Source organism: Phacochoerus africanus, chromosome 11 (assembly GCF_016906955.1).
Source record: "Phacochoerus africanus isolate WHEZ1 chromosome 11, ROS_Pafr_v1, whole genome shotgun sequence".
NCBI classification, from domain to species: domain Eukaryota; kingdom Metazoa; phylum Chordata; class Mammalia; order Artiodactyla; family Suidae; genus Phacochoerus; species Phacochoerus africanus.
The window spans coordinates 26,844,382-26,988,560 of record NC_062554.1 but is presented as its reverse complement, the minus strand read 5'-3'; the positions used below and the strand labels follow the sequence as shown (position 1 = coordinate 26,988,560).

General features: G+C 41.9%; 1 protein-coding gene and 1 long non-coding RNA gene across 5 annotated transcripts; one reads left to right on the top strand and one right to left on the bottom strand.

Annotated features, from left to right (window-relative positions):
* The first annotated feature begins 28,604 nt into the window (after positions 1-28,604).
* Positions 28,605-101,422, top strand: SESN3 (sestrin 3). 3 transcript variants are annotated; one of them, XR_007131030.1, is made up of 10 exons: positions 28,605-28,982; positions 69,393-69,458; positions 72,334-72,531; positions 74,759-74,941; positions 79,445-79,681; positions 80,188-80,362; positions 87,836-87,954; positions 88,754-88,944; positions 91,141-91,239; positions 91,384-91,503. XR_007131030.1 is itself a non-coding variant. In XM_047754452.1 (10 exons), the coding sequence occupies exons 1-10, from the start codon at positions 28,905-28,907 to the stop codon at positions 93,592-93,594; spliced, it is 1,479 nt and encodes a 492-aa protein (XP_047610408.1). In that variant the 5' UTR covers positions 28,605-28,904; the 3' UTR covers positions 93,595-101,422. The 3 variants fall into 3 exon arrangements, 2 of the variants coding, with proteins under 2 accessions (XP_047610408.1, XP_047610409.1); XM_047754452.1 differs by lacking the exon at positions 91,141-91,239 and adding an exon at positions 93,508-101,422 and having other exon boundaries at positions 91,384-91,528; XM_047754453.1 differs by lacking the exons at positions 28,605-28,982; positions 91,141-91,239 and adding exons at positions 48,387-48,589; positions 93,508-101,422 and having other exon boundaries at positions 91,384-91,528.
* A 14,296-nt stretch (positions 101,423-115,718) lies between these two features.
* Positions 115,719-129,657, bottom strand: LOC125111539 (uncharacterized). Of its 2 annotated transcripts, none has more exons than XR_007130878.1 (3): positions 129,388-129,657; positions 128,619-128,732; positions 115,719-115,898 (listed from the first exon to the last, which is right to left on the bottom strand). It is a non-coding gene; the product is annotated as an uncharacterized LOC125111539 (long non-coding RNA). The 2 variants fall into 2 exon arrangements; XR_007130879.1 differs by having other exon boundaries at positions 128,635-128,732.
* Positions 129,658-144,179: the final 14,522 nt, after the last annotated feature.

Below are 144,179 nucleotides of genomic sequence, written 5' to 3'. Positions count from 1 at the left end.
AGTGTAAACAAGGCTTCTCAAGTCCTCCTAAGAGCCTACAAAGGACGACCTGCTCACAGGGCTTGGAAACAATCCTTTTTCATGCTAATTACAAACCCATTCGGTATTTGTGAAATCGGGTCCCTCTGGGATTTCTATTTGCCAACAAGTTGTTTATTTCCAGTGTAAAGGGGGTGGAGGGTCTATGAATTATTGAGCAGCTACAATGCCTTTGCCTGCACTCAGTGAGAGATTGTCTATCTTTATCTTCACAGGCATCCTTGGAGCCAAGCTTTGCCCCATCCGCACCTGTGGAATGGAGATGTAGCCCCAAGGTGCAGAGCTGGTAAGTAGCGAAGCTGGGATTCGAACCTAGGTGAGCCTAATCTCCAGAACCAGAACCGGTGTGCCTCACCCACCCCACCCCAGCATCACCACCTTTTGAACCCGTGTTAGGTCTGCTTTTTTCCAAAATATATTCCCAAAGTCAGTCTTCCCAATATTTCAGAATGGCCCCTAATTAGCCCAAATTAGCCAGCTTTTGTAAACTCTGCCTTCATTCCGGTAATGAGGAAAAAGAGGCATTCGTCCAAGAAACAAGCTGTCAAAGGAGAGAGAGGTTGCCAGAGGTTGTGGCAGGTCTGGGCTTACAGATCCGAGTCTGTGGTGCTTCCTGAGACCTAGGGCTCTGAGAGGAGACAAGGTGGAAAATCACTCCCTCTTAGTTACATCTATTTTCTTGTGGAAAGATGTTTCCACCACCCGCGGAGAGACGCCTCTGGCCTTAGAGCAGCCCTGGCGGTGCAGACTGGTTGGGTGAGGAGCTTGCCTGAGAAGTGCAAGAAAGAGACTGGCATGCTGGGTGGGGAGATTTAACCTTTTGCATCCTTTTCCTGCACTGCTGTCCCTGTCAGCTAAGGTCAGAAAAACTAACAAAAGGCCAGGAGATAACTCCACAGTTCTCAGCCGTTATCACAAAGCTCTACCCTCCCCAGCCTGAGCCCATTTCTACGAGTCACATCCTAACGTTCCAACTTAGACTGATTTTTAAAGCTTACACAAAACACGGTTTAGTGCAGTTAGAGAACTGGGGTTCTTGACCCCGAAATGAAACAGGTGTTGACTTTCAGAACGCTGGTCATGACACCGGAGACTTGAAACAGCAGAAGCAAGTTCAAACTCTTCGAAGGTACAGTACTCAACTTTATATATAGCTTCTGGGCCAAGAGCTGCCCAACAGCACATAACGCAGGATACAAAACAGGTTTCAAACAATTATAAGGCACTATATATAAATCAAGCCTTTAAAATATTTATTAATGTTGAATTTTTAATTGCCAAAAAATACTTGCAGGAAAGCATCGCTATGACTCTTATTACCCTTAGGATTGGCTGTTTGGATGCCCATAATCTTAACTGCTTGCACACCCATTGGTACCCTTTCAGCTGAGGAGCCTTTCAGTCTCGGCTTCAAGTGCAGAGGAAGTGCAAACAGCCTCTGCACTTCAGAGCTGAGCTTGCTTTGCTAGGAGACGGTTGAGCGCAATCCCAGCACGAGCTGATTCATTCTGCCTGCTGATTGGTGGGGCTCCTGGCCGCTGACGTCATCCTGTTGCTGGGTGGAAAACTTCTGCGGCACAGCCCTGACTTCAGAGGCTGTGAAGGGGACCGTGTACCCAGCAGGGAAATCAGATAACAGCTCAAATGGAATTAGATCTCCTTTTTGTGTGACCGTTTCAGTCACCTTCCGCCTCTTAAATTATAGCGTGTTTCCCCCTCCCCCGTAATCTAGCAACCCCTTTCGTGTGGTACAGGCTCCACCAGGTCACCCTACCCCCAGCATCCTCTAGAGCACCGTTTTCCTTTGAGGGTGGATGGAAGGTGTGTTGAGAGTGGCTTTCTGACTGGTTTACGTTTCCCTTCCTCAACAGAATTGAAATAGGTCCTTACTTGCTATGATTGATGGTGCAGTAGGGCTTTGGACCTTCTGGAATAAACCCTTTCTAACGCTCATTTATTCTCCCAGTATTCTGGGAGGCACAGATGATCAGCGGAAGTGAAGGCAAACTTGTCCATTGCTCTTTACAGTCTGCAAAGCACTTTTTATGTACCCGGTCTCCTTTGTCCCTCGTAGCCATCCTATGAACGAGGTACTATTATTTCCCTCATGTTATGGGTTAGGAAATATCAAATTCTTTGCCAGCCACACAGGTCATAAATGACAAGGTAGGGACTCAAACCGAGGTTTTTTGACCCTCATTTCTGACTTCTTCCCCACTTGGACAATCCTCTTTCAGTCTGAGAAGGTAAGTGGTTTGCAAGAGCAGAGTAAGGAGCTAAACCAGGGCCAGGAGCCAGCAGTCCCCACTCTTCATCCAGGGCCTTTGCTTCTCAACCTCTTGTTAGCTCCCAAAAGGTTTTCTTTAGAGATGTTCTTAGATACACATGTATTTTACAAATCTCTAGGCTTTCTCGAGCTTTTATGTATCAAGTGCAGCTTTGGGGGAGGGGCATAGAAGCCTAATAATTTAGATGCACATTTCCATACATTACATAAGGCTTCTATAAGGGGTAAGATTGCCTAGTTGCTGGCTTATTTTAACTTTTAATAGAATGACATTGACGGAGCAGAAATAGCAGGCTTAGTACCCAGCTCCGGGGCTTGGATGTCAGAGACGTTTCTGCGGCGGCAAGTGGGGCTCCTCCTCATCTCGGGGGAGACGCTGGATCGCTCTTGTCCATCTCCAGCTGGGATGATGAACTGCCCTTGGCTTGGCTTTCATCCCGCCTGACACAGCTTTCGCTCTCATCCCATTCCTTGCTCCAAACCCTTCCTCTTCCACTTTTAATACCCAGTTGAACTTGCTCAGCTTCCCTCAGTTACTTTTCCATGAGCAGAGCAAAAACAACACGGAGCCCCTCCACGAAGCTGCCGCACATCTGGTTTGCTCGGGTGAAGACAATTCTCCCTCACCCGTCCTTCTTTTCCGATGAGACAGAGAATCCTTCCACAAAGGCTGACAAGACAGAAATGTTGGAGGAGGCAGTGTGTGGGCGTGAGGGGCACCGATGATTCAGATGTGGAATTGTAGGATTTTATTTTCTCTCTCAATTTTTGCTAGTGCAGCCTCCAAACACCTAGCACTAGGACTTAGGACTTACTTGGCAGATATCACATATTTTGCGGGTTTCTATCATTTTCTCAATTATTGCCTTTGTTCCCTTTGGGGACATTGTGGGGCTGTGTGTCTCCCTCCAGCCTCCTGTCTCTTGCTGGCTGTGTGTGACTCATGCTTACAGGTTACTCTTAATTTCAGCAAAATGCCCTCTCTGAAACCAGCTTTGTTTCACACTGGTCAGATGCTCCCGCTTCCACGGCCTGTGGAGGTACAAAGTTAGTGATTTTTGTCTGTGTTGTTTTAAGGTAAAAAATAATTTTTCACATTGAACATTAGAATCTGTGCCTCATGGATGAACCTAGACAGATCCTACATCCAGTTCTCCCCTCTCTGTTCAGTGGACACACCACACCTTTGCTCCTGCTGTCCTTGTGCCTGAAACATATATCTTTAAAGATGCACAGCTGAGACTCAATAAATACTTGGGGAAAAGAAAATCTATGGCCACGTAGCTATGCTCTCATTTAAAGCAAAAATGAGATCCCAACCTCACTTCATTATTAAACAAATATTTTATTGATGAAGTAATATGTTAATGTAAGTTAAGAATTTTGTATACTATCCATCCAATTCCAGAACTTTGGACATGAAAGTCCTCTCCTGGGATCCCAGGAGTTTGAGTCACCCTCCCCCCACTCGACCCATCACTCTCCATTGGGAGAGTCATTTTGCCCAGAAAGTGACAGAGCAAATTGGGTCCACAGGTGTACCTAATATTCTAAGCTAGATGATCTCAAAGAGCACAGCATGCTAAGTTTCTGGCCCTTTCCAGATTTTGTGTGCTGGGTTAAGAGTCTGGGCTCTGGAATCAGACCTCACTCAACTCTCAGCTTTGCAACACACCAGGAGACGGATGGGGCAGAGGGATGGAAATCAATATAAATGTGTAGGCAAATGAGGTACCGCTTCACACTGGTCAGAATGGCCATCGCTAAAAAGTCTACAAATAACCAATGCTGGAGAGGGCGTGGAGAAAAGGGAACCCTCGTACACTGTTGGCGGGAAACCTCCTATGTGGCTCTTATGAAAGACAGTGTGAAGTTTCCTCAGAAAACTAAGAGAGAACTACCACATGATCCAGCAATCCCATCCCTGGGCATCTATCCAGACAAAACTATATTTTGAAAAGATACATACACCCTTATGTTCATAGTGGCACTCTTCACAATAGCCAAGACAAGAAAACAACCTAAATGTCTATTAACAGATGGATGAGGAGTCCCCATCATGGCTCAGTAGTTAATGAACCCAACCAGTATCCATGAGGATGCAGGTTTGATCCCTGGCCTCGCTCAGTGGGTTAAGGATCCGGCATTGCCATGAGCTGTGGTGAAGATTGCAGTCATGGCTGGAATCCCGAGTTGCTGTGGCTGTGGTGTAGGCCGGCAGCTACAGCTCTGATTAGACCCCTAGCCTGGGAACCTCCATATGCCTTGGGTATGGCCCTAAAAACCAAAAGACAAAATAAAAAAAAAGTCTATTGACAGATGAATGAATAAAGAAGATATATAGTAGTATATATAGGCATATGTATATATACATATATATAATAGAATACTACTCAGCCATGAAAATGAATGAGGTAAGGCCATTTGTAGCACAATGGATGCAACTAGAGATTATCATGCTAAGTGAAGTAAGGCAAACACCGTATGATATCATTTATATGTGGAATCTAAAATATGACCCAAATGAACCTACCTATGAAACATTAACAGACTCATAGACAGGGAGAACAGACTTGTGGCTGCGAAGGCGGGTATGGGGATTGGGGATGCGATGGAGTGGGTGGTTTGGGTTAGCAGATGTAAGCTATTATAAATGGAGGAAATAAACTACAGAGTACTACTGCATAGCACAGAGAACTCTATTCAATGTCCTATTATAAAACATATTTGAAAGAAATATTTTTTTAAAAAGAGTGCAACTAAAACACTTTGCTGTGCAGCAGAAATTAATGCACAATTGTAAATCAGCTATACCTCAGTTTTACAGTTATAAAATAATAAATGTGTAGGCAATTTAATTTCTCCCATCTATGTCATTTTTTAAATAAATCAAAGGTAATCATATTCATACCTCTTATGAATGAGAATTAAACAAGATAATAAAGGCCTGTGAAAACCATATGACAGAACTGGGATGTGGGATGTAAAAAAGTCCCAATAAATGTTACCAAGTTTTTTCGTCAAACTGACAAATTCAGATGCAATAAGAAAAAAAAAATCAAGATAGTGAGGTATTAATCAAAGCAAATTTTACAAATGAGTTATCTGTAGTATGCTATGGTTAGAAAAAAAAAGTGAAACATGCAGGGATAATAGGAAAAACTATAATTATGCCTAGGTGATTAACATCAAAAAGAAGGATATTTTGATTGTTGCTATAAATGACCTTTGCCAGATTAAACCATGGCTGTGATTATAGTTGTTATACCTGTTAGCCAGAATTCTAGTGGCAAAATCCAGTGAATATCTTGGGCACCATACAATATTTTTTTCCTAGAAAGTGTCTTCCTATCTTGTAGCTAAAGAGAAGTGCCTTCTTTATAAGAATCCATAGCGTTTGTGAATACCCACATCACGGTATGTGTGACTTTGCATTTTAATTAAAAATCTATCAGATTTTCGGATAGGGCTGGCATACCTGGTCCATGAGATTGGAGGGTCAGTTATGTGAAGGAAGGGTTATACCTCTCTGTTCTCCAGATTTTCCAGCATCACGTACAAAATCTCTAGGATAAACTGAAGACACTAAAAATGTGTATGAACTATCAGGAAATGTGCTAGAAAGCAAAGCGTGTGATACTGTGTGCCACTTCTGGGCAACGAAACGTGAGCCTTTGTGACTGACTCATGCAGAGTTAACTGGCCACAGACCTGTGTAAGGTCTAGGGGGCTAAACTTTGTATTTCAATCCTTGAAATGTATCAAATAGCCTGGCTGTGTTATGCAATTTCCGCAAATTCATTTAAAAAAAAAAAAAAAACCCTGCAGGCTACGTCACCGAATGAAGGGTGTAACGCGTGCCCACCAGATGCCCAGCACTGTGTTTGGTGGTGGGGTTGTGATGATGAGGAAAATAGTATCCCCGTAGCGATGGTCAGAGAGGTAACAAAATTAAAATGCAATGTTAAAATGCTGTGACACGGGGAGCTCCCACTCTGGCACAGTGCATTAGGAATCTGACTGCTGTGGCTCAGGTTGCTGCAGAGGCATGGCTTTGATCCCCAGCCCAGCACAGTGTGGTACAGGATCCAGTGTTGCCACAACTGTGGCATAGGTTGTAGCTGAAGCATGGATTCAATTCCTGGCCCGGGACATTCCCTATGCCTCGAGTGTGACCATAAATTAAAAAATAAACAATATTGTGACACCAGTATTCACAGGTACTATGGATTCCCACAAATATTGCATTTATCTCTAACTATAAGATAAATTCTTCCCAAGAAAAACACACTATATAGTGCCCAAGGTATACTGATTAATCAATCTATAATCACTCAAAAGGGAAACGCTATTGCTGCCATGCTAAGGGGCTTAAGGACCCTCAAATCTGTTGCCAATTTTTAAAGTAGGGTCTTAAATTTTTTTAAAAAAATAAGACATATCCATCAGCTCTGCATGTGGCATAAAGTTGGAGAAGAGAGCTGGTAAATCGATGACCAAAGCTAGTTTTGAAAAGATATGGCAGGTTAGGAGGATGGCCTGAAACTAAGAAAAGTGTAAAATTTTGCATTAAAAGCTACATAAAAGCAGAAAGAGGGAACATTGGCTCAGAAGCAGCCTATGTGGGAAGACACAGGGGATGATTAGCCAGAAGTTCTTCTTGGTTTGACTATAAACTTGATTTTATTTATTTATTTTATTTTGTATTGTTTATTTACTTTTTTTTTTTTTTTAGGGCTGCAGCTGTGGCTTATAGAAGTTCCCAGGCTAGGGGTCGAATTGGAGCTGTAGCTGCCAGCCTACACCACAGCCGCAGCAAAGCTGGATCTGAGCCACAGCTGCGAACTACACCACAGCCCACAGCAACACTGGATCCTTAACCCACTGAGCGAGGCCAAGGATCAAACCCACTCCTCATGGATCCTAGTTGGGTTTGTTACCATCGAGCCACGATGGGAACTCCTAAGCTTCTTTAATAAAGCAACATGTCATTCCCAACCTGTGGTGGCCTTGAGGGCAGGAATCACATTTTAAATATTGATTAGCCCTCCCTGGCCTCACAGAGGGCCTAGTACAGAGTGTGAGCTCCAAAAACACTCTTAAATGGAGTCCAAACTAAATGGCTCCAGGAACAAACGGGCTTTGTTCGGAACCTCCAGGGGAAGCTATGGGCTCTCCTCTTACGAACCGCTTTCCTGATACTGCTCAGGACTTTTTCCTCCCACTGTCCTCTTGCAATAAACCTCAGAATCCTCTGAGTGACTGAGAGGCTGACTGGGTTGCCCACAGGACCTCCAGCCCCACCTCACAGGGCTCTCTTTAGTCACACGTGACTCTAGCTCTTTCTGTTCCTCCAAGGCCCCAGTGTCCCTTCCAGCCTGAACACCTGCTGGTGTCTGATGGCAGACTCTTCCTCACCGCCTCACACATACACACACATGCCCCACCTGCTTCTCATGGTTTACCCTGGCTTGTCACTGTAACCTATGCAGGGAAACCTCCCCTGACCCCCAGCCCAGGGCATGTCTCAGTTCCTGATATGTTCCCTTTCTAGCACTTGTCACTCTCATCGTCCAGTGTTAACCACAGAATTATTGTTTCAAACCTACCTCCCATGCTGAAGTGTGACTTCCATGAGGGCCGAGTCCTCATCAGTCCTGTGTCTTCACTTACTGATGTTTCTCCAGCTTTGATGTGCCCGTGATTGAATGACCTGGGGGATCTCGTTAAGCTGCCGATTTGGATCCGGTAGGCCTGGGGTGAGGCCTGAGAGCCTGCTTTTCTTCCAGATGATACTGATGCTATGGGTCCTCTAAGCCACTGTGAGCGGCTAAATCCTTCAGCACACCCGGTCTCCTCCCCGACTTTAATCCATACCCTTCTTCCCATCCTCGCAGCTGTTACCTTAGGAGACTCCTTCTGCATCTCTCACCCAGACGATCTGATCTCCCAGCAGTTCTTCCTGCCGCAACTTCCTAGAGGTCCAGCTCCGGGTCTTATACCTTCAAAGTGTCTTTCCAGTGTATAAACCTGATCCTGTTGTCCCTCTTTTTTCACCTTCTCCCCCTTCCTCCTCCTCCTCCTCCTCCCCTTCCTTCCCCCTCCTCCTTCCTCTCCTCCTCCCCCTCCTCTTCCCCTCCTTCTTCTTCTCCTTCTCCTTCCTCTTCTCCTTCTCCTTCCTCTTCTTCTTCTTCTCCTCCTCCTCCTTCTTCTCCTTCTTCTTCTTCATTCTTCCCTCTTCTTCACAAACTTTAGAGACTCCCTGTCACCTTGTGGGGAAAAAAAATCCAAGCTCCACAGCATGGCCTTCAAGGCTCTACCCTGCCTATTCTTCTGGTCCTACCTCTTTTATACCCCAATCTCACATCCTACATTCCTGCTGTATGGAAGCCTCTGCAGTCCCTGGAACTCACTAGGCTGCTTAATTCCTCCCATTGCTTAGGCTGCTGACTCTCCCTGGAATTCCCTCCCCAGCTCCATCTACCTGCACACTCTGACTTACCTACCCTGGGTGGGAGGCATGTCCAAGGACTCCCCTCTCCAAGGAGAAGGGGCAGCTCATTTCCTTAGGAGACCGAGCTCATTCCGCTTGCTGCATTGGCCAGTAGAGACCAATAAATCAAGACAAATTTGGGGGGCAAGGAATAGCAACTTTATTTGGAAAGCCAGCAGATAAAGAAGATGGAGGGCTAGTGTCTCAAAAAACCATCTTTTCCCAGTTAGAATTCATGCTTCTTTTATATTAAGAGGCGGCGGCGGCGGCGGCGGTGGCGGCAGGGGACGGGGGTGCTTGCGGGGGGGGGGGGGGGGGGGTCCTGGTTCCAGGATGTGCTGATTTCTGCCTGCCTATAGCCATTCACAGTCGGGCCTGTTCACGAGGTTTCCTGTGAGCTAAACAAGGGTATTTTAGCTATAGGCAACATGATTGACTTGTAGCAAAAGCAACAGAATACAAAGGTTAAAGTAACTTGTTCTTCCCTCTTACAGTTTTTACGGTTTTGCTGCAGCTCCCTGGGCTGGACTATCCTATTTACAGGGCAGCCCTCTCCCTCCAGGCAGTGGGTCCTCTGAGCACAAAACGAGGTCTCATTCATCCCTGTTACCTTGACACCTGGCACAGGGTTGACACTTAATGTATGAGTAACCCATGAATGGATGCCATCGTGCTTGGCTCCAGATGCTGTATTTTAAAGGGGATGCTTTGACACAGTGGAGCGCTTCTAAGGAACATCAGCATCGGCCCAGAACCCCTGTGACATGAGAAACAGTTCAAAGAACAGTTGGACCATAAATCTTAGAGAAAAGAGGTGCCTGCACATAGTAGGTGCTCAAAAGCTATTTATCAAATCAATGATAAATGAGCTTGCTTCTCGCAGAGCTGTCAGGGCAAAGAGAGAGTACACGTGTTCTGCGTTCTCTGTGGCTCCAGAAGCTCCAACGTTACATCTAAGGCAGAGATTGCAGCCCAATTAAGTGAATTTCCTGAGACTGCGATGTTCTAAACGACACTTCCTCTAGGAGCCATCTAAGCGATTTCTTGCTTTGGCAAAGATTAAAAACTGCGTAACGCAGCGTAGTCTCTGGACCAGTTAGAGTTCTTTTTGTGGCACATGACAGAAAAAATAAAACCCCCGTTGTGGGTGATTTATGGCCTCTCATGATGTCATCAGGCATCCGCCCCCTTCCCCTCCCCACCCTCACCTCCTCCAGTGCTGGCTCCAGTGTAGAGACCCCCAGGGCTCCAGCTTCTGTCTCCCCACAGCAAAAAAAGGCTAAGCCCCTCTGACAGGACCGGCTGGAACCGTGGCTGAACACAGCCCTGTGGCCCTGGCAGGCGGTTCTCTGGGGCACAGAGCATCACCTACTGATGTTGGACCCGGTGTACCTGGGGGAGGAGGACAAGATGGGACCGAGGGGGAAGGCGTGGGCAATTGCCTGCTCTAACCCTGGCTCAGAGTTACCTGAAGGGAAAATAAGAGCAGGAGGACAAAAATGGCAGTTGGCTACCGCAGCCTGAACCCTCGTCCCTATTCTAGAACTTCTAACAGCCTTCTGTATTACATCTGCACATAATATGCATTCGGCTGACCACCACTGGTTATTAAAAACTCCTGAGCAATTCAACCCACATTTTACCAACCTCATAGGGTTTCACTCTTCCTATAACCTAGACTAGAAGACTTTTTTCTGCAATGACTTTCTTTATGCATTTCTTCAAAATAAACTTTTGTTACTGTCTTGAGGATAGAATGATGAAAAAACTGTCCTCACGAAGCCTATAATCTCTCTGAAAAGCAGTCAAGTAAAAAAGAAAGAAAAAAAAGAAAAAGCAATCACAAAGCAGATGGCAAGTGCTTTAGGAAAATCACCCATCTCCACATTGTAGTGATAGAAAAAAAACCAAAAAACAGTGAAAGTTTAATCACACTCCATGATCAAACATCAGTTTTCTTTTTGAGCTTAACCAGCCACCTCTCTGAGTTAGGATATAGACTGGCAGGAAGGTTCTCTTGGCTGAAGCATTCTTAGTGTTTCCCAGGCCCAGCAGCAGAAGAAAAGGTATTCGCTTGTTTGGAGAGCTCAGTTTCAAAGCTGGAAAGACTTGGAATCTAATTTTTTAAAATGATACAAAGAACTTATTTACAGAACAGAAACAGACTCAGATTTCAAAATCAAGCTTACGGCTACCAAAGGGGAAATGTAGGGATAAATTAGGAGTTTGGGTTTACCATAGACACACTGCTATATATAAAAGAGGTAACTAACAAGGACCTACTGTATAGCACAAGAAAATCTACTCTGTATTTTGTCATAACCTATATGAATCTGAAAAAGAATGGATATATGTATGTGTATATAACTGAATCACTTTGCTGTACACCGGAAACTAGCACAACATTATAAACCAACCATACGCCAATAAAATTAAAAATTAAAAAAAGAAAAAAGCTAGGAAGACTCCCAGTTGTACCATCACAGACACTGAAAATCAGCACCTTCAGAGCAGAGAAAATAACAGATCATTGAATGTGAAATGAGTAGCTTCTATCAGTGGTTGGGTCTTTAAAGAATAAAAAAGGAGGGAGTTCCATTGTGATTCAGTGGGTTAAGAATCCACCTAGCATCCAGGAGGATGCAGGTTCAATCCCCGGCCTAGCTCAGTGGGTTAAGGATCCAGCATTGCCGAGATGCAGCTCAGATCCTGCGTTGCTGTGGCTGTGGTGTAAGCCAGCAGCTATAGCTCCGATTCAATCCCTAGACTGGGAACTGCCGTATGCTGCAGGTGAGGCCCTAAAAAAAGAAAGTGAGAAGATAGTAGTGTCTTGATTCCCACACCATTTAATCCCTAGTGCCACCCATACTTGGTTGTCAGTTTCACTTTTTTTCTCAAGTTGATGTCTTGAACTTATGTCGTGATCCCACAAAGTGTCTGACTTCTCAGGTGTCACAGTGGCTGTGAATATTCTTTCCTCCATCTGTGGTGACCTGGCAAACTACTTGTCCTGCAGAATCTGCAGTAAGTGAGAAGCTTTGGCTGATCCATTTTCCTCTAGCAGAGAATCACAGAGGCTTATTTTACTTGCCACTCCAGCCTCAATCATATATTTCAGGTTATTTCGGTCCTGAGTAATGGCAGTGGCCGCTGAATTACAAAGCTCATCAGAACTCTGATCTCATTCTGAAAGCTCATCTCTGCTTCTCACTTCACTTTTTAAAATTTTCCTGTCGCTTATCAAAATCTTGGTTGCTGTTATTAAGTGGCACCCTGTATTGACCCTGAGTTACGGGACATCTGAAAAAACAGCTCTGGATTATTTTGTTATCCCTTCTGCAGGAGGCACAGATGTGCTGCACTCAGGTGATCTAAGAGGCAACGGGTTCCATTGTAATTGCTGGCCCGCACTGCAGGCCCAGCTGGGCTGACATTTTCATTTCTGTCTCTTTTGTGGCTTCCATTATCCTGGGGGCCAAGGTACAAACGTGTCTGGAATCGCAATTTGTGGAAGGTTAGTAAAATTCTGGAACAGGGCCAGGACTATTCAGTGCCTGGGATGGATTTCTTGGAGTCTCTCCAAATATATGGGTTGTCCATTAGTGCCACGTGGCCAGACTTGACTCTAGAATAGACAGTTAAGGCAAAATTAAGCTTACTGAAGCCTAGTTGTACAGCGGAAAAAAACTGAGGTGAGTGGTCTGGATAGGACTGCCTTGGTGCTTTAGAAGGCTGGATCCATGGAGGAATGTTCTCTGGGTGTATAAAGGCTGTGGGATACTTAGAAAGCTGTTATTAAATAAATATGAGAGATGAATTAAAGGAGAAATAATGGCCAAGACTGAAAAGGCTCTGGTTTTTGGAAAATGTTCCGTCTACCGTAAAGAAGGCAGTTTTATGTAATGAATAGAGGCGTGGCGTTCTGGTTCAGCTTGTGTTGGGGTCCCAGCTTCACCTGTAATCTGCTGTAAGCCTTTGAGAAAGTTAACTTTGCAGGAAAAGCAGCAGTCTGGTGAGGTTAGGGTTAAATGAAGTAATACATATAAAATGTTTAGCACAGTGCCTGACACATAGACAGTGTTATTTCAAGCCTTATAAGGAGACAAGCTAAAATGTTCTGTTCCAGTGGCTTATAAGGTTTAGGGGGTCTCAAACTGCCTTGGGGCTTTGATGAAAATGATGGGTACTTGCTCCTCGGGGGTGGGGTGGGGGGGAAGACACATATGTAAAATTTTTGTACCCAGTTTTAGAGACTTCCAGTGTATGAGCAAGTATAACCATAGCCTTCAGGTTAAGATTTTTTGTTCTAGGGCTAGATTCACTCCCCAAAGAGAGAATAACTGCCTCCATTTTATTTATTTTTTTATCATTTTTGCTCATTTCTAATTATAGTTCCTTAACTTTTTGGATTTGGAAGGAATTTTATCAAACACCCCCCTTTTTAAGGAATAACAGTAAGTTACCTGTTTATCTGAAACACCAAGTGTTTATCAAGTTCACATTTCTATAACTTGAAAACTTAATTTTCTTGTTTTCAACTACCTTTCCTATTCAAAATGTTCCTTACAATTTTCTATAATGGTTACTGTTTCTAATTCTGTTCTCTGAATTACAATGACAGCCCTCAGAAGCTCATATTCATTCAAAGCCCAAGGTATATACAGAGATCTTTTCTCCCCTCTGTGTATATCAATTAGCATACTAAAATATATTCTGGAAAGTTCTCTGGTGGTCTAGCAGTTAGGACTTGGTGCTTTCACCACTGCAGCCCTACGGCAAACCCTGGTCTGGAAACTAAGATTCCATGTCAAGCCACTGCACAGCATGGCCAAAATAAAATCTAAAATATGCTCTGAAGTAAATGTCTGACATTGTGCTTATTTTTTTTTTTTAATTTTATGGCTGAGCCCACAGCATATGGACACTCCTGGGCCAAGGACTGAATCCCAGCCACAGGTGCGACCCATGCCAGAGACTGGATCCTTTAACCCATTGCACAGAGCTGGGGATTGAACTCACACCTCTGCAGGGACCCAAGCTGCTGCAGCAGGAGTCTTTTTTTTTTTGTCTTTTTGCCTTATTCTAGGGTCGCACCCTCGGCATATGGAGGTTCCCAGGCTAGGGGTCTAATCGGAGATACAGCTGCCGGCCTACGCCAGAGCCACAACAATGCGGGATCCGAGCCGCGTCTGTGACCTACACCGCAGCTCATGGCAATGCCGGATCTTTAACCCTGCAGTGGGATTCTTAATTGACTGCCATGGCAGGGACTCCTGATGTTGTGTTTTTTAATGGACAAGAGCCTTGCAGTACTAGAGTAATGCTTCCATCAGGCAGGAGTGAAATCATCAAAGACCTATTGGCCACCTACAGTGGGACAGGCTCCAGTCTGTGCACCTGGGATACATGAATGATTAGAACCCAGATGGAAATGTGTGCCCTTAGGGAGCTTACGGTCTAATGAGGAAAATGATCTTTGCTTTTGGAAGGATTTGGCTGGAGTTGAGATTCTGTCCTAGGACAGAGCCAGAGATAAACGGAAAGGTTCCTGCTAAAGGAGTGTTACCCATGAGCCCATCACTGCTCTGCAAGGACACTTGCCTTCCTTTGCTTAAACAGTAGCTGATCAGCATGGGCAACACCAAACACAGAACAGCCAAAGTGTGCCTAGGCAAAATTCCACCCCTACCATACTCCCGGCCAAAGCATGAACCTCATCAAGCAACGAATAGGCTGTGTTTAGGTATGTCACCTCTAGACTTTCCACTGCAAAAATATTTTAAGCTCTTCTGCTTTGCTTCCAGGATACTTTGAGTGACTTTTGAGGAGAATGTGGACAAGAAAGCAAAAGTATGAGGTGCTCTAGTGAGAAGGGAGCAGGCAGTGGAGCTGATGATGTGGAAAAGGGTCAGATTATATCAAAGAGAGTGGAACATGAAATGTTGGAAGTAGGTAAGGTAAGTGACAGGTAAGAGACATTAAAAGTTTGTGGACAAGCATGTAATCTTATTGCATCTGCTTCTGGAGACCCAGAGGTGACCCAAAGTCAATGTCGCTGATGTGGCATTGGGATCCATGACCTCTCAGGAATTCACCTGATCTCATTCTAGAATACAGTAGGTTGATGTTGCTGAAGCCCTGAAGATAAAGAACAAAGCTGAGATGGGGCTGAGCAGGCTCAGGAGCTGGCAGGTGGGGCCAGAGTCCCTCTTCCCTCAGGTTGTGGTCCTGGCTCAGAGAGCAGAGGGCCAGTCTTCACTCTGAAGCCACTTGGGCAGCCACCAAGGCTATAGAATCTAGGGCACCAACACACCCAAGCACCTGCCTTCCCTTCTTGCTTTTTATGGCTCCTTGTTACCCCCCACATCTAGAACCTTATCTTTGTCTGGCTAAATATACTCCTTCGTTCTTTGAAACTGGAGACACTCTTGTCGATGTTCTAGGAGGTGTCAACTCAGATTTTGCTTCAATGATTTGTAAAATCATTTCATCTCACTTTTACCTGACATGTCACTGCCCAACCGACTAAGAACTATAGTGAAAAAGCAAAAATTATGTTCATGCCATCTGAGGAAGGTGAAATGAGTTACATCATTTGCCCAAGAGAACAAACTCATTTTCTTATGACATGATAATGTGGTGACCTCATTCAAGGGCACTCATAATTTGCAAGCCACAATATTTTTGGCCAATGAATCCCTTATCTCTTCTCCCAGTGAATGCTTTGATAGACAACAGTATAAATATCCTGCAGTCTGGGTCCTTGGTTTTGTAAACAACCAGGAAATAAATAAGGCATTTTGCCTGATGACCAACACAGACTCATAAATAGGCTACTATAAACAGAGGTCATTTGTAAAAGGCAAAGATGACAGAACCTAAGGCTTGGTCCAGGCTTTATATATTCTGCCCATTACACCACCCAGGGGACTCTTTCAGCCCAGACCTGTATTTTAAAAACCGGGCCTGTTTATATACAGTGTGGTTAGGTTCTTGCTTGAGCCAAAATACATCAGGTATATTATCTTTTGTGATTTTGTTCATATCATGAAAGGTAGTTGCCTCTTGGAGAGTAAAACTGGGGCTCAGCATCCCAGAGAAGATGGGCCTTCTTCATCTAGAGAGGTTAGAATGGGAGAGTCACTGTTGTGTCAGAGAGAGAGGTTGAGAGAGAGAGAGAGGAGAGAGAGAGAGAGAGAGAGAGAGAGAGAAGGGTCATAATCTCTGAGATATATAGGACTAAGAAGGGGGAGGATGCAGATAACGGATAAGAAGAAGTAAAATAAGAACAAAGATAAGAAACCCGCAGCGCCGGTCTGAATATTCCGCCGATCCATTCAGTGGATGGGGAGGGATGGGAAGGGAGTGTTGGGGGGAAAGAAGGAGACGGGGGAGAGAGAGGAGAGGGAGGAAGAGAAGGAGAAGGAGACGAGGAGGAAGAGAGAGGCAGATGGAGGGAAGGGGAGGGAGGGTTGGGGAGGAGAGGAAGAGAGGGAGAGATGGGGGAGAGAGAGACTCAGAAAGGGAAGAAAAAGCAGTGGCTCCTACAGCAACAAGACCTGTGACCACAGGAATGGAAACCTCGAAGATTCCAGATCTATTCTGTTTTGCTGAGTTGAGCTCCTCCCAGAGGAAAGGAATCCAACTAGGAACCATGAGGTTGCAGGTTCGATCCCTGGCCTTGCTCAGTGGGTTAAGGATCGGGCATTGCTGTGAACTGTGGTGTAGGTCGCAGATGTGGCTCGGATCTGGCGCTGCTGTGGCTCTGGGGTAGGCCAGTGGCTACAGCTCTGATTAGACTCCTAGCCTGGGAACTTCCATATGCCACAGGTGTGGCCCTAAAAACACAAAAAACAACAAAAAATAAAAAATAAAAGTAAAAGTAAATAAAACAAAATGACCTCCTAGTACGTGTCTGGTCCTCTTTGTATTTCAGAGAGACACAATGGTGATCTTTGAACCTACAAATTGACACAAAGTTGCCCTCATTTCCCTTTATCTTTTTCTTCATTACTTAGTGCTTGGAAACTTTCAAGGATATTTAACTTTGATTTCTGTTTGATTTTACTTTTTTTTAGCTTTTTGTGGCCACATACCTGGCATGTAGAGCTTCCCAGGGTAGGGGCTGAATCGAATCTGTAGCCACCAGCCTAGGCCACAGCCACAACAATGCGGGATCCTAAACCCACTGAGCTAGGCCAGGGATTGAACCTGTGTCCTCATGGATCCTAGTTGTGTTCATTAACCGCTAAGCCATGAAGGCAAGTCCTGATTTTACCTTTTGAAAAAAATCTCCTTGGTCCAAAAATTCTAGAAAATCATTAAATTGGGCCAGCAGGCATGAGGTCTGAAGGAAGGATAAAGACAGGAAAGGGAGAAAGCCTGTTGTCTCCCAAAGTTTTCTTTGGGGCTAGTGGCTCAGGTAGACACATTAGAATCACTTTGAGAGATTTAAAATCCAGGGGAAGCATTCTGGGTAAGAACACAAAAGGTTCTAAAAAGTTTGAGGTTTTTGCAGAGCAGACTTTCCTAACAAAGTGTAGGCTATAAGAATTTTCTGTGTGAGAAAGCCAAAAAGGGTTTTTTTCTGGCACGGTGAATTTCTAGCTCTTTCTTTTGGAATTTCAAGTTCTTTCACATCCATTTACTAATGAGAACTAAGAGTAATACTTCACATTTGTAAGTGCTTGACATGCAAGGGAAAGAAGATGGTTTCCATCAGTCTCTTTTGGTTGAAAGAAACAGGCATGCTCAAGTTGCTTCACAAAATTAGTGGTGGAAGGAGATTTAGTTGGGGGTGGGGATGAGGTTACAAGGATACACAGCGGGGACCAGAACTAGAAACACCCAGGATGGAAGGTACCTTTAAACACCAGTGTCTTCGTGTCTTCGCTTTCTTTCTGGTGATTGCCTTCTTTTCCAACCAGCTTCCTCAACTTTTGCCCTCTGATCTGCTCCTTTAGAGTTCTGCTTGTGTGTGATTCATGCATCCTCTCACAATCTGACCTTGCTGCCAGCTGACTTAGTGTCTTAGATTCCCATTGCCAAATTCCCAGAAAGGCAACGGGTTGGCCCAGATTATCATTTTAATCTGTCTTCCAGCCAGTGCTGACCTCTTGGTTCACTCTTCTGAGACAAGGGGCAAAGACATAGTATGGAGCATCACCATTTAGAATGAGGCCACCAGAAGAAAGACTCCCTTAGAGGAGGATATGCATGGGACAGGTTGAGATAAAGAGCTCTAGTTTGCTGGCAGATCATGTGGAAACCAGTTTATTCATCTGGTTTCTTAGAGGAGCTAATCTCAACCAATCACAATGGACCTGGTGCAGCATCCTTGATGCAGCATCCTTGGTGCAGCATCCTTGATGCAGCTTGTGAGAGGACCAAAGGCAGCTTCTATCCTCTCCCCTCCCCCCTCGACCTTATTTCCATTACATCCATCACTTTACCTCCATGGCTAACAAAGTCCCTAGGAATCTTTAGACTTACATATCAAAACATTTGACTTTCAACTTAGAGGATCAACAAAAGTATTTTTCACATCCCAGGATCATTCAATGATTTTAGAGTAACATGCCAGTGAGCAGTAAAATATTAGAATAGTGAATACTGCAAATTTTTTCCTACTCCTATAGCATTGATTTTGGTAGGAGTCAAATTATTAGAGCCCACACTTTATCTTGTTAGGGAGATCTAAATCAGCGACTTCACAGCTTGATAACTACTACAGAGAATCAGTTCAAAGAATATTTACAATATTCTGATTATACAGCCAGGCAGGATTGCATAACACTATAAACACTGGCATCAAGCAAACTTGGGTTCAAATCACAATTCTCTCTTGTAGTAAGTGTGACTTTGACCAAACTTTTGATCCCTATAAAGCATTTGCAACATGGAGATAAGAGTAACCAGTTCAGAAGTATTTTGTAAATATTAGGTAACGTAACGTATATAGGTTATTTTGAAATGACTGGTACATAGCAAGCACTCAGGAAATGGTAGTAGTTGCTTCCATTACTATATCCGTTATGATTATAGTATCATATTATGGATGTGATGGAATTAGCGAATATAGATTAGAGATATGAGGATTATCAAATTCTTTAGATTCTTAAGAGAGATAAAATAGATGTACATATTAGAAATGGTGCCTACATTTAACTTGCAGATACACAAACAGAGTTCAGTGCAGTGATACCCTGAGTGAGAAATGTTAAGTGTTAAATGATATTCTTTAATCAAGGGGGAAAAAAAAAAAAGAAGTTAAATAGGAATAGTGCCTGAGTTCCCTAGTGGCTGTGTGGTGAAGGATTCAGTGTTGTCGCTGCCATGGCTCAGGTTCAGTCCCTTGCCCAGGAACTTCTGTGTGCCATGGACTCAGCCGGGGGAGGGGTTGGTGGGGGGGAAGAATTGTGTCTCTTAGGAGAAGAAATAGACAGCGTAATAGTAGTTGTCTATTGTTATGTAACAAGTCAGGAGTCAGGATTCAGAGGCGTCTTGTAAGTGGAGCAGGAACTATATTAAAAGGGGAATTGAAACACGAAGATGAGAGTTGCAGACCAAAAGGACCTACCGGCTGGAATATGGAGGAGTCACTGTTGGAAAGGAGGGGACAGCCCACTATCTGGGTTAACATTTTACTTTCTCAGGGAGGCCTGCACCAGGTTCGAGTCCCCTGTTGTACCTTCCCTTCCTGTGTTTTCTCTACCACACCACGCATTCTGTATTGGCGTCTCTTATTTAAGGTGCATCTTCTCTGCTAGGTTATCGCTTCTCTGAGACTCTGACTCTCATGTTCGTCACTGAATTTCCAGGACCAGCCAAGTGCCTGGCACGTGGTAAGCATTCCACAGACATATGTTGAAGGAATGAACATGTGACTCCAGGAATGAATGAAGGAACGCAGAATTAAAAGGTGATTTCATCAGATACTGCTCTGTGCTGTTCTGTAATATTTGCAAGGGTGACTCTGACCCTCCTGTTGAAGTTATAAACTGCCATCGAGACACAGTAAGAATTCTGCATCTTATGTCTCCATCACTACCACTAAAAGGCATCCAGTTATAGGCATAAATGCTCAAAGGAGCGTCTGAGTTCTTTGCTAATACTTCTCTCACCCTCTATTCTCCATTTTTTACTTATCTTCCACACCAATGGAAAGATTATACCCCAGTCTGACTATTAGATGATGAACCTGTCTTTTGTTTTTTTCTGTTATCAGGACTTACTATTTGCTGAGGGCCCAATAAATCAATGAATAAATAACAAAACATATCTGGACAGCATACATTTCGAAGTATACTCTTTCAAACCTGCAGTTTTCCAGAATCTCACAAGGTGCTGTTGTGATTCCAAGCTTGAGATTCATGTAGAAATGCCAATATTTTATCTTCGAAATCACTGTGTTTGTTGTTATCATTCACATAATTGTTGAAAGTTTCTTCTTGCTAACAAAGCAAATCTTAGCTTTGCAAGAAAATTGCTTTACAATTTTAAGAAATGGAAACTTTTGTGGCTAAAAATATGTCTACTTGCTTCCTAGTTAACCAACTCTAATACATCCAATCGCTTTATCCAACAAGCTTTTTCAAGCACCTCCTCTTAGATTCCAAGTACCTGAAATACTCAGATGAATAAGACTCATCCCCGAAGATGCTCAGAGAGTCTGAAAGTTGACAGGTAGAGCCTTCCCATCTAAGGGCCCTTTCATTCCCACCTCACTTCCTGCAAATCCTTCACAATAGAAAACTATGGCATCTAAGATATCTGAGTCTACAAGTAATAACTCCTCTCTACTCTGGATTAGTTGGATCCTACCCCCAAACTCCCTTACTCTCATGTGGATTTTTGTTTTATTCAGCCATTTTCTTTCTTATTTATTTATTTATTTATTTCCTTTTTGGGAGGGGTGCAGTCAAGGCATGCAGAAGTTCCCAGGGCCAGGGACTGAACACTTGCCACAGCAGTGACCAGAGCCATTGCAGTGACAATGCCAGATCCTTAACACTCAGCCACCAGGGAACTCCCCACTTTTCTTTTCAACACCCAGGTAGCCAGCGTATTTCACAATGATCTTTTCTTAAAATAAACAATTTTTTTTTTTTTTTTTTAGCTTTTCATGGCTGTATCTGTGGCATTTGTAAGTTCCCAGGTTAGGGGTCGAATCAGAGCTACAGCTGCTGGCCTACACCATAGCCACAGCAACACTGGATCTAAGCTGCATCTGTGACCTACACCACAGCTCGCAGTGATGCCAGATCCACGACCCACTGAGCAAGGCCGGGGATCGAACCCATATCCTCATGGAGACGAGTCGGTTTCATTACCACTGAGCCACAATGGGACCTTCCAGTTTTGTCATCTCTGAAAGAAGGATATTGAGAATTGGGGAGAGTGAATTTAGATTATCAAGGAGATGAACAGACTAACTGAAGAAATAAGGGAGCAAAGGAAAACCAAAGCAACTTTGGGGATTTTTGAGACTAGAGCCACTTGTACCTTCTTCCTGCCTACTTGTAGAAATTCTCCTACTTCTTCTATCCTACTAGTCCTGCTTACACTAGATTCGCATGGAAACACTAAAACAAAACAGAGTTCACAAAATTCACATGTGTATGTGTGTGTGTGTATTATCGTTACTTAATCACAATGTATGTATATATGTATGTATATATGTGTGAATATATATAGTTGTTGTTTTGAGTTGTCCCAATGTAAGAGTGTATTCCAGGACTATTTCCACTTCCAACCAGGCCAATTCACGTGCAAATCATGTCATAAAGATATAAATTGGAGGATATTTCATGATGCATACTTGTCCTAGGGCACTCGGCACTGAAAATGCAGGCCAGAGGAAAAACTGAATTATCTTTCTATTCTTTTCACAGAAGAATATAGTGAAAAATCATTGTCATGTGAAGAGCAAATCAGAATATACAGCCCCCAACATGTAATATATGGGAAAAAAGTAATATAGGGTTTTGTCAGGTAGTTAATTAATAAAAATTTGTTATTTATTTGGATTTCGTGGTGTTTATACTATTTGCAGCTTTTTAACGTTTATTGAGTCTATTGATGATTTTTAAAAAGTATTCATTTTTATAAATAAGTTTGTATTCATAGTTTTATATTCTTTTCTTAAAGAAGGTTCCCATATTACATAAGCTTCAAGTTTCCTACGACCTGGATCTGGCCCTGACTCTTCTTAACTGCCCTTCTGCATTTAACAGATAAGGAAACTGAGGCCCTTAATCACACAGTTTACAGCCCTCCTGAACTAAACCCTTTCTGACTTTCTGTCCATTGCTACTACCCTACATTCCCTTACTTTTGAGAAGTACTTTGAAAATCAAAGATCTCAACAACAACAACAAAAAGAAGCTAATAAAAAAAGATCTCCTGGCCACAGCTGGGAGTTCCTATCACGGCCCAGTGGATAACGAACCCGACTAGAATCCATGAGGACGCGGGTTCAATCCCTAGCCTTGCTCAGTGGGTTAAGGACCTGGCTTCACAGTGAGCTGTGGTGTAGGTTGAAGACACAACTCGGATCCTGCGTTGCTGTGGCTGTGGCGTAGGCCAGCGGCTATAGTTCTGATTCCACCCCTAGCCTGGGGACCTCCATATGCCACAGGTCCGCTCCTGAAAAGACAAAAGACAAAAAAAAATAGTATTGTATACTGGCCCACAGTATACAATAATAGTAAATATTTACATAGCATTTCTTATGCACCAGGGATTGTTTTACAAAGCTTTACATACAACTCGTTTACTCCTCAAAACCACTCTGTGACTAAGGCAATGTTCATTTCCTTTTTTTCAGATGATGAAAACGAAGACATAGAAAAAGTAACCCAACCAAGGTCACCCCGTAAGCAGAGAGCATAATAACACCTTTTGTATTGCGGTAGCTAGCAGCAAACATTCTTTGAGGGCTTGCAATGTTCTAGTCACTTTGCTGAAAACTAAAGTGCATTAGCTCGTTCAGTCTTCATAACCACCCTTTGAAGAGGTAGTATCATTACTTCATCTTACACATGGGGAAGCTGAGAGACAGTAAGTTACTTGCCGAAGGTCATGTATATGGCGAAGGTCAAAGATGGTCCCCACATCCATGTTTGACCCCAGAGCCCAGGCTCTTGGTCTCTGCCTGATGATGCCCATCAAAGAAAACTTTCTCATGGTCCTCCCACTATGGCCACATTCCCCTTGGTCCCTGTCTCCTAAAGCTCCCAATGGGGGTGTGGGCAGACTTAGCATAAGGAATAGGGTTAGCAGTGTAACTGTCCCTACCCATCGTTTGTACACATACAAACACATACACATACGAACACACACACAAACACATATTAGGGTACCGGGCTATACATCATATTTTTTACATCTGACTCCTTTCCTCAATTTTTTGCAATAGCCAAGAACTGCAAGTTTATTTTTTTTTTTCATGGAGTTTGCTGGCTTTTCTTCTTCTTCTTCTTTTCTTTTTTCTTTCTTTTTTTTTTTCTTTTTTTTTTGTTTTGTTTTGGCCATGCTTGTACCATGGGGAAGTTCCCAGGCCAGGGATCAAACTTGCGCCACAGCAGTGACAACGTCAGGTCCTCAACTTGCTGAGCCACCAGGGAACTCTGATAAATTTATTTTTAATTCATATTCTGTGATAAAGTTAAGAGCGACAATCAGCAGATCAGTATAACAGACCCACATCCCTAGGCCTCTCCTTTGCAATCTGCTTTATACAGAATTAAACGCAGGAAACGCTGAAATGGGAAATTAGAAGAGAAGGCTGACAGACATTTGGAGCTTGGTGGAATATTTGTTCTTTGAAAAATGAGCATTGGTAAGAATAATTTCCTTAGTGGAGGTGGGCGATGGAGGGGGTGGAATGGGAATGGGCACCAAAGCATTGGCCTTTTTGGATCAGATCCTTTTAATTTCTCCTTTGGAGTAGTACTGGTCTTGAGCCCTAGGAAAAAAAAAAATAGCAGGAATCTAATTAACAGCTCAAAGGGAGCAATCAATTTACAATTGTGTGAAGTGCAAATTCCTTTGTGCACAAAACAAATTACAGTATTTGCAAATTTGTAAATAATGCAATATCTTTCCTGCAGTCCAAAGGCTTTGGGTTCCCCCAGGGGAAAGAAAAAGAAGTCCAAGAAGGCAAAATGCTAGAACATGTCCTATCCTCTCAAGAAGTGGAATTTTAAAAATATTTTTAGTAATTGATTTTTTTTTTCAGTTGAATCCTTATTTAAGAACTTGAAAGGGGCCCAGTTCTTAGGTCAATAGAATAAGACTATCTAGAGAAGTAAACAATTTCAAGTCCAAAAGTCACAGCCTGTTACTAAAAGGGTATCTTCTTCTTCTTTTTTTTTTTTCCTTCTTTTTAGGGCTGCACCCACGGCATATGGAGGTTCCCAGGCTAGGGGTCGAATCAGAGCTACAGCTGCCAGCCTACACCACAGCCAAAGCAACACCAGACCCGAGCCAGTCTGCAACCTACACCACAGCTCATGGCAACGCCGGATCCTTAACCCACTGACTAAGGCCAGGGACTGAACCCTCAACCTCATGGTTCCTAGTTGGATTCGTTTCCGCTGCACCAAGATGGGAACTCCAAGGTGTCTTCTTTCAAAACCACTGAGCATAAAAATTTGCTCCCAACCCTCCCTATACCTTTGGTTTGTGGAAAGAACTTTCCCTTTATATAAGAACTAGCAAGCCCTAGCTATAATCATTATTATGTTCAATGTCAGAGAAGGAATTGACAGATAAGGATATGAATCCAGTCTCTCTGCTTTGCAGCCATAATTGTTTTGAACAGTTCAATTCACAAATATTTATTAGGATCCTTTTAAAAGAGCCTGTAGCTTTTATTAGAGAATCAAAAGAGATGCCCTAGAAGAATTTATAGTGTATTGAGGAAAGTCAGAGTGCAAACTCCTTATTTCCTCCAAGATTTTTTAAGCACTTCTCTTAAAGTGGGCAGAGCTAGGACTTGAGAATGAATAAGTGAATGTAGTCCCTTTCTGCCCTTAAGGGGTTCACAGTCTAGTGAGAAAATAGAATTTGAATCAATCATTTCAGTGTTGAGCTTGATGCTATAGAAGAGGTACTAGAAAGTTATTTTGGATGCTTTGACAACTGCTTGATTCCACCTCGAGATCTTTCAACAGGAGAAGGACACCCACAGAGGGGTCATGTGAAGTAGAGGTAAGGGGACTGCTGGCTGACCTTCCGAGAATGACAGATCAGATTTGCACTTTCAAATGATCCTCTCTCCAGAGCTCTCATTGATGGTGAGATGACTGCAAGCTGGTTAAACCTTTCTACAAAATCTTTTAGCAAATATACATCAGAAGTCTTAAAACACATTCTTAGCCTTTCAGTCAGGAACTCCATATCTAGGAATCAACGATGCTGCTAGAAACTTAGTGTATGAGGAAGCTTCTCAGAGCATTATTTATAATCATGAGAAACTGGAAACAACCTACATGTTCAATAATGGAGGAATTATGGTTAAATAAGTGACACTACATCTAAGCCATGTACTACGAGGAAAACAAAGTCACATTCAAAACAGTCACATGGTAAATCAACTATAATTGTAAAAATGAAAAAAAAAATTCAAAACAAGAAAATTGTTTTTTAAATGGTGCAAAGTGTTGAATGGACTTTTTTGGAATTAATTAAAAAGTAGTTCCCAACATTGGTGGTAATATTCACCCATATCCTACTTTTCTAAAGTTCTTGTTTTAGATGTACCAGACCAAAAAAGGGGGTGGAGTCTCTCCTTACTCTACACGAAGTTCAAAGAAAGGGCTTTTGTTTCCTTCCCTCTTAACTAACAATGGGATCCAGGATTTGCAAGTCACTCATTCTCTAAGTCGCAGTCTCCTTCAGGAATCCAGGCTGCCTAGGGAAGAAAGGGAGCCCAGGTGAGAAATGGAAGAGAAAGGAAGGATCCAGAAGTTGAACGTTACTTGAGAGGAGAGAAGAGGATGATGGGACCAAGGGTGTGAGAACCAGAAGAAAGGGTGGTTGTCGTGTATCAAGAATGACTTACTTGGGAGTTCCAGTCATGGTGCAGCAGAAACATCCAACTAGTATCTATGAGGATTCAGGTTCGAACCCTGACCTTGCTCAGTGGGTTAAGTATCCAGCATTGCCATGAGCTGTGGTGCAGTTCTCAGAAGCAGCTCAGATCTGGCGTGGCTGTGGCGTAGGCAGGCTCCTGCAGCTCTGATTCAACCCCCTAGCCTGGGAACTTCCATATGCAGCAGCTGCAGCCCTCAAAAAAAAAAAAAAAAAAAAAGAGTTGCTGGATTGATGATTTCAGGGGTGGGACATGGACACATATGTCAGGGTTCAGTGGTAGAAATGTTACAGCTCAGTACATGGCTAACTGCCAAATAAATGTCAGTATAGACAATGTTATAAAAGTTTGGAGGATGTGGGGGAGAGGACCATCATTTGGTGAAAAACCTAAAGGACTTCATGGTGAAAATATTTTAGCTGTTAAATAAAAGGAAAGGTTAAAAAAACTGTAGGATAGAAAACAACTTGAAGTTCAACTACTGTTGGAGAATATTCCATCTCTGCACAAAAATTTACCGCATCCTTCGACTTCTCTTTTCCTTCAAAATGTATTCTCATCAAATCTGCTTTCCAAGCCAGGAATATAACCCAAGAAATGTACCAGTAAATGGGGACACATATGTGTTTCAGTTCTTAGGACAACTGTGCCTCTCTAACTTTCTCCCTGGATTTCTTGGTTCTCTGCCTTGAAGGGTATGTAGTCATTTCTCCCTCTGCTGAATGTTCTTGCATTTAGTTTCTTCGAACTGAATATTATGCACCTTCCCCACACCATTGCTATTCTGGGCTCTATAAAGCCACCCAGCACCAAGAGAACTTTAGCTATCACTAGTTAAATGTATCAACACATTTACCCAACCACATAACTTAGACCCTTTGGGGGTTTTCCAGGCTATTTTAATCTGTTTAAACCTGACACTGGCAGATTTCCATTTCCTTTGTTCCTTGTGTAGACTAGGTTTATGCCTGTTGGTCTCTAAAAGGAACAGAGGAGGCAGCTGTCGAAAAAATGAGGAGATTGGCAGTTTTAACCACACAATTTGCTCTAATAGCTTTGATATGCTAAACTTGCTAGCTCCTCCAAGTGTACCTTTCTGATTTTGCATCACAACACCACACTGAATCCCTAAGAAAACCGGGGTCGTTTTTTTAAATTGAAAAGAAGAGGAAGAAAAGAAGCCATTCTTTTAAATCATCTTCACAGATTCCTTCTGCCAACTGCAGGCCTTCACAAATCCTCGCACACTGGAGACCTTTAAAAAAGGAGAAGCCGAGAATACTGATCGAGTTCTAAAGAACGAAAACAGGTGATGTCAGAACGCACAGTCCTCTGTGGTCCCAGCCAAGGCCGGGTGGGGAGCTGGGGCTCCAGTGAGCACGGAGCTCCGCGCCAGTGCGCAAAGCAAGTTATCTCCGGGGACGGGAGGACACCGGTGAGGACCGGGCACCAATCAGGTTCTCTCTCGGCGCCTGCCTTTGTTCTCACTGGGGAGCAGGTTTCGGGGTGTCTGGCTTAGGGAACCCGCTTTCGATCGGCATGCGAGTCGCTACCCCCTCGGGAGACCTAGCTCCCTGCTCGCCTGTCCCCCACACCCTGCCAGCCTGAGCTTTCCCCAATTGCATCTGCCTTCTCTCCCTTGAGCGTGAACGCCAAAATCCTGAATCCATTTTTAGCTTTGGGAGAGGCCGGTCCAGCCCAACAGTTTTAAATGGCAATTTGTTCTCTGAACCTTCGTTCCCAGGCAGGGTTCTGTGCTCCGCGTTTGTCTAACCAGCTGCCCCTGAAGGACTATCTATCAGGTGAAGACAAACCTGTCTCTTTGGCCTTTTCGTGCTGGACAAATACAGGAATTCTGTTGCTGCGAGACTGAGGGAAAGGTCTTTAGATGTAGAAGGAAACCGTTAATTCACTGGTTTTGTGCCCTTCCCCTCCTCTAACTCGATTAATGGCGTAAATATACTTAAACATTTATCCCCCACCCGCTGCCGAAGCCTCAGGTAACTGGTCTTTTGCAAAACAAGGATCACGATAAATGATGCATAAAGTTCTTTGAGATCCTTGGATGCAAAGTGCTACGTGACTGCAGTCTTCCTTACAGCTAAGCTAAGATTTTGGCCGAGAGAAAGCCTAACCACAGCCCTGACGGTATGAACGTTTTAGCTCCCCCCACCCCCAGCCTCTTTCTCAAGAAATCAGGAAATATTTAGCTCTATCTTAGAACCACTAGCGAGCTTAACTCCCAGCTCTTCATCTCATTCCCTCACCATTTCTGCAGGGGCTGTGGTTTGCCTTAGGAGAGGGGCTGGTCTTCCAGTGATTATTTGCATATGGCACACCCTCTTCCTCCTATTGGAGAAGCCTCACAAACTGTATTCCCTCCCACCCCACTACCTAACTAACCCGCCATCTCCCTTCAGTTCAGAGCCTCGGAGACAAACTTAACTTGCCCGGAGATTCGAGGCGTCCTCGCCCTACGTGATTGGCCGGAGCAGCTCCCAGCCGTGCTCTAGTTTCTTATTGGCTGGGGGCTGGCGCCCGGGGGGCGTGGCCGGAGCTGTCCGATTGGCGGGAGGGGGCGGTACCGGAGCGTGGAGGTGGTGAAGGTGGTGGTGAGGCGGGGGCGGGGCCGCACTGAAGCGCTGCGGCGGCGGCGGCGGCGGCGGCGGCGGCAGCGGCAGCGGTGGCGGCTGCTCGTCCTAGCCTGGCGGGGGCGGGGGTCTGGAGGATGAGGGCGGGTGGAACAACGGGCCGGTGAGGAGCAGCCGCCGCCGTCTCCGCCGTCGCTTAGGCATCCGCCACTGTGATCGCTTCGGACAGCCACTCGCTCTCGGGCCGTCGCCTCCCATCCCGACATCCCGCCCGGAGGAGGCTGAGGTTGAAACGCGGCCGGTGGCAGGGGAACTGTCCGGCCCTGGAGCGGCGCGGGCGGCCGCAGTGACAGCCCAGCCCCGGCCCGCCGTCCGCCCTCGGTGCTTGCAGCCAAGATGAACCGGGGCAGCAGCAGCCCGTCGGCCGCCGCCAACTACCTGCTCTGTACCAACTGCCGGAAAGTGCTGCGGAAGGTACGGGCTCGGCCTGGGGTCCAGCCGGAGAGGGGCGCTTCCTGCCGGCCGCGGCTTGGGCTGCACGGCCCCGGGGCGCACTCTTGGAGCGAGGCTCAAAGGGATCCCGGGGCACCTTCCCTACTCTGCGACCCCATAAGGGGGCATGGGTTGGGAGTGGAGGGTTTAGCCTGCTGCTGCTTTTGATCTTCGTCGGGATAGACACTAGTCCCCTGGGGTTGGGATTGGGGGGTGGGGGTGCCTGTGCTTTTTTCCTCCGTTCACCTCCCTTCCCTGCAACCCCCGGCCTGTTCTTCGGGCGGAGGGAGGGACGGACCTGTTCGATCCTCCTCTGGGTACTTTTGATGGAGATCGGTGTGAAATAAGAACTGCCTGGTCTGGTCCCGAGGAACCTGACTCCCTCCTAGCTATGCCTAACTCTTGCGGGTTTGTTTTTTTTTGTTTGTTTGCTTGTTTATTCGGTTGCTTCTGCCTTCCTTGCGCGCTCTCCCCTAACACCCTCTTTTTACATTCTTTTGACGGTCGTCTAGTGGCTACAGTTCGATCCTGAAAGGAGCTGGTAAAGCAGCTTGAACTTTTATACCCACGGGAAATGCTATTCGCCCTTACAGTTCCTCAAGCTGGGGTTGGGGGAGGAGGACTGGTTGGACATGAGTTAACCCTTTTTAGCATTTACACCCCCCACCTCCAGCACCCTGGTGTTGCTCCAGAAAAATCAGACGCACAATCAGCTTATTTCTTCCCAGAGCGGCTGATAGAAAGTTTACTTCAGTATTGTTTAGCTTCCTTGGCTTAATCGCTCCGTTAAGGGGGGGGGGGGAATGTGAAAAGATGCCGCTTTAGACGGAGAAAAGCTTTTAATCAGAATTTAACAGCCGTCACTGGGTAATATTACAATCAGTTTATTCTTCTCCAGACTCAGATTTTACATTTCATTAAGTGGAAACACTAGTTGAGGTGCTTCTGTTTGTCCAGTACAAATGAATTAAAATTGCTGAGCTGTGCAAATGCATCGAGACTGAAAGACCGAGAATGAATACCGCACCGTTTTTAGTCAGTTTCTCTAAATACAGTTCAATTGGGATTGTTCTTTATATATTAAAAAAAGAAAGAAAGAAAGCATGTAAGTAAGCAAGCTCAAATATTTGCGCTCTTTGTCCAAAAACTGTTTTTCTTCCTCTGTGGGTCAGGCCAAGTGCCAATCAAAGTTGTTTTTCAAGCCTCTTTTCCCTGCAGTAGGGCTGCTGCTCCCCCCCGCCCCAATTTTATTTGAGAGCATGAAGAAAGCAAAGAGATTGCAGATTTGAAGTTAATCAAACAGTTAAATATGCCTTAAATTGTGTTTATCGGATATGTTTTTCTTGAAACCGATTTTTATTAAATGTGCATGTTGAGTATGTGCAGTTATTTTTTTCCATAAACTCTGGGATCAAATTACAGTTGATACTTGCTCAGCTCATTGTAGGGCAGCTTGTGAGAAATGTAATGGATCAGAAGTGCAGAGCAGCCCAGTCCAATGTTAACTCTTTCAGTTCAGGGCCAGATGCCATCTGAAGTGAGCTTTTTAAAAAATGATGGTGATGATGATTTTCTAACTTCCAAAGTGATAAATTATGTCTTTAACATGAAAAAAAGTGTTGAGACAAGTTTGATTAAACTCAAGCCCGGTTTTAAAAAACAGCTACATTTTTTTTTTACCTGAAAAGGGAAAAGAAGAGTCGTATTGACTTGGACTTTTTTTTTTTTTTTTTTTTTAGTGGCTCTGGCAATTTGGTAGACTAATAGAACATTGGGAGGTTGTATTAAGGCTTCAAAATCTATTTTTCTTTTGAGAGAGCCTTGGTTATAGACCCAAGACACTTTGCTAGCATTGAAGACATCTTTATCTTTCTTTAGCTTTTTAAAAATGATTTCTTTACCTAGAAACTATTTCTATTTACCTCATTTCTAGCCATTATTAAAAGAAGTGTTAGATGAAAAATGGATATTTACCAATTTCATATTTTATAATTGCTGTGTACCCCTCTAGCAGTATTCCAGTTTTTAGTAACTCCAAGGTATATATTATTGATTCTTGCAGTAGCATGAAATAACTTTAGGTAGAAATGGCATGGTTTGAGCCAGTTATGACATGACTTGGCAACATTTGCAGCTTTTTAAGAGTGCCTTAAATGCTCTTAAAAGATATCAAGTGTTTAGCATTTTAAATTCATCATTCTAAAAATAGCATGTATGAGTGTTTCTAATAAAGAAAAGGTTTTCTCTTTAATAGAAAGTATATAACTAAGCAAAATTCATCTATACCTCTCAAACTGAGATTCTCTGGATTTTTCTTGTGTTTTTCACTTAATAAAGTGTTCAGTAATAAGCAAGTGAGTCATAGTATTTTGAATTTTAGTTCACTGTAGTTCATGATGAAAGAATGAAACAGCACACCCAGTGTGAAATACTCTTTGCTGTTGTAATCCTTGTTAATGATGGGGGAAGAGTCACCTTTATTTATGTGGCATGAAGCCTTTTTTCTCTGAGTGCCTAGATTTGTTGCAGTGTGTTGAATTTGGGGTGAGCTTCAAAATGAACTGGCTTCACCTTCAGAGGAAATAATGGTTTAAACCAGTGTCTGAAAATTGAATTGTATGTTGTATGAACATCACATTTATTCTTAGAAGTACCTTTATAATTTTGGTTCAGTGTTTTCCAAAATAAAGAGACTTCTTAAAGCATTGCATATGCCTAATTTGGTAACCTTAGGTCAGTCAAAAAGAATGGCTAGGTAAACCATATAGGGAGTAGAAACAGACAGAACTATTCTTAAATCTATAACTCCTGCTTATTCTGACTTGCTCTGTTATCCATGAAATAATTCAATAAAGTTTTTAAGAAAAGAGGAAATGCTCCTGTTTACTTTGGAAAAGTTGAGTTGTGAAATGTAATATAATATAATTGTGAAATGTATGTTCCACTGACAACTAGATAAATTTCAAAGTGGGGTGCCACACTGCATTCGGAAAGGTAGGTGACTGTCAGTCCACTTATTTTCCAATAAATAAAAGGGGGCTTATTGCAATTTATTTTGAGCATTGAGCAGCTAGTGCTACTGAAGTGAACAAAACTCTATATTTGACATTAGAGGATTTAACACTTAAAAATTCTTAAGATGTTTAGGTAGTTGCAGTGATCGATCTCTGTTGGACGGTGTACTTTTCCCATTTTGCTAATATAATCACTTATTTTGACAACTTTTTGATGGTTTTATGAGTGAAGAAAATAAAATAAAACAGGAAATAATAGATGAAACCATGTAAACCTCATTTTTATAGTCAAGAGTGTTAGTTCACGGCAGTTTTATATGGTTCAGCCAATTGAATGGAATTGCTTTTGACTATGGATTAGTAGCTGTATTCTGCTTTAGTTAATCAGGTTTCTTATGTACATGTTTTTGATCGTCAAAAATAGTTTTTTACTTGGTTTTATCTTTCTTAAAGTTTTATTGAATTATGGTTGATTTACAATGTTGTAATTTCTGCTATACAACCAAATGATTTAGTTATCCACATACCATTTTTTTTCAGATTTTTTTTCCTTGTAGATGATTACAGAATATTAGAGTTCCCTGTGCTATACAGCAGTTACCTGTTGACCATCCATTCCATATACAATTGGCATATGCCAATCCCAAACACCCAGTCCATGCCCCACCACACACCCTGTCCCCTTTGGTAGCCATAGTTTGTTTTCTATGTCTGTGAGTCTGTTTCTGTTTTGTAATTTTTTTTTTAGATTCCATGTACAATTGATATCATATGATGTTTGTCTTTGTCTGACTTACTTCACTTAATATGATAATATCTAGGTCCATCCATTGTTGCTGCAAATGCCATTATTTCATTCTTTTTATGGCTAACATTCCATTGTATATGCATACCACATCTTCTTTAAGCATTTCTCTGTCGATGGACAATTTAGTTGCTTCCATGTCTTGGCAATTGTAAGTAGTGCTGCTGTGAACATTGGGGTGCATGTATCTTTTCAAATTATGGTTTTCTCCAGATATAGTTTTATCTTAAAATAAACTAAGCAGAGATCAAGCAATGGATTTATGACAGCCAGCCATTTTACAGTGGTTTTCAAACTGCTTTTCATGGAGCCCTAAGGTGCTTCAGTGTTCAGAAATGCTTGAGTTGGATTAAATTTTAAGTACATTTTAAATTCTTTTAAAATTATAATTAAAAAATACAACTACCCCCAAATCATCTGTTACAAGATTATTCTTGTGCAGGCCTTGAATTAAGACTTGTTCTGCTCCCTTTATATGTATATTTGAACTTTTTTTTTTTTTTTTTTTGCTTTATAAGGCTACACCTGAGACATGGAAGTTCCCAGGCTAGGGGCAGAATTGGAGCTGCAGCTGCCAGCCACAGCCACAACAACTCTGAAACCGAGCTGAGTCTGCAACCTACACCATAGCTCCTGGCAATGCCAGATCCTTAACCCACTGAGCAAGGCCAGAGATCAAACCCACATCCTCAGGGATACTAGTTGGTTTCATAACATGCTGAGCCACAGTGGAAACTTCTGAGCTTTTTTGTTAATAGGCATTGATGAGAAAGATTGTCATTGGTTATGAAGACATGGGCCTTTTAAGAAACTCCTTTCTGTACAGATCTACTGATGTTAATTTTCACTTGTGAGAACCCACAGTTATTATCAGTAATTGCCAGTTTTTAACTAAAACACTTATAAAAATCATTTCGTGTATGTGTTTCATAGTTCAGTTTCAGTGTAAGTGTTCATTTATAAAAGGGATTCTACTGTTCTACAACCTCCCCACCACCAAATAAATAAACTGCTAAAATTTAAATGCAAATGTAGTGATACTGAAAGCCACAAAATGTGCTCATTGTTAGGTCTTTGATAGGTCTTTGAATTCGGGGCAAGTTAGTTAACTTCTAAGCCTCATTTTCGCTCTAAAATGTAGATCATTTCTGTTTGCCTTGCAGGTTGCTGCATAGCTGGAGAGAGGAAATGTGTGTTAAAGTGCTTTGTAAACCGTAAAGAGCAAATATAAGAAAGACAAGCCTATTTATTTTCCCTATTCCTGGAATAGTTTCTTTGTATGTGGTGGTCGTATATTTTAATGCATACTGAGTAATTTGGTTAGTCTTCACTTTTCTGTCCTAACTCTTGCCTGTAAATGAGAGGTAAAGATATCATGCTTTTAATTAGAGTGATCGACATACTGATTTTTATTGGCATATTTATATTTGTGTTCTACCCCTCCCCCCCCAAAAAAAAATACTAATCCAGTGTGTTGCTTTTGGTGTTTCAAATAAATACGTCGAGTTGCCTTTTGAACACTCCAGCAGATGAGGGAAATCGGTATTTGGTGTGAAAAGACTAAGAGCTAAGGGTGATTTTGCTTAATAGAAGTTGTGGCAAATCTAGAGTGAAACAAAGAATGTTTAATTACTTTAAGGGAAAAGTTATGGAAGTAAAACTCTCTTACTTTTTCTCCTCATCTCTTCATCCTCTTTTTCCCCTTTGAAGGGACTGGGTTATAACTTATGTTTGTTTAGACAACCACAGCTTTTACATTGCTTTCACATTATCTGTTGATTCCCACAAATTGAGAAGATTTAAGAGGCATGGCCACTGTCATACAGCTAGTAAGAAGTCCATTTAAATTCTTCACACTGCCTCTATAATAAAATAAAAACGACCTTCAAATTGTCCCTTGCACTATTGAGGCTATTAGAAACTATCTCCCTGCCCCACCCCACCCCCAGCTTCAGCATCTGCAGAATGCCTGTAGGTACCTAAAACTCTCCGGGTAATATTAGTTGGAAGTTTGACTTTTAGCCACTCTTTGACCCATTGTTGCTGACAACTGGAGAGGAAGGAGAGGAGTCAGCTGGCTATTATAATCTTTTCAGCAGTTGTTAGTTAATTCTTTAATAAGGTAAAGCAGCCTTTCTCAGATATGATCTTCAGACCCTGGAAATATCCAAGACCATTTCAGGGGGTCTGGGAGGTCAAAACTCTTTTCATCATTATAAAGGCTTTATTGCCTTCTTCACTGGGCAAAAGCAGTAGATATTCAACTGTGCCGGCCCCTTGGTATAAGTCAAGGTGGTGGCACCAAACTGTAATCACTGTTAAATTTTGTTCAATTCTGACCCTTAAGTTATGAGAAGTCTAGTATGTGCTTCTGCTGTACAGCAATCTGGTTATCTCTAGGGAAAGAATTGGTGCAGTTGTTTTAGTTGCTGGCTAAACTAGCTACTTTTAAAATGAACCCAATTTTTTACTTAAAAGAACATCTGTCAGGCAAGCCTTGGTTTTTCAGACTTGAGTGTTTGATACAAATTTTAAGGAAATGAGTAGTGTGACCCTGAGTATTTAAGGAAAAAGAAAAACCCTGACAATATTTATTGCCAGTGATAAAATTCAAACTTTCAGGGAAAAATTCTAATTTTGGAAAATGTGTATTTACCACCATTAGCCTGGAAACTTCCCAATTCTTAAAGATTCTCCTTTCGAGATCAAGGGTGATTTAATGAGTGTGATTTTTTTTTTGATATTTTATTACAAAATGTGTCAACATTTGGAAGATCCATGTGACTCAGTGAACCAATATCTTCTAAGTGACCAAAGCATGAAGACATTGCTACTTGAGACCTTTACTGCCTTTTTAGCTCAGAACCAAACAATAAGAGCACAATGGACATAGCCTTGGCTGTTTGACCATTCTTTTTACCACTGCCAATGAATATTGTTAGTTGTTTCCCTTGAATTTTTAGGGAATTTTTCTCATTTTTGAGAAACTATCGAAATCATACCTGGGTAAAGATCATTTCAAAGCACAAGATAAGAGATGAATTTTAATATAACATGGAAAGTTAGGTTTCCTGATTGGGCTCCAGGTTCACATTGCAACTAACCTTTAAGAAACTACTTGTTGAGTTTTGGTGTGGTATCAAAGCAGAATATTCACAATTATATCTTTCACTGTCCAACTACATTATCTGTGTGAGGCCAGATATTCCTTATATACCTTCTATCAAAATATAACATAATAGATTGAATGCAGAAGCAGATATGAAGTCTAACTGTCTTATATTAAAAAGACACTCTCTTACTATTTTTTGTTTTGAAAAGTAAAGTCATTTTCATAAAAATATGTGACATCTTAACATGTAGTGGATTTATTACTATGTCTAATGAGTTAACAAACATTTAAATTTTTCTGTTTTAACTTACATAGTAAATTCAACAAGAAATACTGACAGTTACAGCCCACACATAAACAGAAGTTTTTTGGGGTGCTCAATAATTTTTAAGAGTTTGGAGGAGTTCCAAGACCAAAACATTTAAGAAAACTACTGAGCCAGAGTTCCTGGTGGGAGTGTATGATACATGTACATGTAATTCTCTGCAGTGTTTATGGGGAAATCAAAAGCTAGTACCACTGGCAGAAAACAGATAAAACCAGCCCAGTCATCTCTGTTCTATGTGGAGGTCACTTGTCGATGTTGCCTGTCTCCTTTCAGTGACATCCTAGAAGCTTCTCTACTATCACAGTACAGATGGCCCTAGACTTAGGACTATTTGACTTGCAATTTTTTGACTTTATGATGGTGCAAAGGCGATAGGCCTCCAAATAGAAACTGTATCTTTGCACTTTGATATTTCCCCAGACGAGGGATATGCCACATGATGCTCTCTAGTCATGGCAGCACAGAGCTCCCAGGCTGCCATGGGATCATGCTGGTAAACAGCCAATTCACTTATCACCATTCTGGACCGAGACAACCATTCTGTTTTGACTTTCTGTACAGTGGCCAATAAGTTACATGAGCTATTCAACACTTTGTTGTAAAATAGGCTTTGTGATAGCTGATTTTGCCCCACTATAGGCTATTGTGTTCTGAGCACATTTAAGGTAGGTTAGATGTATTAAATGCATTTTTGACTTAGAATGGACCTAGAAGGGACTTATCAAGATATAACATTTATCCTAAGTGGAGTAAGATCTCCAGTAAGACTTTCCATTTAGCGTTTAGGGGAGAGGCGTGGACCACGGGAGAGGTTACACTGTGCACAAAAGCTAGGCAGCCAGCAACTACCTGTTGTCTTGAAAGTTTGAGCATAAGGATCTACTTGCTCTGTCTGATTAGATCTGGTGAGACCTACAAATGACTAAGAGTAGTTGAACTGTCCTTTAGACACCACTGTGATGGGAGTGAGCATGGAGGAGGAGGGGGGAATTCACAATACACAGTATATACACTGCCAAACCAAGACATTAAGTCATATATCCTATAGCAGTTACCCAAGTTAACAGTTATTTAAATCTGTAAGTGGATACAGTATAAACTATTGGAAAATATATATCCTACACCATCTAAACCTATAGTTAAGATGCAGAATTTGTTTGTCATTCAAAATTTGTCTTCAAAACTCTTGTGACAGCTCTCAAATTCTTTCCTAGTCATCAATTTTTTTTTTTCTCTGTCTGCTGGACTGCCATGCTATTCAGTTGTACTGGATCTGGATTTATTACACTTTGCATGCTGAATTATAATTGAAGTTTATATGTATTTTTTCCTCTACTAGGTTGCCTCTTATGTGAAATCTGGTTAATGGAAAATTTACTTTTAGCAAGTATTGGCTGTACCTTTATTTTGGATACAGTATAATCTAAGAAAATGACAACTTTTTCATTTTCCAAGATATGTCTGCTATGTCTGTTCTTTATAGCCATATTTTGTTCTCTTTATCAATAAGACTGATCTGAAGACTTTGAGAAGTTTAATAATGAAGATTGTTTTTTCATCTTTGTGACCGTAGGAATGTTTTGATTGAATATCATACCAGGTTTTAGAGGGAATTCTGATAGGAAACAAGAATGTTCATTTGCTAAGAGCCTCAAGACACTGGCCTTAGCAATTGGTCTTTCTCAGAAGTGTAAAATGGCCATTGCTCTTGTGGGGACACATGCTTCACCTCCTGGAATCTGCTAGTGTTCTCTAGGGGAAGGCTGTTTAAGACGATTAATCTTTAAACCTCAAGCGTCTCTGCAAGTCTCCTCCTAAGGTTTGATTCACCAGACAATTCTGGCTAAGCCTTTCCCTGTTCTACCATGCCAAGTCTTTTACTTTGGAATATTCCCAAACCAGCTGTGATCTCCTTGGCCACCAGGCACTCCCTTGGTAATTGTGAACCAGAGAGTTCATTGGCCTAGATTATCCCTTAGTTAGTCTGTACTTTTTAGATCTTCCCAGCAGTCATTTATCAGTGTAAGGGCAGAGTATTGACTGCCCCCTAAGGGACACAGGAATATTATGGGTTAGTCAACGGTGGGTTGAAACACCTTGCATTTTGCTGCTGAAAGCTAGTAAAGAATATCAGTCATTTTACCTATGTTTTGTAAAAAATGCATTGAACATATCAGAAGTATGACCAAGTATAATACTGGCTGACTAGGGCCATATCATTTCTTGTACCAGAGACTTTTTAAAGTATATAATATAGATTTGAATACGATTTATTTTTCTTTATTAATTAATAGCTACTTGTACAGGAGGTATATGTTTACGTTTCTAGATACATTATTTTTACGTCTTCCTCTATTGCAAAGATGTCTGCTGAATTAGAAAGGTCAGATTTACCTCACAGGTAACTAAAACTGGTTGTGGAAGATTATGATAATTATCTGAGACTGTAACTCTTAGTTCTGAAGTGCATTTTGTTATTCCAATAACCATAGCATCGTCTATTGAATACCAACTATGTGCCATAGACTGTGCTAAGCATTTAAACCCTACATATGTATTATATTTAATCATCACAATAAACCTATAGAGAATTATTACTCACATTTTATGGTTGAAGAAACTAGGGCTCAGAGAGCTTTAGTTGCTTGCTTAAATTAAGGTCATAGTACCCATAAGTGGCAGACTTGGGATTTGAAACCAGTCTGACTCCAAAGTCAGTCTCTTTATACAGGTATAAATACAGCATTGCCTTATACCCCACATGTTTTCTTCATGCACAAGATTCAGAAAATGTAAACATAATGGAACTTACTATGACTTGATTACTTAAGAGATTAATAGAAGTGATTTCAAGTTCAGATATTTTCTACTACTTTATTTTTACATGAAAAATGTCAAATTTTCTCTCTGTGAACTTAAGTCAGTGAGAATCAAAATGAAGCTCTCCCTGAATAGTTACGACCTATCCCATTGACTCTTCTATCTATGTAAACCTGTTGTTAATTATGTGACCATTTGTTCCTAATCCCAGGATATATTTTTCCTAATTTCTCGGCAAACTCTGACCTACTTCTTTTGCCAGCCAGTGATTCATTTAGTTCAGTAACATTGATTCATTCAAATTAGTTATAGTATCTGTGACAAAAGACTCTGCCTGGAAACATTTAAATATTATGTCTCTTGAATAGGACATCTAAGAAACAGTCTCACTTTTCGGTAAATTTTCTGCAGTGAAGAAGTTAATTTAGATGAGAAATAACATGAATTCTCATTTCCACTCTTCATTTTGGCTTCTTGTGTTGAGGCAGAAATGATAATAAAAGAAAACAAAGAAACCCTGGGACTTTATCCTGCCAGTGGCCTTCCCCTACCAGTACCCCCCAATACTGTGTCTACAGAAGAGTTTTTGATCTTACAAAGGGTTTATGTTAAGGAGAAGGATTAGTGGGAAGATGTGGTTTTGCTCTTTGTAAACTGGGACTCTTGAGAATTTTCCATAGAGACACAGTAAGTTGTCTAGTTAAGTTCTAGAGTACTATTTATATGACTAGTATATTCAATAGGCATTTACTGAGTAGACTGGAAACCTAACCACTAGGTACAGTGTTGTTTCCAGGGGAAAATACATTGTGAAAACTAAGCAACTGCTTCACTGGAGCTATCTGTTCTAACTTGATTGCTTAACGCTATGGAGGGTAATGATTTTGACGGAAGATATTTTTAATATGTTTGCTCTGAGGATATGTTTGAGTATTGGTTATTGTGTCTAATAGGAAAACTGCATTAATGCAGTTTCACCCAGTATTCAAGTAGGAGTTGAAGAAAGGGATAAAAATGGGTTGATAATCAGGATGTTGAGCTGACCTCTCCCCTCTCCTTGTTCACTTTGCATTGAGTGAGAGTCCGGCCTCGAGTGGTGCGTTTTAAGGTGGGGGACGTATGTTTTTACTACCCATTGTTGTCTTTAAGGTAATTTAAAAGAAAAAAATCAATTTTAACTCCCCAGAAAGTTTCCTTTTTTATATAAAATTAGAAATTTAACATGTGTATCTTAATTCTTTTGCTATAAATTAATAAAGAAAACAAATACACCCAGCAAATTTACTCAAAAAGAATGAAAACAAGACAAAAATCACCTTAGCTAAAGGTACCTTAGCACTAAACCCCCAAGTACTGTTCAAATTCTTTTATCAAAGCCTTGTCATACATTACCTCAGATGGATTGTGAAATCCTGTGTGTTTTATTTTTTTAATAGAATATGACCCATATAGTTAATAATCTTGTGAGATGTCAGCTGATTTATATTGAGTAACTATTAAAATAACTACAAGGTCTAGGTTCTAATATTCGTTAGACAAAGTACATCGATTGTTGAACACCCAAGATAAGCAAGAACTTATTAGTGTTCTTTTGATTATGCAGGAGACCTATGTAGTATTTAGTGCCTTTAAAAACGGGGGAAAATGCATTTGGTTTTGGTTAATAGGAATGAGAAATAATTCTCCTTTTTTGGTGAGACTATGTAGATTGCTCTATGGATTTCCAGTTTATATGCTCATTCTGTGTCTCAATGCTCTTACCCATGAATGGCTTTCGTATTCTTAATCAGGAGACAAATGCAGAGACTGTAAACATTTCTAAACCCCTCACCTACTGTATGAATACCTTTCATTTATTCATTCAACAGACGTCAAGTGCTCCTGCCTGTTAGGCATGGAAAGAACACAGAGTGAGGACATCAGGGTGCTTATCTAAACAGTGCAATGGGTTGCAACACACAAGAGGAGCTTCAAGAGTACGCCCCTCACTTGAAAATTAGCACAGAACAGGGTTTGGCACATGTTTGCTATCAAGGGGTAGACAGTAAGTGTTTTAGGCTTGCAGGCCAAAAGTAAGGCCTCAGTAGTTGTCTCTCTGACAGCTCAGTTGAGCCTCTGTATTATGACACCAGCCATAGATAGTTCATTAAAGAATGGATGTGGCTTTATTCCAATAAAATTTTATTTAGAGATCCTAAAATTTTACTTTTATATAACTTTCACATGTTGTAAACATCCTTTTGATTTTTTTTTCCAATCATTTAAAAATATAAAACCCAGTCTTAGCTCCCAGGCAGTACAAAAAGAGAAAGCGGGCCAGATTTATTAGCCGGTGGTCAAGAGTTTGCTAACCTCTTCGTATAGACGCAGTTCAAGGGATTCTGCATAGAGGCCTTGGTCAGATGACCTTTCTGATTTGTGCTTTTTGCTCATTGTTAAAATATCAATATTAATAGGGCCTATTAAAATTTATTTCTATGTTATTCCATCTACTTTCATTGGTGTGCAAAATTAATCAAAAGTAATCAAAAGTAATAAACACCACCATTTGTCAAAAGCCTCTAATTGGAATGACCTGCCTGTTTAGGACCTGGATAGAAAGCATAGAATTTGGATGGCTCCAAAGTAAAACTTTCAAAATCTGTCAATACTGAATATACTTGAAAGCACCTTTGTCAAGTCACTTAGCACCTATAAACAGAGCTTTTTTTTTTACCTCTTTTGAAGTTGTCATAACCTGTTGGAGTTCAGTGGAAGTGCCATTATGTTGAGTTAAAGTGACATTTTTAATTAAATTGAATTAAATTAATTTTAATTTAATTCAATTTTTAATTGAATCGAAGTGACATTACATTTGAATTAAAGTGACCTTTTGCGAGTTTTCCACAATCTCTTGAGTTGTTTGGATTGATAATGTCATGGTGTGAAACGCATCACTCAAGAATCTGATTTTGTGCTGGCCAGGGTCCCCATGTTAGGATTTCAGAGCTCTCGCCTGTCAGAGAAGATACGGAGGTTCCATAGACATTCCTTATGACTGTAGACTGGCAGTGCAACAGGCACTGTCATTTTTATAGTAAATAATTTTAAAAGTGTTGAATTCATTGTCTTGTTCCATTAAAGTACGGATTCCAACTATCTTCCTTAACCAACATTAACCTAGTGACCCTTAAGAAATGTGTCATAAAGTGAAAGGAACACAGGCTCCAGAGCTGGCAAGGGTAGTACCTGAAGGTAGAGAGATGTAAATTTTGGTGCTGGAGAGTGTGTGTGAGGAGAGGATAATTCAGTGGAAACAAACCCCTCCTCTGATGAGTAGAAGTGGTGGCTGTCAGTAGTTTAAACTTGGAAAACCATTAGCTATTCAAAATACTTTTTATGGAGAGGAGCTTAAAAAATTTCATGTTGTGCATTTAATCAGTGACTACAATATGGTGCCATACCAGGTTGCTCATTTGTAAAAGCATCATTAGATGATGTTTTCTATGGCTGAGGTCTAATGATACCCAGAACAGTCACAGAGCCAGTGCAATGTGCAAAAATCCAAATGCTAGCCAATCAGAATTTTCATTGAAATGAAGATTGGTAATGATGCATTTAAATAATGTGTCCTTCAGGCTAGATCTGGTAGGAAGTTCTATGGACCAACTCTTGTTATAATTGCATATCGTTATGATTGCATGTGGGAGAATTATATGTGGGAGAATTAAATTCAATTAATACCCATATATTAATATGGACGATCATTCCTATTCTTGTATCTTGTGAAGTAATCATGAAACTGATGCATGTTGCTTAAATCAACAACAACAACAAATTTCCATGATGCGTAAGTAGCCATTAAGGGAAAATATTTTACTTTTAATTGATGTTAAAATTTTAAAGGTTAGGTACATGACATCTGTGTATTTTTCTCTTGCTTCCTTTGCTAATAACCTTTATTAAAGGTATTGTAATTTGGGGCTTTCTAGGGCTGGTATGGGGATTAAATGAGATTTTACATGTAAATACTTTGTCTAGCTACTGGTCCATAGTGAGCACTCAATAAATGTTTGCTGCTGATGATAATGAAAAAAAACCAAAAAAACCTGTTGCATATTTGTCACAATGGCAAATGGAAAGAATTGATCATCAATCAGTACCTGGATGATAATTTCATTTAACTAGAATATTTATAGAAACAGTTGGTTTTTAAAAAATACTGAGTTTTTAAAAAATACCGAGTAAGGAGTTCCCTGATGGCCTAGTGGTTAAGGATCCAGAGTTGTCATTTCTGTGGCACAGATTTGATCCCTGGTCCAGGGACTTCTGCATGCTGTAGGCACTGCCAAAAAAAAAGGCACCGAGAAAGAAACTAACTCAGCATCCTGCCATCAATGTGTTACAGGGTGTTGCATCTTTCAGAAGACGAGTAAAATTTCAATTCTGCAGTGGCAGTGTGCATTTAGTAATTTTAGCTTTTAACAAACCGCTGTGTTACCTTACATGAAAGGTACTCTCATCTTAAAAATTAAGTAATTTGTCCTCCAGAACTCCTAACTTGTCCATCACTTTTTTCAGTGACAGGTGTGCATTTAATGACCATAAAAAAGGAGAGCAGTGCATTGTTACTATAAAAGGCCATTTCCTTTTATTCTGTCTTTATAGTCATTTTAAGGCATTTTAGTGTTTATGGATAATTAACTGTCCGACAGAGCTGTACGGCACTTGAAAACTAAAACATAATGTACTGTCAGTTGTGGATCAATCAATCCAAGATCAAGGATTTCCAAAATGAAGATGTAAGTCAGTGGAAATGCTAGATTGGACTCCTAGAAACTCATTATATATGTGTTTTCTGGAACCTTTGTAATAGGCATATTTAATTTACAGTTATTTCTTAGAAAAACTTGCATTCAAGTACTAAGTTCCTCTGTACAATTTAATACTAGTTATTTGTTTTTCAGGGATACACAGGGATCACAAGCCATATATTACTGGTCATGGGTTTATTTTCCTGAATGTAATTGTAACTCATGGCAGTTATCCAACCACTAGATAGCAATTTCTAGGAATTAACTTAGTCTTGATTGAATTAATAGTCTTTCCAAATTGCTGATTGACTTTTTTCCCCCAGGGACTGAGGCTATTGTTTTATTTAAAATGGTTCATTGGGGGAAAGATTGAAGTAATTTATTAACAAGGAATAACACTCTTCTAGTCTAAGAAGTTTGTTTAGAGTCTAGGACAATGGTTCTTGAAGTGTGGTCCTGGAGCCTGCTGCTTCAGCATCACCTGGTACTTTGTTAGAAATGCAAATTCTTGGACCTCATCCCAGACCTGCTGAATCACAAATTCTGGAGGTGGGACCCATCCATTTTTATTTGAATAAGCCCTCCAGGTAATCCTGGTGCAGTCTCAGATTGAAAATGACTAGTCTAAGATTATTAACTACATACGTCTACAAATCATAACCTATACATCCATTTTATGTTCAGTGTGCATTATCAGTTGTTTGAGAAATATGGTAAAAAGAGGAAATTGCTTCAAATTGAATTGATACTAACTACTCTTTATAAATAGCAATGGCAAGTACCAGCTCTAGAATCAGGAAGATTTCTCTTGCCTGTTTTAGAAACACGGTTATTCACTTGAGACTTTCAGGTGCAATATGCTCTCACCTTAGGAAAAATGTATCATTTTATTATTGTTTGATTCTCAGTTTTCGCTTAAGGGAAAAAGGAGTTGGGTTTTAGAAACTTGTTTATGACTGAAATCAAGTGAAACTATCCCTTGGAATTGCTTGTTTACATAAAAGTAAGTTTTAGTGCTAACATTGGTTGGCTCTGCTAGGTTTTATCATCTTAGACTATTTTATTTCAAGAAAGATTGAAATAATACGTTTTCATGGAAAATAAAATTTTCTTGGACATTTTTTCTTAAGCAGGAGAAATGAATATATTTGTCCTAAAGATAGATTTAGAAGGGCTCTTTTTTTATTTGCTTTGAGTCTTTCAGACAAGATTAAATATGTTTGTAAATTATGGCTATTCCTTTTTACCTGTGTACTGGTAGCGTACTCTTTAGTTACAAATGGGGTGTTAGGAAGCCTGAAAACTCAAAACAAAACAAAGTCAAAAAAAATTTTTTTTAAACTATAGGAATGTATATTACACATGGGTCCCTAGATAAATCAAAGGATAAAGGATTGCTCTTTAAAAGGAAAGCTGCTTCTATCTAGTTGCAGTTCTATCTAAGATAATGAATATAAGTTATTTCATTATTTGGTTGCATCTAATTTTGAGGTAATGGGAGTTTTCCCTCATATTGTCTCTAGCTTAGTACTAAAATTTAAGTACTAAGTTAAAATTTAACTTGTGTTGATCTTACTCGGGCAAACTAACGGAGTGTATTAAATTGCCCCCTTTCCTTCCTCACGCCCAGATTTCCCTGATGTGTTGGCTGCCCGAGAAGCATCTGTAGTTATTTAATTCTCAACCGTGGAGAGTGATGCTTTTCTCTTGACCATTTTTTATCCTCCTTCTGTGAGGAAAGGACTAATACAGTACCTTAAATAGAACTGTCTCCATGGCAATGGGCAGGCAGCTTTTGACTTTGAGACTCATAAAAAAGGAAATTTAAAAAGGCATTTTCATGGTCTAAAATAGCAGTACAGCAAAAATAAGGTATGAGAATACTTCCTGTCAGTTACTGCATGACTGATGAAGCCAGCATAATGTGTCTTTTTTTTTTTTTTTTACGTGATGCTTTTTGTCTGAGTATTTCAAAATGCTATACAAGGCCTTCCCTTAATTAATGAGTGGTAATTATTATCTTCAGATTAATAGAAAATTTGAGAAGCTCGGATAAAAGATAAGAATTGTGGCCCCGGGGAGAAAGAATGGCCTAGGTCTGGCTGTAAATTTATTCTCATAAAGAATAAAAATACTGACTAAATTATGGGTCCTTCTTGATTCTATTTAAACAGAATTGTCTCTGGAACACTGGAAGCAATGACAAGGTTAGAAATAAAAACTTAGCAATTTATGCCACTTTTTCCTAAGTGGTTCCTGCAACTTGGGGTCTGGGGATTACTTCCCTCCTTCCAAGACCCCGCTGGCAGTCTGCATCCCTTGTTGCCTCTTGCATCTGCACCCACTCGGGGGGCACTGCTCTTTGGTTCTCACTGCCGGGCCCCTAGCCGGCAGTAAATGTCAGTGAGCCGCTGTATATCAGAGGCTAAAGAATACGACACATTATCCTTTGTAACCTCTCTTCATCCTTCTCTTTTCTATTTTCATCTCCTCCTTGACTGAGCCTTATCTTAGTGTGGGATGAATGTCCAGTTGAATCATCTCGCAACTTAAAAGTATCATTGGTAAATAGTTAATACTCCAATGTTACCGAAAATGTGGGAATTGGTTAAACGAATCATATGACGTAAATACCAAGAAGTCCTGAACAACTCTCAGGATGTCGATCTGTGTATTCAAGTGAACTGGTGTCCATAATAGGTTTTTTGTAGTCTGCACATATTTTTTTTTTATTAAAGTCTAGTTGATTTACAATACTAGGCCGATTTCTACTATACAGCCAAGCGACCCAGTTATATGTATGATATACGTATATATATATGTTCTTTTTCTCATAATATCCTAATAACTTATTAAGTGGAAAAGACCTTTTTTTTAAGGCTATGAAGTTTTTCATTTTCATCTCTTAAAAAAGAGAAAAGATAATATAGAAGGAAGGACTCCAAAATTAATAACAGTATTCATTTCTGGGTGGTGAGGTTACTGGAAATTAGTTTTACCATCTGTTTCTCCTCATGGCCTTTTGCTTGTTTTAACAATATATATGTATTTTATAAAAGCTTTAAGAGCTCTCGTTACATTTTGAAATAATAGAACACATCAAGGGAAGGATAGTGCAGCGAGCAAGTCCAAGTGAGATGGCAAGTGGAAGATGAATTGAGGTAAAAACAAAAGCTCATGGATTTAACAAACAGCCATAGAAGCTATGGGTAAATTGCCAAGGGAATAATACTGTGTATGTAGGTGGCTAATGAGAACTCAGATGTGTAAACACAGATACACACAATCTGGAAATGAATGAAGGTATTGTAGCTGTTTCTACAGCAGATTCCTTTAAGTTATCAGTCATTCCAGCATTTCCCTTCAGGAATCTTACATACTTACTAATATTTGATCATAAAATTAATTTTTTTTCCCTCTGAAAAAACTCTGAATTCAAAAGATAGCTACAATTGTATTCTGCTTTTCTCCTGCCTGGTAGATGAGACATTGTATGATTTTGAGGAATTTACCAAATATGTAATTTGAGCATTATATATTACTCTAGAGGTGTTTTCAGTTAGGACCTGAAGATAAAAAAAGATGGTTATTTTATGGAATAATTTCATTCTACACTGCATTAATATTTATGTTCTAGGGGTTTTGAAGAATACAGAGGAATACAGAATATGACCTAGACTGTCAAGAGCTTACTGTGTGGTTGGAAATGAAGATATTGTCTAAATTATTATGAAAGGAGGTAAAAATGGAAAACAAGCCTTTTGGCTTTTTCTAGATACACATAGATTATTGTTCATCTTTAACAATTGTGAAGGCATGAATAAAACTTCAGTCATCCAAAGATAGTATTGTATTGAAAAGATTAGGCGACTATTACATATTAAATATTTGTTCTTATTTTTAGGTCACAGTGATGTGACCTTGATGACTTTCTACGTTTTTAGTGATTTTTATTTTTATTTTTATTTTTTTGTCTTTTTTTGCTATTTCTTTGGGCCGCTCCCACGGCATATGGAGGTTCCCAGGCTAGGGGTCAAATCGGAGCTGTAGCTGCCGGCCTACACCAGAGCCGCAGCAACGTGGGATCCGAGCCGCATCTGCAACCTACACCACAGCTCACAGCAACGCCAGATTGTTAACCCACTGAGCAAGGGCAGGGACTGAACCTGCAACCTCATGGGTCCTAGTCGGATTTGTTAACCACTGCGCCACGACGGGAACTCCTTTTTTTGTGATTTTTAAATCTAAATTTTAATTCTTGAAAATGATCATCTACCGATTATAGAATATCTGTAACCAATCATATTATAAATGAGTGCTTCTCACTTAAGCAGCTTTATTTTCTAATTTTATTTTCCATCTTTGTCTGGGTCATTTATTAAGCAAAATATTGAATTAAGAGACTACCGTGAGCCAATTAATAGTTTTCTAACTCCAGTCTGTTCTATAAATCTTTTCTTTAACTTGTTAGATGATGTTTAAACACTTTTGACTAGTTACGTTGAACTTTAGGAACTTGGTGTTGCATGATTCGAATAAGAGCAAACACTTATATAGTAGATAACATGGCTCTGTTTTAAGAGCTTGACGGGTGTTGACTCATCTAATATTTTTACTGCCTGTTTCAGTAGCCTCCTATTCATCCCATTAGTGATGAAGGGATTCCTAGCTTTGGATCATGGGGAGCACCAAAGAAACAACACTCAGCACTGGACAGGTGAGATCAACTGTGTGTTAGTTACATATACTCACAGCCCAGGGAAAGGAAACATGGGCATGACGAGCAGGGCCATAGGGAGGTTGTTGTACTCAGGAGTGAACAATCAGGGGCCATGGGAGGGAGGTTTTCTGTAGGATCAGGACAGTGAGGTACGCCCTGGTTCCCGTGGGAATCTGTGATTGTCTTGAGTAGTTCCATGGGCTGGTAGGGAAGGAAAAGTGCTACTCAGGGCTACACAGAAATCGCACCTGGTCCATTCGATAAGAAGGGTTATTTGGCCCCAGGACCTTATCTGCATGAGCAGAGTAGGGAAAGGATCTTGCAGTTGGGCCATGTGAAGTCTTCCTGAGTTTACCAGATGTTATGAGGGCAACACCTAATACTGAACCTTAATTTTAGGTTTTATAGCATACTACCCTTTGAGGCAGGTACAATATCAACCCCTTTTCATAGATGAGGATATCAAATACACAAGCTGACTTGCTTAAAACTACAAGGACCACACCTCCAGCTATAGTCTTACCTGTTTACTTTCCCTCAACCTAGATAGAAATTCTCAATATCCAGAAACAAAAGGAAAGTACATAGAAATTCGGTATTTTATCCTCGTTTCTATCTCGTAAATAGAAATGAACTGCTTTCATGTTTGGTTGGTTGGTTTTTTACTAGTTACCAAGGAATTTTCATCCAAGTGCCCTGATGATTTTATTTCCTCGTATAAATCTATAACCTCTAATGTGAGTAAATATGTTTGCATTTCTTCGTTGAGAGTTGCTGGGCATAGTTGTTGTCAAGAGAGGTGATAGATTTTGTTTTCCTCTCCTAAAAGTCTTTAAATGCAGAAGAAATAATTTGTAAGATCATTTGGATTTTATTCTGTCTGGCGTGGGGGAGGATCTAGTGTTTCTATGAGTAACTTAGTTATATTTCTTATAAATATGAAAAAAACCTTTTAGTTGGAGTTCCCATTGTGTCTCAGGGGGTTAAGAACCTGACATAGTGTTCATGAGGATGCAGGTTTGATCCCTGGCCTCGCTCAGTGGGTTAAGGATCTGGTGTTACCGTGAACTGTAGTGTAGGTCACAGACATGGCTCCAATTCCACCCCTACCCTGGGAACTACCATATGGTTCAGGTGCAGCCCTAAAAAGAAAAAAAAAAACAAAACAACAAAAAAAGAATACCTTTTGGTTGACAGAAATTTTGCTGATTTACCTGATTGCAACTTTGATATTTGCGATCATAGTTTGTCATTATTACTTTTTTTATTTTTTATTTTTTTGGTCTTTTGACGGCCACACCCACAGCATATGGAGGTTCCCAGGCTAGGGGTCCAATCGGAGCTATAGTCACTGGCCTATGCCAGAGCCACAGCAACTCGGAATCCGAGCCCCATCTGTGACCTACACCACAGTTCACAGCAATGCTGGATCCCTAACCCACTGAACGAGGCCTGGGATCAAACCTGCAACCTAACGGTTCCTAGTCGGATTCGTTTCTGCTGTGCCATGACAGGAACTCCAGTTTGTCGTTTTTTTAAAAACATTTTAACTGTACACCAGGAAGTAAGTGATGGTTATCCGAGATATAGTTCCTATTTTATCGCTGTAATAATATCAGAATATCTCATTTTTCTTGATAAAATTGGATAGCTTTTTCTGTGAATTTGGTTTTCAAACAATGCAAATCAAATTATAAACTGCCTGAATTAACTCAGTTTTTATTTTTGCTCTTTTTTTTAAGTATGGCCAAATATTTGACATAAGGAAGAGAAGTATTTATAGTTTTACTTACCACGAACTATATGATATTTCAAAGAGTTTCCACATTTGAGTTTTTCTCATTGTCTTCATTTGGCCCCTGAACTTTGTCACATTAACTTTTTAAAAACTAGAAACCATTTCCTGTCTATTTATTAAATAGTCTCAAGTCATCTGTAAATGACATGGGATAATACATCTCTTTAGTCCTCCTTTCTGTCTTAATGAGAGCTGTGCTTCGCTGCTATAGTGTCAGAATGGAACATGCTGTTAGTTCTGCTGTAAGTTAGGCAGATTTGTTCCAATTGATGTGTTAGGCAATGATCTGCGCATGACGGTGAATTTGGCATTTGCTCACGTGCACATTTCATCCAAGAGAAATACTAGGTGAATTCAGAAGGCTGCACCCAGCTGTCCTGAGCTGCCTAGAAATACCCTAGACACACGTGTGGCTCCAACATTCACCCTCCACCTCAGGTCACCAGGGTGTTTTGAGCTCTATCCAGCCACATCTGCCGTCACAACTTTCACCCTCCTCCTCCCCTGCTTCTTGACTCACAAGGCGCGGGCCCTCCAGCACCCACTTCCACAAGCGACCTTCAGGTCTTTGTCAAGGTAGCATGTCATATTTGTTGAAATCTTTATGTAGTTTTATAATTTAAAGTGTGAAATCCTAGTACCATTTTTATGAGGTTCCTTTGTAAATAAACCTGGGCCAGTTTTTGACAGTAATTTTCCCCGTAAGACGGTGGCTTTACTGCATGATGTTGCACAGCGCAGTCAACTTTTAGGGGCACATATGTTGTTGTAGCAGAATGACTGTAACGGGAAAGGTTATCCGCTTTTTTTGTTCTTCTTTTGAACTAACCAGGGTTTTAGGTTGATTCATTGTAATCTGATTAATTTAGTACATTTTCTAATTATGAATGTGATCAATCAGTTATGGAAATTCAGCAGATTTTGAAAATTAATTAGATCCCTGGCAATCATTGATGTCATTGAAGCAGGTCACCTGTGAGGGCCCCAGAGGGAACGGTCATGTCCTTGTCACCTAAACTCATAGTTTAAAGCAGAATTTATTATTGTTGCATTATGAAAATTTATACTTGGGGGAAATAATGGGGGAAAAGGAAATTACAAAATTGTAAAAAATATTGCGATCTGGTAGTAAATTTGTGTTTATGCATCTACATGTATATACACCTAGGAAAACATCTTGGCAGCATGGAAACCACCATGTTAACAGGGGTAGTTTTTGTGTGATGAAGTTACAAACAATTTTCATCTGGTTTTCTTGCTTTTCTTTATTTTTCATCTTGAGGAAAAAAATAACTTTTTTTTTTTTTTTTTTGGTCTTTTCTAGGGCCGCACCCATGGCATATAGAGGTTCCCAGGCTAGGGGTCAAATCACAGCTACAGCCACCCGCCTACACCACAGCCACAGCAACAAAGGATCCGAACCACATCTGCAACCTACACCACAGCTCAGGGCAACACCGGATCCTCAACCCCCTGACCGAGGCCAGAGATTGAACCCACAACCTTATGGCTCCTAGTCGGATTCGTTAACCACTGAGCCACGATGGGAACTCCAAAGCTAACTTTTATGATCAGAAAAAAAGAAAAACTGCACAGAGGAGGGGAAGTGCCCACAATTGGGAGGGTATGGTGTACTAACAGTAACATAATTTATTTCTTTGTTTTTGTTTTTTTGTGTGTGTGTCTTTTTAGGGCCACACCCTTGGCATATGGAGGTTTCCAGGCTAGGGGTCTAATCGGAGCTATAGCTGCCGGCCTACGCCAGAGCCACAGCAATGCCAGATCCTTAACCCACTGAGTGAGGCCAGGGATCGAACCCGCAACCTCATGGTTCCTAGTCGGATTCGTTTCCGCTGTGCCACAGTGGGAACTCCCCAACATAATTTATTTCTCAGTGAAGCACTTAGGAAAACGTAATCCACAATGGAGGGAAATTAGCAAATCTTGCCACAAATTCTATCTAAAATTTGAATTCAGGGCTACTTTGCATTTTGTGCCCACTATATTCTGGACACAGTACTAGATTTTTTTTCTTCATCCCGTATCCCACTTAATCCTCATATCTTATGCAGCTGAGATGCCATCTCTACTTGATGAAAGAGTAAAGTGAGGCTTGAAGAGAATAAATATTTACCTGCTGCTTGGGTGCTGCACAGTTACCATTAAAAATGCCTTAATTTTTCTCTAGGGAAATGTGTATTTTTGAAGCACCTTTATTTTTTATTTGTAAGTAGAAAAGCACTGTCCTGTTGTTCTCTAAATTAGAAAAAACACTTATTTTCTGGGGAAGAATGTTGTTAACTTTTGTAGAGAAGGACCCCATTGCCTTTCAACTTTGTATAATATTGCCACTCAAGACCTATAAATCTGTATTTCATGTTTTGCCACAATTGGAAAAAAAATGTTACTTCCATGTTTATCTGTGAAATTAATCTGGAGCCTCTGTTCCATAGAGCATTCTTATTTGATACTTTTATGCTTTTCCCTGAGAATCAAATGATAGCATTACAAAATACAAAATAAATTACTGGCTCTCAGAAATGCAGATATGTCTTGGCACCTTGAAATTATTTAGAAATATTTGCCAACTAAATTCTGCTGACTGATTATATATTCAAACTGCTATTTAAAATAATTGTTTTCACATTATGGGTAAGAGTGTTTTAAGTTCACTTCTGCTCTTGAACATAATATAAAATCACCGCTTGATTAGTCTTTAAAACTACTATTGGACTCGTTTTTATTGATTTGGAAATGTACTTTGCCATGCAAACTTAATCCTTGGGTCTTAAAACCACCCATATGAATGTGCTGGAAAAACTCAGAGTTGTACCCACTGTAATACACGCCTCTTAGAGAAAAGATACTTTGGGGGCACAACTCAGGAAACTAAAATTCTTTACTTCAGAAAGTAAAATTAGGCTTTGAAGGTATAACAATAAAAACTCATGGCGGGGGGGTTCCCTTCGTGGCTCAGCAGTTAACGAACCCAACTAGGATCCATGAAAATGCCGTTCAGTCCCTGGCCCCACTCAGTGGGTTAAGGATCTGGCGTTGCATTGAGCTCTGGTGTAGGTCGTAGACATAGCTCAGATCTGGTGTTGCTGTGGCTGTAGCTCTGATTCAACCCCTAGCCTGGGAACTGCCATATACGCAAGTGTGGCACTAAAAACCAAAAAAAAACAAACTCTTCATGGGATGGATGAGCAGCTTCAGCCTTTCCATGTGCATGCTTCTCTTGGAGCCCAGCTGCCATACTTGGAGGCAGCTAAAGCAGCCCATGTGGAGAAGAAGCCAGAGGACAGCCAGCCCCAGCTGCCAGCACGAGTGAGGTCTACCAGCCTGTACATCCTGAGGGTTGTGTACATGTTTGCATACCAGTGTTCATATGGCCCTTCTTAGAGGAGAGAAAAATCTTGTATCTTTTGGAGATTGCATTCTAGGGAAGAAATAGCTGTATCTGAAGACCTCTTAAGATTGTATAAATTCCCTAAAAATACATTACAGGAAATTAAAACTCACTCTCCTAGAAATGATGGTAAACTTCTAACAGGGCTTATTTCCCCAGCTTCCCCCACTGGGGTCCATTTTCTCACTGATGGCCGAAATACTTCTGCAAAAGACAAACGTCATCCTTTTAATCCTGTCTGTTGGTTACGTGAAGTCTAAACTCTTACTGTGGCATAAGACACATGGCTCTTGCCTAGGTCTCAAGTCTTATTCCCTGAGAAGGTTTCAGAGATTGTATAGAAACAGCATCTAGTTCCCCAAACGTGTCATGTCTTTGTATTTTCTACCCCTTTCGCATGGGATATTGTATTCTCGTAGACCTAGCCATCCTTTTCTAGGTAACCTGAAAAATTTCTATTCTTTCTAAAAACTTATGCCATCTGGAGGGCTATTTTGATCCATCCCCTTGCACAGTTAGCCATTCCTATTTTGGTCTAATCTCTGTTAGAGCTCCTAAGTGGTACTGTAATTATGCACCCATGTTTATTTACCTGGTGATTCCTTGAGGTCAGTGCCTATGCTTTATCTCTGTGCTCTCAGTTCTTAGCCCAACACCTTCCTGATAATGACCTTTTAAAACGGGGAATAAAAAGTATTCAATAAATTAATAGTTCGTCTTTATAAAAGTTACAGTGCTTAATCTTAGAAGGTTAAAATATATGTAACACGTTTTTTTCTTCTTTAGCTTGCATTCTAAAGTACCAAAACTCTATTGTAATAATTGCCATTTATTGAATGCCTGTTTCATGTCAGGGACTTTGCTAGGCACTTTTTAAAAAAATTATCTTGAAAAATGTCAAGCTATAAGAAAGTACAAAGAACAGTGTAATGAACCTCCAAAACCCATCACCAAACTCAGTATTGGCAAGATTTTGCCCCTCTTGCTTTATCTATATCCTGTGTTGTTATTGTTCCTGGAGTAATTTGAATCTCAGAACTCATTTCCTTTTGCCCCTGCATATGTTAGTGTGCATTTCCAAAATATACAGACACAGTCTCATATAGCTACAATGCCGGTATCACACCTAGCAAGTTTAGCAAGAATTGCTTTATATCATCTAATACCCTGTCTTATTTCATTTCCTCACAATTGTTTGATGTCTTTTTAGAGGTAACTTTTTTGAATTAGATTCACGATTACATTTGATAAGTCTCTCTCGGGAATGGTTTCTCCCTTTTTTGTTTTTTGTTTTTCATGCCTTTAACTAGTTATTATCCTCTAGAATATTTCATAACCTAGATATTTTTCTGTGCTTCCTAATGTTGTCATTTAACTTGCTCCTCTAAGTTGCTTTTTCCTCTGAATTTGAAGTTGGGGCTAAAGTCTTGATTAAATCCAGATTCAGGTTCTTTTATATGTATGTACACATATATATATATACATATACACACACGTATATACATTTTCCTCATCCAATTTTATGACTCTATTAATGGGTTAGATACCTAGAAGTAGGATTGCTGGCTTAAAGGGTAGATGAATATGTAATTTTTCTAGACATTGCCAAATTCCTAGCCAGGAGGATTGTTTGATTTTGCATTGCCACAGTTTTTGAGCATGCCTGTTCTCCCATAGTCCTGTCAGTAAATATGTTGTCTAACTTGGATTTCTATCAGTCTGGCATATGAATTATAATATTTACCCTTTTCTTTTTGCTTTTTAGGGTCCCACCTGTGGCATATGAAGTTCCTGGGCTAGGGGTTGAATCAGAGCTGCAGCTGCTACCCTCACCACAGCCACAGAAACTCCAGATTTGAGCCGTGTCTGCAACCTACACCACAGCTCACAGCAATGCCAGATCCTTAACCCCCTGAGAAAGGCTAGGGATCGAACCCATGTCCTCATGGATACTAGTTGGCGTCATTAGCACTAAGCGACAACGGGAACTCCCTGCCTTTTTCTTTTTATGAGTATTTTTTCTGTTAATTGCTCATTCTTTGTTCATTTTTTTTTTGCTTTGGTTTTTGGGTTTTCCCCTTGATTTTCAGGAGCTCATTATATATTGATGTATTAGTCATTGATGTAATAGTTGTGTTAAATTGCAACTATTTGTCTTCTGATTTTCTTTATGGTGGTTTTATACCATACAAGAGGGTTTTTTTAAATGTATGTGTATGTGTAGTTGAATTATCAATTTTTATTATTTCTGGATTTTGACTCATCATCAGGGAAGTTTTTTTTGGTTTGTCTATTCATGTGCTGACACAGTTCCTTTAATCGTAGAAGGACTGTGTTTTACTCTGTGGTAGGGCTAGCACCCCTCCTGCATTGCTCTACTTTTCCATGGTTTTCTTGATCATTCATGCTTAACTGTTTTACAATGAAGTTTATTTTACAAATAAGGAAAAGAACACTTCCACAGAAGTTCTATGACCATGTAGTAATGAGAAAAAAAAATTGTTCTTAATGGTTTCTTAATACTTTGTCTTCACACAAAAGTTAATTGGAGAGTTCCCACTGTGGCTCACTGGGTTATGAACATGACGAGTAGCCAGGAGGGTGAAAGTTTGATCCCTATCCTAACTTAGTGGGTTAAGGATGTGGTGTTGTGCTGAACTGTGGTGTAGGTCACAGACGTGGCTCGGATCTTGTGTTGCTGTGGCTGTGGCTTAGGCCAGCAGCTGCAGCTCTAATTCGACCACCAGCCTGGGAACTTCCATATGCCACAAGTGTGGCTCTAAAAAGCAAAAAACAAAACAAAACAAATAACTGTAGCAATTTTTTGCAACTAAGCTCATTTATAAGGATGCATAATTGGAAGGAAGAGAGAGGAGCATGTTGGAAACATGTATTTCAATCGGGTCATTTCCAAGTATGGCTGTGGACCAGTGTTTAGCTCAAATCAAAGCAGTGGCATTACACTGTTTTGTTTTTTTTTTCCTTTCCCATCTTTTTTTTTTCATTTTATTCTTATTATTTTTTAATTGTTATTTCCCCGATACAATTTTTTTTCTACTGTACAGCATGGTGACCCAGTTACACATACATGTGCACATTCTATTTTCACACATTATCATGCTCCATCATAAGTGACTAGACATAGTTCCCAGTGCTACACAGCAGGATCTCATTGCTTATCCATTCCAAAGGCAATAGTTTGTAACCCCATGCTCCGCAACCACCCCACTCCCTCCCCCTCCCCCTTGGCAACCACAAGTCTATTCTTTTCATGATTTTCTTTTCTATGGAAAGGTTCATTGTGCTTTATATTAGATTCCAGATATCAGTGATATCACATGGTATTTGTCTTTCTTTCTGACGTACTTCACTGAGAATGAGAGTCTTTAGTTCCATCCATGTTGCTGCAAATGGCAATATTTCATTCTTTTTTGTGGCTGAGTAGTATTCCATTGTGTATATATACCACATCTTCCTAATCCAATTGTCTGTCAATGGACATTTGGCTTGTTTCCATGTCTTGGCTATTGTGAATAGAGGTGCAATGAACATGCGGGTGCATGTGTCTTTTTCAAGGAAAGTTTTGTCCAGATATATGCCCAAGAGAGGGATTGCTGGGTCATATGGTAGTTCTATATATAGATTTCTAAGTATCTCCATACTGCTCTCCATAATGGTTGTACCAGCTTACATTCCCACCACACTGTTAATAGTTATGGTTATTTTCCTCACCATCTGTATTCACAGTAAATATATATATATATATATATATATATATATATATATATACACACACAAACACACATACATATATATATATAGTCAGTCTCACCCAAAAAGATCCTTGATGAAACAGTGAGAAATAAGCTTTTTACTAAATCTTGTCCTTTGAATACTTATCATTTTAATAGTCCCTGTTTCAAAAGGGAGAATATGCACAAAGCTTGTCTTCATGCCAATGTATGGTGATTGTCTGGAGGAAAAGCAGCTGTTTGATTGAGTTGAGAGCCAAACTAGTCACTTTTTTATTGAATACCATTTTTATATGAAAACAAAAAGACTGGCTGATAATTATGGTTATTCAGACTTGGGTGTCCGATAGACATTTTTACAAAAATGAACGCAATGACCCATTAACTCCAGGAAAACAACCGATAGGATTTATTGCCAATGATAAAATCTGAACTTTGAGAAGAAGAGAATTTTAGAAAACTGATACCTGTCTCTACCATGAGCTTGACCACTTCTCAAAATCTAAAGATTTTTTTCTAATATAAACATGGTACCATTAACACATTGTATCTTTAATGATACATTCAGTGTGTCATCATGTGCAAAATCTGCCAAACTCAGTGATCCAATATTTTCTAAATGACCCATGGTTAATGATACAAAATTATGTGTGGATGAACAATCCCTTCAAAGTACAAGATAAGCCAATAGATGTTAATGTAACAGAGTGAGAAGTTAATTGATGTGGTTCCGGATTCCACCTTCCAACCAACTTAAAAGCTGCTACTAGTCAAGTTTTAGTGTAGTGTCATAGAATATCCAAAATTATCTGAAAAAATTATTAAAATATTCCTCCCTTTTCTAACCACATATCTTTGTGAGGCCAGATTTTCTTCCATTTGTACAATCACCAGCATATAGAACCAGATTGAATACAGAAGCAGATAAAATAATCCAATTTTCTTAAGTCAGATATTTGCCCAAATTCGTAACAATGCTACTCTTCTTAGTTGTTTTGTTTTGGAAATTATACTTTGACAAAATTTCTTTTGTGTTAACATGTAATGGGTATATTACTTCTACTTTTAAATGAATTAATAAATATTCATTTTTTTTCTTTGATTTAATTTATAATAATTATTTGATAGATTTCCCTCACATTAATGAAAGCTTTTGGGATCAGTAATTTCTAGCAACATAAAGAGATTCTGATATCAAAAAGACTGTGAACCATCTACCTGCATGAGCAGAACAGGTCATGTTTTTAATTCTGATTACAGTAAGTTATCAGTTTACATGTGTACATTAAAGAACAGTTTTGTAGTCCTCCATTTAGAGATTTAGGGGTTGACAAAATAAGGCAGAAATGATGATCCTGAGACAAATCAGGCCCATTTTCTATTCCTGGCAAAAATTAAAACACACCTGTTCTTTTTAAAACCAGGAACAACCCTTTGTTCTTTTAAATTGCATTGAGGAATTCCCGTCATGGCTGTGTTTAATGAACCCGACTAGTATCCATGAGGATTCGGGTTTGATCCCTGGCCTTGCTTAGTGGGTTAAGGATCCAGCGCTGGTGGTGTGGTTGCCATGAGCTGTGGTGTAGGTCGAAGACAGGCTCGGATCCCCCATTGCTGTGGCTGTGGCATAGGCTGGTGGCTACAGCTCTGATTGGACTCCTAGCCTGGGAACCTCCATATGCGGGGGCGCAGAGACAAAAGACCAAAAAAAAAAAAAAAAAAGGCATTGAAATGGAAGTTTTAATATAATTCAACATAAAAACCAAACATTTTCATTTGCTCAGTTGTGTTCCTGGCAGGTTGTGTGTGAAAGGGGCTTTCTCAGTTGAAACGAGGATATGAGTTCTTAGTATTTCTGACTAGTCAGTGTGTAAAAAGAAGTATTGGTTTTCTGATGGCTAAATGCTTATGTTTTACAAATTTCTAGAAATCAATTGTATTTAATGTTTTCACTGAATCCTCTAAGCTGAGTAAGTGACCTGTATTTTGTTAATCATTGTGTTTTGAAAGACCTGGAAACTATCCTGTTATTCTTTTCATTAGAATAACCTAGAGGCCTTTCGATTTTGCTATAACCTGGGCGTGGATGCTTGTGTGTAGAGGTTTGACTTAAAACTCTGCTTTTCCTTCATATACCAGGTAACTACCTTCACTGCACATTTTTTTGTTTCTCCAAAAGACTAGTAGCTATCAGCTCTATATGGAATAATCTTAGAATGTTATATAACTGTAATTGTCTCTAAGAGGAGTCTTAATTTTAAAAACTCCCAAGTTTAATTTCTTTTCCTCTATTTGGGACATAATTTTAATAGGTAATACTTTCTAAAATTAAAGGCAAGTTTTTACTATTACACAATACAGAGCATTAACATTAAAAATTATTTAAACAGAAGGAAAGCACTTCAATACTTCTGTGGGACCTGCCGAGTCATCTTATAATTGTGGTGGAAAGTATATTGCCTGTATGTTAATAGAGAAGCATTGAGTCAGGTAATTATTATGGACTTTCATTATCTCAGCTACAAAGACTTACAGTTCTCTTCTCATCTTCTGGGGCCTTAGCCCCAAATTTTAACAGCATATTCAACAAGTGTATTTTGTCATTCTGCATCTCTAAAGAAAGTGCCTAACACTTAAAAGCTTACACAGGAACCTTTGTTGCTCAAGATCAGTGTCACAGCATGCAATATTATTACTGGTTTTTTTTAAAGAGTAGTACAAACTATAGGTAACTGCAAATACTGCCTGTTTTAACAACATAAGATAAACAAATAAAGAAAAGTGAATATGGCATGCCGAAGTTTTTTGGTTTTTTAGTGAGGGTTGCTTAATCATAATCTCAGTTTTTGGAACTTTTTTTTTTTTTTTTTGCTCTTTAGGGCTGCACCCACAGCATATGGAGTTTCCCAGGCTAGGGGTCAAATCAGAGCTACAGCTGCCGGCCTACGCCACAGCCATAGCAATAATGCCAGATCTGAGCCTCATCTTTGACCTACACCACTGCTCATGGCAATGCCAGATCCTTAATCCACTGAGTAAGGCCAGGGATCGAACCCAAAACCTCATGGTTCCTAGTCGGATTCGTTTCTGCTGTGCCACTATGGGAACTCTTGGAACTTTTTTTTTTTTTAAAAAAGATATTGTTATTCAAATGGCCATAACGTAGCACTTTCAAAAATGAACCTGAAGTTTAGCTCACACCATACCCCATATTCAAGTTGAATACTCCAAAATAAACAAGGCACCATCTCAGCCCACTAGCACTTGACAGCTTAGTAGGGGAAAAAGGAGGTAGGGAAATTGATAAATGCAATACTTAGAGTGGCAGTGTTTTGAGATTTCAGTTTAAAAGTTTGTAATCAGTATTAGCTGTTGAAGAAGGCTGAAATTCATTTATTAGTGACAGTATCTTCCCAGTAGACCTCAAGTGACTATACCTAGTGTTGAAACTGTTGCAGGAAGGACTTTCCGTAGCATTGAAGTTTTTAAAATTTTTTTCTTTTTATTGGAGCTGCAGCTGCCAGCCTATGCCACAGCCACAGCCACAGCCATGCCAGATCCTAGCCACATCTGCAACCTACACTGCAGCTTTTGACAACACCAGATCCTTAGCCCATTGAGCCAGAGATCAAACTTGCATCCTTGTGGACACCATGTCGGGTTCTTAACCTGCTGAGTCACAATGGGAACTCCTGGTAGCACTGGTTTTTCATAGCTCAGTTGAAAGGGGTCCACAACTGAAGTGTCAGGCCCTTAGAAAGACAAAGAGACAGGGGGATTTTGAGTGCTCTTTGGAGTGTCCGTGACTTTCTGCCATACCCTTCTTGGGAGGCTGGGCTCCTGGTGCTCCTGGGGGGTCCCTACACCCCTCAGCTCCAAAGAATAGATGAGATGTTGGTGTGATACACAAGATTCTCACCCTAGATACTCATTGCCATTTTCTGCTTCTCCTCTCTTTTCTCACCAAATGACCTTAGATCTCAGCTATTTTTATTGTATTGAAGGTCAATATATATTTTAATCTAGAGTAGGAGAGGTCACGGTCTTACAAAATCATCTTTTAGGCCATTTTGGAATGGCGGGAAACAATGTATATTCCAGGTAATGACAGACATTTAAACTGGAGTTTACTATAAAATTACAAATCTATTACTATTAATTTAAAACCCATTCTTTTCTCATTTAGGGCTAGAGAGCTTTTATCTACGTGTTCCTTTCCATTTGCCCTTTCCCTCTGAAATATGTAATGTCATCAATTTCCACAAACCCAGTCGTTATTCCTGAGATTTTCTGCCAAGGAATAAAAAGATGACATCAGCATTATTTCGTAGCTTGGAGCCACCTGCCCATCTCTGCCCTTTTTGCAGTGGTTTCTGCCAAAACGGAACATCTAAAAAGACTGGAAGGAGAATCAACAACTGTAATTTACTATTTGTATTGGTAATTGCAGTTGGCTTTTTTATGATCACACTTCAAAGTTTTGTTTGGGGCGTGTGTTTTATATTTAAGCTATTTTGTCATTGTAGTGTATTAAAAAAGAATGTTGAAGCTATTAAACTATCTCCTGAGGGTATCTTTAAAAATCTTTAAAAATTGAGTGATTAATATATTCAATGGAGTCAAATTTCTGCTTTGCCAGAATTTTTTATATGGTGAACAAGTTTTTTCAGTCTCTTAAGTGTTTGTATGTAAAGTTAATTACATTACTCTCAATATTATTCTCTCCCATAGATATAAATTCATAAGCAGCTTTTACATTTTAATATGTAGGATATCTATATATTTTTTTTTACTTTTTAGTGAAATAAACTGATGAAAAGTAAAAATTAAATTGAATAATTCATTTAAAAAGTATTTAGTAGCTTAAAATGCAGCAATTCTCTCTGGTAGTTGGCCTTTTAGGGGCAAGTAATTTGCTGATTACCTCTAAAGACTCATAATTTTAAGAATTCCTAATATCCATGTATCTTAATTTTCTGGTGTGACTAATTTATATAAAGTGATCTAGTAAATTGCCTAGCAGTTAATTCATCTTTATCCTTTCAGTGTTTTGTTTTCTATCACATAATTACTTAGTAGGCATAATTTCAGCTGATGAATTTCCATCATAACTTCCTTCAGCTATAATAACATCTGAAAAAAGAAACTTTCCTTATGGTTGCATTCCTCAGATCGCAACCCTTATAAAATAATCTCTTAGGGCACTTGGAAATAACAGAATAAAAAATGTGACTTCTTGTTTTATGATTGGTTTTTCTCTTGATTAAAATTATTGAATTTTATGGAAAAATATCTTAAGCAAATTCTGTGACTATTGCCTAAGATATTTGAAGACAGATCACAATTAAATTTGCTATTGTTTAAAATTTCTTGGCTGCTGTGAACAGTGCTGCAATGAATATAGAGGTGCATGTATCTTTTTGAATTGTAGCTTTGTCAGGATAGGTCTCCTGGATCATATGGTAGTTCTATGTTTAGTTTTCTGAGAAACCCCCCATACTGTTTTCCATAGTGGTTGAACCAACGTACATTCCCACCAGCTGTAAATCAACTGTACTCTAAATTTTTTTTTAAATTCCTTAAATGTTTTTTACCCCTTTTATTTTTAACATGACTTAGCATTTTAGAGAATTTCCTTTCTTCTTTTTAGTTGGTGATTTAAGGTTGCCATCAAATTAAGACTCTGAAAAATGGTATCTGCCAACTTTTCTGCCATGGTGGTTAGTTTGTTTTTTTTTGTTTTGGTTGTCTAGTTTTAACAGTGAAATGAAGTTTTTATTTCTATGGGTTCACCTTAATGCATGTTTATTCTGCTTATGTTCATTCCTGAATTTTTAACCATTTTGTACCTTTTCATTATCTGAGTAGCTGAAATCATGACTAATCAATCTGTAGAGCAGTGGTGTACCCTAGAACCTTTAGCAGTGATGGAAGAAATCCAGCTTATTATCCACTAGCCACAGTGGCTGTTATACACTTTAAAATGTGGCTAGTGAAATTGAGGCGCTTAATTTTTAACTTCTATTTAATGTTAATCAACTTAAATTTTAAAAGCCACATGTGACTAGTAGCTATGGTAATGGACAGTGCAGTTAAAAAAAAAAAAAAATCCACAGCTTGTTTTCTAATTTTGGTTTTCTTCACAGAAATGAAACAAGATTTATGATTTAAAGGTCATTGTGTAAGATTTACTAGTATGATCAAAGTCATATATTTCCCAGGATAAGATATTGGCTTTATGCTTGAGGAACACATGGCAACATTATTCCTCAAAATCAGTGCAGCTGCAGGTTATTTTTACTTATAATGTAGCACAACCCTGGAATTCTTCTATCAGAGTAGCATCTGTTGTGAAAGTATATCACAGCTATTTCTAGTTTGGGGTGTTTTAGTGGAAATTGATGGAAGGAAAATAAAAATGAAATCTTACTTTGTATTGTGCTTTATATTTTTTACACTTTTATGTGTGGTCTCCTTCAAAAGCTAAAGCCTAGAATTGACATTTTTCTCGGTGGTGAGGGGAAAATATTTCTCAGCAGGAGAGGAAACCCTTAGGATTGAGAAAGAGCTGGGGAAAGGATGATGCAAAGATTTCATTGGGAAAAGGCAGTTCTAGGATGTAGACACTGTACTGTTTGAATGCAGATTCCTAGGGTGAGGGGTGAGCGAGAACTAAATCAGAGCCTGCATTACTGGTGTGTGTGATGATTGTATAACTTAAAGAAGAAAGTGAGGAGCAGCTGGTTTGGGATAGGGGATTCGTTTTAAACATGTTAATTTTAAGGTGCCGTATGTCACAGGCAGTTCAGAATGTCCCCCAAACTGATGAAAGGGCAGAGCAGAGCTAGCTCTGAGCTAGAGAGCAAAGACCCAGGAGTCGGTCGCAGGGCTTGCTCATTATCACAGGCCCTTTTCTCGCCTTTACCCTTTCCACCCTCCTCCCCCAAAATAGCAAAAAGTCACGCAGTTCAGTAGAGTTTTGTTTGTATCAAGAAGATGGAAGCCATAGATGAGAACACATCACTCAAGAGAATGGTTATGGATGAAAGAAATGTAGAGAATGTCTAGGCAAAGAATAGAAGTGGTTGGTAAGTGGATTGGATGGTGCAGTGCTAGGAAAACTGAGCTGCGAGAGAGTTGCCTAGAAAGAGGCAGATCTGAATTGTGCTCCGAGGTGAGAAGGCAGCTTATTGCACAGGGGGCATCTCAGTGGGGGTCTGAAGAGTGGGGGGTGTTGGTGTCCAGTGGATGTAAAGTTTCAGTTATGCTGGATGGAGACATCCTAGACAAATGTGGTACAACTTTGTGCTTATACTTGACAGTACTGTACAGTGCACTCATTTTGTTAGGAGGGTAGTTATGTTTTTTTAACTGTAATTTTTAAAAGGGAGGGGGAAATTCCTTGATATTTTTCTGGAGACTTTAATATATGTGCAGACATTGAGACAAAGATTGGCTGATTTTTTTTTTTTTCTTTCCTGAATTGCTTCTGTCTGGATCCAGTCTCAATTTGGTTAAGAGCATTTCTGCAATTATATTAAAATGCTTGGTTATGGGATTGAGTAGGTGTGCCCATCAAACCAGTAAGTCTGCAGAGCAGTCATTTCACATTCGGAAAAGCATTAAAATGCCTAAAGATGTAATTAAAAAAAAATCATGAGTTCCCACTGTGGCACAGCAGGTTAAGGATCTGGTGTTGTCTCTGAGGTGGTACGGGCTCAGTCCCTGGCCTGGTAGTGGGTTAAGGATCCAGCATTGCTGTAGCTGTGGCATAGGTCACAGCTGCACCTTGGATTCAGTCCCTGACCTGGGAACTTCCATATGCCATGGATGCGGCTGAGAAAGAAAAAAAAAAAAATCGCATATTGTCTTAAACAGCATTTCTGTGATGGAGCTGTCTGCACAGGCCTGTACATTGGCTATTGGATACTTGAAATGTGGCCAGTTTGAATGAGCAACTAGATTTTTAACTTTATTTAGGCTTAATTAATTTAAATTTAGCCACATACGGCTGATGGCTACCATATAAGGTGACCCAAGTTTAGAGACTTCAGAAAAATTAATCGGGCATAAATAAAGTAGGAGCCCAGTCCTTGGGCACTTTGGATTTGAAATAAAGGCTGAGGGAAAGTATTACAAGATATTACAGGAAACCACAACTCCAACTAATCGTTGTAAAGGGTGTCTTTTGGATATGGTGCTCTCCGGTTTTTTCTATGCCTTATTTTATGAATTTTAAAAACATTTCAGAGGCGGGGAATAAACTTTGAGTAAAATGAGTTTTAAGTATAATTTATAAGTTGCCTTGATCATGAAAAAATTTTTTCACCTTCATGGAAATATACAAAGCAGTCAACTGAGACAACAGTAGAGTCCTTACCAGAAAAGATGCTCCTTTTACAGAAGCAAGAAGTAGGCTGATCATATCAGTAGTGATGCCATTAAAAAAATATAAACAAGGAAATAAAGGTAATGGTAAAACTTAAAAATGATGTTAGTTTTTCCCTTCTCTTCAGTGTATGAACAGCTCTTGTAGGTGAGGCCACATCACCTTTCCCTGGGTTCTTGCAGTATCTTTCCATTTTGTTTTGCTTTGTGTGGGGGGTTGTTTTTTGTTTGTTTGTTCCGGCTCAGGTCCAGGGACCACGTCACTCCCAGAATTGCATTATTAAAAACTCAGTTCTGATCCACAACTCAGTTTAAGAAATATTACCTCTATAAGTATGCAGTTAAGTTTTCAAACATTTGTGAATGCTGTTTTTCACTTTTGAGTTAGTGGGTTATGTGAACATTTTATTTTCAGTGAAAATAAAATTGGTAAAAATATATCAGTACTGTGCAACAAGAACTTTAAATATATCTATAACCTAAACCCAAGGAAGTCTACACCTGGGAATCTTCCTAAAGAAACTGTCCTAGGAGTTCCTGCTGTGGCACAGTGGGTTAATGACCCAGCATTGTCTCTGTGCTGCTGTGGGCTTTATCCCTGGCCCAGTGCAGTGAGTTAAGGATCCAGCATTGCTGCAGCTGTGATGTAGGTCGCAGCTGCAGCTTGGATTCAGTCCCTGGCCTGGGAACTTACATATGCCATAAGTGAGGCCAAAAAAAGAGAGGAAAAAAAAAAAGAAACTATCCTAAGTACCACAGAATATTCCCCCGGGATAAGGAGCATAAGGATATTCATCAAAGCATTATTTATAATAGTGGAAACTGTATATAACTCATAGAAAATGTCTAAGTAAATGATAACTGCTAAAGTGATATATTTCCATATCACTTTTATATGCACCTGCTTTGGACTATATCATATGATGTCGTTAGTTAATACATTTCTGCCAGTCTACTCCTTATTTGTGTCCCTCCTGTCCCCAGCACATTGTAAATGCTCCATGACTATTTCCTGAATAAATGAACAATTGAATGTAGACACAGATTAAATCCAGTGTCCGTTGCTTCTCATCAATTGGTTAAAATTAATAGATATTATATCCCTTTAAGAGCAATAGTGTGCAGTTCCATTTGTGATGAAAACCTATTTTTGATTTAAACCTCTTTGTTTGGTTCTAGAAAATACTTTGGTAGGCAGAATAACTATTTCAGGCCTATAAAGGTAAATTTAGTTGATAAATGTATCAGTGGTTTTTATAAATAAATCATATTTGTAATAAATCATTCTCTATCTCCAAAGTCCCTTGCATACTTCTAGTTTATTTTCCTCCCCATATATTTTCTCTGAAGTTTGTGGGTTTTTTTAAATAAATATAAATTTATCTCTATTTGTCTCCCTATTGACATTTTTCTCCTCAAATCTGTGATGTGTTCTCACAGTCAGTTCCTCTAACTGCTTTGTTTATTTGAAAAGATCAATTGTCAAGGAAATTGCTTTTCACATATTGGCACATGAGGTGGTATTATATAGAGAGTATTTGAAATTCTATTTTCTATAACTTACAGAGGCTAGCAAAGGGAAGAACTCTATTTCCTTTTAAATCTTTTTTCTGGGTAAATCTAGGTGACGGTTAATGTAGGCAAGAAATACCGATATTAGAAATTCTAAATTACTCCTTTTTACGTGGAATCCTCTGATATGCTAACCGGGAGATTGAGATCTTTTTATCATCACTTCACAAATACAACCTCGATGCCTCAGTCTCTCTAAAACATTAGCAGTTTAAGATGATGATTAGGTAAAATTTTTATTTCAGTAGAACCCTGAGAATTGATAAAGACTATGTGGCAAGCTCAGGAGGGCAGGAACCATATCTGTTTGGCTCACCCTGTATCCTCAGAGTCTGTCGCAGTATCGTCGGATGCCTGGCTGCTTCCTACTGAAATAAGGGATTTAAATAATTGTTTTGTGTTTGGCAGGTTCTTGGATTATAAGGAAGAACAGCAACAACAAAAAAAAAGATTCAGGTTACCTTGTGCAGAAAAAGAGAAGGAAGAAGAGAGGGGGGAGGGACAGAAAGAGGAAAAAGAAGAGTTGCTTTCTCTTGTGAATCCTTAGACACTCCCGAGTGGTTTTCCTGTAGAAGCAGGTATCTGCTGATGTCTACTCTGCTGCTGCTTCATTGTTTCCTCTCTGCCTCTGCCATGTTGTGTCTCTTCTCTATTAGATCACCTTCCTTTCCAAAACTCCAGGACTCTACAATCTTTTACCCTCGACTTGCTTTGGGTAGAACTTTTTCATCGAGGCACTCACAGGGCGCAGATCAGCTTTGGTGTTGATTGGTCCAGTCGTCCGTGGCCAGGACGTAGAGTAATGTGAAATTGATGTTGCCCTTCTTGGATAAGAAACCACCTAGAGCTACTTCCTCATTTTAGCAGTTTCCTGAGGAGGGCTTGGTGGCGAACTTAATATTAACGCTTTTTCAGCAGACATCTGTTCCCATGTTTCAGTTTCCCACTCAGTTTTTATAATATTTATAAACCATGATATAGTCCCTATTTTCATCTATGGCTTTGGAGGGCTCCTATTTAGAACTTTAGACTATTACTCTTATTGTAACAAAATTAAGTCATTTCTCCTATGTCTTCTCCTGGCTAAGAAGGATTTCAAAGCATCAGAGCCTCCCTCTGACTATTCCTCCTCTTCACCCTGCCTCCAGAGAACGAAGTTAGTCCCTGATGAGAGTTTTCTTGGCTTATACGATAGTCCGGCTTAAATGAGGACACCAAAATATTTTTCAACTAAAACAGTTTAACAAAAAAATGAAAAACGTCAATTAAGCAATTGTTAAGACTACGTAGGATAGCAAGCGGAACAATAAGCCTGGTTAAAGTCTCCATTTCTCAAATTAACCTCTGTTTCTCCAAGTTTTACATTTTTCTTAACTCAAAGCCTGAAAACTTTACATTAGATATGCTTATTCCTCTTTTATTCAGAAAGAAAAACACAAGTCAGAGCATTGCTTTGGGGAGTTGCATGTAGTCCTCTTAGAATCTAACCTTTCCTTTAGTTTTCAAATTGAGGTCTAAGTCTACTCATATTAGATATGATTTTATTATGGAGGTGGATGGTTTCCAGTCATGTCAAATATGGACTAAAAGCCTCTGGTGCTGTAGAGTACGAGGGAAATGATGTTTGAGGAGTTTACGGTGTACCCTGTACTGTGGTAGGAGCATGTCTGTCCCATTATTTTGCTCATACAGTGTCCCTCTGGGTTTTTGTTGTTGTTGTTTTTGGATCTGAGACCCAAAACTTGCTCTGATTTTACATAATTCTATTTATTTATTCTATTTACTTTAGTATCTTCACAGTAAATTTGCACCAATTTAACTTTTCTTGGAAAGTTATCACTAAGTTATCATTAATGCTTAAAACTTTCCTTTTAAAAACAGGATAAAAGAATCAGAGTATCTCAGCCCTTGACAAGAGGACCAAGTGCCTTTATTCCAGAGAAGGAAGTAAGTATATCTGTCTTAATACACACAAAGTGTGATTAAAAAAAAAAAAACTTAATCGTGTCAAAGAATATCTTTTTTTAATGTGGAAGTAAACATGTGATGTACTCTTATTTCTTATTTATATGTCAGAAAACCACAGAGGTATTTTCAACTTTCACTTACAAGATTGTGTGTGTGATAATCTGCCTTCTTATTTTAGAGTTAGGCTGTACTAGAAGGTTAGAAAAATGTAAAATTTAAAATACCGTATTTGATTGCTTTGCTAACAGTAATAAAACTTAATATTAATCTAAGGTTTAAGGTTTTAAAATGGCCAGTGTTTCGTGGTGATTATAAGTTACATAAATGTTAAGAAAAGACATTTTGAAATGAAAGAGTGAGTTTCCCCACTAAACCTATTTAATTTCTTTATACTGATATTTTATCACTAGTGGTTACTCTCTTTGGTTCTAAGACTCTGATGGACCCGAATGTCACAGAATCTCTGCTACAAGCTGTCCCCGTTGATGAGGGTGGGGAGTCCAGATGGTAAATGCAAGAAAGAAAGGTTATAAGTTGACACAAAGGAGATTATAATAAATTCAAGTTTGTGTTGCCTGTTTTGTGGGTATACAGCTCTATGAAAGACCACAGCAGTGTTTAGGACCTGTAGATTCTTCGATGCTTCTAAGTTATACTTGGGCTAAGAAAAGTTTAATAAAGACCAGTAATTCAGTTTTTCTCTGCTTACAAAGTTATTAACTCATGGAGTTCCCATCATGGCTCAGTGGTTAACGAACCCCACTAGTGACCATGAGGTTGGAGGTTCGATCCCTGGCCTCGATCAGTGGGTTAAGGATCCGGTGTTGCCGTGAGCTGTGCTGTAGGTTGCAGACGAGGCTCGGATCTGGTGTTGCTGTGGCTGTGGCGTAGGCCGGCAGCTACAGCTGGGATTGGACCCCTAGCCTGGGAACCTCCATGTGCCACAGGTGCAGCCCTAAAAAGACAAAAGACCAAAAAAAAAGTTATTAACTCATACTGACTATGGTTATATATACAAATTTTCTGTTGGCTGCAAAGATATCATTTATTTTAAAGTAGCAGCATTATTCCTATACTGTTCAGAAATATTTATAGAGTACCTGTTATGTGTCAGGCATTGTCTTAAACAAAAGGATGAGTAGAATTTGAATAATATATGCCAGGTCATTGCCAGAGTCAGCAGTTCTATCATGTTCCTTTTGCCTTTTTAGTGACCTTACCATTTACATGAAAGCCCAAAGTTAACAGTAATGTTTTGGGAGTTCAGTGACTATAGCTGATCTAGGTGGTGACCATGCATTCGAGAAACTGCTGTGCTTGTTCTATTTCCCTTAGAGAGCACAGGGCTGCCCTTAGTGGAGTGATTGCCTGATATATCTATATAAAGACTTCCTGAAACCCAGTCATTTACATAGTATGTGTCTGAAGATAATCTGGTTTGCAGAAGCAACCACTGTTTTCAGGCTCTATTTCATCATGTGAGTCTATTAATGTATTTTAGGCATCAATTAAACAGAAACAGCTTTTGCTGAAAAACAAAACAAAAGCAACAAATATTCTATCCCTAATTATATGTGGTTTATCTTGATCCTGTTATGTTTTTAACTATTATCTTGGTCCCTGTAGTTAGCAAAATGGGGGGAAATGAGCAAATGGAAATATATTTGGCTCTGTAATGAGCTGAAGTGGAATGCCTCTTTTTTACACCATTATGATGAACATTTCCTCACAATTTACACTTTTCAAACATTGTATTTCCTTCAGGATTAAATTTTCCTTAGTCAATAGTGCCTTTGTATAATTCGTACTTATTTTCAAAAAAGACAATAAAGCCACCCCTGAAGTGTAAACAGTTTCTTAATGGCAGTGTGGATTTTTGGAAAGGCCATGGGTCTCAGGAGATCTAGATTCTAGACCAGGCTCTGCTATTATGTAGGTATATGAGCTTGAATTTATCTTGACTGTTTCCTTATCTAAAATAAAGAACATATTCTTCTTAAGTTCTAGAACTCGATTCTAAAATACCAATAAATGATGAACTAGTCCCAGAAGTACACATCTGATGTCCATTAATTCCCACAGAGCTGGGTCCTTCCAAAAGGTGCTAATGAGCTCCTAACACCTTCCGAGCCAGCTCTTGGTTTGATGCCCAAGCTGTCATTGTTTATAAAGATATATATAAATAATCTATTTTTGAGAAAGCTCTTTTGATTCCCTTGGTTGCAGCAAGTCCATTTTAATAACTTACCTTGTCTTTAATAATTAATAGATATGCTTAAAGTAGGAATTCTATTGTCCCTATTAATTTTTCGATTAACACTTTCCTACAAATCATATTTTTTCTTTGTCCCTAAAAAGACTGCCTAAAGCTTTTTTTACGTTTAATAACAAGAAGCAAAGGCTCAGACTAAGAATATTTCTCTTAAGATAATGTGATTAAGTATCTTCATAGGCTATTGAGATAAAACTGTAAATACATTAAATCAGATGCCATTACTTTTGTCTCACCATAAATTGGTGTAACAATAATCAGGCAAGCAGGCCCTGACAATTTTGCCTTATGCGTCTGGCAAAGCAGATGGGAGCTTCTTTTCTCCAGTTTCATGGCTGTGTGTACAATGTTTGATAATTTGACATTTGTTGTTTAATAAATTGTGGTCCCAGAGCCAAAAATGAATAGTTTTTTGTTTTGTTTCTGTTTTTTAAATTTCTGATCCTAGTATGGGCAACGGCATAATTTCAGTGTCTGGTAATAATCAAAAGAACATTCATTTGCTTCAGTCGTGGCATAATGTATGTAAACCAACGGCGTGTTTACTTCTCAGTCATGATTATGTTGTTTCTTGGTGGTAAGGTTGTCCAAGCCAACACATTGGATGAACGTACTAACTTTCTCGTGGAAGAATACTCCACATCCGGTCGCCTGGACAACATCACCCAGGTCATGAGTCTGCACACGCAGTACCTGGAGTCCTTCCTGAGGAGCCAGTTCTACATGCTGCGCATGGACGGCCCGCTTCCACTCCCGCACCGGCACTACATCGCCATCATGGTGCGCTTGTTTCCGGTTCCGGGTTCCCGTGACGTCATCCTCGCTTAGGCCTTCTCCCTCCTAATAGTAACTCTGTGTTCGCTGCCAGCCCAGTATGATTATGTGGAGATAAGAACCGAAGAAGTCTATGGCCTTTTGGATCCCAAGCTTTAAGCCAGTTCATATACTGAATGTTTCTCATTTAATTATCAGTAAAATCACTTTCCATACTTAATCTCTTAATGGTTAAAGATGCTTGTTGGGTCTGAAGTCATGTACCTACTCACCTACAGGCTAAGTTTTTGTTCCTGATACCTTGCTTTTATTATTAATATGGAACAGTTGTTTGTTCACTTTTTTTTTTGTTTTTTTTTTTTTTTTGTCTTTTTTAGGGCCGCTCCCACGGCATATGGAGGTTCCCAGGCTAGGGGTCTAATCGGAGCTGTAGCCACCAGCCTAAGCCAGAGCCATAGCAACGAAGGATCTGAGCCGCGTCTGCAACCTACCCCACAGCTAACGGCAATGCCGAATCCTTAACCCACTGAGCAAGGCCAGGGACCGAACCTGCAACCTCATGGTTCCTAGTCGGATTCGTTAACCACTGAGCCATGACAGGAACCCCAGAACAGTTGTTTGTTAACATGTTTGTTTCATCATCCTGCACAGAAAGGATGTCACTGATTTGGCACAATCTTGGAAATCGACTATATTTCCATCAAAATCTGAAAAATAAAAAATAAATTTTGAAAATAGAACATCACCAATTTGGCCAAATAATAGGAAAGTATCAGGAGCTGCCATTGTGGTGCAGTGGAAACAAATCCAACTAGTATCCATGAGGATGCCAGTTCGATCCCTGGCCTGGCTCAGTGGGTTGGGACTCTGGTGTTGCTGTGAGCTGTGGTATAGGTCACAGACATGGCTCAGATTCCATGTTGCTGGGGCTGTGATGTAGGCTGGCAGTTGCAGCTCTGATTCTACCCCTAGCCTGGGAACCTAACATATGCTTCAGGTGCAACCCTAAAAAGCGGGGAAAAAAAAATGTAATTGTAATGTATACATGTAAGAATAACCTGACCCCCTTGCTGTACAGTGGGAAAATTAAAAAAATTATTTAAAAAAATAAATAAATAAATAAATTTAAATAAATTAAAAAAAAAAAAAGGAAAGTGTCAGCACCAAAGGAGACTAGATAGTAGAATTCTTAAATAAATTATAATACTTCTAAGTTTAGTACTTGGTACAAACTAACTAATGTTTGGTAGGGGAGAGAATTATAAATTGGGGTGATAGGCAGCAGGGGTAAGAAGGGTAGAAACAGTGCTACAGTTGGAGTGTTGCTGGAGAAAAGAGGAATAAGAACAAGATGCAAGTGCTGTGTATTTGGAGAGGTTAGCAGAGCAGCTGGGCCGGCACAGTGAGCAGAGCCAGCCGGAGTTAGTTTTCCTCAAGTTTAATTTGTTTATGCTCTCACTGAAGTTTTCAACAACAACAAAAAAAGGGCTACCTTCTGTGTGTTATTAAATGATTAACTTGGCTAGGATTATTCAGTTTAAGGTTTGGAGAAGAAAGAAATAAAGTGTAGAAAATAGAATAAAACAACACTATTTAACTGAGGAGCAGACCTAAGGAGAGGAGAGGTGAAAGGTTGGCTTTGCCTGGATTTACCCATTGTCACTATCAAGGCCGATTCTGGTGAGCACATGTCAGAAAAGGTCATTGAGCTTCAGTTTCATCTCAATAGGATGATGTGCACAGATAAGGCTGATTCAGAGTTATCTGAAAGGGAATGAGAGAAATACTCAAGTTAGCATGCACTCTGAATTGGTGTAATACAAGTTAATGAGATTTTATTATGTTTTAAATAGAATACAGTTGATGTCATTTACTCTAATGAACTGGACATTTATTTCCTTAACAGAGCTAGAAAGTGGCTCTAAGACGACCCTTAGCAACTTCTGGATGAGGAAGTAATTGGCTTCATGTGACATTTGCTTGTATAAAGTATCAGCTTTATGCATTGATTCAGGAATCTATGACAGTATTGTGATATAAGTTGTAGGAAGAGGATTCTATAAGAAGAATTATTAGCTATAAGAAGAATTATTAGCTATAAAAATGCTTACTTCTATCTAAATTATTATTTTAGTAATATAGAATAAGACTATATACCATGACTGGTTTTTGTTTGTTCTTTAAGCTGGGTTACCATGACTGTTTTATCCAGTAACTCTTGTCTTTGTTTTAGGCTGCAGCTAGACATCAGTGTTCTTACTTAATAAACATGCACGTGGATGAATTTTTAAAGACAGGAGGTAATGCCGAGTGGTTGAATGGTTTGGAATATGTACCACAAAGACTGAAAAATCTTAATGAAATAAACAAGCTATTAGCACACCGACCCTGGCTGATCACAAAAGAGCACATTCAGGTACTGAGTGTTTCTTTAAGAAAAGAAAAAGTTTACTGATGATTCTCACTAAGAGTTAATATTTTAGTCAAATATTTTGCATAAGGCTTTATTTTGAATACTTGCATATTAGGAACTTGAAAATAAAGATAGTGTATTCATATATGTAGAAAAGATAAATTTAGAAAGTCAGCGGGTTCCATTTAAATATAAATGAATACTTCTCTCTAAGTCATCAGTAATTAGCTTGTATAAGTGTTTTAGGGAGTAGTTATGAGAAGAGTTGATTTCTGCTTTCTAGCATAGATGGAACAAAGAAAATGCACTAGCAGGATAAGGTACCTGGGTTCTCGTCTCTATTTCTGTTACCCACTAGTTCATGACCTTTAGTAAGTTAACGTCTGTGGGGTTCAGTAGTTCCATCCCATTCTATAAAACCAGGGGCCTAGATTAAATGAGTTCTAAACTCCTTTGTAGTTCTAACATTCATAGTTTAAGTACTTTGAAAAAAATGATTTTGCAAACAAGAAGTTATTTCCCAACTGGTGTGTGAATGCTGACATGCTTCTAGAAACTAGAGATTAGATAAGAAATAGAATTGTGATTGGCTGGAGCCCTTGGCCTTGAAAAGGAGAGTGTGAAAGGCCTCCAGGGTGAGGTTGTTGGAGAATATGCTTTGCACTGTGCTTGGTACTTGGTCACTATTCAATAAATAGGAGTCATTATCTAAATTATGATGAGCAGAGCCTTAGATATTTAAAACCCCTGATTGCAATGCATAGAAATGTCGCTGGATTTTTGTTTGTTTGTTTTTTGAAGGTTTTAAAAAATTGTTTTTGGGTCCTCTTTTTAAACTATTGTTTTGTGAGTTATTTGCCCAGTTAAACCAAACTTAGCTTTTGTCAAACTGCATATTCTGTTTTTATCTATGTGAAAATCTGTGAAGCACAGTGAGGTTTATATTCTGGTTTGATGATATGTTAGTTAGCTAAAGGAAAGAACCCTTGTTTTTATGCCACATGTTAATAACTTCGTGCCAGATACTTTGGTGAATCTAAAAAGATAGACCCTGCCCTTGGACTTGCTTGGCATCTCAATGGGGAGGTACAGGGAGGTAATGACAATGATTCCAGCACAGTAGCAAATGAAGGTATAGGAATAAAGACAATGGGACCAGGCGGTTTCACAAAAGAGGTAACATTTGAGATAGGACTTAAAGAGTAAGTGGGAATTTTCAAGTAAAGGAGGGCATTCCAGACAGACAATGGAATATGAAATATTATGAAACAATAGAGAAGTAGCTAACAGTTTCAGGTTACTGAAGTGTGATTAAGGGTGAGGGAGAGGGGATGGGAAAATTCGGATCATATTGTGTGACGCAATGAACACTGCATTAAAGTATTTGTATTTTATCTTCAGAAAGTTATGGTCTCCAGAATTAGGAGGCACATAAGACAATCCTTCCAAATGTTAGAAAATGTGTGGGTGTTGTCTCATTCTTTTACGTTTCTATATTTGTGTATTGTATAATGTTAGTGTGATAGGACCTGTCTATAACTCATCTATATAAAATGTTGTCTTTCATAAGTATGTAGAAATTTATTTAAAAACATACATAGGGGTTTTTACTGTCAGAAGTATAGATGATCAAAGGAGCTTAGACTGCTATGATGAAGCATTGAGAATCCTTAAAAGTTTCTGAGCTGAGTTGTAATAGGAGCATATTTGGGGATGAAGAGGGTAAATTATAAATGATACAGACTAGAAGCAGGGAAGCCGGTCAGAAAACATTTGCAGTAATCCACCTGAGAGTTTGGGGTTTTTTTTTAAAGCCATAGGGAGATAAAGAGGAGGGATCAGATTGTATATGATTATTCTGCATGAGACTACACAGGACTTGGTAACTAGCAGAATGTGAAGATGGAGAAAGGGGCTGGAACCTGAGACTCGCTCTACATGGGCAAAAAGCAATGCCATGAGCAGGATAGCACACACAGGCATGAGAAGAAGAGCCTGACATCTGTGTGATGATGTCCTGTTACTGAAGGAAATGCAGGTCTGTGGCTCAACATAAAGGATAGATCAGCAATAAAATTGGATAGTTGTTTACAGATAAGCAAAGGTCAAGTTGAAGGGGTGAATGATCCATCTGGGGATATATTGTACAAGGAAGAAGATTATAGATAGACTAGATCAAGCTGACATTGCAGAGGCAAGCAGGAAAAGAAGAGGGTGGGAGGGGGATGGAGAAGGAGCCATCTCAGGGTGGGAAGGGCACTACTAAAAAAATTATAGAATTGCTGAAGTCAAGGGAGAGTAAGTTCAATCAGGGAGGAAATGAAGGAAATGTGAATGCAGAGATCAAATAAGCTAAGGACTAAAAAGAAATAGTTTTGGCCATTTGAAGGTCATATGTGACCTTAGTGAAAGTAGCTTCAGGCGTTTGCTTGAAAAAGAAGCCTGGTTATAATGAATTAAAAGTGCAGAAATGAATATAAAGTGAGAAATCCCAGGTGATCAGTGCTGTTACCCTTTCAGGTTTCATGATAATCCTACAAAGATTGGCAAAGGCATTGGACAGTCTACCAATCTTTTTGGAAGCTCTTCGGCGGTATTATCAAAAGTCATAGGAGGAGTTCCCGTCGTGGCGCAGTGGTTAACGAATCCGACTAGGAACCATGAGGTTGCGGGTTCGGTCCCTGCCCTTGCTCAGTGGGTTGACGATCCGGCATTGCCGTGAGCTGTGGTGTAGTTTGCAGACACGGCTCGGATCCCGTATTGCTGTGGCTCTGGCGTAGGCCGGTGGCTCCAGCTCCGATTGGACCCCTAGCCTGGGAACCTCCATATGCTGCAGGAGCGGCCCAAGAAGTACCAAAAAAAAAAGTCATAGGAGTCCCCATCGTGGCGCAGTGGTTAGCGAATCTGACTAGGAACCATGAGGTTGCAGGTTCGATCTCTGGCCTTGCTCAGTGGGTTAAGGATCTGGCGTTGCCATGAGCTGTGGTGTAGGTTGCAGACACGGCTCGGATCCCACGTTGCTGTGGCTCTGGTGTAGGCCGGCGGCTGCAGCTCCAATTCGACCCCTAGCCTGGGAACCTCCATATGCCGCGGGAGCAGCCCTAGAAAAGGCAAAAAGACTCCCCCCCCAAAAAAAAGTCATAAAAATAGTAATACCTCTTGCCCTAAAAGCCCTATTAGGACTTGTTTGTAAAATCTGAACAAAGCTATATCATGAAGATGTGCTTTATGGTAGCAAATAAAAAGAAAGTTAGAAGCAACTTGAATAGCTAACAGTAAGGGAATGGGGACACAATTCTGGCCTGAAGTATAGCCCAGGCTTAAAAGTTAACAGAAGACAGTGTAGCCTCATGAAAATCAGAACACGTCCAAATGTCAGGTTTGAAAAGCAGAGAAAAATGAATGTATATTCCCATTATAGAATTATACTTATAAAAATAAGACAAGATAATAAGGACTTCCCTAGTGGCACAGCGTGTTAAGGATCCAGTTTTGTCACTGCTTTGGTATGGGTTTGCTCCCTGGCCTGGGAATTCTTACATGCTGCGGGCGCAGCCAAATAATTTAATTAATGAAAAAAAGATATGTAAAAGCTGCATTCGAGTGATAGAATATGACTGATTTTCCTTTTTTTCCCCCTGAGCTTTTGGTAGTATTAAATTTAGTAATATATTAAATTTGTATGTAGATAAATGGAGAGTAAAGCAAAAGCAGTGTTTTGGTTTGGGGTTTTAGCTGTGACATAAGCCAAATGAAAGTTTTAGATTTGTGGTTGGGAAGGCAGGCAGCAGGATACACCCACATGCATACTGAGAAAGAGACAGACAAACAGACCGAGACTGATGGGAGAGAATCCCTGATGGATTAAGAGATGGAATTGGTAGCAGGAGGATGACTGTTTTTAACAGCTTCACTTAGGCACTTCCATCATTCCTCTGGAGGAGCAAGTAAAATCGTATGCAAAAAAGTGCTTTGGTATTTTTTATGTTCTTTCAAATGTGAGGTTGCATTCTATAGTTTCTGTCATCTGCTGTAGGTTCTTTCTCCACGAGAAGATATATAAAAAGATAACTAGAAGTGGACTAGCTGGATTAAATTTTTATGTGATTTTTAGGCTAGAGTCTCTACCTTAAAACCTTAAGACAAATGGTTTTGCTAGATAATTTTTAAAATCTCTTCTAGCTTCAGTGTTCTTGGATTCTTGAGAAGACCTTTTGAAAATAGCATAATATGTAAAAGTGCTTTAGAAGCAGAAATTCCATTGTGTATGTATAAGGAATTTAAAAGAAGCTGCAACATAATTGCGTTGTTAGGCTTGGTAGGTTCAAAGTAACATGGTTTGACCAAAGCTCGATCTTTAACCTATGGAACACCTTAAAAGGGAAGTTTAAGAATCATTGCTATAAATAGACGTCTGAACTTGTATAGATGTTTCCATGTTTTCTAAAATTGCTTTGTAGCATTCTGTGACTTTCACTTTCACTCTGCTTTGCTTTTTCATTTCAGAAACTTGTCAAAACTGGAGAAAATAATTGGTCTCTGCCCGAACTGGTACATGCTGTGGTCCTGCTGGCACATTATCATGCTTTGGCAAGCTTTGTTTTTGGTAGTGGCATCAATCCAGAAAGAGATCCAGAAATCTCCAATGGATTCAGGCTAATATCAGTCAACAATTTCTGCGTTTGTGATCTCGCTAATGACAACAACATAGAGAATGCGTCCCTTACAGGCAGCAACTTTGGGGTTAGATTTCTTAACTGTTTTTCTTTACTACCTTGCCTTTAAACTTGCTAACGTTAAAATTATCTAGAGAATTTATTACACGATTAAACAGGATATTGTATACTTGAAATACTTTTGCATTATTTTTAATTACTACACAGATTTAGCCTGTACCTAAAGTTCTGAATGGTTAAGGAGGCTTTTAGAGCAAATAGAGATTATTGCAAATCATACAGCTGCCTCAATTTTAAAATAAGTGATAATATAATTAAGATATACCACATTTTAAAATTCTAGAGTAAATAGGTCCATTCATGTAAACTTCCTGTATTTATAGCTGAAGCAAAAACACCATGCTTCTGAAAATGTCTGATTTTTGTCATATCCTTTTCTTTGGCGTTACTGGAAAACGCACTTAGAAACTTAGTAACTGTCCTCAGTACATAAGGTGACATTGGGAGATGGGGACATTTACTGGAACACCTTTTAACATTAATAACGCCCAGTGTTATCTTCTCTGGCTCCAGATTGTCGATTCTCTAAGTGAGCTAGAGGCCTTAATGGAAAGGATGAAAAGGCTTCAAGAAGAAAGGGAAGATGAAGAGGCGTCTCAGGAAGAAATGACCACTCGCTTTGAGAAGGAAAAGAAAGAAAGTCTTTTTGTGGTCTCTGGAGATACTTTTCATTCATTTCCTCATTCAGGTACTTTTTAATTTCACTGCCTTTGCCTTTTAGTTGTTCTTAGCACACTGACAGACCACTTCAGTATTTTCAGTATGGATCGCTCAAAACGATTCTACCGCCATGTTCCTTTGTTTTTTTGGGTTTGTTTTTGGTTTTTTTGTTTGTTTGTTTTTTTTTGGGGGGGGATTTTTGCCTTTTCTATGGCCGCACCTGCAGCATATGGAGGTTCCCAGGCTAGGGGTCTAATCAGAGCTGTAGCCGCCGGCCTACGCCAGAGCCACAGCAACACCAGATCCGAGCTGCATCTGGGACCTACACCATTGCTCATGGCAACACCAGATCCTTAACCCACTGAGCGAGGCCAGAGATCGAACCTGCAATTTCATGGTTTCCAGCCGGATTCGTTGACTACTGAGCCACGCTGGGAACTCCCGCCAGGTTCCTTTGATTTTGTTCTCTACTGACCCTGATGCCATAGCCTCCCCTCTTATGCTAGTGCATCTTTGAATATATTTCAGATCCAGTAGAGGGGCTTCAGCTTTGTTACTGAGTATAACATGCTCTATCCTGGATACAGTGTTACTCAGAACAGACCAACTGCTAATAAAGTTAGAGAGGAATATTTAATCCATCCTACTTGGCGGCCCTTTTTAATGAGATGTGAAACGCTGTTTTGAGGGATGGGGCTTGTAAGAAACTTCTCTGCTTTTTTTGTGGGTAAGGAGCATCGGGGAGGACTGTTCTTGTCCTGCTTTTTTCCGGATTAGCTCTATAATTACCCTGCACTTGCATTTGCATTTCTTTGGAGAAACCTTTGGAATTTTATAAAAATGTACTATTTAGGTCATTTTCTTAGATTGAACTTGGAGGAGTTCATTCTGTATTAAAAGCTGGGTAGGCTTCTTCGCTCTGGTCTTAAAAACATATTAAAACCACATTCTTTTCCCTAATACTCTTGAGAGACTTTGAAATAGGAGGGAAACTTTTCAATTATGACGAAAAAAGATATTGAACATCCCATAGTAAATGTTATTAAAATAGCACAGCCTCAAGAGACTTTGAAAGCTTAAACCCTTCCAAGTCATCAATCCACATAACATTTATTTGTAAAGTAGACGTCTCTTGGTTTGCAGGAGGGCTTCAAAATGACTAGTTGCCGGGTTAGTCAGTCTCATAAATCCTGTAGGTAATTGATTTGGCCATGACTTGTTTGTTGCTGTTAAATATGACCTGAACAATAGCTCTCAGAAATTTCACCGGGAGGAACAAGAACCCCTGTTATCACTTCCTTGATGATTTTTTATGAAAGATTTTATCTACCCAATTGAGTATATTTAATAATAATTTCTCAGAGCGTCTAACCTGCAGGAAATCCCACATAAAGAAGCTTTGTGTTTTAGTTACTCGTTTATTATTGATACGACAAACATTTATTGCACCCCATGTGTCTCAGCCGTGTGGTAGGTATGAAGGTTTTTCAGGCTAAATGAGACATGATTCCTGCCCTCTGGGGGCTCTCCTTGCCAGTGGGAGAGAAAGATAATTACAAGAGCTGATAGAATGTGGAGGGGCTATGGACTCAGCCATGAATGGGGAGGAGTGTGGGCAGATGGGGTCCTTAGAGCAAGACTTCCTCCAGCTGCTTGGCTCCGAGCTAAGTCTTAGAGGCTTGAGTGCAAGGGAGTCAGGCGGTGCCTGAGGTGAACAGCATACAGGCCTGAGCCAAGGCGGGTGGTAAGGAAACAGGATGCTGGGTACAGGAGCCAGTGGTTCTGTGTTGTGAGGAGAGAACTCATGAGGTGCTCGGAAATGTGACGAGGCAGCTGATCAGGTAGATAGAGGCCTTATCATGATGACTTTTCTAACCTTAAAGGGCACCCAACCTGCCGTATTTTGGACACTTTTGAGTTACATTGTCTGTAAAACCTCCAGTCTAGAGATGTACAGTGCTTCTCAAACTTCCATGAGTCACTGGGGAATTGTGTTGAAATGCAGATTTCTATTTGGTCCCTTTGGACCAGGACCTGAGAAACCACTCTTCTATCCCACTTCCAAGTGATCCCCTTGTTTTCGGTCTGCAAACCACACTTGGAACAACAGAGGTTGCGCAGGAGAGGGTGTTAAGCTCAAGATAAAGTTTTGAAAGTTATCAGCATATACATGGGAGGGAACATCAAGAGTTGTTTATAAAAATCACCCGGGGAAAACAGATGGAACAAGGAAAAGTAATGAGCCTAGGATGAACCTTCTAGGTAAACCAATATTTTAAAATGTAATTATTGTATTAAGGTTAGTAGCATCTATTTGCTTTTAGATATTAATCTTTGTGTGTGTGAAAATTTTTAATATACATCTCCTTATAACTGAAAGAGTAAGTAGACAAAAATCCAGAAAAAGAGAGTATTTAAATTTACTTTCCCATGATAAACCATAATGGAAAAGAATATTTTAGGAATTCCCATTGTGGCGCAGCGGAAACAAATCCAACTAGTAACCATGAGGTTGTGGGTTCGATCCCTGGCCTTGCTCAGTGGGTTAAGGATCCAGTGTTGCTGTGAGCTGTCGTGTAGGTCGCAGCCGCAGCTCGGATCCTGCATTGCTGTGGGTGTGGCATAGGGCATCAGGTGTAGCTCCTATTTGACTCCTAACCTGGGAACCACCATATGCTGTGGGTGTGACCCTAAAAAGCAAAAAAAGTAAGAATATTTTTTAAAAGAGCATGTGTATATATGCATACATATATATATATATATATATATATATGACTCACTTTGCTATACAGCAGAAATTAACACATAAATATACTATACTTCAATTAAATTTTTTTAATTAAAAAGACATATAACACACTTTAACTAATTGACATATATAAAACACATATCTATCCCAAACTTCAATATATACCATTATTTTTAGATGCACATAGAAAATTTACCAACCTCAACCATACACTGTTAATAAAACAACATCAACAAATTTAAGGGATTACAATTTCATGGAGTATAACTTTTGACCATAATGGACATAAGCTAGAAATCAGTAACAGAAATACCTAGAAATGTCTCAAATGTTTAGAAATTAAGCAGTATACGTCTAAATAGTAAGAGTGAAAGAAAAGTCACAATGGAAATTAGAAAATATTTGGAGCTGAATGGTAGTGAAACATGGCAGAGACATAATTTTTTAAAGTTGCTCTAAGACCACTAGAGCTTGAAGGGCATAAATATTTTATTTCTTTTAGTTTTTTTTTTAATGTTGAAAATATATTTTAGAATCCCAGTCTTTACTTTCTTAGACCCTTGAGCAAGGACTTCTGCCTTCAAAAGTGAATTTTGACTAGCAAGCTGTAGACCCAGGCCAAAAATTATATTTGGATTTTAACAGAAGAGGCTGTATCATTTATAAATTATCAGAGAGAAATCATTTCATTATTAACCCAACCATTCCCAGTACTAAAATTGCTGACCACACGAAAATAACAGAAAAATGACTCATGTGGCTAATTGAGTTATTTTTATATTTTAAAATGGAAATAGAAGTTTATTTTTCTGTACAAGTTTCTTGATTTGAGCAGCATGATAAAAGTGTTTCAGATTCCATATAGAGATTCTAATAGTTTTTCAATCCTTTTGAAGAAAATAAATGTTTAAAGTGTTCTATGAGGGTAATATTCTGTACCTTGGAAACAGAGTTAACTAGCTTTTATTGTTTTTTCATTTTTCAAGTTAGCATGAAGTTCCATTACTATAACATAGTATTTTTTGTATCATATTAGTAGCCACCCCTTAGGAGCAGAAGAATGCAGGTGATATGCAAAATACCATTTCTTTTGAGTCCAGAGTTTGAAATATTTGTTTAGATAGAATTAAAATTAAGAGTTTTTAAGTTCGTCGATTAGAGTACTAATTTAAACTCCCTTTAAAGAAAATAACTTCTAGAGTTCCCGTCGTGGTGCCGTGGTTAACGAATCCGACTAGGAACCATGAGGTTATGGGTTCGATCCGTGGCCTCGCTCAGTGGGTTAAGGATCTGACGTTGCTGTGGCTGTGGTGTAGGCCGGCAGCTACAGCTCTGATTAGACCCCTAGCCTGGGAACCTCCATATGCCGCAGGAGTGGCTCAAGAAAAGGCAAAAAGACAAAAAATAAAAAAAAAAATTTTTAAATAACTTCCTAAAGCAAATTTAGGAAAAAATATTTGTGGCTTGAGAGAACTTTGTCCTTCTGTGGACAAAATTGTCCCAAAACAGGTCTTGATTGACTCCTATTTTGGAAATGAATATGTATCTTATTTGTATGATAAATTCTATTTTATTTGGTTTTACTCTTTATTATTTTTGAGTGTTTAAAGATCCCGTGTGTCAACTTGCATATGTATATGAGCAAAATGAAAACTAAGTCAAAGGCACCAGCAGTGTAATAATAGCGCTAGGACCTGGTTGTACCGTGTCGGGGGAAAGATCGTGTCAAGAGGAAAACTGTTTTATAGAACTTGTTTATCACTCACTGGTCTCAGTTTAATTTTACTTTTTTTTTTAATGGCCTCACCCATGGCAAATGAAAGTTCCTGGGCCAGGGATCAAATCCAAGCTGCAACTGCAACCTATGCCACAGCTGCAGCCACGCCAAACCCTTTAACCCACCTCGCCCAGTAGGGGATCAAATCCACGCCTCCACAGCAACCCAAGATGCTATAAGATTCTTAAGCCCCTGCACCATAGCAGGAACTCCAGTTTAATTTTACTTTGCAACCCACAAGACTCCTAATTTTCACAGCAGCCTCAGTGATTACTACTACATTTTAGATTTTTTGCTTCATTTATATTGCTTATTACATGATGAACTGAATTAAGGCAAGTATAACCTTATCCACAAATGTTAAGAGATAATGCATTGAAAACACCATCCTTTAAGTGTTTTTATTTACCCAGACAGAGGCTAGAGCACAAGGAGATAGCACAGTGGTTGTGAGGATGGACTGGGGAGAAGCCTGGGCTTTTTCTTTGGAGAACCCAAAGTCACCTGAAAGCCTCAGATCAATGTAATTTAATATTCACGGATATTCCACATCATCTTACACTAACCCACAGTGTATTTATTTTTGGCACTCAGTAGTGACAATGGTATTAGTGACTTACAGTTAGTTTTGTTTTTTTTTTTAATTTCTTAAGGGTCTATTTCTTTTTGTATTAACGAAACAAAGGGAAAATAGATATTAAGCACATGGCATAGCACTTGGTTTATTGCAAGTACTCGACAAAGGCTAGTTTCTTCCCTTTATGTGTAATAAAGAAGTTATGTAAGAATTTTAATGAGCTATTTCCTAAGTTGGGCGGCTTAGGCACTTTAACTTTCCTGCCAATGTTATGCACCCTGATCCCTCCGTGCCAGGGACCGAAGGGAAGGTTAAAAGTCATGAGAAAGGGGGAGTTCCCGTCGTGGCGCAGTGGTTAACCAATCCGACTAGGAACCATGAGGTTGCTGCCCTTGCTCAGTGGGTTAACGATCTGGCGTTGCCGTGAGCTGTGGTGTAGGTTGCAGACGCGGCTCGGATCCTGCGTTGTTGTGGCTCTGGTGTAGGCCAGTGGCTACAGCTCCGATTCGACCCCTAGCCTGGGAACCTCCATATGCCGCGGGAGCAGCCCAAAGAAATAGCAAAAAGACAAAAAAAAAAAAAGTCATGAGAAAGGAATATTCGTTGCTAGGATTTTCATGAAATAGCCAAGATTAAAGAGAATAAAGGCAATACTCTTTCTCAGTTCTTTCAGATGAATTACTGCAATTACACCTGTTTTTTAAGCTTTCTCAAGATGGTTCACTTAAGAATTAGTGTTTTGTTATGCGACAAAATTGTTCTATTGACTCTTTATATGCATTAATTATTAAATAATGAATTTATTTTATATTAATTAAAATTCTTGTTGAGAAAATACTGTTCTTTGCATGGAAGGAACTAGTCTCTTCATTTGAAAAAATACATGTTCATTTTTGAGGGAGTTCCCGTTGTGTCTCTGTGGTAATGAATCCTACAGGGTTTGACCCCTGGCCATGATCAGTGGGTTAAGGATCCAGCATTGCCGTGAGCTGCGGTGTAGGTTAGAGATGAAACTTGGATCTGGCATCGCTGTGGCTGTGGTGTAGGCCAGCAGCTGTAGCTCCAATTGAACCCTTAGCCTGGCAACCTCCACATGCCACAGGTGCAGCCCTAAAAAAGGCAAAAAAAAAAATGTTCATTTTTGAGAGCAGAAGATAGTAAATAAAGGTTGTTTATTCCCTTTTAGTGTTCGAAATCAGAAAAAAGTAATTATAAAGACAGATTGACATAGGGGAAAAAGTACGTTAAAAAAGAATTATCTTTAAACCAAATTAACATGTGTTAGAGATTTATAATTTTTCAGTGGTGAATGTTTAATATTCAAGTATATAGAAGTCAGCTGTCTTAAAATATTTTTACAGCCTTCCTATCTTTTTTTTTTTTTTTTTTGCCATTTCTTGGGCTGCTTCCGCAGCATATGGAGGTTCCCAGGCTAGGGGTCTAATCGGAGCCGCAGCCACGAGCCACAGCCACCGGCCTACGCCAGAGCCACAGCAACGCGGGATCCGAGCCGCGTCTGCAACCTACACCACAGCTCACGGCAACGCCTGATCGTTAACCCACTGAGCGAGGGCAGGGACCAAACCCACAACCTCATGGTTCCTAGTCGGATTCGTTAACCACTGCGCCACCATGGGAACTCCCTTTCCTATCTTTCTGAATGCCGTTTTGATACTGTTCTAATGTTTACTTCCTATGTTGTCTACCCTTTTGCTGTCATGGACATAGAAAAATACACATATCTTAGGTGTAAAGCAATGAATTTTGCACAAACTGTACGTTTCTATTGAACTAGCAAGCAAGTCAGTAAGAGCACCCAAAAGTCCACTTTCCTCCCTATTACAAAGCTCTTACCCAGTCCTTCTCCCTGGATGCTTCTCCGTAAGCTAAAAATGAACTCAAACTATTTTCCACTGTGAATACGTCCAGATGAAACACCGTCTACTTTTAACAAAATCCTTCTTAGAAATTAACCTCAGTTAAGGTGGTATTTTCACCTTCATCGCGACTCCTTCCTAACATCCTACTTCATCCATTGGAGAAATCAAAAAAACATTTAAGCTTTATATTCAAAGACCTGGAGTCTCTTCCTTTTCTGCATAAATAAAACTCGTGTATTGATCCTTGGCTACTGCTGCTTGGATATTTTGATTTAGTCACATTTTTTTGGCCTGGATAACTACAGCTAAAGGCTATGATTGCCAGTATTTAGAAATGAAATTGTGTCCAAAACTTCAGCGAAAGATGTTTTACGTAAATTGAAGCCACGTAGTCAGCATTGTCACTGTGGAAATCCATGGAAAAGCACGAAGCTAAGAAGTGGAGGAAAATGAAGTGGCTGCACTGTTCTAACTCTGTATGGTTTCCTTAACACCAGATTGTTCATTATTGTCCTTAGATTTTGAGGACGACATGGTTATAACATCTGATGTCTCCCGATATATCGAAGACCCTGGTTTTGGGTATGAAGACTTTGCCAGACGAGGGGAGGAGCATTTGCCAACATTCCGAGCTCAGGTATGAGATGCCCTTGATTCAGAGGAAGTAGAAAATAAATACTATCATTTTCACTGTGAAATGTTAAAATGTAAATAAGTTGACCTCTAGAGAAATCAATAGGTCATTTTGTAGAATCCGTAAATATTTTTATTTAACCTAGTTTTTGTCCTTGTCCAACTTGATATCCCAATTGGTGGATGATTCTTTCAACATCTACCCCCCCCCCCCCCCGCCGCCCCCAGGAGGCAAAGGGAAACTGCTTTATTCAGTTACTTGCAGTATTGCATGGTAGTTATATAATGTTTGCTTTTAGGAGTGGAGCAGGGAGGAAATCAAGTGATATGACCACATTTACAATAAAAAGCCATTTGGTAAAAAGATCATACATCAGTAGTTATGGGCTCAAGGGCCCCCCCACCCCCACCCCCAAGACGTAGTTGTGATGTGGTTCCTAAGAGCATACAGGTGTGCAACAGACTCCGTGATCTGCCAGCCAGCCATGTGACTGCGTAGGTTTGGTCACACAGGAATATTCCAAGGTCTTCTGGGGTCCTTCCAGATGAGGACAAAGGTTGCATAGGACTTGACCACAGGAGGCAGCCAGAGTTTATCACCGTCGTGCTAAACCCTGGACCCACTGAGGAAACATCAGGGCACTCCCATCGACAAGCTGATGGGAAGCCTTCTGGGTAAAGCCGCAAACTCAGGCTTAGGTGTGAAACATTTCCACTTGCTTGTTTCCCTGGTCGTCTTTATCAGCAATAGAATTGAAGTGGTGAGTGGCCGTTTCATAATTGGAGACATTTTACTCTTTTAGGACTATACCTGGGAAAATCACGGGTTCTCCCTGGTGAACCGACTTTATTCCGACATCGGCCACCTTCTTGACGAGAAGTTCCGCATGGTCTATAACCTCACCTATAACACTATGGCCACCCATGAGGACGTCGACACGACCACGCTGCGCAGAGCTTTATTTAATTACGTCCACTGTATGTTTGGAATCAGGTAGGGTCATCGTGGAGACGGCTTTAAATGTTTCTAAAGGAAACTGTAAAATTCTATCCTGTTGAGAAGTATACACTTCTGGGGAGAAAATATCATGTGCAGACTTAAAATTTTAAAAAAATTACTTCTAGGGAATTCCAGTTGTGGCTCCAACTACTATCCATGATGATGCGGGTTTGATCCCTGGCCCCCCTCAGGGGGTTAAGGATCTGGTGTTACCCTGAGCTGTGGTGTAGGTCACAGACGCAGCTCAGATGTAGGCTGGCAGCTGCCGCTCCAATTCAACCCCTAGCCTGGGAACTTCCATATGCTGCTGGTGCAGTCCTAAAAATAAAAAAAAAATTTAAAAAAGACATATTTTATAGACAAGTATTTTTCTGTATTTAGTGGTATGAATTCTCTGTGGATATAGAAATACAGTAGTAAGAATTTACTAAGGAGGGAAAAAACATCAATAATCATTGGGGATAGGAGAGAATCAATCTGAGACTCCTTCCTGGAAGAACTGAACATTAAAAAACACATATTATATCCCTTTAAATAGCTGTGATAAGTGGTTGGTTGGTTAGTCGGTTGGTTGGTTTTTTGAAGGAATAATAATTAGAGTATAAATAAAACTAGGATAGAACCTGCCGTCATAAAGCGTACATAATCTCACTAAGAATACTGAAACAAAACTATAAAGTCAGTATGAACTAGTGGCCTCTAAATTTAGAAAATTAGAATTGAGAGGTCAGGGAGTAAATGAATGAATGAGACTGAATGGTCTCAACAGGAAAGAAAGCTCTTTGGAGAACATCCTTTTTGAGCTAAGTTTTAAAGACTTGTATGGGAATAGATTGGCAGGAAATCTCTAGTTATGACTACATTCCCTTTGACTCTATACTATGTCCTTTCAGAAAACCATTATGAAATGGAATTAGAATTTAATTTGTTAAGCAAAGTAGTTTCTATAATTTGAAGTCTTAAAGAGTCCCAAGTTTCCTGAAAAATCAACCAATAATGAAACACTCTACCTAAAAGATACTAGTATATTGGCAAATAACAACTCTGTTATTTGCCCATTTACTATCCTAGAGAGCGAGTTATCACAGAGACCTCACATTTCAAAACAGATACTGGACCAACCTAGTTAAGAATGAAAATGTTCATAGGTTTTAATTCAATTTCGATAAATATTTATAGTATTCAAGACAGTAGATAACAAATACGATGATTCTGTTTCTCTGTTGCATGCTACTAAATAAAGCTCATACAAAATCCTGGAGATCCTTTTTTTTTTTTTTAAACTGAGCATTATGTTTGGGTTAAAAAACAGCAGAAAATATAGAAGAGAACCCCCAAAGCTCCCACTGCTGCATTTACCCCCCTATCCGGATGCCTCTGTGCCCATTGACTCTGGTCTTTGTTCTCTCAGGTTATGGATGAACTGTCTATGCTCCTGTGCACCTGGGCCCACAATCCCATCTCCTCTCCTTTTCTCAAGATCCCTGTTCTAGCAATTCTCCCTTCTCTCTGCCGCATACTAAACTTTATTCTCTTGACCAGGTCTTTCACATTAATACATAAACATGCCTTTATTTCTCTAATCACCTTTAAAAAAAAATCCTTTCTTCATCCCCCTTTCCCTCTGGCTATTGCCCCATGTTTCTGCTCCCATGCTCAGCACATCTTTCTGAAAAAACTTGTGTATGTCTACGGTCACCATTTTCTCATCTCTCATTCTCTCTTGCACCTGACAAGCTTTCACTCCTACCACGGCAACAAAATTGCTCTAATTGAGGTCGGCAGGGAGCTCTGCATGGCTCCTGGCAGTGGCCAGTTCTCAGTAGCATCTTCTTTGACTAGTCAGTGTCATTGGACACAATTGATTATTCCCTCTTCCATGAAATGCTAGCCTCCTGCCTTAGGGCTTTACACTTGTTCCTTCTCCTGGTATTTGCTCAAATGTCAACCTCTCAGAGAAGCCTTCCTGCCCACTCCATCAAAAATCACAACTCTCAGAAATTGACAGAACACTGTAAATCAGCTGTAATGAAAAAAAAAATTGTACAATAAAAAAAAGAAAAAGAAAAAAAAAGAAAATCTCAACTCTCCTCCCAGCCCCCAGTTCCATTTTATCTCCGTAGCTGTTATTGCCATCTGACATATTGTATGGTTATCTTTTTCATTTTTTTCTCTTTTTTTCTCCAATAGAATTTAAATTCCATGAAACCAGGGATGTTTGGCTATTTTATTCATTAGTGTATCACCAGTGCCTAGAAGAGTACATGGAAAGTACCTGGCACATAATAGGTACCCAATAAATATTTGTTAAAGAAATTAATGAACAAGCTTTTGGTGTTTAATCACTAGATAATAGATGTGTTCTTGATATAACTTTAGAAATCAGAAATTTTGATTTTGTCACTATAAAGCTCGTGATCATTTTGCTTATAGGTATGATGACTATGATTATGGAGAAGTTAATCAGTTACTTGAACGAAGCCTGAAGGTTTACATTAAGACAGTGACCTGCTATCCTGAGAGGACTACGAAGCGCATGTATGACAGTTACTGGCGTCAATTCAAACACTCAGAGAAGGTGTGTTTCATGACTAAACATTTACCATAGACATATATTCAATATAAGAAGTAATGGTTATAGGAAGATGATTATAGAAAAATGATATAGGAAGATATTTTTAAAAATCAGTGTCTTTAAAAAATGGAAGTGGCATCATCCAGCCATCCTTTTTTTTGTTTTTTTTTTAATGTTGTTTTTAAGTGCAGGACTAATGAATCGTAACTAAATTTTTGTTTTGTGTTTTGTCCAATGTGGTGTATAAAGTAAAAATTTAGCACTGGCCTTTGAAAGATTGGATCTGAAGATGGATATTTTAAAAGCACATTTGGGAAACTACCATTCTAACGATTAATAAAAATCAAACCTACAGAGATGTTACATTAAGTATAATTGTATCTTGGCCCAGAAGGCATATCCATTTAGAGAGTCTTTAACTCTAGCCATTACACTTAATCTATGAGAACAATAGTTTCTCATTCCAATTTGATGATTTGGTATTTTGACAAAGTAATGCAGGACCTTTGAGCCAAATATATTATTCCATGAGGATATTTCTTTGGATTGAAATATATAGGATTCATGACTTAATACCTAATCAGTGTTAAGGATTTTTACCAACATAGTAGTATAGTATACGAATGAGCTTAAATCTTAGGTCTTTTGATCCTTTAAGTCCAAGAATCTTCCATTAATACCACAGTGTCTGAGATTAAGAGTAAGAAAACCTTTCAGGGGGCATAATACCCATTAATTAACACTATGACTTTGATAGAGAATATGATGACCTTGATACCTAGCAGACTTTCTTGAAGTCTTAGAGCCAATCACACATCAGATAAATACCCGTTTATCTCCAGCATCTGTCCTTGGTACATCTTTACACTCTGCTTATGTGTTTGCATTGGATTTTCTTCATTTACTTGGTGGTATCTAGAACTTCTCCTAGAATAAATCCAGCAATAGATCTCACCTATAGGAAGATAACAAAATCATTTAAATGTATCACATTTCTTTATAAAAAGTTTTGAAAATATGTGGGTATCTATTTTAACCTTTCAGATGAGCTGTATCCTCCCCCTAAAAAGTTAGGTGCTTGTATCTAAAAGACTCAAGGCAAGCTATGCATATCTCAGTACTAGACACTAATTCCAAGCTGCTTTAAGCTTCAGATTTTCTTTTCAGTGTCTCCCAAAGTACAGGCATACTTCAAAGACACTGTGGGTTCGGTTCCAGACCACTGAAATAACTGTGTTTACACTATATCGTAGTCTATTTAGTGTACAGTAGCATCGTGTCTTTAAAAACAGTGTACATACCTTAATTAAGAAATATGTCATTGCAAAAAAACACGAACCACCATTTGAACCTTGAGTGAGTCATAGTCTTTTTGCTGGGGGAGGGTTTGGAATATTGTGAGGATTACCAGCTGTAACACAGAGGCATGAAGTGAGCAAATGCGGCTGGAAAAATGATACCAATAGACTTGCTCAACACACCTTCATTTGCAAAACAACGCAGTATCTGCGAAGTGCAATAAAGCAAAGGGCAATAAAACGAGGTATGTCTGCAGAGAATAAGAAATGTTTTTAAAAGCTTTCCAAGGAGTAAACGTTTACTGATAGGGCTGATTTTTAGCCATATAAAATTTTACAACTGGGAAAAAGTATTAATGTGTAGGAAAATTGTTGTTTGTAAAAATTAGCTTTATTTTATAACCCCAAAGACTGATTGGCTTTACACAAGATCTATCCTAATGAAAGTATTGGACTTTTTAAGACTTGGAGGAGTCATCTTTACTCTTAAAGCCATTTCGTATAAAGGCAGCCTTCGTATGAGTGTTCTGTCACATACACGCATCTATGTGCCCAGCCACATGTGTTTGTGCATGTACCGATGATACCCGTGAAAAACCTTTGTGCCTGCCTGATATGTGGAAAAAAATTAATTTGTTCAGTTGTGTGTCATGGTCATTAAATTGGTAACACTCTCTTTTCCAGGTTCATGTAAATTTGCTTCTAATGGAAGCACGGATGCAGGCTGAGCTTCTCTACGCACTTCGCGCCATAACACGGCATTTGACCTGAAACATCACCCGGGGAAGATGTCATGTGTGTGTAAAGACCTTTTCTCATAGGATATCCATCAGAAGCTGTTTGTGATGTAGCATCAAACATTATTCAATTCTCTAGTGTCAAAGTTTAGCCGTTTTTGGGGGGCGGCTGTAATGTGCAATGATGTGTTTTCGTTTTCTTGATGCTTAACATGACTAACAATTTGCAAAAATAATCCTGAGGAGCACTACTTGGTATTGGTGGTAGTTGGGTTTTTGGATACTGATCCTAAATCATGAACCTGGTTTATTAATGCTTAACTTCAGTGCTTTGGGGTTTATGTGTATGTGTATTTTTGTTCTTTCCTTTTTTTTTTTTTTAAACAAGGACAAAGCGCTTACGATCTGCTCAAGCAGTTGTTTATCAGATATCAGAATTCACCAATGAATGACCTCCTCTCGGCCATTCTAAAATGTTCACGTTGTGTCCTAAATCTGGTGGAGGAGAAGCATGCGCTGTTGAACGAAGCTGCTCACAGGGCACACGTCTGTGTCTTTAGGAGATTATTTGTCAGGCACTGTTTAGTATTTTTGTTTATTTGTCTGTTTGGGGTTTTTTTTTTTTTTACTGCTATTGGCGATAACATGAAATGTGATACAGCCATTGTCCATAATTTAATGTGAAAGTAATCATGATGAATTCTATAGCATGCTACTGAAATGCCAAATTCAGCTATTTTCTTTCACTCCTGAAACAAAAGTTTCCGTTTTCCATATCAAATGTATATACGAAAAGTGGAATTAATGCACAATCCTTTCTCTCAAGGACAGTAATCCTCAGTCATCGGAAATAATCAGAGCTCACAGTGCTGCTTACAGATCATTTAGTTGGCACATATAAACATGTACCCACACGAGACTGACCAAAAATTTTCTTTGCACATGTTTCTTTTCTCATAGTGTTTTCTATATTGCAGTAAGCAGAGGAAGGTTAAGATACCTATATTTTTTTTTCCTCTTAGGCTATTAGAACTTATTTTCCATGGTTTTTCTTATGCTAGGTTAAGCAGTTTATTATTCAAAGGTAACAATTGTTTCTATGCATTAATGTGATTGAACAACGACAGCAAAAGAGTGCAATATGTTTAAAAAAAATACTCAACCAACTTTCCCCCATTATGTCACTGCAGAAGTGTCCTTTTTAAAACAGAGCCATAAAGAAATTGTGTTGGAATTTCTTTATTGCACAAGGCTTTCGCCTTCCTGGGGTTGAACCATGTTCCTTTCGCAATGCCAAAGCATCCCCTTCCCCAGAAAAAATCTCTTCGGACAACTGGTTAAAAAAAAAAAGATCAGGTCTTTAAGGGAGGAAAAAGCATTCAAAAAGTCACATTTTTGCATTGGTTTCTGTTGCTGGATTAGACTATCTTCACAGAGCACAACATTATGTGTTTATAGCTTTAATTTGTATTATGTTAATGAACCAGTGAAGTGCCTAAAGAGATGCTCACAGCTATCCAGTAGGACACGACTGCACTGCTTAAACACTTTTTGGTTAATTAAGGGTGACTTGAATTTTACACAGACATACTCATTTTTTTTAAAAAAAAAAGGTCCCTTTCTCCATAGTGAATAATATAGTTAAACTTTTCTGCTGGAGTTCCCACAAAGATTTCATTTTAGACTGACTGACTTGTTACATAGGACTTACTTTTTTTCTCTCATGCAAGAAGTGTGGACTGGTGTTCGGTTCAGTCATTTTTCCCCTTCCATTCATCATCTTTTTCTGGTACAATCCATTCCTTTGCTTTCTTTTAGGTTTTGTTTCAGATAAGAAAATAGAAAGATGACTGTAAACCTATGACTGTGTGGTAGTTCTGCATTTTTAGATTCCAGGATCTTGTTTAAAATCTTCCATGGGAGGAAAAAAAAATGACTAATATTTTTAAAGACAGGGTGGTTTATTTAAAAAGATTATTCAATGAACCCATGCCGGATCTATTCTGTCTTGTTTATTGCATATGCCATATGTTGATTTTATTCCATATCACATTATATAGATATGTATTAGCTACAAAGAAAGTGTTTAGAAGAATGGCAAAACATGAATGACAACATGTATATCCATTTGACTTTTCTAGTTTTAGAACTTTCAAGTGGAGGGTATCCTTTATCCTTGACATGTGTTTTTTGTTTGTTTTGCTAGCATTCTTTCAGTTAATAGCCCTAGTTTTTGTGCAGGTGACCTGTATTACAGGATGAAAAGTGATTTTTGTATATGGAAAAGGAGGAGAAATTCTCACAGAACACCATATGAGCTTTAGACCAAAAGGGGAAATAAGATTTAAGTAACTAAAATGGCCACTCAGTTTTTGTTTTTGTGTCCCCCCTCCCCGCCCCCCCCGCCCCAGAAATGTAAGTAGTTGGAGTTTGAGTTGTGGAAATATTAGTGCCTTTACTAGATCTCTTTCCTAGCAAAGTTTCTTTTTAGCTCAGCATCGATCTATCTCATCACTAATCAGGAAAATCGGTTGACTTGGAACGACAAACAAAAACAAAACAATGTATTTATGAACCTCACTGAATCAGCCTAGAAAAGATTGACTTCTGAAGGCGCTAATGCACCTGCCAAGATGCAGCACGCGCAGCCTTCCAGGTTGGGAATGCCATTGTACAGCGAGTCTGCTGTGAGCTTCACTTAATGCAAACTTGAAATTCTGATGCGGTTTTCCAGGGTGGTATTTTTTCAGAGTATTGAATTTACTATGTAGTAATTTATAGGATAGCTTTTTATATTCAAATGTGATATTTTTCAAAGAGATACCTGGTTCAATTGGTGTAACGATGTGATGATACGATACACTCACCCACCCCTTGGGCTCACATTGTGCCAAATTTAGATGTGCACGTGGATGTGAAAAAAAGCACATGTGAATGTGAAGTCTCTGACTCCGTTGCTTATTATTTTCACATGAGTCTAATAACCAAGTGATACGGATGCTTGATTGATGTCTCTTTTGAGTTGCAAGTTTTCCAACTTTAGTTGTAATTCTTAATTTCGCAGATCACCTAAAGACTCTCCCCGCTGAAAGTAAATCTTTAACCCAGTCCCCTGCCAGCGGGAGTGGCCAGGCGGGTCCCTCCTGGGAGCCTTCGGATTAGGCTTCCTTAGATGGACTCGTGACAGTTAGAGGAAGACAGGCTTTTGAGACAAAACAACGTATTTACTTTCCTCACCTTTTTGAGCTAAGTATATTGTCTCAGTCTCAGGAAGAATCTTTGTCCCATTTGGGGTACTTTTTAAACTAAAAATGGCTAATATGGGATCTGGGGCATGGCCTTGGCCTGTTATTATGGCTTTAAACCCAAGTAATAATGACAGAGCAACACAAGGCTGTCTTAGAACAGCAAACAGTGTAAAATTGGTATCAAAACTGTACTTGAACCAGAGTCCCTATTTTAATCGTGTTATAAAGTCCCTTAAAGATCTTAAATGCTTCTAAAAACTAATTAACATATTATTTCTGAAAAAAAAAGTTTCCCATCTTTATAGAGTTTTTAAATCAAAAATCTTAGATTTTTATGCTGCAGAAAAAATGAAATTATCAACCAACAATTGAAGAGCTATACTAAAAAATAGTTCACCATTTCATGCAGAGTGCATGCATATATGATGGTAAGATTTCTTTTAAACTCTAAGGATCATTTGTTCGGGGAAAAGAACGAATTTCAGTGCAAGTTGTAAAAATGATCTGCACTGTGCTGGCGACACGAGGTTTTTGTTTTGTTTTATGTTGTGTTTTAAAGACAATGAATCATTCCTCTGGAAAGCAAGACCTTAAACTCGTCTCTTTATCTAAGGGGACTTTTTCTTCTTTTATGCAAATAATCGGTCTTGCATGGAGTAAAAATTATGCAACAATACTGTTTATAAATAGTATATGAAATTTGCTAATAGTACAATTGAACCGCAACCTGAAAGACATGTGGCTCCTCTGTTCAGATCAAGATTTAAGTTGCCTGATTTCGTACTCAGAACCTGTGGTGGCCATCGTCATAAACCACGTTTCCTGATTAGATCCCTCTGGAGACTGAGAGCCAATCGTCTTTCCTTAAACCAGTACTGTACCATGAATGTATTCATCTCAGTCACAGAACGTCAATGCCCCCTCTAGGTGGAGCTTATTACTTCCATGCTGATTTGGCTTCGTTAGCAGTGTCTGCTCAGGTGAGACCTAGAGCAAAAAGAGCTGGGGAGAAATGGATCGTGGAGGTAGAGGTACCTGTCAAGGCAGAGCCCCGTGAGGAAGGAAGAGTTTTTCAAGGAACGCCTGGACCACAATTCTTAGGGCGTGGCAGCCCTCAGCATCACACACCTCATCTAAAGGAGCACTTCCTGTTGCAGGAGCTCCTGCCTGCATTAAGCCCACCCTTTCCTGCCTGCTTTCTCTTCCTCCAAGTGCCTCAACCTCTACCACGCTCACTCTCCTCCCTTCCCCTCGGCGCATCTTGGTCTGAACGCCTTCTCACAGTCCAAACCAAACGTCACCAGCCACCTGCTGATCGTCACCAGCATTTACTTTTCCTAGTTACTTTTTCTCCATTCATTAAGAATATGATTTGTCCCAGCTCCTCTCAATCCCCCCACCGTCTAGCTATATTTTGGCTGACCTTTGCCCTAGACCCCCTGCCAGATCTTACACAGCACCGCGTGTAATCCCGCCAGTCCCATACTGTTCTACCCTTTCCCAGCTGCCAAAATATCTTGCTCTCCTCTACCTCATCCCCAAAGAGCCTATAAACTCAGAGTATCCAACCTTTTCATGGATTCACTCTCTGTTGTTCAGTAATACTACTTCCATATTTTAAATAAATCATAGAAGATTTTTGCCTTCTATCAAAGTAGGAATCTTTATATTTATACGTGATACAGAAATTGAGCTATTTCTTACCATGCAGAATTTAGTGTTTAGCAGGATTTTAAAAATGATTGCATTGCCATCCTAACCTGGATCTATAATAGGTAATAAGTACCTGCATTAGTCCAAGGTATTTGAATGTAACGTTAAACTTCTCCAGCAATCCAGATCAATCTGTAACCCATCAGTGGAACAGGAAATGTCTGGCGTAGGAATGGGAGATGTTTCAGACATTTGTTTTATCGGTGTCATTTGGGCCCTGAAACAGATTTCCAACAGGAGGACATATGATAAAGGATGTGTGGGTGGTCCCATTAGATCACAGAAGCCCATTTCACGTATAATATAGATAAAATACCACAAAGCTGGCTCCATAAGTGTTTGCTCAAGCTTCTGTTGGTTAGACTAAGCTGCTAACCCCTATTCCTACCCTGTTCTCATTGGGGGAAATGAGCTGTGGGGTGAGAAGGGAATGCATTGCCCTTGTGGTCCTTAGTCCCCTGGCTGCACGTCCGGTATAGCCAGACAGTATCATTAAGGAACAGGAAATGCACGGAAGGGGAAGAAGCGAGAGTTCTTCCTCTCTAGCCAGTGCCTGCTCAGTGGAGGGATGTAGTTTCTAGATGAACACAGTCAGGTTTCTGACATGGGGCGTGTTTGTCCATCAATGGTTGTCTGACCTGAAGACAAACTCCACCCTGTTTGAAAGGACAGAGAATCATAGGCTACGGTGGTCTGCCGATGGCCTTCACGCCCAGTCATGAACTACTCCACCTGACAACCGAGTCTAGTACCTACCCTGAAGGGCCCAGGAATGAATAGAATAGATGCCTAATCAAAAAATGAGACTTGGATAATGGAGACTGAGAGGATGGTTTTTTGTTATGAAATCAAATGTCCTGAAATGTTTGTTCTAGCTTTCAATCAATTACGACTGTACCACCATGAATTCCAGAAATATGGGGGTAGTTGGGGGATGACTATCTGATTCTTTTCACTGCTTGTGGAAGTCTTTGAACCAATGAAATGCATACTGTAAAATAGCCTTTAGAACAAACACCCCATTTTACAGCTCATAGGACAACATCAAATGTTAGTCTAAAGATGATAAATATAATCTGGGGTATATACATTTGCTAAAACAGTCTATTTTCTTGCACCCCTCAATGTAACCTCTTTAAAATGAATGTATAATTTTTAACAGAAAGAATATCAAAGGGAGAGGGACTCCCTCGTCTTTAATGCTAAAATAGTGTTTTTGAGTCCTGATTAACTAAGTATATGCATTATGATACTTACTCAGTGAAACTGATCATACATCTCTCTTGAAAAGAATCAGTCTTTACAAACTGTCAGCAGACTCCCAGATGTGATCAGGAAGGATCAAAAGGTAGGCTAAAGGAAATGTGTCAGTTGGGTAGTCAAGAAGTTTCCTTTGTGACGTTTGAGTCTTTTCTCCTTTCTGAATTTTGCTGGTTCTCTAAAATAAAAGATAAGAGTTCAATGGTACCCTTGCTCATCAAGGAAAGTGATCCCAACTCTCTATCGAATGCAGATATTTCCTCTGCCTCCATCCATCTTCCCTGGACAGAAAATATGGTATTTTTCCCCCTTCCTCTTTTCTCTTCACATTTACTCTTTTCAACCCAAAATAAGATAGACACAGAAAGCAAACCACAAGCCGGTTTGGCATCTTCTCCAAGCTCATAGAATAGTCATAGCCACATGCACGGTTGGAGCAAGGTTACAAAGAACCCTGTCAGGTCAACTTGGAACATGGCCTTGCCACTTGGATTAGCTCCTTCACACCTGAAAATAACTTTCCTGGTCATGGAAAAACTGGATGTATCCTTTAGCTTATGAAATAGGATTTGAACTTGAAATCTTTTTTTTTTTTTAAATCCTGATTTTGCAGGGCAGCTACATCATGAATGTATATATTAAGACTTCGTAGCTGAATTGCACATGAAATCAGATTGCCAACTTCTTATCTTTCGATTTTAGACATCATTTTATCCTTAAGTTGTGAGTGATATATGTAGCATGCTGTGAAACGTCTGTTAGAGTTCTTTAATTCATCAGTATTAATACAGAATTATCTTTTGCGTTCCTCGGTACTTTTTATTCAGTGTAATCAGAAGCTGTGATGTTTTGCCTTTGTAGTCCTGTGCTTTGTTACTGTAATTTTTTTTTTATACGAAGCACGTGACTTTGGACTAACGTGAGGCGGATGACGTGATCTTTAAGACTGCTATATTTAGATCAGTCTCTTACTATATAAGGTTTTCCATTAGAATAAGCTTTTATCAAATAGAGCATTGATGCCATTTAGGATTCACACAGTTTTCAGTGTCAGATGGTGGTCTTACATTTATAGTTGCAATTCTGAAAATAGCAAACTTGGTAAACAGCCACTTTAAACTTGTTCTGGCAAATCTGACCCTGCTGTAGATGTAGTCTGAAAATAGTTAACCATATAAGCCTTTGCAACTATTATGCCCTCCACATGAGTCAGCAGTTAAGGAGATTATAGAACCCATGAAAGCTTTTTTGTATGTATAACTAGGTTTTATTTTTCTTACGTTGCTGATTTTACAACTCGGACTAAAGCTGACCGGAATGGATCGGTTTATGTGTAATATTCTAGTGCTTTAATGCCTCTCTCTCTCTCTCTCTTTTTTTTTTTTTGGAGGGATGGGTAATATTATTTGAACAGATGCAGAAGGAACTGTTAGCGAGTCAAGGCAAACACATTTGAAATAAAGGAACTGTGTATTAACATGTTAACAATTCATAACTGCACTTTTTATGACATTTTGAAAATCTATTTATAGGTACAGAACAATGGGTTTTGTTAAACTGTATCACATTTATACTTGCAGAAATTTATTTCATTGTTATTAGTAGGAATTTTATTGGTTCAATAAAATTGGCAAAACTGAACCTTGATTATTTGCTTTTATATCTATGTTTATATGAATATTGGAGTAGCATTCTTGCCTAGGTTTGTCTCTGCTTCATTACTGGACATGAATTCTGAAAGACATCGGCGCTGTCAGCGTCATTTTTGCCCCTGACTTATTCCTGAGCCATGATTTTCCTGTGTCATTTCTTACACTCGCTTGATATTGCATTAATACAATACTCCAACAGTGTTAAGTTGGGCAAAAGACAACGTTATTGTTACCTTTGAAAATGTCAATTGTGATCCCAGCAATAGGCATGTTAATTTCACTATCATTTCTTATTAACCAAAAATAGTCACGTAGAATGGGGAAAGGGCCATTGAACCTGGGGCCAGAGCTTGAATGCAAAGCTGCTGCTTTTTCTACTAGCTTTGGGACCTGGGAAGTCATTGAATCTCAGTGAACCTCTATTTCCATACCACAGTCTGAGAGGGATAATGCCTTCTTGAGATGATGGTTTGAGAGGAGGTGAAGGGTGCTAATGGACTTACCATATGCAGCGCAATGATGAGTGTGAGTGCATTAATGAGAAAGCCCGAGAACAATGTTGTTTCTGATTGAAATAAAGAGGTAAGAAGGAGGCTTGTGGGGAAGGGGGAGATGATCCGAGTGTAATGGGAGGTGATGATCAGATTCCCAAGAAGAAATAGAAATCTGTCCTTTGGAAAGCTATAAAGGATGTGTAAAGTCTTTTGTGCAGGGGATTCCAAGGAGAGCCCTAAATTTTCATTTCTCTTAATTTGCTGATTACAGAAAAATTCATATCCAAGGCAAGAACTCTCCCTGTGTGACATTTGTCCAGCTGTAAGGGGAGACAGCAAAAATCAGCTTCTTGCTGATAAGAGTGCCTTTTTCAAACAATATGCAACCACTGGGGGAAATAAACTACAGGGCACATCTGACTGAACTCAGCTTGCAGCCCAGCCTTTCCGCAAGTTCTCCCCCAATTCAAAATCCAGCTTTTTGACACTAGGAATTTAATACTAATTCCCTAGGAGTTTATTCATAATTCTGAGCCTTTTTTTTTTTTTTTTCCTCTTTTGGGCCACACCTATTGCATATGGAAGTCCCCATGCCAGGGCTTGAATCAGAGCTGCAGCTGCGGGCCAATGCCACATCCACAGCAACACCAGATCCGAGCTGCATCTGTGACCTATGCCAAAGCTTGTAGCAATGCTGGCCCTTGACCCACTGAGCAAGGCCAGGGATCGAATCTGAATCTTCACAGACAATGTTGGGTTCTTAACTCCCGAGCCACAACGGGAACTCCCTGAGCCATTTCTAAAAGTAAAATGAAACTCCATGTTGTTGTGTGTATTTGGTCTTTCCACATATATGACCTCTTTAATCCTCACAATAACTTCCTAAAGAACTGATATCATTTTACAGAGGAGGAAATCGAGTCTTGAGAGTTTCCCCAAGAGTCGGCCCCTTGAATCGGCGGGGTAGGAATTTAAGCTCTGTCTTTCTGATGCCACCTTTTTTTTCTTTTTTCTTTTCGGCCATACCCCTAACATGGGGAAGTTTCTGGGCCAGGGATGGAACCCGAGCCACTGCAGTGACAATGCCAGATCCTTAACCTACTGCGTCACAAGGGAGCTCCCTGATGCCGCTTTTGTACTGAACTTCACTGCCTCAATTCAGCCTAAATTTCCTGGTTAATGATACAAATGACTATGCTTTCACCATGACAATTTACTAAAAAATGAAAGGGTAGCCCATGCTCCAAACATGAGGTTAGATAACTTAAAGGATTCGGCATTGTCACAAGCCGCAGGGTAGGTCACAGATGCGGCTCAGATCCAGCACTGCTGTGCCTGTGGCTGTGGCATAGGCCCAGCTGCAACTCCAGCTCCAATTTGACCCTTAGCCTGGGAACTCCCATATGCTGCAGGTGTGGCCATAAAAAGAAAAAGAAAAATAGATTTTTTTTTTTCTTCCAGTCCTGAATGTGTCCTTTGATTTAAAAGATCGTCCCTGAGAGGGAGGTTCACAGACCAATATATAAAAGCAGGACCTGTCAACTGAAAGGCCAAAAGTCTCTCCCAAGAGAACAATAAACCCGAGCCTAAAAAAAGACTCAGGAAAGCTTAAAACTGTGCTACTTTTTTATTTTTAGGACCATGCTATATGGTGGAAGTTACTTACAATTTAAAGTCCTAGTTTCTAAAGGCATGTGTAATTTTCTCACCGTGAATTGAGAAGAAAGTCTCAGAAAAAAATCCCTTCTTCCATAATCTCACATACTTAACATGTTTCAAAACACAGGTGAGCCCACACCTTTGCATAAAATCCCTTTTAAAAAAACTTCATCCATCGGACTCTTTAAAAGGAATTTGAGACAAGAATTCTTAATACTCCCTCTTGCGCTGACTGGCCTGCTTCGAAAATAAACATAACCGAATCCTTTATCCTCACATGAAGATGAAATTTAGGAAAACTCCCCTGGTGACAGTACTTTCACCACCCACTGTCTGCTTTGTTTGCTATGGTGTCAGTGCCAACAACTCCACACACACCTGCCACGTCACCGTCACTGTGCCCCCTCCCTAACTCCTTCCTGCCCTGTGCTGCGGCCACCAGCTCCATGCAGGCTGGGGCCAGGTTTGCCCAGGAACAGTGGGAAAGTGCCTGTTAGGTCTGGCTTCCTGCCCCGGGGCTGCTCCGAGTGCTTGTGGCAGGGTGCCAGAGGGACCTGCCTTGAGGCTAATCATGCACAACCAGCAGGGCAGGCGCTTAACAGTTAACCCCTGAGCCATGACCCTGGAGACAAAGGGTGAGTGTTTCTTTTTTATCTTCACCCAGGACACAGTTCAGAGACTCAGAGGGCCTGGTAGAATCCCAGACCCCTTCACTCTTTCCTCTCTTTCCTCTTTCACTTCTCTGCCCTCCACTCCTGCCCCTTGATCTTCAATAAACCTTGATCTTGGGCTGTACTTCCTGAAAGTCCACACCAGGATAAGGCAGGAGCATACCGGGGGTTAGAAAGCAGGTCCTAGAATAAATCAAAGCTCAGCTCCACCAGGGCAAACTATCTGGCCTTGAACCAAGTTACCTGATCTTGTGGTTTCTCCATTTTCTCATCCAGAAATGCAGATTACAGTAATAAGAAACAAGACTTAGCCTTTCTGGGTAAGAAGGGGGACGTGTGGGCGAGACAAGGGAAGAGAGGCAACATCAGACAACAGAGGAAAGCATAAGGGCATAGCTTGTAACATGGGGTCAAAAAACAGTCATCTTTATCCAGTTACCATGCATCCTACCTAAACGCTAGGAACTTGAAAACCATTATTTTATTATATCATCCTGCAAGTGGGTTATTAGCCCCATTTTAGAGAGTTAAAAATAGAGGCCGAGCCTTAGACAATTAGGAGACTTGTCTAAGGTAGAATTGTTCTCAGATTGGTCTGGCTTTCAACACTCTTCTTTTTCTGGATGCCAGATAAAGAGAAGAGCCATGCATTTGTGTTTGCTGTTAACAGTGGTGGTTTTTAAAACAGCTCGTCTTGAAACAGGCACTTGCAGAACTGCTACGATTTGCATTTGCAGAGACGGAGGAACAGCAAGAAGCAGGAGCCCACGGCAACATCCAGTACCTATGCACGGGACCTACATGAGAGGGTGGATTTGGAACCTGTCATTTGGTCAGATTGGGCAGGGTCTGAAAGGTCAGGCTAAAGTGTTTGTATTCATTCATTTGGAAAAGGAGATGAGAGCCATTTTCAACGGGTCTTTAGCCCAGGGATGGCTGTGTCCCACTTTGAAACAATAGCATCTCCTTGGCAACCAGAACCCGACTAGGATTTCAGGGCAGCATAGAAACAGGATCTGCAAGGTAACTGCGTTGCCTCCTTCTGGAAGTTTCCTGAATATTGTGGATAATTTCCTGAGTGCTTTTGCACATCCCCCTTGATGACACCAGGCCATGACTGGTAAAGCCTAAGATCCTCGGAGCAAACGGCTGACATATAAGGCCTCACCTTCTCACACGCATGTACACAGACCCTCCTGATGCCCAGGACCCATGTGAGAACCTTCACATCTGGGGCCAGCTATGCGGTACCGAAAGAGATAAAGTTTAAGTGATGGAGGGAGTTCCATCATGGCTCAGAGGTAACGAACCCACCTTGTATCCGTGAGGATACAGGTTTGATCCCTGGCCTTGCTCAGTGGGTTAAGGATCCAGCATTGTCAGGAGCTGTGGTGAAGGCTGGCAGCTGCCGCTCTGATTCAACCCCTAGCCTGGGAACTTCCGTGTGCCGCAGGTGTGGTCCTAAGAAAAAAAGCAAAAAAAAAAAAAAGTGTTTAAGTGATGGATGTGGTGGATTGCTTGCATAAATAGCACCAGTTGATGTTCCTTCCTGCATCCACCTCCTTTGGAATGTGACGCAATAACTTCTCTTGTCAAAAGGTGGGGTCTATGTCCCCACTTCCTTGAATAGGGGCTCTTCCTGTGACCGAGTTGGCCAACAGTGTGGCAGCAGTGGCCCTGTACAAGCCACAGTCCTGAGCTTGAAGAGGCTTCGCCTGCTTCCACTCACTCGCAGAATCCGGCCGTGCTGGATTCACTTGCAACAAGCTGAATGGTCCCTGAGCTGCTGGCCAAGGTATGGAAACACCCACCGAAGATCAGTAATGTCATTTAGCCTGCCTACAACTAACTGCTGACTCATAGGGGCGCCTCCCCCAGCCCAGATCAGGTCAGCAGAAGCAACCCGCCAACCCACGGTCTCATGAGCAAAACTCCAGAGGTATTGGGCACCATTGAGGTTTTCCTGTTGTTCGTTACACAGCATGGCTGTGGCAACAGATAACTATTATGACATAAGTGCTGGAGGTGGCTGGCGCTTCAGCCACAGAGAGTCTGGATTGGGAAATTTCTTCTTCTATCACAGTCTATCAAGGATGGCCTTGGGAACTGTCATGGGGATTTCCCTTTGTAATCTCTAGAGTCACTGTGGCTGGTAACTTGGTCCTTCGCTCATCTCTGCCTTCAACGATGTCCAAGTCACCCACCATGGGGTGACATGAGTCACATGCATGCTACGCTTGTCCTTCTGTCTTCATCCTCAATATTTTAGACCCCAAGCATGAGCGTACCCATAACTGGGCTGGTGGGTTAAGGACCAAAATACCCAAAATTTAGAGTAGAAGAGTCACCAAGGGAGTTCCCGCGATGGCACAGTGGGTTAAGAATTCTTCTGCAGTTGTTCGATCCCCAGCCTAGTGCAGTGGGTTAAAGGATCCAGCCTTGCTGCAGCTGTGACTTGGGTTCAGTTCCTGGTCCGCAAACTTCCATATGCTGTGGGTGCAGCCATCAGAGAAGAGAGAGAGAGAGAATCACTGAGGAATGTGTTAAAAATCCAGAAATTCTGGTTTAATGAATACGGCGCAGACACCAGGACCCTCCATTTCTAAAAACACACCCCAGGTACCCGAGAGCCACAGGGTCAGACTTTGAGGGGAAACTGGTTGGGTTATAAGAAGAGCTTTCCAGTTCCGAATGTAATAAAATGACAATACAGGGTGACACCACAGGGTCATCACTGAAGTCCATGAAAAGAAAGAAAAGCAAACCAAACTGCAGAAAGACAAGCGGCACAGAAGGTAATGGAACCATGAATAAGGTAAAAGGAAAAGAAATATTTTTCTCCTGGCTTTTCAATGATGTTTCCTGCTCTACTTGTTTTTCTACCTCAGGCAAAGTTTAGGCTCCATCAATTTTTCTCAACCACACAGCACCTAGAATCACCTGAGGATTTAAAAATACTGACATATGAGAACCACCCCTCCCCCCACCCCCCCCACCCCACATCCCAACCACCCCCAAGTCCACTACCCCACCCCCACTTCCCCACCCCCATCCTCACCCTCCACCACCCCAATCCCCACCCCCTACCACCCCCATCCTCATCCCCCACCCTGGCCCTCCACCACCCCCACCCCTACCCTGCCCTGAGATTCTGGTGGAATTAGTCTGAGGGGCAAGCAGGACATTTGGGTTTGAAAAGCTCTCCTAGCGGTTCCACTGTCCAGCACATTTTGAGAAGGAGTGGGCAAAATTAGTAATACCTCCCACCAACCAGATCTCTTCCTACAATGAAAAGAAATGCAGACCTGAAAGCAGAGTGGAGAGAAGACAGATAGGAAATTGGGCTGATGGGAAAAGGAATTCCCAGCTGCTGCGAAAATCACACCTTGGAGTTCCCGTCGTGGCTCAGTGGAAATGAATCTGACTAGTATCCATGAGGACACAGGTTTGATCCCTGGCCTCGCTAAGTGGGTTGAGGATCCCATGTTGCTGTGAGCTGTGGTGTGGGTCACGTTGCAATGGCTGTGGCATAGGCTGGCAGCTGCAGCTCGGATTTCACACCTAGCCTGGGAAACTCCATATGCCACAGGTGCAGCCCTAAAAAGACAAAGAAATAAAAATAAAGTAAGTCTTATGGCAGAGTCTTGGAAGTGCTGGGAAGATGAACATACACCCATTTCATGTGATCCCCCAGGAAAAGAAGTCAAGTGCTCGCACTTGCTGATGAGCAGAGCAAATTTTGCATGTCGCAGGCATTCTAGATGTCTCTGTCTCTACATGAAGTTGTACACTTAAAAGTGCACAGGAGTTCCCATTGTGGCACCATGAGATCAGTGGCGTCTCTGGAGCATCAGGACACAGGTTCAACTCCCAGCCTGGCAAAATGGGTTAAAGCATCTAATGTTGCTGCAACTGTGGCATAGGTCATATCTGCAGCTCAGTATAACTGATCCCTGACCCAGGAAATCCATATGCCTTGGGGCAGCCAAAAAAAAAAGTGTGGTAGACAGGTTTCATTGTATGTTTGGTAATCACTCTTCTCCCTCTCATGATTAGAAGACTATTTGTCTGGTATGTCAGATAGTTCTAGAATGCATGGATCCTGTGTGAAAACACAATGTTTTCATGAAAATAAGACTTAGGGGAATTCTTGAAAAACTAAATGGACTCTGGGAGATCACAAGTCTAAGCAATGGTTCTCAAATCTTCCCCCAGTGCCACGAAATCTACAGGGGAGCTACTTAAACATAGACATTCCTGGGAGTTTCTCTTCAGCTCCACAGGTTAAGGAACGCCGTTGTCACTGCTGTGGCTCAGGTCACTGCTGTGGGGCCGGCTCAATCCCGTGAAATTCCAGGTGCCAAAAGTAGGGCACCCCACCACCCCCCCAAAAAAGAAAGAAAAAGACATTCCTGGAAACCACCAAACTTACTGAATCAGAATGAGAGGTAAGGGGCTATTACAATTTCCCTTTTTACAAACTCCGCACATAAATTTTTATCCACTCAGCACCACAACAGTCTCCTTTTGAGAAGCTTGTATCTTTGGGGACAGGCCCCCTTAGACATTATCCACAGAGGCACCCAGCCTTAAATCCAGTTTGACTATCTCTCCCCTCTCTCCATGTTCAGAACATGCCTGGGAAACCAAAGAAGGTTGCCATGTTATCAAAGCAGCACATTAAATAGCATCCAGAAGAAGCCTCATCAAAGATGGATTCCCCCAGTGCCAATGAACTCCCCGTTATAAACCTGGTTATGAAGGGCTCCTGAAATGGAAACAACTAAAAATGGAATTTGTCCATCAAAAGGCAGAAACAGGAGTTCCCATTGTGGCTCAGTAGGTTAAGAACGCAATATAGTATCCACGAGGCATCGGGTTTGATCCCTGGCTTGCTGAGTAGGTTAAGGATCCAGAGTTGCCACAGGCTGTGGCATAGGTCCCAGTGTGGCCCAGATGTGCCATTGCTATGGCTGCAGCTCCTGCTCAGCCCCTAGCCTGGAAACTTCCATATGCAGCAGGTGTGGCCAGAAATAGGAAAAAAAAAAAAAGACGAAAACACTCTGAATGCTCTTGATACACATTTCTGGATTGCTTGCCAAATAGGTTGTGCCAACGTCCATCCGGCCAGTGTGCATGAGATGCCTGTTGCTGTGGCCACAGGCACTTCAGACCAACTGCGTCTCCTTCATGACCTTGCCCGGTGCTGACCTTGGTGGCAGGAGATAGAAGCGTTCTGTGCCTGGACCAAAGACTCAGCAAGGAGCAAGGCTCAGGCGCCTCGCCTTGAGCAAGAGAGAAGGGATCTCACCACTTGATGGAAGCAAAACGATTCTGTGTGGTTTTCAACAGAAATGTGGCTCCCAGCCTGGAGGGGCTGTGGTGGCCCTGAGGTCTCCAGCTGCTTGGCACGAGGTTGGGGATGCTTCCTATGGAGGCAAGTCCTCTGGGCTGAGGGTTGGGCTGATGCCACAGAGAGGGCCCCCATTGCAGCAAGAGGATAGGAGGCCAACAGGACAGCGAGGGTGAAGACCCCACCCTCTCGGGGGCAGAGCCACACCAGCCCCGGGCCTCTCTCTCAGCTTCCCGATGCTGCTATGAGATTCCCAGCTGCTCCGGACTGTGCCCACCCAACTCCCCCAAAAGGAAGATGCCCTGTGTCTCTTGGTGCTAGATTCGAACCAACTCCTTCCATGGAGCACTTTCTAGGTAAAACAGGATCCTGGGAGCTCCCGCTGTGGCACAATGCAATTGGCCATTTCTTGGAAGCGCTGGGACTCAGATTCGGTCCCTGGCCTGGTACAGTGGGTTAAGGATCGGGCATTGCTTCAGCTGAGACTTAGGTCTCAATGGCAGCTCGGATCTGATCCCTGGCCCGGGAGCTCCATATGCCTTGGGACAGCCAAAAATGAACAACAACCAAAAAACCCAAAAAACAAAAATCAGTATTCTGTACCTGGAACTCTTTACTCATCCGTGGTCCCTGAAAGGATTCAGGAAGGGGCGAAGTGCTCCCATATCCCAAAGTGAAATGATGGCCCACTTGCTCAGCATAGACAAGAGAAGTGACCCCAGTCCCACAGATGACCCTTAGCTCAACCTCACTCCTGGCCACAGAAGAGTTGAGGTGGAAAAAGCAGGAAGAAAAGAGTTCTTTACAAAGAACTCTGCTTTGAGTTCCCAGTTCTTGCTCCACGTAGCCCTTTCTGAGGGATTTATATGCATCTGGTGGAGTTTCAAGAACCCCAAGGACAGGTGGGCCTCCCCAGTCTAGATGAGAGCATTTGGGCTGAACTGCGAATCTAGCTGCCCTGGTGGGCATTCAGCAGGCAAGGGTGTGTGAGCTCTTTTAGACCAGAGAAAACCTTGGAAGACCAGCAGGTTGGAGCCATCTGGAAGGGACCCTCAGAGGGGGCCTTCCAGAGGAGGTACACCCAGCACAAAGACCAGACCCCGGGGGGTCACAAGAGGTCACCCAGAAAGTTCACGTCCCCATTCCGTCCTCCCGGGTGGTCTGGGTTGTTTCAAACCCTGTGCGTGGAAGAGGTGACATAACCAGATCAGCATCACGAGAACATTCTGGCTGGAGAATGGAGGGAACCAGAGGAGCGTAGAGAATGGAGAGGACCAAAGAGAAGGCTTGTTCATAAGCCAGTCAGGTGAACCAACGGAGCAGGTGGCAGGTGGCGGGGACGAGGGCAGGGAGTGCAGAGATGATGAGAAATCGACCATCTGGAAGGGGCCAAAGAGGGCAATGTGATTGGATTGGCGGGAGGGTAACGAGGAGGAGGTGTCCGTGACTCCTGGCTTCCTGGCTCCCCCACGTGGCTGCCCGATGGAGCCACTGACGCAGAGAACCCTGGCAAAGGGTTTCCCGATCCTGGGAACTTGGGGTTGACTGTGAGACACACCAGACAAAGACCCCAGGGGAAGCAAACTGAAGCTACGTAGATGGAGGAGATGGCTTGGGAAAAAGAGAGAAGAAGGCAACCTGAGAGCTGCCTTGAGGAACTCAACAGCGAAGGAGGCAGACAAGCAGCTGCCGGAGACCGGACCAAAATGCTGCCCTGTGCCACGCCTGTCCTGAAAGCCGGCTGCACACAGGGAATAAAACAGACGTGTTCCCTGACCCCACGGAGTTTACGGGCAGGGAGAGGGGACAGGGAACATTTAGCCAGAAAATCTTAACATTATAGAACCACGAACTGGGATAAACGTTATAAAGGGAAAGACAGGGAGCACGAGTGAACCGTGGGGCAGAACAGGATTCTCTGAGGAGGTGATATTTATGCCAATCAGCTCATCTGCCCTGGGATGCTCACTGGGGGCAGCTGTCCTAGGGCAAATGCCAGAGGACCTGTGGCTGTTCCTTAAACAGCCGGCGCCAGGGCACAGTGAACAGGGTAGTGTCTGGCGAAGGGGAACCTCCTGGCACCTGACATCTGCTTCCCCGCTGGAGAATGTTCCTCCCTCCCCAGCTACTTCCCTGCAGATGCCAGGGCCCCAATGACTAAGGGTCTTCAACCAAGGAGCGTCTCCCCAGAGAACAGGAGAGGACCTGCAGACCTGACCCAGGACACAAACACCCAGCTGCCCGTGAATGGATGGGAAAGAAGCTGTCCCAGGCCCTGGTCGGATCCAAAGATGCTTTGGGCTCTTGTCCAAGGCCTGGAGACCTGACAGCCTGACTGGTGCTGGCCCCCAAGGGAGCCAAGCCCTTGCTCAAAGCCAAGTGCCCCAGAAGGTGTCAGGTACCACTCAGCCCCGACAAGCAGTCTGCAAAGAAACGCTAGCTGGGGTTGCCATGGTGATTTTTCTGCTACAGGCACCAGAGGTCAGATGGCCAGGCCTCTGGGGCCTGAGCCTCAGGGATACAGCCCAAGAGTTCCTCGCTCAGGGTGCCTGAAATACATCCCAGCCTAAGGGTGTCCTTACTCACTCAAGGTCCCTTCAGACCGCTTTATTAGATTTCTTTAATACTTCTTTCAAAGTAAGCAGCATATTATTATTCATATACAATCCCATTAACTAAGCAAATGGGAAGCCCTTTTTTGAGGCAGCTGCCTTAAGCACTGTGAGAAAGCACAAAGTCACAGTTAAAAGCTTAGGCTCTGGAGTCAGACAGGCTCAAGTTCAACATCCAGCTCCACCCACCGTCTCCACCCCCTACTGGTTCAGTGACCCTGGGCAAATTCTGAAACTTCCTTCTGCCTTCTTCCTTGGTCTTACAGAATGGGGATGATAGAACCTGCTTTGCAAGGATGTTGTGAGACCTCAATGAGATGATAGCTGCAAAGGACTTGATAATAATCATAATAACACTGCTGAGATTTATTGAGCACTTAAAGTGCATCAAGAGTGGTCAAAGGACTTACCTGAACGAATTAATGACCCGTCCTATGGAACTTGAGGCTTATCCCAATGCAGCCTGACCCCACCTTTCTGGGCTCCTTTTGTGATGCTACTCCCTCCCCAAGTCAGCTTCAAGCCCTTGGCTATGGCACATGGGCCCCTCTGCCCTCCTCCTGGCTACTACCTTCTCTTACACCTCTGACCACGCTCCCCCCGCCCTGGGTTCTCTCGGCACCACCTTGTGCTGCCAAACTCCTACTCATCTCTCAGGGTGCAATTCAAATGTCACCTGCTCTTTGAAGCCTCCCCAGCCACATCCAGGCAGGCAGCTGTACCCTCCCACTGTGCTCCCACACACTTCCTGCACCTCCTGAATGATAGAAATAAACACAAGCACCAAGCGCTGAGCTTAAGGACTTTTTATTTTATTTTATTTTATTGCTTTTTAGGGCTGCACCTGCGGCATAAGGAAATTCCCAGGCTAAGAGTTGAACCAGAGCTACAGCTGCTGGCCTACACCACAGCCATAGCACTGCAGGATCCGAGCTGCGTCTGCAACCTACACCACAGCTCATGACAACGCCGGATCCCCTACCCACTGAGCAAAGCCAGGGATCGAACCTGCATCTTCATGGATACTAGTGGGATTCATTTCCACTGCACCACAGCGGGAACTCCAAGGACTTTATTTTAGCTCATTCAGTCGCCACAGGAACCCTATAATGTAGCTTTTGTAATGAACCCTGTTTTAGGATGTAAAACTGAAGGCCCAGAGACGCTGAGTGACTTGCCCGATGCCACACAGCCCATAAGCAGCAGAGCCAGTACCCAGGCCAGGTAACCACGGCACCACACCACTTCTTCCTGCACTAGGTACCTCAGCCACCTCCTCCATCAGGCTGGCCAAGCCAGGGACTGTGTTTCATTCACTCCCTTCGTTCCAGCTCCCAGCACAGGAGCACGTGCAAACGCCCTCCCCCCACCCCAGCCCCAGACATCAAACTAGCCTATTTAAGGAAAAAGCACTAATCCAGCAAAATTTACCCATATATCCCAGTCTCTTTTTCTTTCTGCCCATGATTTCCCCCCGATTAGGAAACTCTGCTCTGAGTCCTGGCCAAGGGGCCCAGGATCATTTCTTAGAAGTTGATGAATAATAAAGAGGTTTTTGTTTATGCAATTAAAAAAAAAAAAAAAAGCTATTTTCTCCCAAGGAGAAGTTTGGAGCCTAATGATAAAATTGAACCATCATATTTGTCATGACAGCTTTTCCCATCGAAAGGAAGGGAATCCATTTCTAAAGAAAAGAGTAATAACAGAATTTAAAAGGCAGCCTAGCTTCCAGAAAGGTCCCTCCCCAGCCAGGCAGCTCTCGAGGCAAGGCAGCCGTGGAGTCAGAGGAAGTCTGCGAGAGGAGTGTGCGCGGCACAGCTGGCTGCGAAGTCATCCTAAAGCAGCAGCCCAGCCCCCCATCCCTGCTCAGCACCTCCCGGCCAGCACTAGTCAGGGAAGCCAGGAATCAGGAGAAGGGGAGGATATTTGAAAAAGTTTGGGAGTTAGACTGGAAAGTCACTAGGCTGGGGCTTGCCTCTCTTTCCTCTCTTTTTTTTTCCAAGCTTAGTGTCTAATTTAGGTTTTTCCAAGACTCTTGCCGTCTCCCCATCCCAAGCAGCTCATGTCTGGGGCCAACCGATTCTTAGCCCCAAGCCACCCATGTTCCTTGGGACTTTTTCCACCTTAGAAGCCAAAGGTGGGGCTTTGTCAAGATTAAATGGCATTCCTTTCAAAGCCCCAAGTCTGGCTCAGCTCAAAACGCACAAGAGGAGGCCTTTGAAGGTGCTCCGGCTAATTTTCTAATCATGCAAAGCTTTTTGGGACCAAGGCCAAAAAGGAACCACCATCTTTCAAATTCAAGTCCTAATCAGCTCTGTAAAAATTAGATTTTTAAGCCAAGGCTTAAACTTGGGCAAAAGCCTCAGATTTGAAAAATACTTGCAACGAGAATCCGGAGGGGACCGGGGCGTGGTGAGGAAATGTGGAGGCGGGGAAGCTCTGGTTCATGGTTTTGCCTCCAGTCCGCAGTCTGTGAGTTCATGAGTTGGTAAATATACCCTGAGCACATACTTACACCAAAACGCAACACGGAAATTGGAGGTCTATGCTACAGGGTTGCTGTCCTTGAGTGACTGACTGACCATCCTACCAAGGACAGAAGACCAAGAATAAGCAAAGACCTGCATACAAACGTCTTGGCACCTGGGAGGGGCCCCTCAAAGTCACTTCCTGTGCTCCCTTTGGATGGGTGGAAAGAGGTGTGACCACTGGTGGTGTTCCTGGGTGGAAAGGAGCATTTTGACCTTGGAAAGAGAAAGAGCACTGTTGATCTGAGTGGCCAGCAGGACTGACACAGGGGAAGTTGGCCAGGGATCTGTGATGAGTGAGAATGAGCTGCAGGAGCAGGTTTGCTGGGAGAGGACAGGAGGGGCTGGCAGACACTTGATCAAGGACCTCCAATGCCAAGCCCAGCAGTTTGGCTTAGGCTGCGTTTCACATAGGAAGCCAGACTCCAGAGCTAGAGCTGGTAACCATGACTCTGCTAGCTAGGTATGAGTGTGTGTTTGATTGTTTGCTTTAGGCTTTAATTTTTTAGCCACACCCACCACGTGAGGAAGTTCCCAGCCCAGGGATTGAACCCAAGCCACAGCAGTGACCATGCTGGATCCTTAACGACTAGGCCACCAGGGAATTCCTGCTTTACTGCTTTTTTCCAATATTTTATAATATTATAAAAATCTGAATTTGAATGTCTGGAGTGAGGGAACATTTTTCTCTTTGATTTTCAATTTAGTTTCAGGACCTGTTCTTCCCACTCTTCACCCAATTCATATGTTGATATTCCCTGCCTGGGCCCCAGGAGCTTGTGGCCCCAGCCCTATAGGCAACAGGGAAAGCAGACATTTCCAGAATGATGGAAACGGTGTTCAGAACTATCACTTGCATGTAGGGTTTCTGGGTAAAATACAGGAGCCCAGTTAAATGTGAGTTTCAGATAAACAGACACATTTTAACATGTCCCATACAATAAAATTTATTCATTGTTTTTCTAAATTTCAAATTTAACCCCACATCCTGTTTTGGGTTCTTGCTAAATCTGGCAGCCCTACTCCTGTGCCATACACCAAATTAATGAGAAGAAAGAGAGGCTGATGAGATCAAATGCTGAGCTTGTGCAATGGCCTCGGTAGTTCCTCTAATAGGGCAGATGGCTGCATGGGGGATGAGTGACGTTCTGAAAAAAGAAGGAACAGAACACACAGCGTAGTTAGAGATGTGAAGCCAAAGCAGAGCAGAACACAAGAGCCACAGACATGCAGTTTGCTCTGCTGCTCTACCATTAGTGGATAATTAGAAAAAAAGCTCCCAGCCTCAGCTTCCCCTCACCACCTCCTACTGTGTCCTGAGGCGTGAAGAAATCTCGGAAGCACCTGACAGGTGCTGCGCAAACAGGAGCTGTTATCACAGAGACCCCACATACAGCACCGCTCCAGCCACCTCTCCTCTGCCCTATAATTTTGAGCACAGGGTAAATGTCCCCTTGTGCATTTCCCGGCTGCCCATGTATGGTGGCCCACTGTTCCTCATGGGTACTTGCAAAGACTCAGAGTTTCCTGTCCTTGGCAAACTCTGTGAATTTCCTCTGCTTTTTATTATTATTATTACAATTTTATTTTATTTATTTATTTTTTAGCTGTGCTCAAGGCATGCGAAAGTTCCCAGGCCAGGGATCGAACAGTGCCACAGCAGTAACCAGAGCTACAGCAGTGACAACAGACAGGTCCTTAACCCACTGAGCCACCAGGGAACTCCTCCTCTGCTTTTTAATCAGCTGTTGAAAATTGTTTTTTAGGGAAGAGCTGGGGACACAGCCCCACAAGCCAGAAGCTCTGACTCTCCAGATGGCCATCCACCCTTGACTGAAGAGCCTCTGGGTCACGTCGAATGTACCCAGACCTACATCTGATTCCTCTGTGCTCAGCCCCCAGGCAGAAGCCTGCTCTGCAGACCGCATGGGGCAGTGGCCCTAAGACTGGCCCTCCCCTCCTAACTGTGACTTGGGACTGATGAAATGGCTTTCCTATCCAAACATAAGGTTTCATTTTGTTATTTGATATCCTTTTATTTTCGTTTGTTTTTTTCCTTTTTTCATGTCATGTTATGACTAGTGCTAACACTGCAATGTCTAGCGAATTTCTTACTTACACATGATGGAGGCATCAGACGCTCTCTCTTGCCTGGATTTCTTCAAGTCACCTTGCCCCACCCCCAGGAAAAGGAAGCTCTGCCTTCCTTCCACACACCCTCAGACGGGGGCTGTCTGGGATGGTACCCCTTTCCATGGCCTCTGTTGCCACCTGCAGGATCGTTTGAGGGAGAGTTCAAGGACCCTGGTTGGCACTGAAAAGACAAGGCAAGGGCAGCATGGAGGCCTGGGCTTCACCAGTTAGTTGCCAAGAGATTTCTTAAAGCACAGCCTCACTGCCTCTCTGGAGCCCTGGCTCCAATATTTCATTAGCTGGGTGACTTTGGCAGCCACCTCTGTGAGTCTATTTTCTCATCTTTGAAATAGTTTTTGATATCCATAAGTCACTTTGATAGGAATTCCCGTTGTGGCTCGGGGGTTAAGAGGCCAACATCGCGTCCCTGAGGATGTGGGTTTGATCCCTGGCCTCATTCAGTGGGTTAAGGATCAAGCATTGCCACAAGCCGCAGTGTAGGTCACAGATGCAGCTCAGATCCAGTGTTGCTGGGGCTGTGGCGCAGGCCAGCAGCTATAGATCCGATTTGAACCCTAGCCCAGGAACTATACCACAGGAGCAGCCATAAAAAGAAAAAAAAAATCGCTTTGACAGTGATTATTGATGAGTCACTCATTCATATACGTGTTTATGAAGCAAACACCACATCAGATACAAAGACGTGAAAAAAATAAAAAGCTTTCCTAAAGATAATCGCAACCTCACAGTGGCCTAAGTCAAACACACAGGAAACTGTCCATTGTTGTGACAGAGGTGTGAGAAGCATCATGGGGACTAAGTAGTGACTAACTGTTTACCCTGCAGGCATCAGGAATTAATTGCGAAGATACTTTTAAGAAATATAAGCTGCAGGAGTTTCTACTGTGGCTCAGCAGGTTAAGGACCTGGCACTGTTTCTGTGAAGATTCAGGTTCGGTCCCCGACCTGGCTCACTGAGTTTAGGATCAGGTGTTGCTGCAAGGCGTGGCATAGGTGGCTGATGCGGCTCGGATCTGGTGTTGCTGTGGTCATGGCCTAGCTGTGATTCAACCCCTGGCTTGGGAACTTCCATATGCCACAGGTGGGCCTGTAAAAGAAAGAAAGAAATATAAGCTGTAAATTCATATAAACCTGAGTTACACACAAGAGGAGAAAATCAGATGATCAAAACTAAAATACACTGAGTGCCTACTGCTTGTAAGGCATTTTCACTTTTCATTGCCTCATTTAACTTTTCCTGACAACAACCTTATGAGGTGAGTCCCATGTTTATGTCCATTTTGTGTGATGCAAACAGGAGCCAGAGGTTAGGTTGTCCATTTAACAGATGCTCTCTGAGCAGGGCCTGTGCCTGAGCTGCGGGCCGGAGAGGATCATGGGAGCTGGAGCCAGGCAGGGAGAATAGGGTCCCTTTTGATGTGTGTGACCCCAGGCTCAGTGCTTAGACTCTTGAGTCCCACGCATCCCTCGGTGATCTTTCCAACCTCACAGCTTTCAGCACAGTCCTGCATTTCTTTTTTTCTTTTTTTCTTTTTGTCTTTTTTTTTTTTAGGGCCACACCTGCGGCCTCTGGAGGTTCCCAGGCTAGGGGTCCAATCAGAGCTGTAGCTGCCGGCCTACGCCAGAGCCACAGCAACTCGGGATCCGAGCTGCATCTACAACCTACACCACAGCTCACGGCAACGCCGGATCGTTAACCCACTGAGCAGGGGCAGGGACCGAACCCGCAACCTCATGGTTCCTAGTCGGATTCGTTAACCACTGCTCCACGACGGGAACTCCCAGCCCTGCCTTTCTATCTCCAGCTCAGCCCTCCCAACACACGAGTGTCTGCCTAGCTGACCTGTCCACTCGCTTTTCTAATAGACACTCCACACTGGATAGGTCCAAAATTCAGCTCTTCTCCACCATCTTCCAGTCTCATTCAGCAGCAACTCTATCTTTTTTCTCCTACTTTGAAAACCATATCCAGAATCGGAGCACTTCTCACCAGTTCCAGCACCACCCCTGGCCAGAGAGAACCTCCCTGGATCACCTCCGTGGCCCCGGTTTTGCTGTTATCTCCTATTCGCAGCCAAGTGTGATCCTTGTAAAGAGTCAGCACCCAGCTGTCTGGCAAAACCCAGGCCTGGCTCCCCATTTCTTTCACATTAAAGCCCATAAAATGTCTGCAAGGCTCTGTACAATCGGCCCCCTCCCAACAGACATGCTCTCGTTATTACATTTACTGCCTATTGTCTGACTACAAGCTCGGCAAGGGGTCATATACTGGCACCTAGAAATATGTCCTGAATGGATAAAACGACTACACTAGCATTTAATTGCATAGTGGGAAATGCTATGAACAAGATGTGCTGCTATAAGAGGAAATTCACAGGCAGAGCCAGAAGCCCGCTGCATGCGGCTCCAAGCCCAGGGCTTGTGCCTCTAAGGAACACGCTCAACCGAGTGCCTGACACAGAGCAGGGGCTGCCGCACGCTAACTGAAGTGGAAACTGAAGAGATCTCACAAAACAGGGAAAACCTCCCCTCAGCCTGTCTCAGAGGCTGCCCAGCCATCCTCCCCTCTCTCTGTCTCCCTGCAGGCGCCCATGCTTCCTTAAAAAGCAAACAGTTCTCAGGAGGAGGAATAAAAGGACAGCCACCCGGACAGAGCCAGCTCACACTGGCTGTGCTAGAGACACGATGCCCAGGGCCGCTCTTCCCTAGGACTTCCTGCAAGTGAGGGGGCGGCTTGGATCTTCCGGAGGACGCTAGATGAGCAAGGAACGACTGCAAACAAGGGAAGACTTAGTCTCACCTCGCCAGTTGGGTGGAAAGAGGAGCGGATCCTATAGGCGCTCGAGAACTTGGAATAAGGTTGCCCTCTGCCGGCGAACCTGTGAAATTGGCCGATAAGCCGATAGGCCAAGAACGGCTGGACTACACTGTAAGCGGCCTGCTTGCATCTGCGATGCGCCCCATCTCGCTAAAAAGGGGAGACGCAGGTCTAGGTAAGGGAGAGCCTTAGGAAGCTCATGTAAATATTTGATCACAGTGAGATGGGTTAACAGGCTGTCCGAGGCTGATGTCCCCATACCTTTGATTCCTCTAACTCCCCTGCTCTGAGCTCACAGAGGCTTTGCCTGCTCTGGCCTCCCCTTGGGGCCTGCCTGCAGGGAGGGGAGGCACCCACAGAGGTACTCACAGGCGCGGACCCCAGCTTCCCTTTCTTGGTGTCCATTAATAAATGACGATCCGCGTGGTTAGATTCGCCCAGCCTTTCCCAGGAGGGTCATCCGAGCGAGGCCGTCGGGGATGTGCGGGTTCCGCACGCGGGCCCCGGGTAGGGTCGCGAGAGGGCGAGCGGGGCCCTGACCCCTGAAGCTGAGCGCTGCCCTCCCGCAGGCCACCTGACTTCCTGGACTTGGATCGGATCCCACCAGGGGGGTCAGAGAGTCCAAAGAAGCCCAGAGGGCAATGCAGAATTGGGGAGATGAGAGTGCAACTTTCTGGAAAGACACCAAGTCTTCCCTCTGACCCTCAAATTCTTCCAGCCCTTGGAAGGGGAGGAAGGACGCGATCCGGCCACTGGGAAGGAGCCTGGCAGTGCCCCTTGGCCTCTGCCTATTTCTTTGGGTTCATTCCGCCCCCTCCCCGCCCCCTCCCCGCCCCTCAGCCCCCGGTGCCGAGCGGCACAGAGATGCAGGGGCCGGGTGGGTGTCTAGGGTGGTGGGGGCAGCCGTGCTCGGACGCGCAGCTCCTCCGGCGCAGGCCGAACCCCAGACTGGAGCCTTCGCCGTCGAACTCGACCCGCTGCCCTCACGGGGAGCGCCACCTGGAGGCGGGCGCGGCAGACAGTGATAAAGGTGAAGAAAGGCTCCTTAACCCCTGGTCCTTTCCTCCTTAGAGCCTTGGAGGGGGTGCCCCCGAGCAGCGGAAAACCCCCAAATAGAGAATTGGGGGCCACCGACCCAGCAGCCCTCTTCCTAGAGAAGTAGCTCCTTCCACCACCGCCCTCATGGGGCTGGGGAGTGGCCAAAGGAGGCGCCGGGTTTCCTTGCCGATGGGAATCGTGTGCGTGTGTGTGTGTGTGTGTGTGTGTGTGTGTCTGTGTGTGTGTGTGTCCTCCGCAGCTGCACAATCGCCCGCTTTCGAGACCGAGCACCGCTCCACCTCCTTACACTAGCGTGGAGTGAGGGTGGGTTAAGTTTATCCCGGCTTCGGGCCCGGGAGTCATCGCATCTCTTTTCGGCGCGGGAAAAAGCAGGCTGTGTGGGACTGGGAAAGGCACGCGGTCGCCCAGAGCAAGCGGTGCGGTCACCTGGCCGCCCCCCTCGAACCTCGGGAACTGGGTCAGCCACCTCGCAAGGCGGGACAGACTGGATCCCTCCCAAGAAAGGGAGCGGCTTTCTCTCCGGCCCACCCCAAGGGAAAATAAACGGTCTCTGGCACCGTCCCGCATTCCTGATTTTTAACAAACTACTGCTGGAGGCTGGCCACTGTGTTTGCTCCTGGGGGTGGAGGGGAGCAAACCCGCCCACACCCAGGCCTGCGGCGGAGCCAGCTCCCCCACAGCGAGCTCTCCCGGAACAATGCCTCTTTGTAGAGCGTCCTCCGGGAGGATGCTGCCCTCATCCTCGCAGGGCCCGCCCCGCAGAGGACTCCGAGGACATCGCCAAGCCTCACTCTCCCTGAGAGCGCTTCCTCGGCCTGGGCAGAAAGCAAAGCAGCCTTCCTAAGCCTTCCCAGGGGTGGGCGGGAAGGGCGCTAACTTTTCCAGCGCTCTGGGTGTGTGTCAGCCTTGGGAGCCTCCCCGACAGCCTTATCCAGAGAATTATGACCTGCCCTTGGGTTATGTGCCTGGCCCTAAGACGGTAAATGGCAGAGGGGAATCTCCAACTCAGCGCTGTTTAAGAGAAACTGTGTATACGTATATAATTTCTTTTTCTTTCCATCGGCCAGGGTGGAGGATGAATGCCATTTTGACATTGTCCCTGGCACTTGCTTGACTCGAGTTCTTCCATATGCCCCAATCAATAACATTTTCCCACCCCTCTCCTTCACTCATCTCCTTGGTTGCCTGGTAGCAGTGGTCACAGTGTCAATGGGGGGCCCTCTGCCTCCTCATGGGGTTCTGGGAGGACAGTGCCTTCTGTTGGCAGTTGCTTCCAGAATGGTCCTCTCCCCTCCTGTGGCTCAGCCTTCCCTCAACGCTCACACCCACCTCTCAGTGCCCTGCCAGGACCCAGGAGCACCTGGGCTCTCCCAGCCACTCTGCACGAGGCCTGAGCCTCAGGGGTGCTGTGGATAAGGGCTACACCCACCTGCCTTTGAGAAACTGTTTGGCAGCATCCACACAGGATAGAGCCGGTCCCAGACCAAGGATAATGGCCAAAGGCACAGGGCAGTGGGTGATGGCTCTGGGGTGGCTAAAGAACTACAGACCCACAGTAGAGACTGCATGGCTCCTTGGGTAAATACTAACATGGGGGTGCTGGTTATCTGGGGGGAGGCATAGGTGAGGTGTCTGCACTGACAGCTCCATTCCTCACAAACTTCTTCTCCCAACACCGCCACCCCAACAAGGCCGTCTTCACTCTTCCTCTATTTGCACTGGCGATGGACCACTTCTTGCCGGATGCCTCAGTACACATGGAAAGCTTAATATATTTGAAGGCGGCCTGTATGCTATGTGGATGCCAAGACACGCGCACACACACAACTGAACTCAATAAATACAAATAAAATGCCCTTCACTGGGCAACTGATCCATGCAAAATCTGCAACCTCTGATGGATCCTGACTGTGTGGATCGACCAAAAGGAAGGCCAGGGTAATAATATACCGACTTCATGGACCTCAGTAACATTTTTTTTTCTTCTTGCCATTTCTTGGGCCGATTCCCTTGGCGTGTGGGGGTTCCCAGGCTAGGGGTCGAATAGGAGCTGTAGCCACTGGCCTACGCCAGAGCCACTGCAACGCGGGATCCGAGCCGCGTCTGCAACCTGCACCACAGCTCATGGCAACGCCGGATCCTTAACCCACTGAGCAAGGCCAGGGTTCGAACCCGCAACCTCATGGTTCCTAGTCGGATTTGTTAACCACTGAGCCATGACAGGAACTCCTTGGACCTCAGTAACTTTGAGGCAGGATGGCCAAGTGAAACGTGTGTAGACTCCCATCTGGCTCAGAATCCCAGTTCTAACACTCACTGTGTGACCTTGAACTACTTATTTAACCTCTCTGAGCTTCAGATTCATCTTCCACAAAAATAGACATAATAATTCTTTATCTTGGCAGGCTATTATGAAGAGTGAATGAAATAGCATATTTTAAAGTTCCTATAGTACACAAAGTATTCATTTCATTGTTGAAAATTCTATTAGAACTAAAGCCAAAAATGATTTCTGTGATCACAGGCTTAAATCCTCTGGAGACAGGCCATCAGAGATCTTTGGACGCCTCAAGCAGAATCTGCAGATATTCAGAAAGGACAAAGAGAAGGTAGAATGAAGCCTGGGGGTTCAGGGACTTATTCACTCTTGGTTCCCACTTTGGGTGCACAGGGCAGAAGCATGGTGTACTGGCAGCATGAGTATGTTTTGGCAGCTTTTTAAAAATTGTCCCCTTTTTTCTTTTCTTTCCTCCTTTTTTCTGTCTTTCTGGGGCCACACCTGTGGCATAGGAAAGTTCCCCTGCTAGGGGTCAAATCAGAGTTGTAGCCGCCGGCCTACACCACAGCCACAAAAACACCAGGTCCAAGCCACATCTTCGACCTACACCACAGCTCACGGCAACGCCGGATCCTTAACCCACTGAGCAAGGCCAGGGATAGTATTTGCATCTTCATGGATACTAGTCGGGTTCTTAACCTGCTGAGCCACAGCAGGAACTCCTGTCGCCTTTCTTGTAATAAATGTGTCCAACCCTAGTCTCCTCCCTTCCCTCTTTCCTTCACTCCTTTCTCCTTCTCTGTTTCTTTCCACACCCATGGGATTGCAGTTCGTCCTTCTGAATCTCACTTTCCTCCTCTGGAAAGCTTACCAGAGTAATTCATGCGGTTGTAATAAGGATTAAATGAAATGACATGTATTCAACAAATCAATCCTATTTCCCTTAAGTGACTTCATCTTGTCCTCTTCCCTGTGGACTTCTAATGCTCCCTGGACCCCAATCTTCCCGTTTTCCACAGAGACTGAAGGTGAGACTGGACCAGGCCCAGACATGAGGGATGGGACTGGGATTCCTTTACTGCATCCCACCCTCTGGGCTGTGGCCCACTGAGGATGAATGTCTTTATGGTTGGCTGTTAATATCAGCTAACAGTCTCCCACCACCAGCCTCTAGACATGCAGAGTTCCCAAATCATTTACTTTTAGGAACTCCCCCTGGGTGTGTGGTCACAACTCGGAATCCTAGAGTAAATGAATTCAATACTGTAAGTTGATTCGATTTGGGGCCAGGCCTAAACTCAACAACATTAAAAATGTACCACCCTGCACCGAGGACTCTTTGGACAGGTTGTATACAGGGACTTGGAGTGTTCACCTTCGCACTTTGTTCGGGCTTAGAGATCTGGCTTCTCCTTTTTGAGGAGAGCCCTGAATATTCTAGAGCCCTGCAGGAAAGTCTGTCCCAGTAAGACTCTCCTGACCCCACCCAAGACTCTCCCCTCTGCCATGTTGCCTCCCTTGACAGCTCAATCTGAGTTGACTGCTTGATGCCTTTATCTATTCTGTAGCCATTTACTGTGATGCCTGCTATGGGGCCATGGGGAAGGGGGCGGTAATAAAGGTTCAAGGCCCTTTGCCCCTCATCGGGATATCTCTGAAGTGCTAGCTCCGCTTGAGAACGCTTCATGGACCCACTGAGTTCTTCCAGCGCATCACAGCCACCTTCTCCTTGGCGAGCTCCTGTAGTTTTATGTTCACCTGCAGGTGTGCTCCCTGAGCACTTCCCAATTAATCTCCATTCACACGCATCTCATTGCAGAGTCTGATCCCTGGGGAGACCAACCCATAACTCAGAGCTTCCTGGAAAAAACATAGAAAGTGGACCAGGACACACCAGTGTTTATGCCTTTTTTTTTTTTTTTTTTAGGGCCACACCCTTGCCATATGGAGGTTCCCAGGCTAGGGGTCTGATCGGAGCTGTTGCTGCCAGCCTACACCACAGCCACAGCAACGCCAGATCCGAGCCGCGTCTGTGACCTACACCACAGCTCACGGCAACGCTGGATCCTTAACCCACTGATCGAGGCCAGGGATCGAACCCATGACCTCATGGTTCCTAGTTGGATTTGTTTCCACTGCGCCACAAAGGGAACTCCCACACCTGTGTTTTAATCCTCCTTCTGTCACTTAATGGTGTGTGACTTGGGGCAAGTTATTTAGCCTCTAGAAATTTCATTTTTCACCTGGGGGAGAAAGATTATTGTGAGAATGAAATGAGTTTACATAAACTGTGTAAGAGCCTGGACCACGGGAGCTGCTCCCTAAGTGTTAGTTCTTCCTTCGGTGGATTTCGCAAAACAAAATTCCAAATCCCACTAGAACTATGTTTCTAGATTATACATTATCATTATATTTCTAGTTTATACATTTTACTAGGATTTGTGTTTTTATATTCTTGAAAATAATACTCCATCTTTGAAAGTGGTGACTCTTCCATTATTCAATTTTTAGAATACTGCTTTAGGTAAAGCGTAATGGTTAAGAAATCAGAGGAAAAGGAGTTCCCGTCAGTGGTTAATGAATTCAACTAGGAACCATGAGGTTGCAGGTTCGATCCCTGGCCTTGCACAGTGGGTTAAGGATCCGGCGTTGCAGTGATCTGTGGTGTAGATTGCAGACGCAGCTCGGATCTGGCGTTGCTGTGGCTGGAGGCTACAGCTCCAATTCGACCCCTATTCTGGGAACCTCCATCTGCCGCGGGAGTAGCCCTAGAAAAGACCAAAAAAAAAAAAAATCAGAGGAAAAGAAGGCAAGAATATATAGTGGAGAAAAGAGTCTTTTCAGCGAGTGTGTTGGGAAAGCTGGATAGCCTCATGTAAATCAATGAGGTGAGAATACACCCTCATGCCATACACAAAAATAAACTAAAAAATGGCCTAAAGACTTAAACATAAGACATGACTTTATAAAACTCTTAGAAGAGAACCTAGGCAAAACATTCTCTGACGGAAATCATACCAAGGTTTTTTTAGGTCAGTCTCCCAAGGCAATAGAAATAGAAGCAAAAATAAACAAATGGGACCTAATCAAACATCTAAGCTTTTGAATAGCAAAGGAAATCGTAAGCAAAATGAAAAGACAACCTACAGACTGGGAGAAAATATTTGCAAACAATGCAGCCAACAAGAAGTTAATTTCCAAAATGTAAACAGCACATACAACTCAACAACAACAACAACAAAAATCCAAAAAATGAGCAAAAAACCTAAATAGACATTTCTTCAAAGAAGATGTACAGATGGCCAAGAGGCACCCAAAAAGATGCTCGACATCACTAATTAGTAGAGAAATGCAAATCAAAGCCACCAATGAGGTACCACCTCACACTGGTCAGAATGGCCATCATTAAAAAGTCTACAGATAACAAATGCTGAAGAGGGTGTGTAGAAAAGCAATGTACATTGGTGCAGCTGCTGTGGAGAACAGTATGGAACGTCCTTGAAAAGCTAAAAATAGAGTTGCCATCTGATCCAGCAACCCACTCCTGGGCATGTATCTGGAAAAAACTGTAATCTGAAAAGATACATGCACCCCTATGTTCATAGCAGCAGTATTTACAATAGCCAAGATGTGGAAGCAATCTAAATGTCCACTGAAAGATGAATGGATAAAGAAGATGTGGTAGGTATATATCCTTAGCCATAAAATAGAATGAAATGATGCTATTTGCAGCAACATGGATGGACCTAGAGATTAACCCATCAAGTTAGGTAAGTCAGAAAGAGAAAGACAAATTCCATATGATATCACTTACGTGTGGAATCTAAAATATGACACAAATGAACTCATTTAGGTAAGAGAAACAGACCCACAGACATAGAGAACAGACTTGTGGTTGTCAGTGGGTGGGGTGGGGGGATGGGCTGAGAGTTTGGGATTAACAGATGCAAACTACTATATATAAAATAACAAACATTGAGGTCTTAGCTGTACAGCACAGGGAACTATATTCAATATCCTGTAATAAACCATAAGAGAAAAGAATATGAAAAAGTATATATATATATATATATATATATATATATATATAACTGAATCACTTTGTTGTAACCAGAAACTAACACAACATTGTAAATCAACCATACTTCAATAAAAAAATAAATTAAAGAAAAAGAAATCAGAGGGACTGTGGATTTGGCTGATCTTAAATAAACAAGCCACCCCTATCACCTAGAAAATTGTTGCAAAATGTCCTTTCCTGTAGAATGGGATATTAATAGTACCTACTTAGGGTGGATGGCATCATCCTCAAATGCCTACAACAGTATTTCCCATCCCTGCTGCTCTTGTGAAATGGCCTGGCCACTCCTCTAGCAATAGATGAAGTCCAGTTCTCATCGCCTTGTCCCTGGGCTGGCCTCAGTGACTTGTTTGACTATTAGAATGTGACAGATGCAATTTCAGAGACTTCCAAGGCTAGATCATGTGAAGCCAAGTCATTCTGTCTGGGTGTCTTACAACGTGCCCTGTTGGAGCCCAGCCACCATACTGTGAGAAGCCCAAGCCCTGGGAGAGGAGGTGGTGTAGGTGTCTGCTCAACAGTCCCAGCCCAGTGAATGAGTCATCTTACTCATGAGGCCTTCAAATGCCTGGCGCCCCAGCCGATATCTGACTGCAGTCCCATCAGACCCAAAAAACAATGGCCCCACTGAGCTTAGCCAACCCCAAAATGATGATGGATAGTAATAAACTGTTATTTAAACTGTTAAATTATGGGCCTGTTTACTATGCAGCAATAAGAACACCACCATCAGCTCCTAGAGTTTTTATGAAAAGTAAATGAGGTAATGCATGCAAATTGACTAACAAAGTGCTTGGTTAAGGATCACTGCACTTATAGGAAAAGCTGTTTTTATGGGGAGATAAAACATGAGTATCAAAAACACTCAATAGTAAGCAGGCATCAGCTGATTCAATATTTAGTGAACACCTGTCACATGTCCCACTTTCTCTATCATCATAGAAAGGAATCTTCTAGTTCAACTTCCCACCCAGGAAGACCATTACTTCTTGAATGTTTGCTTAACTAAGCAGTTATTTATTAACCCCTATTCTGGGCCAGAATGTGTGGTGGCCGGTAATGCTGCAAAGTCAGAACAAAGATGCCTGAGAGCGTTTCATGGCCAGAGGCAAACACGTGGCCAGATTCTGCACAAGGTAACACCTGCAAAAGAAAGGAACATGTTTCTACTGCATTGAATGCGGTGAGTCATTTCTGGTTACTCCACTGGTTCCTGGTTCCTTCTACTGTATTTTCTGTGTATCTGTGTATCAACTTGTTTTTATTTTTATTTTTGGCTGCAAGTGTGCAGCAGCTTGGTGTGGGATCTCAGTTCCCAGATCAGGGATTGAAACTGGGCCACAGCACTGAAAGGCCAAATCCTAACCACTAGACCACCAGGGAACTCCCTCAACTTGTATTTTGAACAGCAGTTCTCAGGTTCTTTGCCTTCTTGCTTCATGTCCCGAAGCCGGCTATTTACACGTGCACTTACCCACCTCTGCTCATGCTGACCTTTATTAAGGAAGGGAAGGTTTGCCTGGCACTTGACTCCCAATGTGGGCTCTTTGAGGACAGGACCTGGGTTTTGGTCATCCTTGGGGCCCCAGCTCCTAGAATGACCAGGAGAAATGTGGAGGAACAGGAGGAGAAAGGAGAGGAGAAGGAGGAGAAGGAAGAGGAGGGAGAAAAAACAACAGAAAATGAACACAAACAAATGCATCCGGTTATGTGTGGGTTCAGAAAAATGCCAAAAATGCCTTTAATTCCAGTTCATTTCAGACAGGGACAGCAGGGAAAATTACCAGCATAAGCTGCTTTCTCACGTTTCACAAATGATTCTAAGTTTTTAATAGGCTTGGGTTTTACTAAGCAGGCAAAACCAGTTCTTGAAAAAAACCTCAAAAAAATTCACTTTGAGTTCATTCCAGCCAGGTAGTTAAGAGTTGCAACAATTTATGAGCTGACACTGTTTTCCCACACACAGCCATGGTTTATGGCTTCTTAAACTGCTCTTTTAAAAGAATATTTTACAAAGTGTGAGCTTTACACAAAGATAAGGAGTAGACTTTTTTTTTTTTTTTAAGGCTGCACCCACAGCAGATGGACGTTCCCAGGGTAGGGGTCCAATTGGCACCACAGCTGCCAGCCACAGCCACAGCAACACCAAATCAAAGCCGCTTCTGTGACCTACACCGCAGTTCACAGCAAAGCCGGATCTTTAAACCATAAACCCACAAACCCACTGAGCGAGGCCAGGGATCAAACCTGCAAACTCATGTTTCCTCGTCGGATTCATTCCCGCTGCCTGCACCTCAGGATACGGTCACACTGTATCTCTGGCTCCTTCTCTTGTGGTGCAGTGGGTTAAGGACCCACATTTTCACTGCAGCGGCTGCTTCTGTGGCGCAGACTCAGTCCCTGGCCTGGGAACTTGCACAACTTTCAATTGCCCAGGGTGCAGCCAAAAAAGAAAAAAAAAATGTTATCACTTGTCTGAGCATTTCTCTGTATGGCTGTAATTATAGTTTACATCAAATGCAGTGCGAGGTCTTTTATTTAGCCATTTGTTTCTATTTTTGGTTGCTACCATGTGGTCATATCAGGGGGGGAGGGGCAGAATCTGTATAATCAGCTCTGGAGATAATGCAGCCTCCTCTACAAAATCACCAAAAACTCCTCCATGGAGGAAAATACGGAGATCAGAAAAGAAAGGAAAACTTGGTGGGGAAAGGGCAGAGCTTTCCATGAGGAAGAAGGGCGGGAATGTCTCCGGGAACTTTAGAGATGAGTGGGGGTCTCCTCACTGGGAGGTTGGGAAACACTGTGTATGTTGGGGTCAGTGGGAGGCCCTTGAAGAAGCTGCAGTGACCCCCCAGAAGCTGGGGGACCTCTGGGGCCTCAGAGGGAACCACAGTGAGCTGTGGGGTAGGTTGTGGTGCATCTCAGATCTGGTGTTGCTGTGGCTGCGGTGTAGGCTGCCGGCTGCACATCGGATTCGACCCCTGGCCTGGGAATTTAAATATGCCATAGGCACAGCTTTAAAAAAGGATATCTGCTGTATTACATTTACCCGTCTTCTCGTCCTCTTCCCAACCAACTTAGAGCATACAGGCCAAGTATGCAACTGTATTTCTGGTCTACCCTCTGTGCCTACCAAGTAGCCCAGTGGCTGTGAAGTGTTCAACAAATGAATATTCATCAGAAACTCTAAAGGCAGGTCACCCTGCATTTTTTGACCTATCTGAAAATCCTAATCTTATTTCATTAGGCTTATTTTAAGATGCTAAGAGGAAATATTTGCATTGAAGACTCAATCATAAACACCCTCTCTTGTGTTTAGATAACACAGAAAATTCTAGAACACAGAATGATTGTCTCCTGGTTCCTGGCAGAGCCCTGCCTGCTTTGGGATTGAGAGAGAAAGTTTGCGGAGAGCCCCTGAGTCATTTATTATTAAAAACCAAGCTGAGGAGTTCCCGTCGTGGCGCAGTGGTTAACGAATCTGACTAGGAACCATGAGGTTGCGGGTTCGGTCCCTGCCCTTGCTCAGTGGGTTGATGATCCGGCATTGCCGTGAGCTGTGGTGTAGGTTGCAGACTCGGCTCGGATCCCGCGTTGCTGTGGCTCTGGCGTAGGCCGGTGGCTACAGTTCCGATTCGACCCCTAGCCCGGGAACCTCCATATGCCTCGGGGAGTGGCCCAAGAAATAGCTAAAAAAAGACAAAAAAAAAAAAGCTGAGAGACATTCCCTTGGATGAGAAAGCTTAGCTGGTCATAACTAGGGGCTCTGGAGCTGGATTGTGGCATGTCGAGATTCAAGTTCACTCCTGGCTATGCAACCCTGGACAGATTGTTAACCTTCCTGGTCCTTGGCTCCTTCCTTTGTAAAATACCCTTGTAAAAAATTGATGTGCACTTCAGGTAAGTGTTCCATAAATGTGAGCGCTTATGTTGTATTATGACCATGCTACCACCTAAGCCACGTACACAGCAAGAATCGTTTCTGGAGACGGCGATCATGTCCTTCCCCAGGTTCATACAGTTTCCTACCTGTTGAGTCTATGCCTTTGCTTCTCCCTTCTGTAGGACAATGAGATGATCTGGCAAATAACAGCCCCTTTGTGTTTATAAGGTGTGATCACATCCGTTTTCATATTTGATCCCCATGGTAACTCCAAGGAAGTAAAGGAGAAAGATCTTGTTGTCTCCATTTTACAGATGAGGAAGTGAAGGCAAAAGAGGGGTTAAATGACCTTTCCCCAGAGTAACAGATGGAATGGGACGTGAAGCATCGTCTTTCTGGTCATGTCTCTGGGCTAAGCAGAAAGAGCTTGGCAAAAAAGGATCATCCCCCTAGTGTGAGCTCCTGACTGCCATGTTCCCTGGTGCATGTCACTGTCCCATCAGGTTGGGAAGGATTTCTCCTCCACTTCCTGGGATTCTGAGTCCATAGTTCGCTGGCTTAGCTCTGAAGCCTAAGCATCTGGTATCAGCCTCTCGTCCTGCCCAAGGTTTTACCAGACACGTGTCACTAGGAGGCACCTCACTGGGGCCAATTATTGTTTCTACACAGACAAAGCCTCCCAACTGACATCTTTATTGACTTTAAGCATCATTAACATTCTCACCCAACGCAGCTTTGAAAAAAAAAGGAAGTCACAAGAAGGTATTGGGATGGCTGGAGGAGATGGATCAACATTGGAGGTGAAGGGGTTTTCTGTTTAGTGAAGGCCCAGCAGGCAGTCATGCCCTAAAAAAAAAAAAGAGTTGGTTTTCTGTTTCTTCTTGGTTCCAGAATCAAAGCTCCATGGTCAAGGTCTATCCCATGGTGAAGATAGGTCTGAGTTAGAGGCCTTCCTGTCCCCATGGTAGTGGGAGGCAGATTATAAGACCTAACCTCTAGATAACGTTTATTCAGAAATTCCCTATGGCTAGGAAACGAGCCTCTGAAGTCATGGAGCTTCTTACTTCCAGAATAGGATTTTTCTTGCTTTTTTATTTATTTATTTTTTTGTGGAGGAAAGAGTCTAAATTGTATTTATATTTGCTGTCCTTTGGGAGTGACTAATGGAGCATCTTTGGCCATTAGTGATGGATGGGAAAAGCCAAACCTGGGGAATCACGATGGATCTTGAGTTGCAAGGAAGTGTCTGGGGAGGCCAGAGCCCTGTTGGGTTGAGATATTTCTGGACAGTATGATAGGTCCTCCTGGAGAGAGATCAACAGCAAACATCCTTAATATATACATGTCACAAAACTGCTTAAGAAGAACATTGTTGCCAAATTTTTGCTGTTTTATAAAGTCACAGTTTATCTTTTATAAGGAATAAGTTTACAGAAAGGCAGATTAAGAATGCAATTTTTCCCGGATGACATCTTTTACTGATACGTGTTTCTAATGGGCAAAGAATCTCAAAATAACCTAAGTCCCCTTTTTGAGAAGGGAATTGATTTTGTAATGCAAAATTATTACCTCAAAATGTGCCTTTAGGAAGGGACCCAGATTTACAAACACGTTCTTCTGTTCTGACCAGAGGTGACGTTGTAGAACTCTACAACCCGTTTCCACCACTTCACGTGAAACCCCCATCATCGTGGACAGGCACTTAACTCCTGCCTTCCCTGGGTAATCCCAGCACCCACATTTGCATTGTCTGCTTGCAAAGTCTGCGAAGAGTCATCTGCAGGAAAACCAAGATTGAGTAGCACTGATCATAAGCATTGTGGGGACCCAGAAAATATGAGAACTGGATTCCACCAAAAAAAGGGTGTGCCCAGGTACTCGTGAAATATCTCATAGCCTTGCAGTCTGCAGCTAAATGGTCCAGATGGAAAATTTGGAGAAATCTCAGAGAAATTCCAACCTTCCTTCGAAAGGGACTTAGAACTGTGGCTCAACTGGCAGCCTGTGTTGCTTCCTAAGCCCCTCTTGCTCTCTTCAGCCTGGAAGCCTGTTTAACCTGCCCAGAAACTGTCCCTGAGTCTTCCAGGGCCTCAGTCCGCAAGAATAAAACTGAGTCAGATGACAACTCCATCCTCAAGGAACTCACAGTCAGGTTGACCCTCTGATTGGTCATCAAGTATCCTTGCCTCCCAGCTTGTTTACTTACACATTCCCAGAACAATGTGACCCTGGAGAGTTATTTATTTATTATCAGCGAGTATTGTGAGAGTGAGAGTGAGAAATCTGATGAAAAGTGCTGAGCCCACAGCTGGGAATATAGAAATTGCCTCCTAAACGGCCTGACCTCTGGGTGCCTAGACATAGGATTTGAGAATTTTTCCATCCTTCTGCACAAGAAACAGCTGCTTTGGACCATTCCCTTCTGCTCTAGTCCACAGAGGAGGGAAGGGCGCTCCCAAAGTACCAGTCCCAGGACAACTGTAATGACCTAAACGTCTTGTAGAACCAACCCTGGCTATACACAACAGAATCGTTGACGAAGGTTTTAGTAAATAGAGATGGCTAGACTAATTCAATCAGGCTTTAAGCCTGAGATCCAGGCATCATTACTGTTACAGCTATATTGATATGCATTGTGTTGTATGCCTTATACAACTGATATACCATAAACATATTTAATAAACAATTTGATGAGTTTTGACATAAGCTTACATCTTGACCCATTGCCATTATCAAGAAAATGAACACAGACATCCCCTCCTATAGTTTCCTCATGCCCCCCCCCCCTTTTAATCCTTCCCAACTTCCCCCATCCCACCACTAGGCAACCATTGATCTGCTTTCTGTTGCCATAGGTTAATTTTCATTTTCTAGAATTTTATATAAATGGAATCATGGAGTATGTTCCTTTTCTTTTGTCTGGCTTCATTAACTCAGAATTATTTTGAGATATACCCATGGAGTTATGGGTCAATTCCCTTTTATTGTTGAGTAGTATTCCATCCCATTGTGTGAGTATACCTGTTTCTTTCTTGATCTATTCACCTGTCACTGAACATTTGAACTGTTTCCAGTTTGGTAACAACTGGATGGTATTACAAATCAAGCTGGTCTGAACAGACATGTCCAAATCTTTGTAAAGATGTATATTTTCAGAGTTCCCACTGTGGTGCAGTGGGTTAAGAATCAGACTGCAGCAGCTAGGCCCAGGATCTTCCATTTGCATGAAGGCAGCCATTAAAAAAAAAAAAAAAAAAAAAGGTATCTTTTTTTTTTCTCTTGGATGAATTCTCAGGAGTGGAATGACTGACTGATTTGTTGAGTATATGTTTAACACTTTAAGAAGCTGCAAAACAGTTTTCTAAGTGCTTTCACAATTTTACATTTCCAACAAGAGCAAATGAGGGTTCAGCTTGCTCCACATCCTCACCATGCTTGTGGGTGTCAGTGTAGAATACATTTCATTGCAATTCGAATTTGAATTTTCATAATGACCAATGATGTTGAGCATCTTTTCATGTGCTTTTTTTCTTTTTTTGTGCATATCTTTTGGGGTCAAGTTTCTGTTCAAATCTTTAGGGATTAAGCCAGAAGCACCTGTTAAAAATAAGTCAAAGCTCCCTGGTGATTCTCATGTTCTGTCAGGATTAAGCACTCCTGTCCGAATGGAAAATTGAGTGCCAGCCTCCCATTTTAATCATGTGGAAACTGTAATCTGGGGAGAGATTGGATTACTTGTAAAGCAAGGAAAGTCACGAGACTGTGAAATCACTCTTAACAGGATTGTGGCCATTAGGGAACGAGGTCTTCATTGCAGACCTAACTGCACCCTTTCCATAAGCTGGACAAGGTATCTATCCATGCTATGACTCACTGGTCTTTGTTCCAACTTGATCATGCATCATTCGTCTGAGTTATCTGAGTATTTGTTCCATAATGAACATTTGAAGGAACCTAAGATTGACTTCTTTTGACCAAATCTGTGACAGTATTATAACTGCAGTGAAATGGAAGGGAAAATAGTTTCAGGGCTTCCACATAGAGTGTTGACTTCATAACTCTAGAGGGCTCCATTCAATGGACATGGTGTGCAGTACACACCTGAACAACCTTATAGAGTGACCCTAAACAACCTTAAACTCTCTAAGATCTAGATTCTGAGTCTCACCTTCTCACTGTGTCATCCTAGGAAAGTCAGTCGAATCTCTGAATCTTGGCTTAAAAGCCATAATATTTGGATAATTAGTGTTCACAGGGCAGGTAGAAATGAAATGAGATTGTTAGGGATTAGTCAACCCAGGTGGCTCCAGGAGCTAAGCAAGTGACTTAAATGAGCAAAGTGGTTCAGAGAGGTGACAGAGAAGCGATGGGGCCCATGACAACCTACCTACTCAGCTCTAGCTGATTATGGTCTTGGAAAAATGCTAGCCCAGCATTACCAGAGCTTCTATTTCTAAGAGAAGTCAGAAACTAAAATATCTGTGGTTCAGATGTCCACTGATAAATTTGAAAGTGTTTTGTAAATCATAGCACACCTTATATAGTGAAAAGACCTCACTATATGTCTTAAATTAATCTGTGAGTCTATGAGGGTCTATTGTAGGTGTCTCTTTTGCACACACACCCCCCTCCAACATTCTCATGACAAGTACCTCACCATCATGTGGGTCTGTGACCCAGACTGGGTCACTCATCTTCTCCTATCTTCCTGGATACAATGATTGACCCAAGATGGAATGTATCCAACTGTGAAAAGCTGAGCAAAGCAAATCAAAGCACTCCCTGGGGATGTTCCTAACAAGAGGTAACAGAGACGTCCCTCCCTCTCTAGATGTAAGGCCATAGGGTAAATATCCAGGACCGCCAGTGACCAGGCTCCATGCTGTTTGAAGAAAGACCATTTACTCCAGGAAAGAATACAGACAATTCTGTGTTAGAGTTCTGTCTTCCCCTGAGACCCTGAGAGCAAAAGCGACTCTCCAAGCTTTCGTTACATGATCCAGTAAATTTGAGACTGGACTACCTTCAGAAAAGTGTTTCTGGGAGTTCTCATTATGGCTCAACAGGTTAAGTACCCTATGTAGTGTCTGTCCCTGAGGATGCAGGTTAGATCCCTGGCTTCAATCTGTGGGTTAAGGATCCGGCTTTGCTTCAAGCTGCAAGGTAGGTCACAGACGCGGCTGAGATCCTGCGTTGCTGTGGCTGTGGTGTAGGCTGGCAGCTGCAACTATGAGACAACCCCTAGCCTGGGAACCTCCATATGCTGCGGGTGCAGCCCTCAAAAAAGAAAAAAGAGACGGAGGTTGTGCTGCATGCAACCAAAGGACTTCGGGCAAATGTATTTTGCCATCTTGAAGTGCAATAGCAGCAGATGAATTTGCCTTAATTTTTAACACATCCTCATAGTGTGTGTGTTTCATGGATTGAGGTTACAGAGCTCAGAAGCGAGTCTTGAGAGAGGAGATGGGAAGGTGGCCGTGGTTTCAGGGGAAGCCTACCAGAACTGTGTAGAATTCTCTGTGTTGATTTGGACACTGCAACTTGAGATATTTTTCTCAGATTTAGAAGCTCGGAGGTGGGATCCAAGGAGCTTCTAGAAGTGACAAGCTTTAAGAAAGGGATTTACAGTAGGACACGTGAGAGACCGAGGGCCACGCCACTGCAGGCGTTTATTCATTTACACTGAAAAATAGAACTGATCTGTAGACTGGAACACTTCCATCATCAGCATCTTAATACTTGATGTTCATTCTTTTTTTTTTTAATTTTTATTTTTTTGTCTTTTTAGGGCCGCACATGCGGCACATGGAGGTTCCCAGGCCAGGGGTCAAATCGAAGCTGTAGCCACCGGTCTATGTCACAGCCACAGCAACTCGGGATTCAAGCCATGTCTGCGACCTATACTGCAGCTCACAGCAACGCCGGCTCCTTAACCCACTGGACAAGACCAGGGATCAAACCCGACTCCTGGGAGTTCCCGTCGTGGCGCAGTGGTTAACGAATCCGACTAGGAACCATGAGGTTGCAGGTTCGGTCCCTGCCCTTGCTCAGTGGGTTAACGATCCAGCGTTGCCGTGAGCTGTGGTGTAGGTTGCAGACGCGGCTCGGATCCCGCGTTGCTGTGGCTCTGGCGTAGGCCGGTGGCTACAGCTCCGATTAGACCCCTAGCCTGGGAACCTCCATGTGCCGCAGGAGCGGCCCAAGAAATAGCAACAACAATGACAACAAAAAGACAAAAAAAAAAAAAAACCTGAGTCCTCATGGATGCTGGTTGGGTTCGCTAACCTGTAGCCACTGAGCCATGATGGGAACTCCCCTCATACTTGATGTTCTTAAGCTACACAGGAAACCAAAACATAATGAAAAGCCACTTTCTTAAAATTTGCAGTGATTCGGAGCTCCCTTTGTGGTGCAGTGGTTAACGAATCCGACTAGGAATCATGAGGTTGAGGGTTCTATCCCTGCCCTTGCTCAGTGGGTTAAGGATCCGGCATTGACGTGAGCTGTGGTGTAGGTCGAAGACACGGCTCAGATCCCACATTGCTGTGGCTCTGGTGTAGGCTGGTGGCTACAGCTCTGATTCGACTCCTAGCCTGGGAACCTCCATATGCCGTGGGAGCGGCTCAAGAAAAGGCAAAAAGACAAAAAAAAAAAAACATTTGCAGTGATAAAATCCCTGGGGTGGGGGTGAAATCCATGTGTTCAGTGTACCCACTTTGGAGGCAAACCAATATCGGAAGCCAGGTCACAATCAGAAGTTTCTTTGGTTGGAATGGGATCAGAAAAGAAGTATTAGGTAAACCGAGGTTTAATGGTGCTGAGTTGAAAATAATGATGCATTCATTTTACAGGGCAGGCGATGTAGCCTTTGGATTGGGAAATATTCCAAGTTCAAGTTGCCAAGCCTTCCTCTCTCCCGGAGAGCCCTCATCTGGGTGTGGTCACCTCCTTTTCTGCTGGAAACACTTTTTTCTTTTTATGGCCACAGCTGCAACATATGGAAGTTCCCAGTCTAGGGGTCAGATTGGAGATGCGGCTGCTGGCCTACACCACAGCCGCAGCCACTTGGGATTTGAGCCACAGTTCCCGGCAATGCTGGATCCTCAACCCACTGAACAAGGCCATGGATCGAATTCACAACCACATAGACACTATGTTGGGTTCTCAACCCGTTGAGCCACCAGGGGGCTCCACACTTTTTCTGTATATGCCATGATGCCCTCCATAGTCTGGAGTTGTGGTGTGTGTGGCCAGTTCAGAAGAGTAGACTGTACTTTTTGACTCTGCTTTTGGTGATATCACATTGGTGGCTGGCTATCGACACAATGGGAGTGTTTATACTCAAGAAATTGGCAGAGTTCCCTTTGTGGCTCAGCAGTCATGAATCCAACTAGTAACCAGGAGGATGTAGGTTCAATCCTTGGCCTCGCTCAGTGGGTTAAGGATCTGGCACTGATGTGAGCTTTGGTGTAGGTCACAGATGGGGCTCGGATCCTGTGTGGCTGGGGCTGTGGCGTAGGCCTGCCGCTGCAGCTCTGATTCGACTCCTAGCCTGGGAACGTCCATATGCCACGGGCCCGGCCCTAAAGAGCAAAATAATAAAAAGGCAAATATACCCAGTCAGGGTGTTTGTCCCTTCAGCAAGCTGGGTGTCTGGGTGTTCAGCGTTCACCAGGTCACCACAGGTAATGAGCCTTGTGACTTCTTCCAGGTGGAGGTTTTTTCTTTGCTGTATTACAGGCTGATCTTATGTTTGACAGGTAGAGAGGGTTTGTTGGCATTCTTTCTGAGGCTTTAGAGGGCACCTCACTTTGGGCCCAGCCCTCAAGGAAAGAGCTTGCTTGGGCCAGACTCCAGGCCTTGGGAAGCTGGTCTAAGGGCACCTCCCGAGCCTCTCAGCCCAACGCCTCTCACCTAGTGAATTAATTAATGTGGGGGTGGAGCTTCTGCAGCCAGTGGGAAGGATTTCATAGGTTCATTTATTCGAAGTTGCTCGTATGGACACAATGGGCTAACTCTCCTCAGATTGCTTATTTTCGTGGGAAACAGATGGCCTATGGGAGCCAAGGGGTCAGATTCTGGCAACACTGCCGGCTGCTGTGCAGGGAGGGGCGGAGGGCGTGACTTGGGACCTTTTATTTTTTTTAATTTTAACTGCAGTATAGTTGACTTACAATGGTGAGTTCGTTTCAGGTGTACGGCTACATGGATCCATTCTTTTTCAGATTCTTTTCCCATATAGATTATGACACAGTAGTGACTGGCGTTCCCTGTGCTATAGCGTTGGTCCTTGATAGTTAGTGATCTCTTTTACACGCAGTAGTGTGTGTGTGTTAATCCCAGACTCCTCATTTATCCCCCTCCCCGCCCCCAAGATATTTCTTAAATGCTCTCAGGATGGCTGCCACCTAAGGGTAACCCCGCTAATCAATTTTGCAAGTCTGGGAGGAACGGATGATCATAACAATAGGAGGATGATGCTGACAATGTTTCGCTGTCTTCCGATAAGGTCCTAGGGGATTTGTCTGACATTTGGGAACCCTCCCATAGGAGAGAGAAGCCGACAAAACTTAATCTCTGTGACTCAGTGATATCAAAGTACTCATTGAAAAGCAAAGATTTATTACCTGCAATAAAGAGCCTAAAGCTGGTCCTATCCCTCCCTCTCTTATTCTTTTGCAAACATACCCGATAACAGCATGGCATCTGGAAGAGGCACAGTGACGCCCATCTCCCTGGTCCCAGGAGTGCCCACCCTTCGACCAGTCTGCAGATTCCTCCTTCCTGGAACTCTCCCTTCCCTGGAAGTTTCCTTCCAAATGCTGTGAGCAGGGTACACTGAATGTGCCTCATCAACCAGTAGTTTGATGAAGCACAACTTCCAGGATCACACATAATCCCAGGAGCTGCTGTCTGCTGTTCTTGAGGACAGGGACTCAGTGGCAGGCCTGGGCTGGCCTCCCACTGAAGGGCTGCCAGGAGACATCTGGCTGCTTTTGCTGGTACTCAGAGACTCCCCTGGAACTTTTCACTTTCTGGCACCTGTTCCTTGGTCAGCTCTTACTGTTTATGACTCATATAGTGTCTTTTTTTTTTTTTTTTAAATGCCCAATATTGCAGGGACTCGGCTGATTCATACAAGAGGAAAGCAAATGAGCATGAGGTGTGTACAGAACAGGCTACCGAAGACATGATTCACTGAGTTTAAGAAAACAGAACTTAAGGGGAGATGAAAGGCAGGACTCTGAGTTCCTTAACTTCAGAGACTTTCCAGGGCATAAGGTTCAACATTTACTGTCGAACCCAACTTTTGACTAAGCCATTTACACTTTCTGAGTAACTGCATAACTTTCATTTGTGTCTATTCACTTTTTAAATTTTATTTTTAATTTATTTTAAAATTTTCATTTGTTTCTTTTTGGGCCATGGCATGTGGAAGTTCCTAGGACAGAGATCAAACCCTCACCACAGCAGCAATCCAAGCCACAGCATGACAATGCTGGACCTTAACCTGCTGCACCACCAGGGAACTCCTATTCACCTTTATTTTTTTCGCCTTTAAAAAAAAGAACCAGACACTAATTTTAAGAAAATAGAACCAACTCCGGAGCCTCCTGTAATAATAAGTCTTGGAGTTCCCTGGTGGCTCAGTAGGTTAAGGACCTGCCATTGTCACTGCTGTTGTTCTGGTCACTGATGTGGCATGGGTTCAATCTCTAGCCCAGGAACTTCCACATAACGTGGGCATGGGCCCCCCAAAATAATAAATCTTTATATTTCTATAATACTTTGTAGTTTACAAAGCATATTATCTCATCTGATTCTTGTACAAACCTTCTGAGGTTGATATTTTTATTACCCACATTTTACAGAAAAGGAATGAAAGCTCGCCAAGCACAGAGGTTTAGAGACTTTTCCAAAAGTAGGACAACTAAGAGTTGAACCCAGGTCTACATAATCCAGAGTGTAGGCTTACAAACAAATAAACAAACAAACAAACAAACAAAACCAACCCCCAGAGTCCTATTCCTTAGCTCTTTGTGAAAGCACTGTAATGCAAAATTCAAGGTAAATTTCATCTTAAGCTTCTTTTTTTTTTTTTTTTTGTTACAAAGATGCCAGAAATCCTGGAAGCTCTTGTTAGGACATGGCCTCTCCCATAACATGGGGTCTTCGAGATGGTTCTGCATAGTGATGTTTAAATTGGAGCAGCACGATCGATGCAATACTGGATGGAACTTCTCTTTGCACCCATCAAGTAAAATAAATAAACAAGCCGAAAAAACCTACTTTTTAAAAACTGAATATTGGTCCACCTTAGTACATGCACCCTTTTCCTATGCAAAAGAGAAAGAAATACACCCTAGGGAAAGAGGATAGGAACTCTAAGCTCTTGGCATCAGAGACTAGATGGCTGTGGGTGGACCTGCTAGTACTCCAGTCTATGCAATGTTTGGGAAGATCAGATGAGTCCCTGCAGATGAAAGTACTTCTGCAAACTGTAGGGTTCCATGGGGGTGCGGCTGTTACCTTCAGATGAGAAGAAAGCCTGTCACCTTCAGATGCAAATAAACTTGTTCAGAGAGGCAAGGACTATCCAGACTTACACTTGTATTTAGGAAACACTTTAGACATATATGAGAATCTTAATAAGAGCTGGTTTGAAGTGTCTCTAGGCATCACTCTAAACCCTCCCCCAACCAAATTATTGTATTTATTCTCAAAGCCCTTTCCATTCAGCATGAATTACCTTCTCCTATACTTTTAAAAATCATGTAAGTTTAACTCTGGGTGGTCGCATGGGCCAAAGCCCCTCTGTTACTCTCCTGAACCTCTCTCCCATCAGCCTAGAGCCTTCGGGTTTAAGTGCCCGTGAGGCAGGATCCTGGCTGGGGCTACCTGAGCAGCTGTCCATATGGAAGGGGATCTGGTTGGAAAAGTGATCTCTCTGGGGGTATAACCACCTCAAGATTAAAAGAAGCAAGATTGGTTCTAAAGGGTCAAATCTTAGAAACCCCAGAAGCTACCTAATATGTGCATCACTCAGAGTGGGAGGCAGAAGGGTAAAACGATGCGTGGCAGGGGGTCAGGAAGAGGGAGTGGAACTTGCCAATGGAAAGGGTGCTTCAGGGGCTAAGTCCTTGAGCTCTGGGCATCTGCCAGCATGATTTCTTTCAGTTTTAATGTTTGAACTGGAGTGATCCATTAGGTGGGTCATGTTAGGACACACAGAATAAGTAGACCTCTTATAATTTCTTAATTATTCATCAAATTATCTTTTGGTTCATCTGATTAGTGTGCATTCTTCTTTATAATCTTTTTTTTTTTTTTAAGGCTGCACCTTCAGCATATGGAAATTCCCGGGCTAGGGGTTGAATCAGAGATGTAGCTGCTGGCCTATGCCACACCACAGCAACGTGGGATCCAAGCCTAGTCTGTGACCTACACCACAGCTCACAGCCAGATCCTTAACCCACCGAGCAGGGCCAGGGATCAAACTTGCATCCTCATAAATATTAGGTTCTTAACCCACTGTGCCACCACAGGAACTCCTATAATGTTTTTAAAGGTATGCAATCTTCACAACAGATGCAGTTTTATATCAAACTCAAGGCTCCAAAGTCCAAATGTGTTGTCTCCATCTGCTTGGATGGGATGAGATCAGCCAAGGATGGCAGTGAGGCTGAGTAGCAGGGCTTCCTGGAGATGGTACCTGGTGAGGGTGTGTGGGTGAGGGAGAGGGTGGGGGATCACTCCAGCGCAAGGTCAGACTAGGGGTGAACTATGCAGGCCCGTAAATTTCTCCTAATCAACACTCCAGGATCATTTAGTCCTTGGGCACCAATTCATAAACGCCTTAACTCATGAGGGGCTGAAGAATAAAGAAGATTGACTATTTACAGCCACTAAAATGTACACAATCTCTGTTTAGTTAACTCTCTTCCAAGTAATGGGGTTTTTGGGAAAGTGAATCTGTTGTCAAACTATGGACTTAGCAAGGAAGGGTCTGGAGGGGAGAGTCTTCTCTACTCCCGGAGACCAGAACTCCCCATGCCTCCCTTCCTGAACCATGCCGCAAACATGAAGAGTTCCTGTTCTCAGAATCTCCTTTCTCTAGACTCTAGGTCCGGCTCTCACCTGTCGCTTCAGATAGGTTGACCCCGCAGAGGAGACTCTAGAGTCCCTCATTTTCATTCACAGACCTCAACGCCCAGACTGGAATTTCACCCTTGCCTTTCCAGCTCTGCTCAAGCAACATCCTTGAGCCCTAAAGCCATTTCCAGCTATTTCATCCAGGATGTACAGATATTAGGGCCCACAGTTGTTGCTATGTTAACAGCAATGAACATTTACTGAGCACTTGCCATGTGACAGGCATGGTAGGAAATGCATTATCTATCTTTGTTAACTTTTTGAATTCCTAAAACATCTCCCTGAGGTGGGTACTAATAAGGAGCCCCATTGTATGAGTGAGGACGCTGAGGCATTGGGTGGTAAGTTGCCCAATGTCACATAGGTGTTAAGCAGTGAAGCCAGGACCCGAGCCCCAGTCATCGTGACTCCAGAGCCTGGGCTTTCTTTTTTTTTTGTCTTTTTTTTTTTTGTCTTTTTTATCTAGGCTCGAATCAGAGCTACAGCTGCCAGCCTATGCCAGAGCCACAGCAACAAGCCTGGGCTCTTAACCATCAGGCAACACGGCCTCCAGGAGTGAACTTGACCTCGATCCCTTCCTGAGACCATCTCCCTGGGACGCCAACTCACTGCACACAAGCAACAAGTACCAGTGGTCATGGGTGCTTTCTTTGTTGAAATTTAAGAATTGGTTTGGAGTGTAATTATTAGAACTCAAAGAAAAAAAAAATAAGCTGATTTTTTGTTTTGTTTTGTTTTTAAAAGAGTTCCTATTGTGGCTTAGCAGATTAAGAACCCGACTATTTATCCATGAGAATACGGGTTCAATCCCTGTCCTTGCAAAGTGGATTAAGGATCAGCACTGTGCCTCGAGCTGCAGCACAGGTTGCAGCTGAGGCTCAGATGCCGAGTTGCTACAGCTCTGATTTGACACTTAGCCTGGGAACTTCCATATGCCTCAGGTGCAGCCCTAAAAACAAAAACAAAAACAAAAACAAAAACAAAGGAAAGAAAGAAATAA

Bases quoted from the DNA above. Each gene is read 5' to 3' on its own strand.
- SESN3 (XM_047754452.1), top strand. From the start codon at position 28,905: ATGAACCGGGGCAGCAGCAGCCCGTCGGCCGCCGCCAACTACCTGCTC. The intron at 69,459-72,333 runs GTAAGTATATCT...CTTGGTGGTAAG, and splicing joins CCTTTATTCCAGAGAAGGAA to GTTGTCCAAGCCAACACATT. The intron at 72,532-74,758 runs GTGCGCTTGTTT...TCTTTGTTTTAG, and splicing joins GGCACTACATCGCCATCATG to GCTGCAGCTAGACATCAGTG.